Source organism: Pelodiscus sinensis, chromosome 16, assembly GCF_049634645.1.
Source record: "Pelodiscus sinensis isolate JC-2024 chromosome 16, ASM4963464v1, whole genome shotgun sequence".
NCBI classification, from domain to species: Eukaryota; Metazoa; Chordata; order Testudines; family Trionychidae; genus Pelodiscus; species Pelodiscus sinensis.
Window position 1 is genome coordinate 39,876,721 of NC_134726.1, and position 125,564 is coordinate 40,002,284.

General features: G+C 55.8%; 6 protein-coding genes and 1 long non-coding RNA gene across 14 annotated transcripts in view; 4 read left to right on the forward strand and 3 right to left on the reverse strand.

Moving 5' to 3' along the window:
• The window catches only part of PLK1 (polo like kinase 1), an 8,818-nt gene extending 3,464 nt beyond the window's left edge, over positions 1-5,354 (forward strand). The window contains exons 5-10 of the mRNA XM_075899933.1: positions 1,208-1,427; positions 1,927-2,085; positions 2,246-2,323; positions 3,276-3,430; positions 3,946-4,128; positions 4,693-5,354. Coding sequence (XP_075756048.1) covers positions 1,208-1,427; positions 1,927-2,085; positions 2,246-2,323; positions 3,276-3,430; positions 3,946-4,128; positions 4,693-4,899 — 1,002 coding nt within the window. The 3' untranslated portion in view covers positions 4,900-5,354. The remainder of the gene's footprint in view (positions 1-1,207; positions 1,428-1,926; positions 2,086-2,245; positions 2,324-3,275; positions 3,431-3,945; positions 4,129-4,692) is intronic.
• Positions 5,355-7,477: 2,123 nt separating this feature from the next.
• On the reverse strand, positions 7,478-34,773 carry ERN2 (endoplasmic reticulum to nucleus signaling 2). 5 transcript variants are annotated; one of them, XR_012896221.1, is made up of 23 exons: positions 32,896-34,773; positions 28,641-28,758; positions 28,228-28,261; positions 27,229-27,301; positions 26,796-26,868; positions 26,232-26,354; positions 25,464-25,565; positions 24,677-24,938; positions 24,295-24,373; positions 24,054-24,204; positions 23,321-23,442; positions 22,908-23,075; positions 22,276-22,471; positions 21,929-22,019; positions 21,119-21,308; positions 17,088-17,187; positions 16,657-16,856; positions 15,821-15,968; positions 15,049-15,176; positions 13,250-13,373; positions 12,804-12,871; positions 11,415-12,717; positions 7,481-10,855 (listed from the first exon to the last, which is right to left on the reverse strand). XR_012896221.1 is itself a non-coding variant. In XM_075899935.1 (22 exons), the coding sequence occupies exons 1-22, from the start codon at positions 32,947-32,949 to the stop codon at positions 12,496-12,498; spliced, it is 2,826 nt and encodes a 941-aa protein (XP_075756050.1). In that variant the 5' UTR covers positions 32,950-34,773; the 3' UTR covers positions 7,480-12,495. The 5 variants fall into 5 exon arrangements, 4 of the variants coding, with proteins under 4 accessions (XP_075756051.1, XP_075756050.1, XP_075756053.1 ...); XM_075899935.1 differs by having other exon boundaries at positions 7,480-12,717; XM_075899936.1 differs by lacking the exon at positions 26,232-26,354 and having other exon boundaries at positions 7,478-12,717.
• A 129-nt stretch (positions 34,774-34,902) lies between these two features.
• On the reverse strand, positions 34,903-48,979 carry UBFD1 (ubiquitin family domain containing 1). 2 transcript variants are annotated; one of them, XM_075899941.1, is made up of 7 exons: positions 48,849-48,979; positions 48,086-48,337; positions 47,799-48,007; positions 45,459-45,524; positions 45,184-45,289; positions 41,387-41,469; positions 34,903-39,925 (listed from the first exon to the last, which is right to left on the reverse strand). In XM_075899941.1, the coding sequence occupies exons 2-7, from the start codon at positions 48,318-48,320 to the stop codon at positions 39,815-39,817; spliced, it is 810 nt and encodes a 269-aa protein (XP_075756056.1). In that variant the 5' UTR covers positions 48,321-48,337; positions 48,849-48,979; the 3' UTR covers positions 34,903-39,814. The 2 variants fall into 2 exon arrangements, with proteins under 2 accessions (XP_075756056.1, XP_075756055.1); XM_075899940.1 differs by lacking the exon at positions 48,849-48,979 and adding an exon at positions 48,455-48,600.
• Positions 48,980-49,156: 177 nt separating this feature from the next.
• Positions 49,157-59,463, forward strand: EARS2 (glutamyl-tRNA synthetase 2, mitochondrial). The gene is made up of 9 exons (XM_075899939.1): positions 49,157-49,336; positions 51,194-51,349; positions 52,515-52,704; positions 53,080-53,552; positions 54,878-54,986; positions 55,534-55,687; positions 56,633-56,763; positions 57,190-57,325; positions 58,489-59,463. The coding sequence occupies exons 1-9, from the start codon at positions 49,192-49,194 to the stop codon at positions 58,570-58,572; spliced, it is 1,578 nt and encodes a 525-aa protein (XP_075756054.1). The 5' UTR covers positions 49,157-49,191; the 3' UTR covers positions 58,573-59,463.
• Positions 59,464-60,674: 1,211 nt separating this feature from the next.
• Positions 60,675-84,035, forward strand: GGA2 (golgi associated, gamma adaptin ear containing, ARF binding protein 2). Of its 3 annotated transcripts, XR_012896222.1 has the most exons (18): positions 60,675-60,863; positions 62,817-62,898; positions 63,779-63,854; positions 64,640-64,738; positions 66,577-66,700; positions 68,496-68,599; positions 69,686-69,766; positions 71,058-71,195; positions 71,981-72,062; positions 74,614-74,727; positions 76,269-76,433; positions 76,678-76,733; positions 78,133-78,266; positions 79,068-79,237; positions 79,943-80,112; positions 81,045-81,155; positions 81,339-81,414; positions 81,644-84,035. XR_012896222.1 is itself a non-coding variant. In XM_075899948.1 (17 exons), exons 1-17 carry the CDS (start codon positions 60,824-60,826, stop codon positions 81,752-81,754), a joined length of 1,854 nt encoding a protein of 617 aa, XP_075756063.1. In that variant the 5' UTR covers positions 60,675-60,823; the 3' UTR covers positions 81,755-84,035. The 3 variants fall into 3 exon arrangements, 2 of the variants coding, with proteins under 2 accessions (XP_075756063.1, XP_075756062.1); XM_075899948.1 differs by lacking the exon at positions 81,339-81,414 and having other exon boundaries at positions 74,617-74,727; XM_075899947.1 differs by lacking the exon at positions 81,339-81,414 and having other exon boundaries at positions 60,677-60,863.
• Positions 83,660-84,380, reverse strand: LOC142818649 (uncharacterized). The gene is made up of 2 exons (XR_012896224.1): positions 84,109-84,380; positions 83,660-84,008 (listed from the first exon to the last, which is right to left on the reverse strand). It is a non-coding gene; the product is annotated as an uncharacterized LOC142818649 (long non-coding RNA).
• A 355-nt stretch (positions 84,381-84,735) lies between these two features.
• Positions 84,736-116,838, forward strand: COG7 (component of oligomeric golgi complex 7). The gene is made up of 17 exons (XM_075899944.1): positions 84,736-85,095; positions 86,540-86,688; positions 90,967-91,083; positions 91,253-91,421; positions 93,970-94,052; positions 94,792-94,914; positions 96,793-96,991; positions 98,838-98,965; positions 100,339-100,493; positions 101,920-102,036; positions 103,166-103,231; positions 104,608-104,794; positions 105,973-106,113; positions 107,362-107,445; positions 109,358-109,472; positions 111,391-111,534; positions 113,107-116,838. Exons 1-17 carry the CDS (start codon positions 84,927-84,929, stop codon positions 113,271-113,273), a joined length of 2,313 nt encoding a protein of 770 aa, XP_075756059.1. The 5' UTR covers positions 84,736-84,926; the 3' UTR covers positions 113,274-116,838.
• The last annotated feature ends 8,726 nt before the right edge of the window (positions 116,839-125,564 follow it).

A 125,564-nucleotide genomic window follows, 5' to 3' on the forward strand; every position in this document is an offset into this window, starting at 1 on the left:
GCAATGTTTCATTCTTGCCACTAGGCCCTGCATCTTCTTGCACCGTTTACCTTTGGCACATTTCCTTTTTGACTCAGAGAACAAAGGGAAAGGGGTATGTGTGTGCTGAATGTCTTCCCTTTTTCCTTCCAGTCCCACTCCACTGTTCCCATCTAGGCTGCCTTCGTCCTTTCCTATCTAGTGTCTGTCTCAAGATGCTGCCCTAGCCAAGCACAGCAGAGGAGTGAGTTACGGTCACCTGCCACATCAGCACGGAATAAAATAGCCCTGTCCAGCTTGTCTTAGTTTCTCAGACTAAAAAGTGAAGGCCCCGAACGTCCAAGCAGGAGCTGGTAGTTAGGCTGGACAGACTAGAGCCCGTCGTTCGCTCTTGAGACTGTTTGCGTAGGTGGAGCATGTTTGTGATGTGATTTAATTGGAACTTCCGTTTAAATGCGACCTGGAGCATTGAGTTAAAATCGATATTTTTTAAATTTTTTTTAATCCCTGTTCCCTTCCCCCCTGGAGTGCAGCAAGTGACTGTGCTGTAACGCGCTGGTGTAAACGGGCTCCTAGTGCTGCTGGCGACCTCCCTTGTGGAGGTGGCTTCATTAGAGCCCTGTTGCGGCAGCGCGCCGCACTTGGAAAGCCTCGGTCGCCTCCATGATGGAGCCGTGCAGAAGCCAGACGGCGCCTCTGGTGCCCGCTCAGCCGCGGAAAGGGCTTCCAGGAGCCGGAGCAGAGACCAGGCGTTGCCTGCCGAGGTTCTGGGCTTGGCTTCGGCCTTTCCAGGCCTTAAGGCAGGAGAGTGAAATCGAAAGGCCAACTTCCCCGGGCTGGGGGGACCAGCCCCCGACTGGCACCGTGGCGTTACGCTATCCGGGTGGGTGGAGGCGGCAGCGGCATGTCGGGCTGGAGCTCCCGGCCATTGGGCTTGTCTGATCCCGAGTCCGGCCCTGAGAGAGAACTGCTCTGGGTACCAAACCAGCCCTGCTGCTGTCTCAGGCCTTCAGCGATCCCAGTGTCGCTTCCCCGCGGAATACCGGTGTCTAACTAGCCCTCCTCAGCTCCTCCGGCTCCTCTTCTGCTCACCTGCCCAGGCACACACGCTGCTTGGAGCGGTAGTGCCCCCCTGGTTGTGGGGTTCACCTTTCCGCTGGGTGCACCGGTGCTAGGCGGTGCTTGTCTCCGGCCCTGGCTCACGAACTCCGCCTGCCTCCTCCTCCAGCACATCAACCCCGTCGCTGCTAATCTCATCCAGAAGATGCTGAGGTCTGACCCCGCCACCCGCCCTACCATTGACGAACTGTTGAACGATGAGTTCTTCACCTCCGGTTACATCCCCACCCGGCTGCCCACCACCTGTCTCACCATCCCGCCTCGGTTTTCCATTGCCCCCAATGGATTGGACCCAAGTGGTCGGAAACCTCTTACTGCTCTCAACAAAGGTAAGAGCGGGGTGGAGGTTGCAAGAGAGGCCTGGGGTACAGTGTGGGGGGGTGCTGAAGTTGAGAGGAAATTACCTTGTTTGGGTCGGGGGCCACTGACCCACAGAAAAGTCACTGACTTGGCCCCCAGCTGAGAAGCAGGAAAAAGGACACTCCAAGCTCCGTCCCCACGTGGGGAATAGAGGGTGCTGAGGGTCAGGGCTTACCCCTGGGACTGGATTGACTCTCTTGTGGGGCCTCCAAGACTCTGGAGTGGTGCCCAAAGTGAGAGGTTCAGCTGTCGATAATGGGGGGGAGATGCAGAGTCAGGGGTGCAGGGTGCTGGACTTAGGGAAGATGGTCTTGAGGCCGTTGTGTGTGTCCTCCCGCCCCCCTGCCTCTCCATGGCCAGGCACATGCAAATTGCCACAGCTGGGCCTGACGGTCAATCGAACTCCGCCTGACGCTACCTGCGGCTGTAGGCTCCCTGCCTCTACCGCTCTCTTGCTCTCCTGTGCAGGCTTGGACAGCCCCGCCATCGAGAGGACCCAGGAAAAGGAAGAGGAGGCCGTGCTGCGGGAGCTGGGGGAGCCTGTTGACTGCCACCTCGCTGACATGCTACAGCAGCTGACCATCGTCAACGCAGCCAAGCCCTGCGAGAGGCCGCTAGTGAGGCAAGGTGAGCGCTGGGGTCCCAGTCGCAGGGTCCTTGGTCTTAGCCGTGCTGCTCTGGGACCTCCGAGGGGCCTGGATGTGACTCTGAGCTCCGCTTCCCAGCCCGGTGCTGCGGTTCCGAGCTTGCTTGATGCTCTCTGTTTAACCCCCGGCTTCTCTTGCAGAGGAGGCTGAAGATCCCGCCTGCATCCCCATCTTCTGGGTCAGCAAATGGGTGGACTACTCGGACAAGTATGGATTGGGTAGGTAGCCGCTTGGCTTTGCCAGCAGCCAAGTTCACGTCAGCCCTTCCCCCAGCCGGGGGGCCAGAGCCACCCATCTTCCTCAGCTGGCCCTTTCCCCTGCGAGCCAGCTCTCTGATTCCTGAGCAGCATGAAATACTCACCTGATCGCAGGAGCCCCGCACAGCCAGTCTGAAGAGCTTAGGGTTTCAGGCCTGCAGCCTGGCAGGCACCGAAGGCCTGTGTCCCAGCAACGCATGGCGACAGCGGCTGGAACTGCACCAGCACCCTGGGCATTCATTGGTTTAAATAACTAATGTGCAGGGGGAGTTTCCCCACGTAGGCTGAGAACGGGAGCTCCAGGCTATTGGTTCTCAACCAGGGGTACGTGAAGGGCTTTCCAGGGGTCACATCCCCTCCCTAGATTGGAGACTTGCCGAGTTTTGTCTGGCTACAAGCGAAGTCGGTGCAAACGAAGCTCTCTCGGCGGGGCGCTGGGATGGAAGTGCAGTAGTTACGTGCCCGTTGGGCTTCTGTAACCGTGTGAAGAGTCACTAATGGTGCGGCCACAACACTTCTTGGTATTTTTGTCTGACTCTCTTGTACCCCGGTGTTTTTAAAGAGGTGGAACTTGGGGTCCTCAGGGCAGCTCAGATTCCAGAAAGGGGCCCAGCAGTCTGGAAAGGTGGAGAGGCCCCGCTCTAGATGCTGAGACACCAGAGTTGGGCAAAGTGTGGCCTTCTCTAAGATCCCCTACAGTTAGGGCTGTGAACGTGTAACCATGCACATGGCTACCGATGAGTCTGCAAACCAGTGTAAACGTGCAACTGCTGAAAAATTCACTGTTTGCATGTTTACTTAAGTGCATTTTCACATCTCTACCTGCAGTCAGGCATGCACGTGCCTCCAGCTTGTAGCATCCCAACCCGGGAGCCTGTGTCCGGAGAGCTAATGTTTTCCCGTCTGTAACCAGGCTACCAGCTGTGTGACAACAGCGTCGGGGTTCTTTTCAACGACTCCACTCGTCTCATCATGTACAACGACGGGGACAGCTTGCAGTACATCGAGCAGAACAGCACCGAGTCCTACTTCACCGTCAGGTCCTACCCCTCGACGCTGAATAAGAAGGTCAGTCTCTCTGGAGATGCAAACGTAACAGCAGCCAAGAGCTACGGGCCTCCTTCCCCTGCCACATTGTGGGCTAAGCCTGCCCAGGCCGTGCAGGCTAGCGAAGCAAGCAAAACCTGCCCAGCATATCTAGGGGCTGGCCAGAGAGGCTACGTCTCTGCTCTCCTCCCTTCCCCTGGCTCAGGCGAACACGGGCAGCTGTGCAGGTCCGCCGTGTAAAAGCTTGGCATGAAGGCAGCTTCACAGGCACATTCTCAGTTTCTCTCCAATGCCAGCAAGAACAAAGCCATGCAGCGAGGCCAAGTGTAACCAGCCCAGGTCACTGTCCAAGCGCCCGGCTCTGGCTTGTTCACATCGGGCAGCCTGCAGTCAGGATACCGGCCCTGATAGTCTCTGGGTCGCTGCAGCTTCACGGGGTCGGTGAAACCAGCATGGAGCAGCCCAGTGGGGCTGGGCAGCGATGGACGCAGCTACCGCCTTGGCTCGTCCCCACCCTCGTTAACCTGTCTCTGCAGATAACACTACTGAAGTATTTCCGGAACTATATGAGTGAGCATCTGCTCAAGGCAGGCGCCAACATCACGCCCCGGGAGGGGGACGAGCTGGCACGGCTCCCCTACCTCCGCACCTGGTTCCGGACTCGCAGCGCCATCATCCTGCACCTCAGCAACGGCACCGTGCAAATCAACTTCTTCCAGGTGAGCCGGCCGCACCCGCGGGGCAGCAGGCCAAGGCCTCGGGTGCCAGCCGCGGTGGGGCCCTCGGAACCTGCAGGAGCCGGCAAGATCCGCTGGGCCCAGACCAGCCGACCCAGGACTGGAAGGCTCCTTTGGCCTGTTCCAGGGTTTCCCAACCTATGGGTCGCCATTGCATTTCAAAAGGGTCGCCCGAGTGTCTCCCCAGGTGGCTCTGCCCCCCCCCCCCCCCCCCCCCCCCCCGTTTTTGAATTGACCTGGGTCACCAAGTCTTTGACTTGTCAAAATGGGCCCCCATCTGGAAAAGGTTGGGAACCGCTGGTCTATTCCCAATGCCGGAGCCACCCAGACTGGCTAGTGCCAGAGCCGGCTGGCCACGCAGCGCTGGTTCCCTGGGGGCTTGCTGAGAACCCTTGGAAAGATGAAACGCAGCAGGTCCTTTCCTGGCCCTGCCTATCCAGGGGACTCCTGGGTCACGGGGTGCCTCACCTAGGGAAGTGCGGGACCCCCATGACCAGGGGGTACTGGTTGCCGAGGGACACCTCCAGCTCTGCCTCCTCTCTGCAGGACCACACCAAGATCATCCTGTGCCCCTTGATGGCGGCCGTCACCTACATCGATGAGAAGCGGGACTTCCGCACCTACAAGCTGAGCCTGATCGAGGAGCACGGCTGTTGCAAGGAGCTGGCCAGCCGGCTGCGCTATGCCCGCACCATGGTGGAAAAGCTGCTGAGCTCCAAGTCGGGCTCAGCTCGCGTGAAGCCCTCCGCTTAGACCTGTGGGCGCAGCGGCTGTGCCAAACTGTTACTGCTTCAGACAGAGGGGGCCTGGCCCCACTGTGGGGGCAAACTGGCACCTCCCACCAATGGGCCCCTCTCTGCTGCCATGTGCATCAGGGCCATAGGAGGGGCAGCAGTGGGGCAGGGGCCTCGTTAACTCTGGGCCGGGGCCACACAGGCCCTTCAGCCCCCCCTTCGAAAATTGATTTTATTAGATATCTAGTTTTTCAACCTGTTGAATTCTCCCTGGCCCGTGCGCGTTTCCAGTCTCCTTGGGAGGGCCGAGCCTGGGCAGGGTTGTGCTGTAAGTTATTTGTGGGGTTGGGATGCTCTGGGGCTCCGCTCCCGCTCCCGCAGGCACTAAGATATTTAATGCTCTCACGCGGAGTCTGAGCAATCCGCCTTTTAACGTGGAAACTAATCTGCACCAAATTAAACTTTTGTATATGACGCACCTTGCTTAGATTGGTCTCTGCAGCTGCCCCTGCTCTTGGGTCCTGCCCCGGCTGGGTACCGGCGTGGCCTGGGGGAGACTGTGCTGAAGCATGAGGGGGAAGAAGTCGTCCCCACTGCCTCCTCCTCTACCAGGAGGGAGGGGCATTCGCCTGGGCATGGCCTGTTAGTGCAGCTAGTGTCACGGCCCAGCCCACCTGCACATGCACCAGCCTCCGCGGCCCGGCCTGCTGCCCCGTGTTCTCTCCTCAGCCCGGCCTGCTGCCCCGTGTTCCCTCCTCGGCCCGGCCTGCTGCCCCCTGTTCCCTCCTCGGCCCGGCCTGCTGCCCCGTGTTCCCTCCTCAGCCCGGCCTGTTCCCTCCGCGGCCCGGCCTGCTGCCCCGTGTTCCCTCCTCGGCCCGGCCAGCTGCCCCCTGTTCCCTCCGCGGCCCGGCCTGCTGCCCCGTGTTCCCTCCTCGGCCCGGCCAGCTGCCCCCTGTTCCCTCCTCAGCCCGGCCTGTTCCCTCCGCGGCCCGGCCTGCTGCCCCGTGTTCCCTCCGCGGCCCGGCCTGCTGCCCCGTGTTCCCTCCGCGGCCCGGCCTGCTGCCCCGTGTTCCCTCCGCGGCCCGGCCTGCTGCCCCGTGTTCCCTCCGCGGCCCGGCCTGCTGCCCCCTGTTCCCTCCGCGGCCCGGCCTGCTGCCCCCTGTTCCCTCCTCGGCCCGGCCAGCTGCCCCCTGTTCCCTCCTCGGCCCGGCCAGCTGCCCCCTGTTCCCTCCTCAGCCCGGCCTGTTCCCTCCGCGGCCCGGCCTGCTGCCCCGTGTTCCCTCCGCGGCCCGGCCTGCTGCCCCGTGTTCCCTCCTCGGCCCGGCCTGCTGCCCCGTGTTCCCTCCTCGGCCCGGCCTGCTGCCCCGTGTTCCCTCCTCGGCCCGGCCTGCTGCCCCGTGTTCCCTCCTCAGCCCGGCCTGTTCCCTCCTCGGCCCGGCCTGCTGCCCCGTGTTCCCTCCTCGGCCCGGCCAGCTGCCCCCTGTTCCCTCCTCGGCCCGGCCTGCTGCCCCGTGTTCCCTCCTCGGCCCGGCCTGTTCCCTCCGCGGCCCGGCCTGCTGCCCCGTGTTCCCTCCGCGGCCCGGCCTGCTGCCCCGTGTTCCCTCCGCGGCCCGGCCTGCTGCCCCCTGTTCCCTCCTCGGCCCGGCCAGCTGCCCCCTGTTCCCTCCTCGGCCCGGCCTGCTGCCCCGTGTTCCCTCCTCGGCCCGGCCAGCTGCCCCGTGTTCCCTCCTCGGCCCGGCCAGCTGCCCCCTGTTCCCTCCTCGGCCCGGCCAGCTGCCCCCTGTTCCCTCCTCGGCCCGGCCTGCTGCCCCGTGTTCCCTCCTCGGCCCGGCCAGCTGCCCCCTGTTCCCTCCTCAGCCCGGCCTGTTCCCTCCGCGGCCCGGCCTGCTGCCCCGTGTTCCCTCCGCGGCCCGGCCTGCTGCCCCGTGTTCCCTCCGCGGCCCGGCCTGCTGCCCCGTGTTCCCTCCGCGGCCCGGCCTGCTGCCCCCTGTTCCCTCCTCGGCCCGGCCAGCTGCCCCCTGTTCCCTCCTCGGCCCGGCCTGCTGCCCCGTGTTCCCTCCTCGGCCCGGCCAGCTGCCCCCTGTTCCCTCCTCGGCCCGGCCTGCTGCCCCGTGTTCCCTCCTCGGCCCGGCCAGCTGCCCCCTGTTCCCTCCTCAGCCCGGCCTGTTCCCTCCGCGGCCCGGCCTGCTGCCCCGTGTTCCCTCCGCGGCCCGGCCTGCTGCCCCGTGTTCCCTCCGCGGCCCGGCCTGCTGCCCCCTGTTCCCTCCGCGGCCCGGCCTGCTGCCCCGTGTTCCCTCCTCAGCCCGGCCTGCTGCCCCGTGTTCCCTCCTCGGCCCGGCCAGCTGCCCCCTGTTCCCTCCTCGGCCCGGCCAGCTGCCCCCTGTTCCCTCCTCGGCCCGGCCTGCTGCCCCCTGTTCCCTCCGCGGCCCGGCCTGCTGCCCCGTGTTCCCTCCGCGGCCCGGCCTGCTGCCCCGTGTTCCCTCCTCGGCCCGGCCTGCTCCCTCTGCGGCCCGGCCTGCTGCCCCGTGTTCCCTCCTCGGCCCGGCCTGCTCCCTCTGCGGCCCGGCCTGCTGCCCCCTGTTCCCTCCGCAGCCTGGCCAGCTGCCCAGCTCCACAGGTGATGGCAGCCCTGCCTGGCAGGGAGCCCTGAGCCTCTGCCTGGGGGGCTGACCAATCACCTGTGGAGCTGAGCAGCTGCATGGGCCCTCCTTCCCTTGGGGGGGGGGGGGGGTTACCACTGTATCCTGCAGCAGAGCTGGGGCCTCCGACTCACCTGCACTGCTGCGTGGAGCCAGGACTGCGCCCTGGGGAACGGGGCCAGCCCTGGGGTGAAGCCTTTTCCTCCGGGGGGGAGGGGTTCCATTGCTTGGCCTCCCGCAGTGAGACTAGGAAGAGGCCATTTCCTCAGGCTGTCTAGCAGGCAGCAATCCATCCCTCTGCCCACAGCGAGTCTCATGGAAAGAACTGAGGGGGGGCCTTGTCTCCCCTGGCTGTGGCTGTAGCCCCCAGGCAGGGCCAGAAGCCCCACACTCCAGCAGTGGGACTTGGCCTTGTTACCCCTCAAAGGGCGGGTTACTAGCCAGGCCCCTCGGGAGCAGCTGCCCCTCGCCTGGTGCTCTGGGTCAGTACGGGACAGGCGCAGAGAGGGCGGGTTTTCCCCGGTGAGATGCAGTAACGGGCCCTGCAGGGCGCCTGGGGCTAACCAGCGTGACTCTAAAAAACAACCAAGGGGCTGGTAGCACTTCACAGACGAACAGAACCTGCCGCCGGGCTCGCGAGCGCACAGGCACAGCCCACCTCCGAGCAGGGTCAGTTACAGGGTGTCCCGTCCCCCCGCTCTGCTAGGGAGGCAGGGGGCTGCTTCGGGATAAAAGTTAGACACGGAGCCTGTGTGGGGCAGCAGCTCTAGGGGAGGATTGCCCCCTCCCCTTCTAGCACCAGAGAAGAGGCGAGGGGGGAACTGCTTAACCTCCAAGCTAGTCTGAACCTGAGGCTGCCCCCTCCCCCCACAGTGCCTCTGTGACCCTGCCGGGGGGACTGGATATGAAACATCCTTCACCGGCAGGCCAGGAGCTCAGTGTCACCCTGCACTGCCCAGCACTGAGCCAGCAGGAGCCAGCTGCTGCTCCTTCACCCTGGAGACCCCCAGCCCCACATGCCTGGAAATTGGTACTGCCCCGTGGTTCCTGTCTTGCGGCTGGGGCAGTGCTGCTAGCTGTGGCCGTGTCAGCGCTTGTCACATCTGCCTGCTGGTGCTGGTCAGGCGCCTGCTATCGACATGCAATAAAACCGCCTGGTGTCCGTCAGCTGAAGCCAGGAGGTGGGTTATTAACCACGGCTGGTGGACAGCTTCAGCACTGGCGAAGGAGGCAACATCCTCTGCGTTTGGAAGGGACGATGCTCCACTGCGGGAAGCAGCCAGCAAGCCATGGCCCAGGGCAACTGCTTGGAGAAGCCTCACAGAGCCCCCGTGTCTGCGCTCTCAGCTGTTCCCTCTTGCTCCTGCCAAATCCTGGACCTGGTCAGAGTTCCCTGTCCCAGCAGCGTGAGGGCAAGCGGCACGTTCGGCCCACGGCCGCGAGGGGGGAGAAGTGGCCGTTTCTCAGGAGGCTGACAGGATGCTTTGATCTGGAAATGGGGCCGTGGGCTCTGGGCTCCATCACGTTCTACCTTCACTCCTAGAGCTGAGCCCTTGGGAGGCCTGGTCCAACCAGGCAGCCTAGCCTGGCCATGAGGCTGGGGACAGAATCCCCCACTGGGACTCTCCCGGGCTGCAGCTTTTGTCCACAAGGGTTCAATATCTGAACCTGCACAGACCATCCCACCCTCGGGAGCAGGCCACCCTCCCCCGTGATCATTGGTCAGTCACTCCAGTGGACAAGAGCTACCTGGCGTGGAGCCAAGCCTTGACGATGCTTCATGGGCAGGTCTATAACGAAGGCCTGAGCTGTGGTGCTAAGGAGCCCAAAGGACTCCCCCTGCTCTCCCCCCCCTCCCGGGCAGGGCTGAACATGCACATTTTGGGGCCCTGCGGGTTGGAGCTGCAGCTCCCAAGCAGGTGGGTCAGGTGTTGCCACAAGACCAAACTTTCAAAACCATCTGTATTTACAGCGTGCGGTACAACACGTTCCCGGCCGTATCGAATGTTCTGCCCAGCGCCCCGGTGCAAGCCGCTTGTCACCACAGGAACAGCCCTCGCACCAGCTCCATCAAAGCCCAACCCCCACGCCCCAAGCAGCAGGCAAGCAGAGCTAGCAGAGACTGTCAGGCCTGGGGCCCTGAGACCCCAGCAGCGCGTGCCCCCCGGGCTGCTGAATGCAGAAGGGGCTCAGAGACACGTTAGCGAGTCTCCCGTAGCGTGAGCTGCAGCCTGGCCAGGACTCAGCCCCGCAAGTGCCACCCAGCTCCGGGGAGAGGCCGGTCTCAAGGCCTCAGCCCCCTCTGCCGACGGGTACTCTTCTGTCCTGGCGGAGCTGGAGCAGGCCTCGTTAGTGGGAAGGCTCCCGGGGTCTCTCCTCCCCCCTCCCTCGGCCTAGGCCCTTGAGTGAGAACCAGCGGGTGCAACGCCTCACTCAGGATCCTTGGCCTGCTCCCAGCCAGGCCCGGCCTGTCCTGGAAGGAGGAAAACCAGGAAATGCTCCCACCGTCTCCATGGCAACTGTTCTCTTGGGCACGGCTCAGATGTGGCCTCTGCAGGGAGATTCTAGATGGGATGCTGGAGCAGCTGCAAAAGGATTCTCGCGATGGGAGACTGGAAGCTGTGGCCTTTCCTGCAGCTTCTTGGGGGCCCTGGGAGAGCGGGGGCCAGTCAGGCCTTACGGACCAAGGGGGGCGCTCTGCCCAGAGGAGAAGGTCCCCCTCTATGCATGAACAGAAAATGGGGGGCTAATCACTGGAGGCCTCGCGGTCAGCGGTGGCGGCAGGCATGCCTCTCAGACCTTCCCGCCTGTGAGCTGGGCTGAGAACAGGGGAGCTGGTCAGTCAGCCACGCACACAGGGACTTCATCACTGCAATTCTGGGGCAGCCTCGCCCGCGTGCCTCCAGAGCTGGGCAAGGCCACTCCTTGAATGGCCCCGGTGGGGACAAGAGGCACCAGGAGGTGCTCCTGCACCCAGGCCCTGCGCTTACATCCCGCAAGCTGAGCTGCCACAAACCCTCTGTGCCCAGCCCCGGCGAGCTCCTCCTGGCCATGCAGCAGAGAGAACCCTCCTCTCAGAACTGCGTCCTCCAACTTCTGTACACAAAACACCCCGCCCAGGCCCAGGCGGGTGGGAGGCCCAGACAGGGCCTAAGCGCAGATCCAGTGTCACGACCACGAGTCCAGCCAGGCACAGGGAAGTTCTGAACAGGCCGTTGGACGCCAGCTTCCAGCGCAGCACGGAGAGGAAGCAAGGAGAGACGTGTGCTGCTCTAGCAGACGCACATAGGCAAGCAAGGGCCCTGCGGGTTCCCCTTCTGATGCGCAAGGGCCGGCCTGGGAAAGACAGGGTCTTGGAAGCAAGATGTAAAGACGGCGAGGAGTCCTGTGGTACAGGACTCCTCGCCGCTTTTGCAGATTCAGACTAACACGGCGACCCCCTGATACTTGACAAGATGTAAAGAGACTCCAGAAAGTCGATGAAAAGCAGTGAAGTATCTTGGTGCAGCTGGTAACGTGATGGCTGCCAGGCTACAACCCTACAGGAGTCTCATTCTAATCCCGCCCCCCATATCTTCGGGGCAGAAATGCCTTGTCACGGAGCTTAAACCAAACCTTTCGATGGGGATGAAATCCAGTCAGGGATCCCCCAGAGACTGCACACACGTGCCCAGCTCTCCAGGGGTGGCTTTGCTCGGGAGTCCCAGCGACCTAGTCTGGGTTGAAAGCTTTACGCTCACTCAGGCCATGCACTTGGGAAGGCTGAGAGAAGCGGCTGCCCTCTGGGTATGCAGAGCTTCCCTGCCGGCTTCAAGCCCGCTAGAGCTCTTTTCCCTAAGGAAGTGGGGGCATGGCCGCCTGGGTTCAGCAGGTGTATTCGGGAAGCAGAAATCACCTGTCCCTAGCTGCTGCCTTAGTTGGCCTTGACAGACCCATTTCCCACCATGCACTGCAGTCTGCGCCGATCCCTGGACACGTCACTTCCCTCGGCGATTTTTCGTTCTCCGAAATGGTTCAGGCTCAACACCGGCAGCGACCGAGCAGCCTGGACATGCACTGGAGCCAGGCCCCTGCCGACTGGGGATAGAAAATCCCGTTTAATTAGCTAACTGGCCAAACTGTATGTTGAACCGGTTAACGGATTACACAGCGGTGAGTGGGGGGCTGCTCCAGCCCCCACCGGTTACCCATAACCAGGAAGTCTCACCTTGGTTAGCCCCGCACATCCCTACTGCTGAGTCAGCAAACACAGGTGCTAGGCTGGCTCTTCGAGCCAGACCCCTTTGGACATGGGACAGTTTAAGAGGCGCCTGCTCTGGGGAAGGGTCCAGCCCCGAGGATTCAGGGCGCTGGAGGAGCCAGTGGGACTGCATGCGTATCGAGAGCAACGAACTACTCAGAGACCCTTGTGCCCAGTCAACACACGTGCGCAGAGCAGAAGTGAAAGGGTCTGTCGGACTGGCTAGCAAGCCACTGACATGTCCTGCGTCTGCCCTGGACTGCAGCGGGAAGAGCTCCAGTGATGCCCTGTAAGTACCGTGGCCAGGGCAGCTTCCATTTAAAAGCCGTTCCCAAGAGAGGGACTCACCCCTTCAAGCCATCTGCAGAGTCTGTTCCCCACCCACGAGGAGTCAGCTCTGGGCGACTGAAGGAGCAGCCCCAGACAGACACACCAGCCAAGCAAACTCCCTTGCGTTCCCAGCCCAGGCCTCTCCCTGGAAAAGGAGGCCATGACCTCCCCAGGGCACTAGTGCAAGGGAGCATCCAGAGATGCCCTCCAGCCGCTCTCCGGGGCAGCAGCGCGCCGGGGGGGGGGAAGGGGAGAGGGCGGGTTGTGAAGCTGCGTAGGTCGGTGGGACACAATCCTGCAGAGATCTCTGCATTCGAAAGAAACAATCGAGGCCCTTGTGGCTGATCCATCGGCCGGCTGGGATCTCTGTTCCCTCAGGCTGCCCTTTGGCAGCATAGACCCGGCTCTAAGTTCTCTCCCAGCTGTGGCTTCTCCTCTCGTGTCCAAGGTCTCCGGGCTGCTGGAGGTAGTAGGGGTGGAAGGGCCGCTCCGTGGCACAGCTCTGCATGGCTGAGTGCGTGTGAAGCAGCAGCCAGGGGAAGCGAGACGTGAAGTACTGAACAAACTCATCAGGAATGGCCCCGAGCGTCTCCTGCACGTCGGCCGGCAGCTCGTGGTAGTGGTGCTTCTGCGTGGGGAACAGGGAGATGGCACATGCTTACCGGGGTCACTGCCCGGGCAGGCTGGAGCCTGCGCAGCAGGGGGCTGACGCACCTTGTTCCTCATGGCTCGCAGAAGGTCCCGTACCGAGCTGCCCTTATACGTGCGGAACTTCCTCAAGTCTGGAAAGAGCCAGAGATCCAAATAAGCATCCGCAAGGCTGGTCTCTGCAGTAATTTGCAGCAAGGCATCAGGGCGGGAAAGGTTCCAGCGGGGCATGCACTGCCCTGCGGGACAGTCTCCCCAGGGAGAGGCGCTTGGGGGATGTTAGACGGACAGAAGAGACCACCCAGAAGAGCCCCGCCCTGCGGAGGGGAAGGCAAGCGGGATTCATCCTCCGTTCTGGGTCCCTGGGTTTCCAGCCGCCCAGCAGCCACTGCTGTCCGGCAGGAAAGGCGGCGGGAGCAGGGGAAAGCTCCAGTAAAATCTCGGCCTGGCTCTGCGTGCGATGGCGCCGTGAGCTTAGTGCCGCGCGGTGAGCCGGTCCCCTGGGCCTTTACCTGTCTGCAGCGGGACGGAGATGTGCGCTCTCCAGTTCAACCTCACGACCGAGGGCCCCCCAGACTCCAAGGCAGTGAGGATGGGTCCCTCCGCAGGCTCCTTCTCGATACGGTCGCTGACGTCCTGCGCACCAGAGGGGGTGTCAATGGAAACTGCGCTTTGTCCCGGAGTCGCCCCGTGCCGCTGCTTCCAAAGGCAGAGGGACCCGCGGGGGAGGTGGAGCTAGTTCTGCTCAGCACGGGGGGGCAAAGGACGCTAGCAGTTCGGCCACCCCCAGGAGGGGTTCCTGGGATTCGGGCTGCAGCGAGGTCTACAGAAACTGGCTCCCTGCCAGGTCCCAGCCTCCAGCACGGTGAGATGGGGGGATCTGAAGCTGGTTTTCTGAGCAGAGACAGCTCCATGCCAAGGCACGTTGCTCCAAGCAGGGCCGCTGCTCTTTGCTCTCCTTGCATGACCAACGGCTCACCACTGCCGCCCCCACGCTGTGCAGTCAGCCGGCCCTGGCAAAGATCCTGAATGCGGGGGGCAGGGGCCGATTTATTCACATAATTTTTGCTTCCAATTCGATCTATTTGATGCCTCTCCACATTTTCAGTTTTCAGTGTGCTGTGGAGTTCTGCACCAACATTGGAAAAGGTACAGAAAAGGGCAACAAAAGAGATGAGGGGTTTGGAACGGGTCCCCTATGAAGACAGATTAAAAAGACGGGGACTTTTCAGCTTAGAAAAAAGAAGGCTAAGGGGGGATGTGATAGAGATCTATAAAACCATGACTGGTGTGGCGAAACTGAATAAGGAAAAATTATTTATTAGTTCCCATAACACAAGAACTAGAGGAGTCACCAAATGAAATCAATAGATATCAAATTTAAAACAAACAAAAGGGAGTATTTCTTCACATGATGCACAGTTAACTCGTGGAACTCCTTGCCAGAGGATGTAGTGAAGACCAGGTCATTTAACAGGGTATAAAAGAGAACTAGACAAATTCATGGAGGACAGGTCAATCGATGCTTATTAGCCAAGAATGGTGTCCCTAGCTTCTGCTTGTCAGAGGCTGGGAATGGGTAACGGGGGAGGGATCACTTGATTCCCTGGTCTGTTCACTGCCTCTGGGGCACCTGGCCCTGGCCACTGTGGGCAGACAGGACACAGGGCTGGATGGACCTTTGGTCTGACCCCGTCTGGCCATTCTGACATTCTTATGACAACAGCGGTGTCAGGGGGATGCTGGCGATTTGACAACTGGCTAGGGGACAGCTCGGGCTTCTGGCAACTTGAACGGCACCGGGAGCAGCCTGGCACTGTGGGGTCCCCATATGGCTGGATGTGTCTGACAGAGCTGGTCAGCAGTGAACCAAACTGTCATGTGTAGGTTCCAGGGCCAATATTTCACTGAGCCGACGGGGACAGTTGACACCCCCCTGTGCTTTGCTTTCAGGCTAGCTGCAGACTCAGCCCCGTGCTGCTTATGCTCAGACCGTATTGTTCAAGGCCCTGGTAGCCAAACGGACTAGAAAAGCGCTGGCTGCTTGTTTGAACGGAGAACTCCGAATGTGCAGCATGGAGCGGATCCCGCAGCCAAGAATGGGGGCGGGACAAAGGGAGCCCTGCTCACAAAAGGGCAGATTCGCTGCAGGAGGCGGCTTTTATAAGCACAGAGCACCCAACCGGCGGGGCAGCTGGGAGTCCCCGGCTGCGGGGAAAGCCCCAAACCGCTTGTTTTCGTAGGCCACAGACTAGCGTTCAGTGCTGGGTTTGGAAATGGGACAGCGGCGCGGGGGCCAGAGGGGTCTCACCTGGAAGAACTGCAGCTGCTTCTCCCGGCTCCAGAAGAAGGGATGCACGAGGACCTGTGGGGCCGAGGGGCGCGCCTGGGCTTCGCTGCTGATCATCACCGAGATCAGTTCCCTTGCAACCACGTTGTCTTGGGCGGGAGCGAGAAAGCAGAGAGCAGGTTACTCACACCCTGGGGCTGAAGGGAGCCTCCCACGCCTCACGCCCACGTCAGGAACGCTCTCGCTCTCTGTCCCGCGCCTTCCCCGGGAGGGAGTGTGCGCGTGCAGGGCCAAACCTGGACCCCTGCGAGACCATGAAATCAACCACCGCACACCCAGCCGCTCGTCTCGCCGCACTCTCCACCCCCTCCCCATGGGCACGCGATGGGCAAAGGAGCCTCGCAGGCGCTGGGAATAGGAGGAAGGTCGAACAGGCTGTGGGGGCGGCTCAAAGGAGGAGCCCCACGGCTCAAGACGTGTCCAGCTCATTAGCTGCAGGCCCGGAGATGACCCGGCTCGGGGTAGCCCGGTACCATCCCGGAGCTCTCCCATTGTTCTAGGGCTCTGGAGCCGCTGTCGGGGGCATGCAGCATGGGACAGCGAGTCAGGACCCGGGCTCTGTGGCGACTTCCTGGGGGGCTGTGGACAGGCCGTCCCATCCCTCTGGGCGTCGGGCTGCCTCTCTGCACAGTGGGGTCAGCAGCGCTGGCCGGCCGGCCTTCCCCAGGCTAGGATGAACCAACCTCTGCACCGTGAGCCCAGAGCCCCCCACGGGGCCAGAGCGGGGCCTTACCGTGAGTGTCTTCCGCCAGCCAGGCCAGCTGGGAGGTGCCCTGCAGGATATTAGCCTGTCGCCGCAGGCTGTCCCCGAAGGGGTGCGCCCCCCCTGACAGCACATAGTAAAACACGCAGCCGGCTGAGAAGACGTCCACTGCGCACGTCTGCAAAACACAACGGGGCAGGGAGCGCTCAGGCCCGCTGACCCCCTCGGCTCTTTCTGCAGAGAACGCCGGGTGCCAGAGATTCAGCCAGGCAAGCCCATAACTGGCGCTCCAGCAGCAACCACCCCGCGGGCTCTCCGACCGGCGCAGAGCCGCCTGCTGGGACGGGACGCCTCTCTGCAGAAGGGGGCTGAGCAGCAGTGCTGGCCGTACGCTCATAGCTCTCTCTGGGGAGCAGGGCCTGTCTGTCTGCGCTGCCCCCAGGGCACTGGGAACCAGCCCTGCCTTGTGGGGGCAGAAAGACTGAGAGGAGAGTTTAAAGGCTCCCGGGGGCGCCGGGCTCCCACCTGTGGCCTTTGTGGGGGTTTCCAAGTTGCCACGGCCAGGCGCAGGGTTTGTGAAATGTGCCCAGCCCCCGAGGCACCTGTGGAATGAGACCCAGCTGCCCAGAGCAGTAGCACAGGGACAGCACAAGCGCTTCCCGAGCACTAACGCCAAACTGTCGGCTTCTCCAGCAGCGACTGAGGCCCCGGCTCCGACGGCAGCCACCTCCCTCCCTCGGGGGGCTCGGGGCGCCCCTGCCCTGCAGCAAAGCAGCAACTGGCATCCCAGGCGGGCGCAGCGCGAATAGCCCCGGGCTGGAGCCGGCAGGGGGCCGTGCAGGCCAAGCCGAGCTGAGGGGACTCACCGGGTTCTCCTTCGAGTCCTCGCACAGCAGCTCGGGGGCGATCCAGCCCTCCGTGCCCGGAATCCCCGAGCGGAGGCTGAAGCTCTGCCGCCCCCCCTGCAGCTTCTTGCAGAGGCCGAAGTCGGAGATGACAGCCCGGACCTGCCCGTGGCTGTTGGGGGCAGAGATGAGGATGTTGCAGGGTTTCAGGTCCCGATGAACTGAAAGACACAGGGCCCACGCTGAGCGGGATGGCCTGGAGCTACAGCGTCACCACGGAGGAACCTGCCTGGCCCCCAAGCCGCCGAGCCGTGTGGCTCAGCAAGCCGAGGCCTGCCCCTGGCGGTTCAAGTCCTGCACCCGGGTCCCGGGCTGGAGAACACCCTGCCCCAGACAGGCCCCTAGGCCTGGACCTGTTGCCCGAAGGCACCGGGGGCAAAGCGCCGTCTCACCTATGCCGAGGGAGTGCAGGTGCGCCAGGCCGGACGTGGTCTGGTGCAGCAGGGACACCGGGTCCAGGTTGCGGCGGTCGAAGCGGGGGCTCTCCACGTACTGACAGCAGAGGAGACACAAGCCAGAGAGGAAGCTCGCCCAGGTCTGCACCCCACCCCCGTCAGACTCACAAGGGCTCTTCCTTCCCAGCTTCACTCCCAAGTGTGGGCTCCGCATTCCCGGCGGCACCTCCCCGTGCACCCGCCTGCAGGGGCCTCCCAGGCCCCAGGAGAGCAGGACCTGGCCCGCTGGGCTGCCCCAGGGGGCCCGAGGACACTGGCAGAGGGGATGGAACTAGCATGTGACGGAGACGGGGGCCTAACGTGGCCATTTCTATTTGCCTTGGGCCTTGGAACACCCCAGGGAGGGACACAAGAACCGTCCCATTTTCCATCCCCTCCTTTGGCAGGCGGAGCAACCGCCGAGCCAGACGGGGCCTTTGGGATTCGAACTGCCTCTCGCCCCCAGCACGCCGGCTGGGCCATTGCGACAGGCGCTGAGGCCTTCCAGGAGGCCCCACGCCCTGCGGTGCGCTGCAGACAGAGCCGGGGGACTTGGGGCGAAGGGCACCTTGTGGCAGTGGCCCCGGGCCCTGCGGGTGCGCTGCAGACAGAGCCGGGGGACATGGGGCGAAGGGCACCTTGCGGCAGTGGCCCCGGGCCCTGTGGGTGCGCTGCAGACAGAGCCGGGGGACATGGGGCGAAGGGCACCTTGCGGCAGTGGCCCCGGGCCCTGCGGGTGCGCTGCAGACAGAGCCGGGGGACTTGGGGCGAAGGGGCACCTTGCGGCAGTGGTCCCTGGCCCTGTGGGTGCGCTGCAGACAGAGCCGGGGGACATGGGGCGAAGGGCACCTTGCGGCAGTGGCCCCGGGCCCTGTGGGTGCGCTGCAGACAGAGCCGGGGGACTTGGGGCGAAGGGGCACCTTGCGGCAGTGGCCCCGGGCCCTGCGGGTGCACTGCAGACAGAGCCGGGGGACTTGGGGCGAAGGGCACCTTACGGCAGTGGCCCCGGGCCCTGCGGGTGCGCTGCAGACAGAGCCGGGGGACTTGGGGCGAAGGGCACCTTGCGGCAGTGGCCCCGGGCCCTGCGGGTGCGCTGCAGACAGAGCCGGGGGACTTGGGGCGAAGGGCACCTTGCGGCAGTGGCCCCGGGCCCTGCGGGTGCGCTGCAGACAGAGCCGGGGGACATGGGGCGAAGGGGCACCTTGTGGCAGTGGCCCCGGGCCCTGCGGGTGCGCTGCAGACAGAGCCGGGGGACATGGGGCGAAGGGGCACCTTGTGGCAGTGGCCCCGGGCCCTGCGGGTGCGCTGCAGACAGAGCCGGGGGACATGGGGCGAAGGGCACCTTGCGGCAGTGGCCCCGGGCCCTGCGGGTGCGCTGCAGACAGAGCTGGGGGACTTGGGGCGAAGGGCACCTTGTGGCAGTGGCCCCGGGCCCTGCGGGTGCGCTGCAGACAGAGCCGGGGGACATGGGGCGAAGGGCACCTTGCGGCAGTGGCCCCGGGCCCTGCGGGTGCACTGCAGACAGAGCCGGGGGACTTGGGGCGAAGGGCACCTTGCGGCAGTGGCCCCGGGCCCTGTGGGTACACTGCAGACAGAGCCGGGGGACTTGGGGCGAAGGGCACCTTGCGGCAGTGGCCCCGGGCCCTGCGGGTGCACTGCAGACAGAGCCGGGGGACTTGGGGCGAAGGGCACCTTGCGGCAGTGGCCCCGGGCCCTGTGGGTGCACTGCAGACAGAGCCGGGGGACTTGGGGCGAAGGGCACCTTGCGGCAGTGGCCCCGGGCCCTGCGGGTGCACTGCAGACAGAGCCGGGGGACTTGGGGCGAAGGGCACCTTGCGGCAGTGGCCCCGGGCCCTGTGGGTGCGCTGCAGACAGAGCCGGGGGACTTGGGGCGAAGGGCACCTTGCGGCAGTGGCCCCGGGCCCTGCGGGTGCGCTGCAGACAGAGCCGGGGGACATGGGGCGAAGGGCACCTTGCGGCAGTGGCCCCGGGCCCTGTGGGTGCGCTGCAGACAGAGCCGGGGGACTTGGGGCGAAGGGGCACCTTGCGGCAGTGGCCCCGGGCCCTGCGGGTGCGCTGCAGACAGAGCCGGGGGACTTGGGGCGAAGGGCACCTTGCGGCAGTGGCCCCGGGCCCTGTGGGTGCACTGCAGACAGAGCCGGGGGACATGGGGCGAAGGGCACCTTGCGGCAGTGGCCCCGGGCCCTGCGGGTGCGCTGCAGACAGAGCCGGGGGACTTGGGGCGAAGGGGCACCTTGCGGCAGTGGCCCCGGGCCCTGCGGGTGCGCTGCAGACAGAGCCGGGGGACTTGGGGCGAAGGGCACCTTGCGGCAGTGGCCCCGGGCCCTGTGGGTGCACTGCAGACAGAGCCGGGGGACATGGGGCGAAGGGCACCTTGTGGCAGTGGCCCCGGGCCCTGCGGGTGCGCTGCAGACAGAGCCGGGGGACATGGGGCAAAGGGCACCTTGTGGCAGTGGCCCCGGGCCCTGCGGGTGCGCTGCAGACAGAGCCGGGGGACATGGGGCGAAGGGCACCTTGCGGCAGTGGCCCCGGGCCCTGCGGGTGCGCTGCAGACAGAGCCGGGGGACATGGGGCAAAGGGCACCTTGTGGCAGTGGCCCCGGGCCCTGCGGGTGCGCTGCAGACAGAGCTGGGGGACATGGGGCGAAGGGCACCTTGCGGCAGTGGCCCCGGGCCCTGTGGGTGCGCTGCAGACAGAGCTGGGGGACATGGGGCGAAGGGCACCTTGTGGCAGTGGCCCCGGGCCCTGCGGGTGCACTGCAGACAGAGCCGGGGGACTTGGGGCGAAGGGCACCTTGCGGCAGTGGCCCCGGGCCCTGCGGGTGCGCTGCAGACAGAGCCGGGGGACATGGGGCGAAGGGCACCTTGCGGCAGTGGCCCCGGGCCCTGCGGGTGCACTGCAGACAGAGCCGGGGGACATGGGGCGAAGGGCACCTTGTGGCAGTGGCCCCACGCCCTGTGGGTGCGCTGCAGACAGAGCCGGGGGACATGGGGCGAAGGGCACCTTGTGGCAGTGGCCCCACGCCCTGTGGGTGCGCTGCAGACAGAGCCGGGGGACTTGGGGCGAAGGGCACCTTGCGGCAGTGGCCCCGGGCCCTGCGGGTGCGCTGCAGACAGAGCCGGGGGACATGGGGCGAAGGGCACCTTGCAGCAGTGGCCCCGGGCCCTGCGGGTGCGCTGCAGACAGAGCCGGGGGACTTGGGGCGAAGGGCACCTTGCGGCAGTGGCCCCGGGCCCTGCGGGTGCGCTGCAGACAGAGCCGGGGGACTTGGGGCGAAGGGCACCTTGCGGCAGTGGCCCCGGGCCCTGCGGGTGCACTGCAGACAGAGCCGGGGGACATGGGGCGAAGGGCACCTTGCGGCAGTGGTCCCAGGCCCTGTGGGTGCGCTGCAGACAGAGCCGGGGGACATGGGGCGAAGGGCACCTTGCGGCAGACAGAGCCGGGGGACATGGGGCGAAGGGCACCTTGCGGCAGACAGAGCCAGGGGACATGGGGCGAAGGGCACCTTGCAGCAGACAGAGCCAGGGGACATGGGGCGAAGGGCACCTTGCGGCAGACAGAGCCGGGGGACATGGGGCGAAGGGCACCTTGCGGCAGACAGAGCCGGGGGACATGGGGCGAAGGGCACCTTGCGGCAGACAGAGCCAGGGGACATGGGGCGAAGGGCACCTTGCGGCAGACAGAGCCAGGGGACATGGGGCGAAGGGCACCTTGCGGCAGACAGAGCCGGGGGACATGGGGCGAAGGGCACCTTGCGGCAGACAGAGCCGGGGGACATGGGGCGAAGGGCACCTTGCGGCAGACAGAGCCGGGGGACATGGGGCGAAGGGCACCTTGCGGCAGACAGAGCCGGGGGACATGGGGCGAAGGGCACCTTGCGGCAGACAGAGCCAGGGGACATGGGGCGAAGGGGCACCTTGCGGCAGTGGCCCCGGGCCCTGCGGGCGCGCTGCAGCTGCCTGGCTCACCTCCTGCAGCGTGGCAGAGCAGAGCTCAATGGCGATGTAGTGGAACTGCCTGTCCTTCTCCGTACAGAAGTAGCGCACGACATTGGGGTGCTCGTCCGACTCCCGCAGCAGCTGGACCTCCCGGTCGAGGAGGTGAAAGCACTCGGGCAACAGGCGCTTCACAGCCACGTCCCGGCCGTCAAACCGACCCCTGGGACCAGAGGAGAGCGCCGCCGTCACCCCGCCTGCCTCCAGCCAGGCCAGAGGCGCCCGAGCGCCGGCCACAGGGAACATCCAGCCAGCAAAGACGGGCGCCCGTGGGCTCCGCGCGACATCGGGCGCCGCGAGGGTGGCCGGGCCCAGGCCCACGTCGCTGCAGCCCCGGAACAGGCTGGGTTTGGGGAAACCTCTCCTCAGCAATCAACCCCCAGCTCCCCGGCCTTCAGCGTGCGCTGGGGCCTGGGACCGGCGCTGGAGCAGCAGCCTGGAGGGTTCACTGGGCATCGGGCAGACCAAGGACGGCGCCAGAGCAGCGCCCGGGCAGGCTTCCTCGCGTGCCTCCATGCCAACCCGGGGGGGGCTCAGCCCTGGGCCGGGATTGCCGGGGGGGGCTGTGCCCGCTGAGCCGACACAGGACTGGGAGATGCCAGCTTGGTCCGACGGCGGGGGGAGAGGAAAGCGCGAAAGCCCCTGCTACAGGCCCTGCCAGACCCACCCCTAAGGCCCTTCCAAGCCAGGCCCGCCTGGCTCCCAGCTCCAGGGAGGACTCACTCGCCGCTGCCCCAGACCCGGCCTGGCCTGAGCACAAAGCAGGGCACTCGGGGAGCTCACCTGAAGACAAAGGTCCCCCTGGCTCCATGGCCCAGCACTTCCTTGGGGTTAAAGGAAACCGTCCCAACGACGGTCACATCTGGCTCTGCATCTGCAGAGGGCAAGAGAGTGAACATCGCTCGCCCTCCCCTCGCCTGCCTCTCGGGCCCGTGCAGCCCAGCACCAGCTCCCCGGCCTGCCCCACGGGAGAGCCCCCGCAGAGAGCCTGGGGAAGACGCTATCCTGGCCTGAGCTCTAGAGCCTGGTGCTGCCCCTGAGCCTCGGCTTCTCCCCTCCAACACCGGCCCCCGTGCTCTGGGACGGGGACATGACCACAGCCCTGCCAGCCCCTCCCCCCCCGCACAGACCTTCTGCCGCTCCGGACGCAGCCCGGCCCTGGTCCGCCAGCCCGTTGGGGAGGCCCTTCAGCGAGGACGGGCCTGAGCTCGGGGACAGCTGCAGAGACGTTCGCTGGCTTCCCCCGCGAGACTCCTCCGAGCCGGGGGGGAGAGCGTCCTCGGAGAGCCGGCCTGGGGAGAGCGGCCGTCGCGGCGCCAGCAGTGTCTGGGGCACAAACATGGATCCCTCAGTCCCTCGCAACGGGGGGGTGCAGCCGAAGCGACTGGGCGCCCCGAGGGCAGCGCCGCGGCGATGCCCCTTCCCCGCCGCAGGGAGGGAGCCAGGCCAACCCCCTTGTGGGATCAGTCGGCTCCAGCAGGGGCGGGCTCTGCTGGCCCTCGAATGAGCAGAGCTGCGGGGCCGGGGCGCTCAGGACGGGGGGAGCAGCGCGTGCTGCAGGCCACGACTCGGGACACGGGAGGTTCTGGGGGCCAGCAGGGCTCCTCGGGGGCTGCTGATCCCTCCGGCAGCGCGGAGAGGGCCTGGGGACAGTGACGCCCCAGCACCCGCAGGCCGTGCGACCCAGACGCTGTGCAGCGAGGAGAGAGGGAGGCTGCGGCCGCCAGCAAGGGGCACCCGGAGAGAAGAAACGCGCATTCACCCTGAGTCCGACGCTTAGGAGCAGAACGGCCCCGCCCAGCAGCGCTGCGGTGACCACGAGCTCCCAGCTGCCTGACGCGGGGTAGATTTCCGTCTGCTCGGCCGGGGGCGGGTCCCCACGGTGCCGCCCATGGCGGGCTGGATCCTCCACGCCGTTCGGAGTCAGGAACTGCAATTCAGAGCCAGGGTGACCGGTTCCACCCGGGGATCCCCCGCAGCCCGTGCTCTGCCCCCGGTGCCCCACCGCGGCCCGCCCACGCAGGGATGCAGGTGGAGCAGGCCTCCGATTCCTCGCCGCTGGGCAGACCCCACCCGCCGGGACTCGCCCGCTTGCTTTGCACACGTGACCTCTCTCCCTGCCCCGCTGGGTGCCCCCGCGTGCTGGGCCCAGGCCCCAGCAGACGCCCCACTCACGTCATCGAACAGAGTCCTGCCCGGGGCGCTGGTGGGGATGATGGCTTCCGTAGTCTTCCTCAGGGTCTCCGGAAAGGCTCGCAGCATGGTGGTGTGGACCACGGGAGGCAGCTCGTGGTGGCCTGTGGGCGGAGAGAGCTCAACAGACCCGAGTCCCGCTCAGTCCACTCCCAGCTCCGCACCGCGCGGGAGGGGGGCGGCCAGGGCGGGACACATCTGGGCCTCACGCAGGAAGGGGATCAGAGCAACACCCGGCTGGCTCCCACCCTGGGACGAGCAGGGACCCCCAGGGGGCAGAGCCTCACCCACGGGGGAGGGGCCCCCAGCAGACCCCCTTCGGCAGTGACCTCTTTAGAAAGTCCGCAGCCTCAGGGCCTGCCCCACTCGCGGGCAGCGACCCGGCAGCCCTTTCACAACACGGCACGAGCGTTCCAACATGCTGGGGCCCAGCGGTGCCCCTCGACCGCAGGGCTGCGCGCACGCCACGGGGGCAGCGCAGGCACCGGCTTAGCGCCGGGCTCAGGGTCTGCGCGCACCAATTGGGTGCAGCAACAAAGTCACTTGGCCGAGACTCTGCCCCCCAGGCCTGCGCGGGAAGCGGTTCCGGGAACGGGGACCCCACCCCGAGGCCCCGCGGGGTCTGGCGGGTGCAGGTCACAGCCCGGGCTTTGCGGGAAGGGCGTGCAAAGCCGGTGACTCTGCCCCGCTGAAGAGCCCCTGGCCGGCCCCTCACCAATGAGAAGCCACTCGTTGTGCAGGGGGCTGGAGCTGCCCTGTGGGTACTTGACGTCGGTGCTGGGTGTGATCTCGCACTCGCCAGACTCTCTCACCGTCACGTCGTCCGTGGTGGGGCCGTCGATCCTGGCCAGCGTGATGCCCTGGGGCTGGAGAGTCAGACGGAGCAGGTTGGCACTCGCCGCGCCTTGCCTTGCCAGCCAAGGGCCCGGGGGCAGGAGGAGAGGTGGGATACTCACCACCAGTGCCACGCTCTCGTGGACCAAGGAGGTCAGGGCGTAGAAGCCGGCTGCATGCTTCCCCACGTACAGCGTCGGCCTGCGGGCAGAGACAGGTTAGCCCAAGCCCACGCCATCATGTAGGACACAGCGAGGCACATGAATGCAGCCAGCCCCCCTGTGAAATAGGCTGGGGGGTCCCCCAGCTACACCCCTGCTTCTGGGAAACAGCCAGCTCCAGGAAAACCGTCTGATCTCTCTTAGCTGTGATTCCACCCCCAGCAAATTCCCAGGGAACCCTGGTCCTCTCCCACATTAACTCCATCTCCGTCCCCAGGTACGGGGCACCCCCGAGCACGCTGTGACCCGCCAGCCCAGCCTGGCAGGCCCCTGAACCACCTACAGCAGCTGGGTCTTGGTCCCAGAGAAGTCCTTCACGGCCTGGTAGTTCCACTTGATGAGGCGGATGTCCTGCGAGTGGAAGGTCAGGTAGCGCAGCGTCTCCAGGGCCACGTTGAGGTGGGGCACCCGGCGCAGACTGTCTTGGTTCCACGTGTACAGCCCCACCACAGGGGAGCCGTAGTTCTGCATCCACAGGACGTCCCCGCTCTCCTTGTCCACGGTCACCACCAGCCCATCCCCACTGGAGGCATAGTGAGCCATCTCTAGCCAGGGACACGAGGCAGTTAGGGACACGGCATTTCCTGAGGGAGTCATCCTCCCTCACCCCGTTCACAGCCCTTCCTTCTCCTCCGTCGGGGATGCTGTCCACGGAGCCTACCGGTCACTGGGTCACCGCGAGGCGCAAACGTCCCCCATCCTCATCCCGCAGGACTCCTCCAGCCAAACCCAGGCTCCCCTGATTCACGGGGGAACCATCCAGGACACGGGTGCCCTTTAGCAGTGAGCAGCTGGCACAGCGCTTGTGACAGACACGTGCCACCGGCTGCTTCCAGTCAAGCTCTGGTCCTGCAGGCTGCCCCCACGGCCACTGGCCTGCAGCCCACTGCTGTGGGGAGAAGGGCTCCCCCCCGACACAGCACTTCCGGGAACGGAGAGCCGCCACGCGGGGACAGAGCTGCTCAGGGCTCCGTGTGCAGGCAAAGCGGGTCAGGAGCTGATCGCCACCGAGTCATTCTCCCCTGGAAAGCCGAGACAGCCGCCACCCACTGCACTGCCCAGGGACTCACTGTAGTCGTGCGCCTCATCGTAGAGCTCGGCCGAGTAGTCGTGGTAGGTGGCGTTCCAGCGCAGCTCCCGGGACTTGGTGTCGTACATGGTGATGACGTATTCTGGGGGTCAGACAACAGCAACCACGGTCACTGCTCAGCTGCTCACACCAGAACGAGGGGCCTTCCAAAGGGAAGGGCCAGGGGAGCAGGAAGGGATGTTGATCAGCCTAACTACCTCAGAAGGGAATCCTCCCTCAGAGCTAGATAACTCCTCCAGTCAGGAGAGGGGACAGGAGCCGGGAGGGGCGAGGAGAGGAGGAGAAGAGAGGAGAGGTGGGGAGGGGAGAGGTGAGAGGAGTGGAGAGGGGCGAGGAGAAGGGAGAGGAGTGAGGGGAGGCAGGGAGAGGGGCGAGGAGAAGGGAGAGGAGTGAGGGGAGGAGAGGTGGGGAGGGGAGAGGTGAGAGGAGTGGAGAGGGGCGAGGAGAAGGGAGAGGAGTGAGGGGAGGCAGGGAGAGGCGGGGAGGGGAGAGAGGAGAAGCGAGGAGAGGGGAAGGGTGTGCCTCCCCCAGGAGCCATGCACGGAGGTCAAGGAGCATTAGAAGGGCTACAGGGATTGTCCCTTTCCACAGGGTAACCAAAAGTCTCCGCTCCCCATTGCCAATGGGAAAGCAGAGCTGGGCATCTGCTCCCACAGCAGGTATGGCTGGCAGCCTGTCCAGACACCAGGAGCGCCCCCTCGGCCCTCCGCTCTGCGCCTGCAGCCAGCAGAAAGGGGGCTGGGCTTACGGGTGCGGCCGATGTAGAGGAGAGGCGTCGAGGGGCACAGACCATCCCAGGCCTCTGTCGACAGCGTCGTCTGCTTCTCTCCTGACTTGGGGTCCACGACAAACCATGTGTCCTGCTTCTTCCCTGGAAAGTTCGAGATGCCCCTCAGCCTCCCATGTCCCGGGTGCTCTTCTCTCCAGGTTCTCCACTTTCCCCAGGGTCCTTAGGCCCTCTGCTAGGCAACATCAACCCATCCCCCCCTTCGGCCAATCTCCAGTCACTCCTGCTGCCCCCAGACGGATCACCTCTGCCCCGCTCCAGCGCCCTCCCCCTTCCCGGGGGGTCGGCACGTTCCTGCGCAGACTCCGGTCCTGCCCATCTGTGGCGTGGCTCCAACCGGGAGCGGGCTAGGTCTGCACACGGATCCGCACCCCACGGATGGAAACCCGTGCACTGGCTGCCTGCCCCACGGTCCTCTCCCTCCCACGCCCCAGCTGCAGGGGACAGCGTGGAGGGGGCGCGGGAATGGCTGCCTTATGCACAGAGAAAGCCCCATCTCTCCCGCCGGAGGAGGCTGGTTCGTACCCGTGTAGAGGACCCCATCGGAGCTGCGGCACGGCGAGGACTGGACCAGCTCTGGGATGGTGAACGGGAGTTTCTGTAACAAACGGAGCAGCCTGTGAGTGACAAAGAGCCCGGAGGCAGCCACGTGCGCTGGGCCTTTTACCTGTATGAGCCCATCCTCCAGGTCCTCCCCACCTCCCGGCCTTTGCAAGAGCCTTGGGGCATGGGGCAGTGCAAAGAGAGACCCCAGCCACAGGAGGGGCCCTGGGCGGGGCTGAGCAGCCAAAGCAAACCCACAGGGCCTTGCTGTCTCCCCACAGACCCATCTAAAGGAGCCGGGGTGAGTGGGAAGAATGAGGCTCTCCCGCTTCCTGCAGAGCTGCCACCTCCTGCCTCTTTGCATGCCAGGAAGGAGGAGGGGCTCTCACTAGCCACCCCACCCCCACGTACTGACCATCAGGCCTTCTTTGTTTTTGCCTCCCAGGACGTACAGGCTGCCATCATTGGGGTCTGGGAGAAACGCCGGCCTGCAAGGAAGGAGAGGGACATGCCAGCCAGGGCCTGTGTCAGGGCCCAAGCCCGGCACCCACAGGGGTTAGAGCAAGGATCCCGCTCCGCAGGCTAGTGCCTGACTGGTCACTCCAGGGCTGCGGCTCGAGGGGGCGTGACTCTCCTGGCATGGGATACCAAGCCGGATCAACTACTGGTCTGTCCGCTACGGCAGTTCCTACACAGCCACTCCACCTCTGCCCCATTCTGCTCCAATCCCCTGGAGTCACTCCAGTCACCTCCAGGAACTCCCCCTGCTGTTTCAAACCGTGGCACAATTTCCCCTTGTGTCTCATACAGGTGTGGTGCGTCCCTGCGCGTGGTGAGACAGCTGCCACTTCCACCCTGAGAGGTGGCTGCAGGCTCAGCGGTGGGGGGAGGGATTCCCCCCTTGCTATTTGTAGCGGTTCAGGGCTCCTTGGGGCGGAAAGTCAACCAGGAAAAGTAACTAAGGGTACATCTACATTGTGGGGCTTTTCCGGGATACCAGAAAAACAGGGAAGGTGTTTGCTCGTTTGCTTTTTTTGCGGAAGAGCAAACGTGCTTTTTTGGGGAGCCCTGCCTGCCTCATCTCTGATAAATAAGGGCTCCTCCGAAAGAAGGGGCTTTTCCGCTCTTTGGCCCAGTCTACACGGGGCCAAATGGTGGAAAAGCCTCTTCCAGAGAAGCAATCGGAAAAAGCTACATAAACTGCGGAGCGCCAGTTGCATAGCGTTTCCGGAAACCACCCTACAGTGTAGACCGAGCCTAAGAGTGAATGAAGTCTCTGAGCCTCCATTTCCTCTTTCTGCGCCTCCCTGGGGAGCACCAGAGGGCTCCTGAGCCAGGGACTGCAGAGGCCGGGGAGGATGGAAGCGCTAAGCTTTGCCGGGCAGGGCACCTGGGGCAGGGAGCTGACACTTACTCTGCCACGTAAACAGGCACCTGAAGAATGGGATCTGAAAGAGAGAGTGAAACCAGACACGTCAGTCGCAAGCTCAGGGCCCGGCCAGAGGGACCACGTGGCAGCACTCACAGCAGGCTTTGTAGTCACATGGGTCCGACCACCGATCAGTTACCTATTTGCATTTCAGACCCAGCCAGGCAGAGCTGCTTGTGGGGGGCTGCCCAGCAGGGCCTGGACTCCCCTGAGAACAGCAAGAGCCCTGGGACTGGCTGGGGCAGGCAGCAGGGGTCATTCTCCAGGGCCGGTGCTCAGAACAGTGCTGGGAGGGGAGGGAATGTCTCCAGCCCTTCTCGGCCAGGAGGAAAGTCTCTGGGATAGGGCCTCCCCCAGACACTGAGCCTCAATAAACACCCGACAGAGTCACCGCTCACCATCCTTCAGCGTCCACTTGATGTCACCCGTCTTCTTACTCACAGCGTGAAGGCTCCCGTCCAGGGTGGACACAAAGAGCAGTGTTTCTGGGACAGTCACGGTGCTGCCAGTGAGACACTGAGGGCAGAAATGTGGCAGAGATCATATAGCGCCTGATCAGTACCCGAGATCCACACGCCCCGGTGCACACAGCTCCACTGCGCCGCCTCCGGCCTCGGCGGGTCAAGAAATGAGGGGAGGAGGGCTCCCCCAGACCGATACCGCCTCGTACTGTAAGCCCAGCCAGTCGCAAATGATGCAAGGCCATGCGGGGAGACACTGATGAAACCCCACATTCAGGAACTGATCTACGCAGGGTGTTCTCCCTACGGAGTCCACGCTGCCGTGTGACTGGGTGTCTGCCCCTTTGCCAGCCAGGGGCCTGGGCCCGCCAGCCTTGTCTGGAGAGCCCTTCGAAGAAGGGGCCCGGCTGAGAGAGCTCATTGCTCCTGCAGCAGGGGCAGAGGCGAGGGGCCTGCAGCCTGATCGGGATGAGCTCTGAGTTACCTTGGGGCATGTTTGACACATAAAATGTGCCCTGAAGGCAAGTCTGGGCCGATCCTGGGGGTATTCCCCCCCATGGGACAAGGTGCTGTGCTGCCAGGCGCACACTATAACAGTGGTAGCCCCCCCAGCAGAAGTAAACGCCAGTCGCCTGCTTAGACAGCTACTCCCCCCTCCTGCTCCAGGGCTGGGAACTGAAGCCCAGGGGCCTGACTCCCAGTCCACTACGCAGCTGGATTTGTTGACAACACTGATCCGGAGCGCTCAGAGCGTTTACACCCGAACAGTGTTTACACAGCAAGAGCCAAGCCTCCAAGGCCCCTCCCTTCTCTTCTTAACTTGGGTTTATTAGCAGCCTTCTCTCCCGCCAGGGTGTAAACCTGCTTGTGCAGCCAAATTCCAGTTTGGCTCTTTCCATTCCACTCCCGCAGGCCCCCTGCGCTTCTCCAGTTCCTGTCTCAATGGACATTGTTGAGCTACGGGTTGGGCCCCAGAGGTGGCTGCGTTTCCGCAGGCCTATAAATAGAACCAAGCGAGACCCATGGCAGATTGAAGCCTACCAGCGTCTGCTCAGAACGCAGTCTAACATGGGGCCAAGGGGAGATCTATACCAGCAGGCTCCTCCTCCTGCTGCTGCTGCTGCTGCTGCTGCTGGGGACGACCTATAGCTGGGTCCTAAACCAGATTTCCCAGGGCCTCGTTAAAGGTGGCACAAGCGTCCCAGCCACTGGCCTCTCCCAGGAGCAAACTGGCTGAGCTGCTTTTCCTGCCAGAAATGCCAGTGGTGCTGGCTCAGAACTTTAAGGCAAAGGATTTTAGTGACCCTGATGCCGAGATGGTAACCTCAAATCTCCCCCAGAAACAATGGTATCCCTGTGTGCATGACTCACCCTGGCAGTGCCAGCTCACACACTGCACCTTCCCCACACATCCAGCCACACCCCTCGGCAAACAGGACAAGGCTGAGCAAACAGCACTGCCGGACGCAGGGAGGGGGGGCTGCCAGGCGGAGGAGGGAGACACCTGCTTTTTCCTGCAGCTCAGGAATCAGAACAAGGGGTTGAAATCCTGCTAATCAGCCCCCTGCTCAGAACACCAGACCTCCCGGCTTCCCGTGCAGCTCATAAGCCAGGAACAGCAGGTGTGCTCCACACCGCGTTCCCGGAAACGGCGCGACCGTGGCCTGGAATACGGAGGTGTCCCTGCTTGGCTCGTGGGCACTGCCAGGCAGTGATCAAGTAGGCAGCCTTACCTAGTGGCTCCCTGGGCCACCTGTCTGCCTTGAATTGTGGACGATGTCAGCTGGTGACCCAGTTCTCACCTCTCCTTCCCTAGGGCTATTAAATACACCTAGCTGGCAAAGCACAGCCCAGACGCAGCAGAGCGGAGAGAACAAGAGCAGGAACTAGCCAACTGCCTCCAGTAGCCTGTGGGGACGCTGTGCAGGCAATCTCTGGGGCTGGGGGGGGCACATTCTTCCTGCAGCCATTGTCTGCTGAAACTCACCCAGCTGTAACTACCTACATACAAAAACTCTCCTCACCCGGCCCAGCTCAGAAGTCACTGGGTCAGCCCACTGACTCTCCTCCCTCAATCCACCTGGCAAAGGTGCTTACTGGCTCACTCCCTGCCAGCCCCTCACCTAGCGTTCTCCTGTCTAACTCGAAGTACTTTTAGTGCTGGCTCAGCAGCCCTCCCTTTACCACAGGCAGCAGCAGGACAGGTGTCTCCTCGCTGCACCTCGGCCATCGGTCTCTCCCCCTTTGCCCCCCGTGCGGCAGGTGACGAAGGCGGCTGTCAGACTCCTGGCCTGCGCAGCGCTCGGCCTCTGCTGAGACTGCAGGTGAGAGCAGAGGCCAGTGGAGACGGGGGCTCTTGTGGGAAGCCACCCGCCTGCTGGAAACGGGGCTGAGAGCCCCCAGACTCATCTCACAAAGGCCCCTGAGCAGCCAGCCGCCACCGTGACATCCTCTGCCCTGCTTGTCTAGTCCGTGAAGGAGCCCAGGGCAAGGGGCTGCCCAGCCACAGCCCCAAGCCCCTGCACAAGTCTCACCGTACCCCCGCAGAACCACCCCACTAGCCGGCCAATCGGAGTAGCTGCCATTGAAAACCAGGGTTCTCTGTTTACAATTCTTCGGCTGCCATGCACGATGGGGAAATGTTCTGGCCAGTCTTATTACCCGGCACTGAAAGGTGCCGCTGGACAGCCCTGCAGTTCCTAACCCCAATTTTATCCTGTTTCCCTGCGGGTGTAAAGGGGCAGGAGTTTTCTACCAAAGCCCCGGAGCAGGCATTGCTGCAGCTGAACTAACTTCTCAAGGAATGGGGCGAGCGAAGGCGACGCAGGACACTTCTCTCCGGACTCTGCGGAGGCGTCTCCACTGCAATCAAACACTTGCTGTGGGCCTCTGTCAGCTGACACGGACCAGCCACTGGTCCACTGCAGTGTGGACAAACCCTCGCAGGGCTACGGTATCAGCCCGACAGCCCATCAGGGATCCATTCAAAACCCCACCATGGCACACAGCCCTGGGCTTTGTGGCCGACGGGGCCCTACTACCAGCGGTGCTGGCAAGCTGGCACCCGAGTACCCTGGCAAGCCCTTGACCCAGCAGCGGGATGAGAAGAGGCGGGAGGTGATGGGTTCTGCTCTTGCCTCGCGGCACGGCCCATGGGCACTGCTGAGCCTGCGGAGCAGTACTCCATGGGGACAGGACGGCGCTGTTCCAGGTTCCGGCCAAGGGGCCAAGCTCTCCTCAGCCTGCCCCTGGCAGAAAAGGGTCACAAACAAAATGTGCTTGACGGCATGAACTGGGGACAACTCGTGGTTTGGCCACCGTGTCCTCAGTCAGCGTTGCCGGGGAAGCTGGGGGCACCGCCCCTGAGCGCAGCCTGGAAGGGCACTTTGCTCCTGCCCCCCCATCCGCCAAGCCTGTGCTGGGACATCTGGGATGGTGCAGATTGCCCCTAGCTCATTCGGGATCCGCATCGCTCCCCATCCCTCCCCACCAGGGCTGAAACACGGGACAGCAGCTATCCAAGAATGTCAGCCAGGTAACCGGGCACCTGCAGCACCCGAGGGAAACCAGCAGCTTCTCCACCCTCAGCATGGTGCGCTTAGCGCCCTCAGGGGCTCCTGACAGACACAGTAATACAGAGTTACCCTGAAACTTCCTCCCTCTCCGCTCCTCCCCTGCCTCCTGGGGCCGGCCCCACAGCCCCCCCCCCCCGACAGGCCCCCTGCCTCCTGGGGCCGGCCCCACAGCCCCCCCCACTGACAGGCCCCCTGCCTCCTGGGGCCGGCCCCACAGCCCCCCCCACTGACAGGCCCCCTGCCTCCTGGGGCCGGCCCCACAGCCTCCCCCACTGACAGGCCCCCTGCCTCCTGGGGCCGGCCCCACAGGCCCCCCCCCGACAGGCCCCCTGCCTCCTGGGGCCGGCCCCACAGCCCCCCCCCACTGACAGGCCCCCTGCCTCCTGGGGCTGGCCCCACAGCCCCCCCCCCACTGACAGGCCCCCTGCCTCCTGGGGCCGGCCCCACAGCCCCCCCCACTGACAGGCCCCCTGCCTCCTGGGGCCGGCCCCACAGCCCCCCCCACTGACAGGCCCCCTGCCTCCTGGGGCCGGCCCCACGGCTCCCCAGGGCCCCCTCGCACTAACAGCCCCTCTCCCGCAGGGGGCGACCCAGAGGCCCCCCGGGGCGGCCTTTACCTGCAGCAGGTGCGCCAGCGCCCAGAGCCGCAGCAGCAGCCCGGCCCTGCCCATCACGGTGGCCGAGCCCGGCGGGGGCTGACATGCTGCTGGCCGGCCCCAGGCCCCGCGCCGCTAGCGCCCGCCCCGCATGCCTCCCGCAGGGCCCGGCCGGTCGCGCAGCGGCGGCGAGTGACTCTCCGCGGAACCAGGATGCGGGGCCAGCCCGCCCCACGTCAGCCGGGGCGGGGCCGCCCAGCGCCTTGTCCCAGCCCCCGGCGTCCCGGGAATCCTCCGTCCTGCCCCCCGGCCCATGGCCACGGGAAAGCAGCCGGAGCGCCCCTTCCCACGGCCCCTCCGCCGCCCTGCAAACCGGGCTCCCGCAGGACAGCGCACGTGGCTCCGTAAACAGCGCGGAAAAGCCACCGAGGGGGAGCGATTGTAACGGGGGCGGCTCGCACCCAAGCAATCACCCCCCCCCAACTGTACTTTAACGGGGGGGGGGGGCATGGATGTGGGAGAGACCGGGAATGAACGCTTCATTTACTGCCTGGAGGCGAAGGGGACTGAGTCTGAATCGGAACCGTTTTTGCTTCCTGCACAGTCTGTGCAGCTACATGCACCCGCAGAGCGCCCGAGCAGCAATTTTCTCCCTAAAACTGAACTGCAGAAAAGTTAGGTGACTAGCAAGTGGCAAGCTACGACCCCTCCCCCCAGTGGAAGAGACTGTACAGTCCTCTCCATCAAGTCAGACTTTTCTTCAAGGGCTCGCTGCCTGTGGGACTTTGGACAGTTTAGCTCATACTCTTAGGTGCTTACACTTCCAATATGTGTGCATTCCACAGGCCCAGTCTATCAGTGAAAACAAATCCTAACCGGATTTTTAAGCATCAGTTAGTATGCCAGAAGTCACAGCTCTTTTGTTTGTAACAGTACAAGGAACAAACCAGGTAGCGAATTCATCCCTAGACAGAACCCAGTATTCAGCACAGCCACTCTCCTCTACAGAAATGCCAACAGGTATCACTAGAATTCCGGCTTCTCGAGCATCAGATCAAGGAGCATGGGAAGGCGAGTGAAACAGAGAGGACGTATACACTGTGCACCACAGGCTTGCCTTTGGCATGGAGAATTACCTTCCCCCCCTTTGGTACTAGGATAATTTCTACTTTGATCAACTTGCAAGAGTTATGAATTTACCAGTGGCTGGTAAGAATACAGTTTCTCCATTATTTTAATGGAATTAAAAGGGTGAAAGAAGAAAAAATGAAAGCCAGAATGCAAGCACGAAAACCTGCAGAGGGACACGTTGTGGAGAACACAGTAAAGGGGCGGGGGAAGAAGCACACACTCCTAGCTATGTCTACACTGGCAGGTTATTGCGCAAGAAGGGCCATTCTTCTGCAGTGTCCACACTGCCCACTCGCTCTTGCGCAAGATTTACAGTAAAGCGTGGTAAGAGAGGGCTTCTTGCGCAAGAGCTAACCTCTTTTTAAACAGGTGTAAGTCTCATAGACTTTAAGATCAGAAGGGACCATTATGATCATCTAGTCTGACCCCCTGCACAGTGCAGGCCACAGAATCTCACCCCCCCCCCCAGAACCCTTGCACAATATGTTCTTGTGCAAGAAGCTGCCAGCGTAGACATAGCTCTAGGGTTGCCAGGTACTTTCACAAAAAAATCCCAAACATGGCGGGGGAGGGGGAACCAAATTTGTTGAGCAAAAAAAAAAAAAATCCCCCTTGGCCTTCTATCCAAGAAAAACAGAAAATACATTTTTTTTAAGTGGACAAAAGACAATTACCAGGCTGTCTGGGCAAACACCGGACACCTGGCAACCCTACACCCTTCCTCATAGATTGGGGAGTGTAAGTAATGCAGTCTGCGCTATACCAGTCAGACTAGATGATCACTATGGCCCCCTTCTGTTGTTGGTACCTATGAAGATGTTCTCTAACAGATTATTCTTGAATTATTTTCTATAGAAAACAGTGTATGTAGAATGTAAATCACTGACACACAGCATGCTTAATTATCAAACTTTAATAGATAAGACTAATTTTACAGAATAAAACAATAGGATAACCAGTCAAGGTTACACTTAAAAAAATCCAGCAGTGCAAATCTAAGACTAAATATTTGTCATCTCCCCCTCCTCCAAAATAGGAAATAGATTATTTTAAAATACCATAATTATGGTACTTACATATTCCATTTTATAATAATTCTGCAGTGAAAACTTAAACATGGTCTTAAAAAAAAAAAAGATATAGAACCAAAGAATGAATTACCTAGAATATGGGTAAAATATAGTAAACGTCTTTGAGCCACATAAAGCACATTTTTTGCTGGAAGGTAAAATGACCATGTGGTCTACATATGACTTGCTACAGCGATCCTAGCCTCCCTCCAATGAAGTGACCCTGACAATAAACATGATAAAAAAAGTCAACTCAGAACTGGCAATGGAAGTATGGACTATGAATCTCCAAATTAAATAGATGTCTTGGGAAAGGAGAGAGAGAGGAGTCAAGAGTGAAAGGAGAGTTTGAAAGCAAAACTTTCAGCATGGAGTTGGCACCCCAACCAACTGAATCACAGAGTTCTGAGCATGTGCTCTGAGGAGAACAGGCCAGTGGCCTGATAGCTGCATCACCGATTATTCTGAGGGTCAGTTGAAGTCAGATAAGAGAAAAAGGAAGAAATCACCACCAAAATATGGCACCTTTGATATAAATGGTATTGAATAGGAACTGTCTATCTTTGGCCCTTACCATATGGAAAGGTGGATACAATCTGTGCATATGCTACAAGGGTATTGCATGTTATCAGTTTCTTAACTAATCCTTTCCTGAACCACTTTTTCTTTTTCTCTTGTGACTTTGCCCAACTAACCACCACAAAAGAACCCTTATCCTAACTAGTAATACATTATCCTTGAGATATACTTACTCTTGCATGATTTAATTTAAGGTTGAAATTAATGTGGGAAACTTACAGGTATTATACATTCTTCATACAAAAATGACTGAGCATAAGAATTGGTGCAGCTGATGCTTGTGCCCAGTAAAAATGTAAAAGCATAGGATTGTACTGATATGCAAATACCATCAGTAAGATGCTTACACTCGAGATGTTGAGAATTACGGAGTGGATACTATATTCAAAACAAGCGGAGATAAAGGAGACATCCCAGGCGAGGAAAGATCAGAAGCAATACAGAAAAGGGCATGCTCCTATTTTGGTAGCATTGACTAGATGTTCAACTTCAATGAGGCACCTGACTTACAGGGGTTGGTGCTAATGTACTTCAAAGAAACACTGGCACCTAGAATGGCTAATACAGATATGTTGGCCAGATGACACCTGAAAAACAGCGAGGATTGGTGCTCATGGAAATACTTTCCTCATTCCCACCAAAAATATGCATTCCAAATACTTTCACTGCTTGCCAGTAACCATAAAAGTTACCTATGCTGCTACTTCATGATGGGGTACTAATGAGAAATATATTCTTTTAGAATTAGGATTAGAAGAACGCCCTATTAAAGAGTTTAACATGAAAATAACTGAAGAAATTCAACTTCTGTATAGTTCATAAAGATAATTAAAAATGATGGCAAATTCCCTATGGTCTTTAAACAAATAATCTTTAATAATCTTATTCAGCCAATTGAAGTACAAATAAAATGTATCTAATTTCTAATGTTTATTTTGCAGTAAGTGTGTGTTACGTACGGGTATGCCAACATACTCTTTACCCCATCTCTGCTCGTGCGCGCCTTGGTCTCTTTGGATCAATGGTTCTTCGTCGAGTGGTGTCCCCGGGGGTGCTTTACTCGAGGTGCTGGACTCGTCCCGGCACAGAGGTGAGTCCAGTACCTCGAGTGGAGCACCCATGGGGACACACATCTCGAAGAACAGATGTTACTGCACAAGGTGAGTAACTCTTTCATATCCTGGATCCAGCAAGGAATCGCCCATGGTTACATAAAGGGAATTCAGGGATATTTGGACTTGGACTCAGCAGACTGTAGTACATACACTGAAGTTATTGTGTATCCTAGGTGTTTATGAACAAAGTTAACTAAAGTTATGTCTACACAAGACACCTTGCAGCAGCACAGTTGTGCTGTTATAAGGTCTCCCATCTAGCCACTTTTTGCCAATGGGAGAAAGCACTCCTGTTGGCATAATTAAACCACCACCAACGAATGGCAGTAACCATGTCAGGTGGATCGTGTCTCCTGCTGATCTAGTGCTGTGCACACCAGCACTTCTGTGATGTAACTGATCGCTCAGTATGTTTACACACATTTGATCAACAAAAGTGCTAGTGTAGATATAGCTTAGGTTACTTTTGCAGAGAGTAGCTAACCACACAAAGCTCCACATTGCTCCAGATAGAACTGAGATAAGGGGCACTGTCAACTTTTATATTAGTATTTCAGATTATTCTCAAATTCAAATAAACTTTCATAAAACCCCAAAGCAATGAACAGCCAAGAAATCCCAAGCCACCAATGAAAACAGGTTAGACGCAGATCCCCTTCCCGTGCTGTAACCCAAACAACCGCCCCTAGAATCTGAAACTGAAATTGGGTGAACAAAAGTGGTATGAATTTCATGTTTTAAATCAAATGAAGGTAAAAGGAAATAAGGAACATAAACAGGGAAAAGTTCCTTTGAATGTAATTATTTTCTACATTTGTAATAACATAAGATGTTTGTAATGCAAGAGCTAGAATTTTTTCCACTAACGGTGTCCTTTGAAATGTCAGTGATCTGTTTTACCCGGCACAGGCACTAGTGGTACAGTGTGCTCAGCCACATTACTGAGTATGAACACTGAGTTCACTGGAGTGTTTAGAAGAAATTGCAGGACAGGACAGAATGCAGGGGGAATGCACTTTCTTTCAAATACTGCAGTTTTAGCCTTAATACTAAAATTGGCCATCAGAAGATAAAAAGCATGATATCTGCATGTAAGTTTTACATCTCGCTCAAAGGTAATAAAACCGACAGCAACTCTATTACCAGAATGAATGCACTTGCTAAGGGCTTTCAGAGGTTGTCCTAGGAAACTCACATTGTACTATTTCAGAACAGTCCGTTACAATGCACGTATTAATATGGCAAGACACATTAGTATGGGTTTTCATATATAAAGGAAGTCTCTCAAGCTACTAGTGTAACACGCATGTGACCAACTTATAGACAGGGGAATAGAACACCTTTGACACTAATTTATACTGCAGGGATATTCAAACTGGAAAGACAAACCAGAGCCACATTATATTGCCACCAGTAGTCTGCAGGCAAATAAAGAACCTTAATGCAAATTGACTTTCAACAATCATATCTGAAGAAGTAAAAAAAGCCCACACCACAGCTGACCCCTCCCCTTCTATCTTTATAAAAGAAGTTTGTATCTGCTGAGTTTCAACATGGTTATTTCAAATAAAATGAAATATGAACAAGGAATATGTTAAATCTAGCCTTTGATAAAGAGGGATGTTTCCCTTCCAATTTCACAAACACATATCAAATAATACTAAGAAGTGTACAGTGTTTTAAAAAACCAAGAGATAAAAATTGGAACAGTGATCTGTTATATGCAGGTTAATTGGATAGCAGGACTGATTCAGCCTTGCTGTGCAATACAATCCATTAAGGGCGTGAACCTTTCCAGGACTGAAAGGGTCCACTCAGAAAACCTGAGATCAATGGCACTTTAATTTAACTGCTAAATGAACAGGCAGAATGTCATGAGCTACAGATGAGGGACAATACTTCAGAAAAAACTAGGGTAAAAGAACTAGAATAATTAGTTGGAAACTTGAGGAAAGCTGAAGTGTAGCCTTACTATCTTTACCTTTTAAAGACGAGAGCCAGTTGTTGGGTGCATGTACAAAACTTTGTAGACTTACTGAATTATACTAGTAGGATTTTTCAAACTCCGATCACATATTCTACCCTATTTATGCAATATCCAAATAAAGGGGCATCTTGGCCAGTTTATCCCAAACATTAATAGGAAGTCTCTTTGGTTCACTTCCTGTAGCATCATCTTTATTACAACTGCAGCACACTCACTTCAGGAGTCCTTTGCAGAGTTCAGACAAAAACAAAACAAAACAAAAAAATCAATACTAACTCAGGCAACTAGGTCAATGTTAGCATTTTGTTGCTGTAGGATAAAACAGACAAGGGCAGAAATATGCAACAACAACAAAAAAATGATTGAAATTGCATGAAATGGGACAGTAAGCAGCACCAAGCCATCTTGGCTACAGAAAGTCTACAGTGGTATCTTCCTGCTCCCAATATGCAACACTGCAAGCATCATCCCAGAGCTGCTGGTAGAAAAACAGAAGAACAGGGCATCTTTGGGTTAAAAAAAAGTTAAAAATTTGCTACTAAAAAGTCGAACCTGAAATAAAAGGGCCAGCATAATATGGCTTACAAAACCCCAATTTTGCATACTGTTTAAAAATTTAAAAAACTGTTTTCAAACTCTCAATCACAACCAAATAACTAAATTAAGTCTGTTTGTAACTGAAAAATTATGAAAATATCTGTCTTTTGTTCAAATCACATAAAAAATCCTCAACAATACAATGTAATATTTTCTTCTGAAAACTAAATTGGAAGATCTACTCTCAGCAGATTTAAGTGTATTACACACCATGTTTTATGAAGTACAATTTATTGATTTCCATTGTATTTGCTTTAAATATGATTGAAGCTGTCTGCAGAAAAGGGATGCTGAAATTTTTAAGTTAAAAATAAACTAATGGTGAAAGAACATCACCTCTGGCTTCTGTCAATGCCTCGTTATATCATATTTTATTAATAAAGTTCCAGGGATGTTGGAGGCCTCTCCCAGCAGTGTCCTTAGTTTTGTGTCAGTCTCCTGTGCCAGAGGTGAGCGTGCTTTCAAAAATACTGCCATTTGCCCAGTACTGTGTCTTTGATTGCATCAACATATTGAGTAGGTACCCAGTAGACCCAGTAGTAAGATGCTTCTGTAGGGCCCAGTTGAAATGCCTGCAAAATTAAAAGGACAACAGGTAGCATTTACAGACTGGAAACAAACAGAACAGGGGTGGTCAGACAATCTGAATGACCAAATCATTTAATCTACTGCAACTACTGCCTACTCCAAATGCCCCTACCTTGTACTTAGAGCAGACTCTGCAGCACAACTCTTAAAAAAAAATGTAAACCAATCAGCTCAGTGCATAGGGCTGAGAAGCCAACAAAGGGCAGAGGAACATGGCTACATGGAAGCAGTTGAAATTGTAGCAAGTATTTTGTATATTTAAATGTTAAATACTGTTATCCACTTATTCTGACTGATGTAACAGGAGAGAGAAGTATAAAGTGGCGACAGCTTCTCTCCTTGCAGTTTGAGGAATAGTTTTATACCCTAATGTGAAGAGGCTGCTTTTTCCACCTGAGTGATCACAAGTGGACCGTTTGGAAAAGGCATGGAACAGCTTCCTCTTGCAGACAGTAAGTTTTTGCTCAAGGCATTTTCCTACCACAGAGAGAAGTGGAATTTCTGTCCAAGAAACGTATTTAAACATTACAAAGTTTAGTCACCGGGATATTCTTTACCAAAAAAAGCCTGAACTGGAGGGGCCGGAGAGGAAAAAGGAACTCTTGGACTTTAAAAAGCCCCATAGCAGAATCAGCATTACCCTCACTTGATATATATGACTTTCTTAAACACAATACCAACATTTCAGAGATTCAATTCAATACTTTCAAGTGGGGGGTGAGAAAATTCTTTACTCCACTGAGGCAGATAGGGAAGATGAATGGAACAGGAATTAATACAGGGAAATACCACCATTAGCAACCAACCAAGAGCTAAACTCTTCTCTGACAAAGGAACCTTACCACAAAGAGAAAATGATCGGGTGGAAGTTCAGTCTAGGACTACTAACTTCCTCCTACTGTAACTGTCAGTTAAGTTCTGACTGAGTTAAAAAGTGCTCTGGCATAGTTTTTTAGAGGACAGTAATGCTGAAGATGTGGAATTCTTACTGGCATCAACAGTAGGGACAGAAGTGTTGTTACAAAGGAAGAAACTGAAAAACAAATATTAAATATGCATACAATCAGATCGGCTGATGGGCAGGTTTTCAGAAGAGTTCAGTACCCAATATGCACCAAACAAATTTAACTTTTCTGAAACATCTATCCCCAAGTATAATGGTACAAACATTTCTGACTGAAGCTGCATTGTCACTGCAAACCATAGGATTTTAAATTCCTTGAAAGCTTGTATGGAAACAGTCCAGTATCCCAAAATCATGGCAAGCATTCAGCTTATATTGTTCAGAATATTCACTTTGTAATAGTAGACCATAGGGTCAGACTTGAAGCAAGTAAAACCTTCAAGGCTGTCAGCCTTTAAGTTATTCTAACTTAAACCTCTTGTTTCAGTGTATTAGCATCAAGTGATTAATCTGTTGTTACTGAAGCAAAGGAATCACTTACCATCATGTGGTAATCCTCATGTCCTTCAATAGGTTCACTCACCACATTTTTAATGGACCCCATGGGTATTTTTTCTGTTCTCTCTACATTGAAATGGATTAAAAATAATGTTTGATATATCAGCAGTGCTTTGCTACAGTGCCACATGTCTACTTCAGACTGGCTACAGGCAGGGGGTAGCAGCATGCAAGCAATTCAATGTAATTCCAGTTTCTGCCACCTACATTCTGATGACTCATAGGGTATGTCTACACTTGCACCCTCTTTCGAGAGAGGGATGCAAATGAAGACATTCGAAATTGCAAATGAAGCTGGGATTTAAATATCCCACGCTTCATTTGCATATTCGCATTATGGCGCTATTTCGAAATAACAGACGCTGTTAAGTTGCGATTATTTTGAGAGAAAATCCTTCTCTCGAAATAACTGGTAAACCTCCTTAACAGTGGGATATTTAAACCCCAGCTTCATTTGCAATTTCGAATGTCTTCATTTGCATCCCTCTCTCGAAAGAGGGTGCAAGTGTAGACATACACATATTGTGCCAGGTAGCTCCTCTAAATATCACACAACCTCATTTTCTTCAACAACCAATATACGACCCTAACCTTGCAAACACTTATGTACGTGCTTAGCTTTACTACTGTGAGCAGTCCCATTAAAACTGATAAGACTCACAACTGTAAAGTTAGGCACATACAAAACTGTATGTGGGATCAGGTTCTAACAGTAGAAAACAAATACCTTTTTTCATCCTTCCAATTTCTGTATAGTTTAGGTATGAAAAAGTGTACAATTCTCTATCAAGATCTAGTTCTGTCTCCAGCACAAGTCTGCATTTAATTATTATAAAAAGGTACTACAAAAAAAGGAAGGGAAACATTAAAGTGAGAGTGTAAAAGAGAGAAAAAACAAGAGATATTGAAAAAAATATGATCACATTACAAAACAACAGATTAGGTAGTCGGTTGTGGCAAGGAGGAATTACTATACTATAAAACTCACAATGGATTTCTTCCATTGCTTTTTATCTATGAAATATGTCCTCACTTCCTCCGTTAGACTTTTAATTGACATTTTTCCTTTTCACTCCTACTTCCATCACCCATGTCAGTCTGACACTCATTTCATCTTGCTGAGAACAGGACACAGATAAAAACCAAGCTCAAACTGGGTTTTGCCCACACAAGCTTATGATAGAATCTAACAAAAATATATAGTAAGGTGCCACAGGACTACTCATTGTTTTTATAGAAGCCAAGCTAGGCACACCTTAAATGAGGAACACCTTTTGAAGTGCAATCCAGAAAGTGGCAACTGCTTGGAAAAGAAGCATAAGAAAGTGCTACAGCACACACAAATATTTTTACACCACAGAGAATACGAAAACCCAATATTCTTCATTTTAATGCAGTTATTACCCTGACACTATGACAGTCACAGACCAAGTCCAATCTAATTGATGGAAGGATGATCATTTACTGTGTTACATTACAGATAAAGAAAAGAGGCACAGTCAGGGGAATTTGCTTGCCTTAGATCAGTGTTTCTCAGGGTGAGCAGTGGGCCCACTTTGAGAAAGCTGCCCGTTTGTTTACCTAAAGGCTTCATAGTCACAGAGCCTTGTGGCTCCCATTGGCTCTGGTTTGTCATTTCCTGCCAAGGGGAGCCGTGGAGAAACACTGCCCTAGATCAAAAGGTGGTTTAGAAATATTGATCCTCACAATTTGTATTAGAGGGAAAGAGGGAATCATTCAAACACCAAGAACACACCTGCCAGTAATGAAATGGACAGCAGCTCTGAATGGACTGTACCAACTCCCAGCTCATACTGTAACACAACTGTGTCTTCATCAATCATTTAGCCAACAAAAATGAGTCAATGTACAGAATTGGTGCCACAAATTCATATTTTTCAAGTCCATAAGTGACCATGATGGTAATCTAGTCTGACCTTCTGGACATCACAGACCCAGGGTGCATCTACTTAGCACCCTAAAATCGAAAGACGACATGCAATTTGCACTGCACAGATTGTGTATCTTATTTCGAAAGTATTTCGAAATAGCTTATTTTGAAAACTGGCGCATCTACACAGCCCCAAATTTCAAAATAAGGTGCTATTTCGAGACATCCCTTATCCCTTGTGCAACGAGGTTTACCGGGTTTGCAAAACAGAGCACCCGTTATTTCAAAAAATATTTCAATATCTTGTGTAGATGGGGGTAGTAATTCAGGATACCTCTGGTATCCTGAAATAGCTGTGCAGTATAGACATACCCTCACAGAATTCACTTAATCTCCTGCTGGGCTCTGGAAGGAGATCAGTACTGTATGGGAAGTAAAGTTTGCAAAGCTCAACATAAGCATTAATAGTCATCTTGCAGCAGGCAATTGTCATCCAAGCCAACATTATAATCCAGTTAAGGTTCTACTCGGACAAAAAGTTCCCCCCATTCATCTCCCCCATCTTTGCAGCATCGTCCTGTTTTGGCTAAGGGAACGAGGCATGGGTTCTCTTCGTTACCTGAAAGGAAAGGGGTTATTTGACAGCAATGTCCTCTGCGCACTGCTACCTCCACAGCACTTTCAGCTCCTGCTGGCCTGCCTTCAAGACTGTACACTGAATTCCCTGCACATGCTGTCATCTCTAAACTAGACTGCAATTACACAGCACTGAAATGAGTCATCCAGAGTATTTGAGTTCCTAGAACAATTAATGAGAGCGGTGACAGTATTCCTAGCAGTATCCCAGCTCAGAGACCCTCTGTGGCTTTAGACAAGTCACTGAGTCTCCCAGCGCTGTGGGGATTAAACTGCTTATGAAGTGCTCTGAAGAGAAATGTTATTAATATTAAGTATTATAATCCACAATTGAGAGCAATGGCGAAGGATAAGATTATGTCACAGAGGTCACGGATCTCCCAGGCACCAGCCCCAGAGCTCTGAGCTACTATGCTGGCCCCCCACCTCCTTCACCTCCAAGCTGGGCTTTGGCTGTCATCCCTCAAACCCCCTTTATTTTTAGCAAAAAGTCATAGATAAGGTCACAGGCTTCAGGAATCTGTCCATTACTTTTATTAAAAATAACTATGGCAAAAATCTTACCCTTAGTTATGGCTTACGGTAAATGACCGTATTTAAGCTTTCCAATTACAAATATGTAAAATATTTTGTAATATTCAGCCACATGAAGAAAGCGTTTCTGGGAACGAAACAGAGTGAACATTTGATTTGGAAAGATTAATATAAAAAAGCAGGAGCTATTCCTTTAATAAAGTTTATTTTTGACCGAAACTCACATTTATGATGGGACTGCCAACAAGGTACCCGATCTGCCACTGCTAGCAGCAAATATCTCCAGTGGTTGGGGACGTGATGCTAGATGGGGAAGGCTCTGAGTTGCTACAGAGAATTCTTTCCTAAGTGTCTGTCTGGTGGATCTTGCGCACGTGCTCAAGTTCTAATCGACTGCCATATTTGGGGGAGGGAAAGAATATTCCCTCAGGCTCGATTGGCAGAGACGCTGTCCCCCCCCCCCCCCCCCCCCCCTTTCTTGGATGGGTCACTTGCAGGTCTGAACTATCATAACTGGAAGTCTTTAAACTTTAATTTAAGGACTTTGGTAACTGAGACAGAAGTTATGGGTCTATTCCAGAAGTGGGTAGGTGAGGTTCTGTGGCCTGCAACGTGCAGGTGGTCAGACTAGATGATCATGATGGTGCCTTCTGATCTTTGAGTCTAATCTGTACACAACTAGTCAATATCTGGGGTATGTAATAGTCTTAGCTACTTACCTTTAGTGCCTATCCACAGCTGATCTTGCTCTAGTTTAAAGGTCAGCCTCACTTTTCCCCCTGTTTTGTTGTACATGCCGGATAAGGGCACTGTTGGCAGGCGCTCCTAAAAATGCACAATACTAAGAGTGACAATGCAAGACTTAGAATGCACAAGAAAAGCTGTGATAGCAGGGGGGGAAACAAAGCTGGAAAAAAGTCTCATGAAGTATGAACAATGGGCTGGTAGTATTTTTTCTGATCAGGACAATGTTCCAAGTGGTTATTTAACTTACCTGAGCACCCTTAACAGAAGGCATTACATCTTCCGGTTTTCCTTTATCCAATACTTTCCTGTGTTGCTATAACAAAAACCAGAAATTAGACTACACTGAAGTGTGATACAAAGCTTTTAATTTACTCCCAACCACTTTTTGAAATATGTTCTACCGTTAGAACTTATCAATGTTGGTCCCGTCTTCTAGCACTGATTGTAAGTGAGAAATATACTATTTCAGAGTGGAATAGAACCCAAGGATTAGAACTTAGTGTTACATAAGAACTTTACAAGTCCAAATTTCAATAGCTCTATGTAGCATTTAAAAAATGGGATAAAAGACATCTATCATATGGAAAACGGTTAGTTTTAAGTGTTAACAGGTTTGTTTTTTTAATGGGTGTCTAAAGAAATATTGTGATAAACAAAACCCATAGAAGATCTGGAGAAAGGGGTAAACGGTTAGGTGGCAAAATTTGCAGATGATAATAAATTGCTCAAGATAGTTAAGACCAAAGCAGACTGAAGAGCTTTACAAGGATCTCAGAAAACTAGATGACTGGGCAACAAAATGGCAAATGAATTTTAATGTTGATAAATGCAAAATAACACACATTGGAAATATAATCCCAACTATGGACAGAAAATGATGGGACCTAAATTAGCTGTTACCACTCAAGAGAGAGATCTTGGAGTCATTGTGGAGAATTCGCTGAATGTGCAGCATCAGTCAAAAAAGCAAACAGAATGTTAGAAATCATTTAAAAAGGTATAGAGAATAAGACAGACAAGTTTATTGCCTCTAAATCCATGGTACACCCACATCTCGAATACGGTGTATAGATGTGGTTGCCTCCTCTCAAAAAGATATCTTAGCATGGGAAAAAAATTCAGAAAAGGACAACAAAAATGATGGCAGCTGTTCCAAATCCCTAATATGAAGACAGATTAAGAAGACGGGGACTTTTCATTTTAGAAAAAGGAGACTAAGGGAGGATATGATAGAAAGCTATGAAATCATGACTGGTGTGGAGAAAGTGAATAAGGGAAAGTTATTTACTTGTTCTCATAATATAAGAACTAGGGGTCACCAAATTAAATTAATAGGTGGCAGATTTAAAAGAAACAAAACGAAGTACTTCTTCACGCAACTCACAGTCAACCTGTGGAACCTTGTCAAAGATATAGTAGAGGCCAGGACTTTATCAGGGGATTCAAATAAAAAAAAAGCTAGATAAATTCATGGAGAATTAGTCCATCAATGGCTGTTAACCAGACTGGGCTGGGCTGGTGTCCCTATCCTCTGTTTGTCAGAAGCTTGGGGAATGGGTGACGGGTGGGATCGCTTGAGGATTCCCTGTTCTGTTTATTCCCTCTGGGTGCACAGGATACTGGACTACAGGAGCCTTTGGTTTGACCAAGTATGGCTGTTCTTATGATGCAAAAATGGAGAAAGTTTTCTAATGTGTGCAGACACCAAGAACCAGTTTAATATCACAGAAGAATTATCCCTTAGCAAGACAATTGTAATAATCAGGTGTTATGTTCAATGAGTGTTAGAAGCACAATCCCTAGATTTAATACAGTAACACTGCAAAAAAACAACACCCCCGGATTAGGACACTGAGTAGGAAGGAAAAATATGCTTGCAACTGACAAGTTTGCTGAGTACCTTTGAATAATGATGAAATTTACAGTATGTGTGAACAATGATGAGTATAAAAAGGCAAAAGAACATTTTATAAAAGAGTTATACACCAACAGCTATCATTAACTTGCAATGGAATTTGTTGCTGATGAAAGAGATGGGAGCGAAAACTATAATTAAAAGCCTTCTACTTAGCCCTACCACAGATATAGTACAACCATGACAGCATGCTTCTTTACACTGCAGCTGACCTTGCTTATGTGTTCATTTAGACATGAAACGAGTTCAGGGTTCTCTGTGCTGATGAAGCTCCTGAAAAAGAACCACTGTGTGCCAAAACTAGAATTCTAGGAACGGGACTAAAATCATTGAGCTGTTTCACATTAGTGACTTGACGGTCACCAATTTTTGTTCACCTGACGTAAAAGAAGAAACTAAACATGAAATATGGAGCCTGTCTCTTGTGCATTCTTGCTACTAACATTTGTCTTACTAAGTTGCTGAGCTCCATCACCAGCACAGCACTGATCTTGCAAAAATCATTGGCTAGATGTTAATATGTTCTACTGTTAGAACTCATCTGTGCTAGTCCCATCTTCTAGCACAGGTGGTAAGTAAGAAAGACTACTGCCGAGTGGACTAGAACCCAAGGGTACACAAGAACCACACAAGCCCACATTTCCTATGCCAAGTTACGGAGACCTCCCTTACCTTTTGCCTACAGAGGGGCTCTTTTTTATTTTCTTCCGTTTTCACCTCCTGTTGCGCAGCATCTTTGGGAGTATTGACTGCTAGCACATCATTGATCGTGGAACCAACCACCATTATCTTTGCACCGTTGGTGACTTTTATTTCCCGCAACGTCTTCTCCTCCGGTAGAAGTCCCTTGAACATGACTTTCTGCATGGTGGGCGGCAGGCCTGAGAGCGAGAAGGCGAGAGCGGCGTGAGCCCCGCGGCGGGCCCGGGGGGGGCGAGGCGCCGGCCGCGGCCCGTTACCTGTGAGCGCGTGGATCCGCTCTTTCAGCTCGGCCCCGGTGCTGTCCAGCGGGCACCGCACGTCGTACTTGGTCTTGTTCCAGATGATCTTCAGCTCGACCAGCTCCCGCGCGGGCTCGGAGTCGCCGCCGTTGCTGACCGAGGCCTGCGGCGGGGCCGGCTCGTCGGGCAGCGGGGCCCCCCCGGCGGGGGAAGGGCTCTCCCCGGCCCCGCCGCCCAGCGCCGCGCGCTCCATGCCGGGCTCGGACACGTCTGAGGAGACAAACAGCCCGGCCGGCGGGCGGTTACCCGGGGCCGGCCGGGGACGCGCGGCCCCCCCCTCCCCCGCAGCCCCGCCCCGCGCCCGGCCCGGCTGCGCCCCGCGCTCACCATCAGGGGAGGCAGAGGCAGAGGCGGCCATGATGATTGTGTACAATCCGCCCGCGGGGGGTGCTGGGAAACGCGTGCGCTGGGATTGGCCCGCGCCGGCCCCCGTAGCCCGCCCCCGCCGGCCCGGGATTGGCCCCTGCCGGCCCCCGTAGCCCGCCCCCGCCGGCCCGAGATTGGCCCCTGCCGGCCCCCGTAGCCCGCCCCCGCCTGCGGGGCCAGGCGAGAGCGCCGCGCTGCCCACGGGCTGGGCCAGCCGCTCCCGGCGTGGCGCGGCCCCAACGTGCCCTCGGGGGTTCCCGCCCCATGTGCGGAATAATTGCGCTCCGTGCACCGAGGCGCGCGCGGAGGTGCACCACCCGGGGACACACTAGCCCGCTGGCGGGTCCCTGCTCACCAGCCGGGCGGCGTCGGGCTCCCCCTGGAGCGGCCGCACCTGCTCCCTGGGGCCGGGCCCGGGCGTCGCGCCCGACTGCACGTGGGACCCATCAGTGTGTGAGGGGGGCGGGGCCGCTTCTCCAGTCCGAGACCCCCCCCCCCCCCGGTTATTGGCCCCGGCGGAGTAATTCCGGGGGCGGGGCCGGTGCAGACACACGGGTACAAGGGAGCGACCCTGCGCCTTTAAGGGGCGCCCCGCCCCCTGCCGGGGGCGCAGCGGATTGGCTGGCTGCGAACCCGGATGCGCCTCTCCGCGCCCACGTGCGTGTGTCGCTCCACGTGGCGGAACGGGCGGGTCCTCCATGGTGCCTGCGCTGCGCGGCCTGGGGCCGCTTCTGCGGGCTGCCCCTGGGGGGCTGCGTGCGCGGGGGCCCGGGGTGTCGTCCCCGGCGGGGGCCGGGCCCCGCGGCGCCAGGGTGAGGGTGCGGTTCGCGCCCAGCCCCACAGGTAACGGGCCCCGGCGTGGCGTTCCCTGTGCGGGGCTCGCTGGCGGGGCGGGGGGGCTTTGCCTGCTTGCTGGAGGGAATCTCCCTCGTTTCGTCAAAGCCCTGCAGACGGGTCTGTGGCTTGTTCAGGTCTGCGCGCTCCGGGGTTGGGGCACTGTCCGTTTAAGCTACAATACGGGTAGGCCACAAACATTGATTTGAAAGTGTCCCCGTGCAGATCAGTGATAGAAATGCAGCCGTGTTAGTCTGGGGTAGCTGAAACAAAAGACAGGGCTATGTAGCACTTTAAAGACTAACAAGATGGTTTATTAAAGCTCATCATCTAATAAACCATCTTGTTAGTCTTTAAAGTGCTACATAGTCCTGTCTTTTGTTTCTCCCGTGGTTTAAACAGGCCTGAGGCGGAGCTGAGCATGGAACTCCAGCTGCCAGCTGATGTTTCTGTGTCACAGAAATAGGTGCCTTAAAAATAACTAAGAACACAATCTGGCAAACTGTCCTGTCCGCTTGGGCCCCTTAGCCTGTGCAGAGCCCCACGGGCTTGAGTGTTTCTTGAGGGTGAGTGTTTTGTAATATCAGGGCCTAAAAGGGCTAGTCCTGTATGCTCAGTACTAGACACCGCTGTCTGCCAGGGATGTTAACATTTGGTTAAGCAGGTGACTGTAACTGCTGAAAATCTCAGCGGTTACTTGGTTACGTGCTGCTGGCTCTGCAGGATAAAGTTTAAATAAGCTTTATCCTGCAGAGCCCTGGGTGAAGCTCTTCCCTGGGAGCAGGATGGGCAGCTCTTGCCCACCTGGCTCCCCAGGGGAGGGGAGTCTGAGTGTAACCGACACTATTAACCGATAAGCATCAGCGTCTCAGTTAAATGGTTACTCAGTTACACTCTAAAATCCTTACTGTCTTCCTGTGAAAATATACCAGTGTTTGTTGATTTTTGTTTGTTTGTTTGTTTGTTTTCAGGTTCTCTTTTGCTAGCTTGCACCAAGGGCTTGTTAAATGTGGGTTGCAGGGGAAACTCAACTGAAATTAAACATTCATAAAAGCATCTCTGCTAGAGGTGATGCCTGACATTTACATCCTTCCAGCGGGGAAGGCTCCCAAAACCTTTTAAATACCTTTTAAAAATCTGCCTTTTATATCCACGCTGAGACACCCTCCCTAGATCTGTCTCATCACACTTTGCAACCAGTTGCATCTATTAAACTGCCTATGGGAATGTTGTATGTCAGGCCAGGAGCAGAACTTGCAGTGTTCTGCCCCAGTGTACAGTGTCCCAAAGAAAGATAAAGGACAGTTTCCTTCAGTTGTTACTAGAAGCTGTGCTTTGTGGCATCACTCCTAGCTGGCGGGATCAGTACAAACAGGCAAACGCTCGGGCAGCGTTGGCAATCTGCAAGCTTGTGTGAGATTACACAACCCACCCGCGATACCATTGGTGATGGCCCTTAGCTGGCCTGTTTGCTCTCTGATGCCTTGTCTGTAGCAGGAAAATGAACAACTGCTGATCATTTTCAATACGAGATCCCTTCACTGTTTGAGAGGAAGACCAAGGTTGCTCGTACCTTCCAGAAGGGTTGTGAGACTGGCTTTCTCCAGGGGACACTGTCCTTTAAACTGTGTTCAGCACCAGTTCTGGGGAAACCATTTCTTCAGCACTTCAGCTTTAATGAAGCGTTTTAATGGCCTGTGTGGCCAAATGGCATTTCACTGCGGACCCGCCTTTCACTTTTACATGTAATAATGTGATCTGCTCAGTGCCATCACAAACAATAGCTGACAGCTCCTATGAAAAATCTCTTCTGTTGAGTGGATTTTATTTGGCCTGACTTGCTCTACTTTTGCTCTTCTATCCCAGGCTTTTTGCACTTGGGCGGCCTTCGTACTGCTTTGTACAACTACATTTTTGCCAGAAAACACCAAGGGGCTTTTATCTTGAGAGTGGAAGATACGGATCAAAGTCGTGTGGTGGCTGGCGCTGCAGAAGGAATAGAGGATATGCTGAATTGGGCAGGTAACTTCCAAATCTGTACAGTTCACTTCTTAATTACTGAAACGACCTACACCCGTGATGAGACAGCTGTTAAATGAATCTCACTGAAATGCAAGGTTCCGTCAGCATTGTTCCTAGTGCAGTGGTCCCCAACCTTTTGGGGCTGCCGCGCACCCGAGGGCAGGGTTGCGCACGCGCCGTGCGCCTGGGACGCAAGAATGGCTTCAGCCGGCTCTGATCACTCGGTGGGCGCGCATAAATGCCCTGGTGGGCGCCATGACGCCCACGGGCACCGCATTAGGGACCACTGGTCTAGTGGTTACTGTAACAGGCTAGGAGCCAGAAGGATCCTAATGAGCAGGTGAGTGTTTTTTGGTTTTCCTGTGCAGAGGAGCCCAGGCGTTTTGGTAGGGATGCATTTCTTTCCAGTTAGTCTATTTGGAATCATGGGAGGTTGGAGAAAAGGGCAGGAGCTGGAATGGAGAGAACTCAGCATGAGTTCATAAATTGTGTGCATGTAATTTGCGAAGAAAGAGTTGAATAGACTTTTTAGCAGGGATGATGTAGGCAGTGCTGGGTCCTGGTGTGAGGGCAGGGGACTGGACTTGATGACCCCTCGAGGTCCCTTCCAGTCCTAGTGTTCTAGGATTCTGTGTCTGAGGTGTGGGACATGTCTTAAAAGATTCAGACATCTGTGAGCGCTCCAGTCCGTCCTTTGCCTCTCCCTGTGTTTGGATGAATGTTAAAGCAGTTACATTATTGGGGAGAGCTTGGGAGGATGGTGTTACTCCAAATGCCAAGTACCCTGGCAATCAAATAACTTTTCAGTTGATAAAATAATGGGCTCTGAAATCTCAGCTGCATGTCTGTGAAGAGAGTGTAACTTTACCCCAGGAAGGTGTGCGCATGCACAGACACATAATCCCCCCCCCCCCCCCCCCATGCTGCGTGAAATGTATTAGATCTGCTCAAGTGTTTGCCAGTTTGTGATGGTCTCGCCTGCCGGTGGCTGGAGACCTGAAAGAGACTCTAACACTATTGATTTCATTGGAAGATTCCTCCCTAGCTTGCCTTGTAGAGTCCCATGCTGCACATGAGCAGAGCGCTCTGTAGATTCACTGTGAACTGCTGCCGTCTGACCCCTGCTGAACGCGCTGTCCCCTTGGCCCATAACTCTGCTTTCCAGGAATCCCACCTGATGAAAGCCCCCGCGAGGGAGGCCCGGTCGGGCCCTACCAGCAGTCATGCAGACTTGAGCTGTACAAGAAAGCCAGCGAGGCGCTTCTGGAGCGCGGCGCTGCCTACCGCTGCTTTTGCACCCCTCGGCGCCTGGAACTGCTGAAGAAGGAAGCGCTACGGAATCGACAGACACCACGGTAGGGGGCTGCCTGTGGACTGTGCGTGAAGGGGACTCTGGCTCTGAGGCACCACCTGCCTAGCCACAGGGGCACTTTAGCGCCAAACATGTTTGTTGTTGAGGAGAGTTCTGGGTTCTAGCCCAACTAAGCCTCTCTGCTTATCATGTCTTTACCCCGTACTGTCGCTAAGGAGCATTACGCGTGCTAGCTGATCAAGCCTCCCAGCCCCCCACCCTTCCCGTGAGGCGGGAAAGTGGACAGGAATCATCCCCACGCAGCTGACGTGGCTCGACCCGGCCCTGGGAGCCTCGCTGCCCGAGCTGAGCTTAGGACTGGGGCTCAGACTAGAATGGGAAAAGCTGAACGTTTGCCCCTGCTCGCCTCTCCCCACAGCTATGACAACAGGTGCCGCCACCTGAGCCCCAGGCAAGTGGCTGAGAAGCTGTCGCAGGGCTCTGACTACGTGGTCCGTTTCCAGCTGAAGGAAGGTGCCGAGCCCTTTCATGATCTGGTCTATGGGTGGAGCAAGCACGAAGTGGCTGCTGTGGAAGGGGACCCGGTGATCCTAAAAGGGGACGACTTCCCCACGTATCACCTGGCCAGCGTGGTGGATGACCATCACATGGGAATCAGTCACGTTCTGCGTGGGACCGAGTGGCTCACTTCCACATCCAAGCACCTTCTTCTCTACAGAGCCTTTGGCTGGGACCCGCCGCGGTTCGGCCACCTTCCCCTGCTCCTGAACAAGGATGGCAGTAAACTGTCCAAACGGCAGGGAGACGTTTTCCTGGGGCATTTTGTTCAAGACGGCTGCTTGCCGGAAGCCCTGCTGGACATCATCACCAACTGTGGCTCTGGATTTGCAGGTACGGGGGGCAGGCCTGACGCACGGGGAGCGGCCCCGAGGTCTGGCTACTTGACACGTTTGCTGCGCGTGGAAAGAGTTGGAGTGAATGGTGCAGCTATTGAGGAGCTTTGTAAGCCCCTTGGCGGGGTGAGGTCCTGAGCTTAGTGACCCCCCAGCGACCGGCTCAGCAAAGAGGGAATGGATCAGGGAGATTAACCCAAACCCCCTCCTACATCCGGGAGGGGCCCTCCTGAGCATGGGGGATGGCCAGGGGAAAGTCCACCCTGCTGCCTATGTCAGAGCATCTCCATCAGGAGAGGTTTTCAGTCCCCAGCTCTGTCTGTTCAGCACCAGCTTTGCTGTCAAATGGAAAGAGCTGGATGCAGGTGTAGCAAGGGCCGCGCTCCCCTGGGGACTGTTGGAGGCACGTCTGCTCTCTGACTGAGAACATCAGAACAGCCAGACGGAGTTAGACCAAAGGCCCATCCAGCCCAGGGTCCGGTCGGCCCACAGTGGCCAACGGCAGGGGCCCCAGAGGGAGGGAACAGAGCAGGAATCCTCACGTGATCCCTCCCCTGTCGTCCCGTCCCAGCTTTGCAGTTAAAACGCACGCTAAAGATTTTCCCCGCCTGTTTAACCTGTGAGTGCATGGGAAGCTGGGCCAGTCGCTCCCTCCCCAACTCTCCGCAGGTCTCGTAAACCGTCGTGGTCCTGCTGAGACGTTGGGCTCGGAACCCCCCCTGTGAGTTAACCCTTCCCAGGGATGAAACGTTCTGCCCCGAGACGTGTGCCGCTTGTTGGGCCATGGGGAGGATTTCTCTTTATGCAGAGAGGCAGAAAGCCAGAGGGACAAGTCCCTGGGTCCACGCAGCCCATGGGCCTCTCCACACTGGCTGGTGCCTAGAGGGCACAGGATCATTCTGATTCAGTGTGTTCCCCTCGGCTGCTGTAACGGGTCCGTGCTGCCGTGAAATGGCTCTGTACCTGCCCTGGTGCTGCCTGGCCAACTGCTGCATGGGCAGGGGCAGAGTTAAGGGGAAATTCCAGGTTAGGTTAGGACACTTCTCAAACGCTTCATTCAGTGTCAGCCATTGGTGCCAGCAGGAACTCCCAGGGCGCTGCCTGTCGCTGGGGCATGGTAGAAAACGTGGGGGAGTCTGTCCTCGGGCTGAGGCTGGCCCGGCCCAAACGCCTGCCATTACCTTTCGGGTAAGCATGTCCCCTGGTACCGAGCAGGGGGGGAGGGACCCTCCCGTGTCACTCTGTCCTGGGCCGCACTGACAGCCGTGATACTAGATCTCCGTGGGAGCGAATGCCTGAGGCCACTGGTGGGTTATTTTTCAGGGAATCAGATGGGCAGGACGCTGGAGGAGCTCATCTCGGAGTTTGATGTGGGCAGAATCACCACCCACTCAGCCCTGCTGGATCTTGACAAGCTCCCAGAATTCAACAGGTATGAGAACTGGCAGCAGCCCCTTATTCCTCTCCAACCAGCCCTACAAATCCCCCAGCAGGGGCTTAGATTTACCGCCTGACTCTGGCCGCCTGCTGGCCCCATCGTGGCTGCTCCTCTGGACTCTCCATTGTTGCGTTCCCCCCTCTCTGCCGTAAAGCAAACCGTTTTCCAGCAGCTCCACGGCAGCATCTTGCCCCCTGCACCATTGCTCCCTGCCTCTTTCACTGACAGGGCCCAGCCCTGAAATCCGCCCTTCTGCAAATGGATACAAATGGGGGGATTGAGCCTGTGTGCGCCAGGAGCTCAGGTGGTGGCTCTGGAGCAGAGCCTCGCCAGACGGGCCACGTTGCGAGAATACAAGGACTTAAGTGTGGGTGAGAAATGGCTTTTCAGAAATCATCCTGGTTAATGGTGTAGTTCCGGGAAGCGCCCCGCCCGGAGAGCTAGTGACCCGCACTGTCGGGTGGATTTCTGAATGGCTCTGCTAGGCTGTGCTGAAGCCAGCAAGGGCCACGCCACTGGGATGGTTCGGTCTCCTGTGCAGGATTCACCTGCTCCGGCAGGTTGGAGATGAGCGGCTGCGAGGCCAGCTGGTGACGGAGCTGCAGAGGCGGGTGGAGCAGGCCTTTGGCGACCGGCTGGTGGACAGAGCGGTTCTAGAGAAGGGCTACGTGGAGCGAGTCCTCCTGCTGAGAAAGGTACGACACCGGTGCCTGTGCCGGTGCCTGGGGCAGAGGAGTAGCATGTGGGGAGGGCAGAGGCTCTGCGGGTAGCCCAGCTGGGTTCTGGGAAATGCTCTGACGCTCCGAGGCCTCGTGCCATGGGAGGTCCCCGTAGGCCTGCTTTGTGCCCAGACGCTGAGCTGTGGAGTCAGCAAGGACGCTCCAGGCATCTCCTCTGCCTCTGCAGACCTGCGTGTCTGCCCGTGCTGGGCTTGTGAGCAGCCGTTTGCATCACCAGACCCACCATGGCCTCAGCAGAGAGACCAAGGACTGAACGGGCCTTCTCTCGCCCCAGGAGGCTGGCTGTCTCCGGGGCTGGCTGCTGGGCAGCTGGAAGCTCGTCTGCCTTCTGCCTCTTCTGGGCTAAAGGGAGAGAGCCAGTGTGGTACTTTGTGGTGGAATCGAGGGTTCTGTCCTTCAGAGCCCGGATCTCAAAGGAGGTGGCGAGAAGGGGAGATGGTGGCCCTGCCTGAAGCTACGGGTCGAGGCCGCAGGGTTTCTTGGGGCCTATGCTCCGCTCCACGAGGTCGCTGCCGGTTGGGGGTCACTGCACGCTCTTGCTTTAGAAAGGCAGGAAACGCCTTGACGATGTGGTTTCACGATGGCAGCAGATACAAAATTACTCATGTGACTTCCTGCTTCTGCCCCCCATGAGTCAGTGTGGGAAGCCAATTGCAGGTCCGGCTCTGACTCGGCTTGCCTGCTGGCCTGTTGCTCAGGCTGGTAGCCCTCACTCGGGGTAGCCCAGCGCTTGCACGCCAGTGGGAAGTGGGTGTAAAATGCCCCGCAAGCCGAGCACCTGCATTCTGCCTGGTGAGCGCCAGGGCAGTGGGGAATGACCCCTTTGCCACCCTGTCCCTGAGACTGTCTCTGCTCTCCATGGGCTGCCTGGCCCTGACAGTCCACCCTTCCGTCCCGCAGGGTCACATAAGCAGCCTGAAGAACCTGGTGGCGCCTGAGTATTCTTACTTATGGGTCAAGCCGTCCGTGTCCCGAGAGCAGCTGCAAAGTGTCTCAGCAGAAGCAGATGAGATAGGAAAGCGAGTGATCGGGTAAGCGTCCCCTCCCTGCTCTGCTCTCTCCTGCCTGCCCCCTCTCGCTGGTCTTACTGCTCAGCCTGTGCTGGCGTCAGACACGCTCTAGAAAATGGGCTGCAGTTGGCACGTGCTGAGAAGCCAAACGCAGTCACACTCGGTCCTCGCCCCCCTGGCCTCTCTTGTCCGCTCTTGGTGCTCCCGTCCGGTCAGCCCCGAAGAGCAGCCTCTCCCCCGTCTGTTAAATGTTCAAACTCGCAGCTTTGCGCGTTCTCCCACGCTGTCCCGTGGGGGGGTGGGGGGCACTGTTTGTAAATATCCACTAGGGATGTGAAAGGTTAATGGGGGGAGGGGCTGGAGCAGCTCCCCATAGGCAGGGGGCTGCCCCAGATGGGAATTCCTCTCCCCCACGTGCCACTAGATTGAGAGCATCTTCTCTGAAAGGCTGATGGAAGGGCAGATGGGTGCTCTGACTACAGAAGGGCTGAATGAAGACCTGAGAGGCCTGGAGGAGCAGATGAGAGGGACCAAGTACAGCAGCATGATGAAACTCCTCCGCTTGGCCCTCAGTGGGCAGCAGGTAACAGCCATAGGAGTTGAGCTGTTTCTATCTAACAGCCTGGTCACAGGACACAGGCTTGTGGGTGCTAGATCTTGTGGCACTTCCTCAGGCCTGCTGAGGAGCAAACCCGGATCACTTTTGACTTGGCTGGTGGTTGGCGTGCTGGCCAGGCGTCAGCTTCCTGGAGACTCGCCCTGATGTTCCTTGGGAGAGCCCTTCGGACCTGCAGGAGGCTTTATGCTTCTCTGGGCCGGTCCCAGGTTTCTGCTGTGATGTTACATCTTGTCCGAGAGAGATTTTCTGGCTGCCTCTCAGTTAATTTATCTGCCTGCAGGGTGTTTCTTTGCCTTAAAAGGTCACGGAGCCTAAACTGCCTTGGGTATTTCTCATTCACATCTCACACATTCCGCAGATTGCGCACACATTCATAAGCAATATGGTTTCTAGGCAAAGTGGCCTAGAGTAACAAGTTGCATTGTACTAAAGATAACCTGCCAAACGCGTGATAAAAAGCTTAACCTAAATTAGAACTAAGAAAGCCAATGTCTGGGAACGGGGGAAAAGCAGTGGGGTATGTCCAGTTAGCTAGATGCCAGTGGAGAGGAGGGAGGGGGATCTTGTGTGTGTTCCTCAGTTATGGTAAGTGACTGCGCTAATGTGAAAGCTCCTTGTCAGAGAGTGATGCTAGGAGTGACTAGAGGCATCAAGTCCACCCCTCCCCCCAGAGTTGCAAACCTGTGGTTGGAAAGACACAGGCTGGTTTGTAAGGAGCATTGTCAGCTGTTGGGTTCTTGTGTGCGTCACGGCTCATAATGTAACCAACAGTAAATTCCTCCTTCTGTCCAAAATGAGTTCTCTTGGCGAGTTCTCTTGGCGAGTTCTCTTGGCATAACTCCTCTGAGTTTGAAGGTGCTACCCCAGTGGAGAAGTTGGCCTGATGGGAATTTTTCTTCCCTGAAAACAGACCCAGTGTCTCGTATTAGAAACGTCAGGTTATTTTAATTGCAGGTGACTGACAACTCCTCAGTCAGCCCTCTCCAGTATAGAGGGATACAGAGTTGTACCTGCTGCATGTTACCAAGGGAGAACGTCAGTGGCTTTCCGATACAGTGCTGGGATGAGTGTGAGTGGAACGGAGTGCTGGCTTCCACTTGTGCAGTGTCTGTTGTGTGTGTTTTCAGCATGGACCCAGCGTTGCTGAGATGATGGTTTCCTTGGGACCCAGAGAAGTGTGTGAACGGATTCGGAAGGTTCTGTCCAACTAGCAAGAACTTTCCCAGGAGGAATGACCCCAGCAGACCGCACTCCCCTCCAGATACTCCGAGCCCTCAGGACCCTGGTCTCATCTTTGTGGTCCGTATTTTAGAGGAGCTGGATCTAGGGGATGCAGTTGAGTTCAGATTCAAATCTGCTTTGTTGTCTACTTCTCGTGGGACCAGGCTTATGTTCACAGTGGGACCTAGAGGTCTTCATCTTCACTGTATGCGCAAGTCCAGCCTGGCGTGGCAGGGACTGAAAGTGGTTACTTCTGATGGCTGCTTGATTTCCTGCAAGCCAGCAGCGCAGCGATCGCCTCCTGGAGCAGTGTCCACGTGACCCAGACACCATCCCAGTGGATGCCAATTCGCCCCCAGCTGGCAATCTTAGCAGAGAAGTCACATGTAAATAGGCAACCGAAGGGTGATCCCCTCAGCTGTACAAAATGCCCTTGCAGGTCTGGCATTGGGTGCATGTTGGTGGCAGGCTGTTGTGGAGGGAAGTGTACACTTTCCATATCTTTCTTTCCAACATGGTAACTCCCACATTTCACATGAGTATTTTATTCTCCTTTTTAAAGTCCCGGATGTTTTTGGTTTTGAACTGGAGCCATCAAAAGAGAATCGAATAGCAGTTGCTGTGCTGGCATATCAGTGTATTTGGTCATTTCTACTAAGCAATTTAATTTGCAAACCCTCTTTTTTTGGACAAATGCACTTTCATTTTCACGTGAAATTGGGCTGCTGGATCCTTTCCTTGCAGAGACACCTACCTGCCTCCCCACAAAACCCCTTCATGAGCGTAGGAGAGAGAAGCCTGCACATCTGTACAGCTGTGTCTAAATGTGAAGTGGGTGTGTAACTCTTTTTACAATAAAAAGCTGTGAATGTTTCACTGGGGCTTTTCTCAGCAGTTTGAGTGCTTCTCAGGTAGGGGAAGTAGCCGTGTCGCTCAAGAACTGTACAGTGGCCCTGTTTGGTTTCACATGTAGTAGGTTTTCCATAAGTGATGGGTTGGGAATTGTGATCAGAGTGAGAATGCGTAGTGTGTTTGTGTATAAAAGTATACTGGTTGGACCTCCCTCGTACAGCACCCTGGGGCCCTGACTGGTCCTGAATAAGGGAATTTACCGGATCGGGGAGGCCCCCTGTCACTAGCCTCCCAGGCTGCCACCCCTCTCTGCTGCTGGCTCTGCTTTTGGCTCGGCACCCGTCTGCTGATGGAGCTACCAGCCCCCATATCCTCTGGTCCAGGAACAGCCGTGAGGGAGGTGCACCCTGTACACACATGATGCTCCGGTGGTGCCGGGTTTGAAATGTGACCTGCCAAACATTTACATGTGAATTTGAGGCTGGGTAGGGAGGGCAGAAGGTTTTGGGGAGTCTGGTTCAGCAGCAGTTGGGGGGGGGGGGATAGTAGCGCTCTCCCCGGCCTTGCTGGGCTGTTAGTGGGAGGTGCTTTCTTGGGGACATCCAGCTCCTGTGAGTCCTGGCTCTTACTTTCCAAATGTTGCACTTGAGCAGCACCTGCCCGTCTGCTGCTGGGGGAGATATGAGAGGCCCGCCTCGGCCGGAGGCAAGGGAGCTGCAGGCGCCCAACTGCCCAGGGCAAGGGGCAAAGCCTTGAAGGGGTGGGGGGGAGTGTTTCTTGCCCATTTCATACCTGCCCTGGGCTCCGCTCTGCAAAGGGGAGTGGGCTGCTGGGTGCCTGCTGGGGGACACCTGGCCCTGGGCCCTGCGGGGAGGGGGGGTGCTGGGACGGGGGCTTGCTGCAGGAGGGGGGTGCTGGGACGGAGGGGCTCGCTGCAGGGGGGTACTGGGACGGGAGGGCTCGCTGCAGGGGGGTGCTGGGGCGGGGGGTTCGCTGCAGGGGGGTGCTGGGACTGGGGGTTCGCTGCTGGGACGGGAGGGCTCGCTGCAGGGGGGTGCTGGGGCGGGGGGTTCGCTGTAGGGGGGTGCTGGGATGGGGGGTTCGCTGCTGGGACTGGGGCTCGCTGCGGGGGGGTGCTGGGGCGGGGGGCTCGCTGCAGGGGGGTGCTGGGGCGGGGGGCTCGCTGCAGGGGGAGGTGCCGGCCGGGCGCGGACACGCCCCGGAGGAAGCGGCGCCGCGGGGAGGGCTGCGGGTCACTGGGCGCGGTGGCGGCCCCCCCAGCCCAGGCGGCTGCACGTGGCGCCCCGGGGCCGCCTCCCTCGCGGCCGCTGCGTCAGCTGCGGGGCCGGGGCGGGGCCGCTGTCTCCTGCCGGGGCCGGGCGCGTCTCCATGGCTGGGCCGGACCCGGGGGCGCTGGAGCTCTGGCTCCGTGAGTAGCGGGGGGTGGGACAGTCAGACCGGGTGCCCCGGGGAGGAGGGTGGGACGGACGGGCTGGCTGCCCGGGGGGGGGGGGACGGACGGGCTGGGTGCCCCGGAGGAGGGGGGGGGACGGGCTGGCTGCCCGGGGGAGGGGAGGCGGGGGGACGGACGGGCTGGGTGCCCCCGGGGCGGGGGGACGGACGGGCTGGGTGCCCTGGCAGCAGGTTGGACAGTCAGACCGGGTGCCCTGCAGAACTGGTGGTTCCCCCTGGCCCTCCAAGCGCCTTGCTGCAGGCCGGGGGCCGGGGCAAGACCAGCGGGGTCCCTGTCGCTGCCTCACGGCGAGCAGAGCTCCCGGCTGGCTGGGCAGAGCTGCCCCGGGGAAGGGCCGGGCAGTCGCGCCGGGGCACCCCCCTCTGGCTTAGGCGGTGGCAGGGTGGGGTGAAGTTAGCCCAGTTGCTCCCGGGTGCCGGTCTCCGTGGCAGGGTAAATAGCAGGGGCCTGCTTGTGCGCCCCGCTGGGCTACGGCGGCCCCGCCGCTTGAACCGGGCACGGTCACGCTGTGCCGGGGTGTGAGACCCAGCAACGCACGTTACCGCGGCCGGGGACACGCTCCCCCCCTTGCGACGGTGGAATAGTTACGCCGACTGGAGCGCTCTCCCCTTCGCCAGACGCGCTGCACCAGGGCGCACGGCCGGTTGCTTGGCCCTGAGCGCAGCGCTCCCTGGACGGTCCCCACTGGCGTGTGAGCAGGATGCTCAGTGGGAAGAGGAAGTCGCACGTCGGCGGGGCTGTCAGTTCGGGGTGTCGGGAACAGCGCGGCAAGGGGAAGGCTCCTCGGAGCTGCCCAGAACTTCCCGCGCTGCGGTCAGAGTGAAACGCGAGCCCCGCAGGGGAGTAGGGGGCTGGCGATGTGACAGTTTGGGGCTTTGGGGCAGCTTAGAAGAGGCACAAAGTGCTGCCCTGCCCGGCTCAGGACAGTCACGGCAGTGTCAGCTATTTGCTTTTAAATTCCACCCGGTGCTTGGGGGCCAGCTTTCAACGCTGCCTCTGTTTCCCTGACACCTGTCAGACCTTGCGGGGGACAGGGCTGGATTTGCAACTTCTGCCCGGCCGAGACCTCTGGGTGTAAGTTTCCTTCATGCAATTACTGGCCAAAGTGTGGTCATAACGGCATTACCCACGGTCGGGTCGCTGTGCTGGCCTGCCTGTCTGGCCTGTCTCGCCGAGTTCCAGGTTGTAAAATGCAGCCTTGAGCTAAGGCCCTTCTGCACACACCTGGCTCCCTGGCCTGCTGCTGGATTGCAGGACAATGTGCTTTGTTTGGTCATTTTAAGCCATAGAGGGTACAGTGTACACAGCAACAGTATTGCGAAATCACTTAGGGCACGTCTAAACTACATTCCTCTTCCAAAAGAGGGATGTAAATGAGCCCAATAGAAAATGCAAATGAAGTGCGGATTTACATATCTCGCACTTCATTTGCATAATTGCATGCAAGCGCTTTTTCGAAAAAGGATTTTTTGAAAAAGAAACTGCAGTCTAGACGGGGTTTTTTCGAAAAAAAACCCCCTCTTTCAAAAGAACCCGTACTCCTGAAAAAATGAGGAATAGGGTTCTTTCAAAAAAGGGATTTTTTTCGAAAGAACCCCGTTTAGACTGAGTTTTTTTTAAAAAAAGCACTTTTGCGTGATTATGCAAATGAAGTGCGAGATTTGTAAATTCATGCTTCATTTGCATTTTCGATTGGGCTCATTTACATTCCTCTTTCGGAAGAGGAATGTAGTTTGGACACTGCCTTAGCGTTAACTAGCAGCGTCGCCCATTGATAACGGTCAGGTGGCCGCGCCGGGCGCGAGGGTGGAGCCTGGAGGGGTTTCAGGGGGAGAAGGGATTTTGGGCTGTCTCAGCAGCCGGTCCCTTGCAGGCAGCTCTCTGAAATGGTCTTTTCTTCCCGGTAAGATAAAGCCACTGACCCCAGCGCTGAAGAAAACTGGGAGTGTATCCGGCAGTTCTGTGCCGAGGTGAATGCAGACCCGGAAGGGTAAGCTGGACAGGAGGGCTCTTTGCGCTCTCTGCCTGCGCGCCTGGCCCGGAGCTGCTCTGTCCTCGGACGGGAAGGAGAATCTGCACCTGCCGTTTTGGAAAGCCCTGGGCGCCTGCTAGGGACTGGGGCTCGCGGAGCTGCCTGTGCGCGGAGTGGGGAGCGAGAGTGGCCAGGGTGTTGTGACTGTGGTGATCTCTGGCAGACCGAGAGGGAAGGGCTTTTCGTCTCGCATGAGACTGGCCCTGCCCCCTCTCAGCTCCCACCCAATCCCTGTGCTCCGAGTGGGCTGCTGAGTTCTGGGCTGAGTTGCAGAGAAGACCTGAGCATCCTTAGTTATTGCTGATTTCGGGGGGGGGGGGCGGGGGAGTGAGGTCTCCACCAGGGCTTTCCCCAGCCCTGCTGCCCGTGGGCTCACGCTGGTAAGTGCAAGGGCCAGCTGGGGTCCCTGCGCTAGCATTTCTGCTCAGCAGATGCTGCAGTTTCTGTCTGCAGGACTGGCCCGTTCTGCCTCATGAACCTCCCTCCCCTGGGACACTGGACCAAGGGGCCAGCTGTGATGAGCAGCAAAGCTGAGCCCTTCTGCTAACTGCTCAGTGATCCTCTTGGCCCAATGCTTCTGTGCAGACCCTCCTTCCCCATCCCGTTTTCCACTCCCGGGGCCAGCCCTCGGGGCAGCTGGCATCAGCTTTTGCGGGACGCTTCTGGCTTCCATTCCTGCCTTAGCCCTTTCCTCACTTCTTGGGTATGGCCCCAGCCTTGTGCGGGGTGGGGCTGCTGGGATGGAATGTGGCTGGGAACGTGGGAACTGCCCTTCTCTTTGCTGGAAAGTAGCAACGTTTGGTTTCCCTGAGACTTCCTGCCTGCATCTTCCCCCCAGCCCGTCCCTTGCCCCCCGGCTGCTAGCGCACAAGATACAGTCGCCTCAGGAGATGGAAGCTCTTCACGCCTTAACAGTGAGTGCAGACTCGGGGGAGAGGGGGAGGACGTGGGAATTACTTCCTGGGGTAGATTTCTGTATCGGCCTCTTCTAAAACACACGGGTGTCTCTCCCCTTTAAACTTCCACGGTGTGTCCAAAACGGTAGCCCTGTTCCTCTCTCTTATCATCATCACCAGGGTTCCTTGTGCATTCGTGGCTGTGAGGTTCCCAGCGATTCCGTAGTCCTCAGTAATCCTCTTCATAGCAAATATTAATGTCCCTAATTACTGTCTAATCTGGCCTGGCTCCTCCCTCCGGACCCACCGCTCTCCTTGCGGTTCCCTCCCCAGGCACCTGACGGGCAGGGGTTGCGGGTTCTGCCAAAATGTCTTTTGCTCTTTCTGTGTAAACAAATGTCCGACAGGGACCAGGCTGAGGCCTCTGCCTTCCTCTCCTCCCTGTGGCCACGCGCAGATTTGGAGCCTGGCTCCTGGAGGTGAGACGCCATTGGACATCAGCTCCCTGTGCCACTCGGCTGCTGGAGCTTACGGCCCAACTGTTGTGCGTGATGGCTATGGCAGGAAATGCCTTCGCCGTCGTCCCTGCCTGTGTTTGTACCCAGGAAGCGCTGCCGGCTCTTGCCTGTTTGTTTTACATGGGTGAAAGTGAATGATGAGTGCCAATGGCCCATGTCTCCCAGGGACTCCCCTGTCTCTGTGTCTGTGCCGCTCACAGCCGCCTAGAACTTGGTCTAGATGGAAGGGGTTTCCCAGTTGCCTGGTGAATTTGTTTTATGTCTCCTGCTTCCTTCTCCACCCAGGTGCTGGAGACATGTGTGAATAACTGTGGGGAAAGGTTTCACAGCGAAGTGGCAAAATTCAGATTTCTGAACGAGCTGATCAAAGTGTTGTCTCCAAAGGTAAGAACATCAGAATGGCCAAACTGGGTCAGACCAAAGGTCCACCTAGTCCAGTAGCCTGTCTGCTGACAGTGGCCAATACCAGGTGCCCCAGAGGGAGAGATCACAACAGGTAATCTTCACATGACCCCTCCCCGTCACCCACATGCAGACAAACAGAGGCTAGGGACACCATTCCTACCCATCCGGGCTAATAGCCATTGATGGACCTAACCTCCATGAATCTATCTAGCTCTTTTTTGAACCCTGTTAGCCTTCACTGCATCCTCTGGCAAGGAGTTCCACAGGTTGACTGTGTGCTGAGTGAAGAAGAACTTCCTTTTATTTGTTTTAAACCTGCTGCCTATTAATTTCATTTCTTATATTGTGGGAATAACTTTTCCTTATTCACTTTTTCCACACCAGTCATGATTTTATAGACCTCTATCATATCCCCCCTTAGTCTCCTCTTTTCTAAGCTGAAAAGTACAAGTCTTTAGTCTTTCTTCATATGGGACCCGTTCAAATTCCTAATAATTTTTTTTGCCCTTTTCTGATCCTTTTCCAATGGCAATATATCTTTTTTGAGATGACCACTTTCGTACGCAGGATTCAAGATGTGGGTGTACTGTGGTTTTATATAGAGGCATTAAGATATTTTCTGTCTTATTCTCTATCTCTTTTTCCCCCTATCACAGTCAGTAGCACTATCCCTCACAGTCAGCATCATGTGTTTCTAGTTGTGCACATCCACACATGCCTTGGTGCATATAACAATATTTATTCCGCACATGGATGGAAACATTTAGCTGGAACAGTGCCCAGCAGACCACCTTCTTCTCCCACACTTGGCTTTCTGGGTGTCGTCTCCCTGTCTCTTTGGAAAGTAGCTGATAGGAATATGGATTTGAGTTTGAAATGCTTGCTGTACAGAGCAAATAAAGCTCTCCAGTTCACAGACACCTCCTGTAACAGTGGGGAAATGGAGAGCAGTTTACATCACTTGCTGTGCATGCTCCCCACCTTTGGATCAGACAGTCAGATCTGGACCTTGTCCTTAGTGCAGTAATTTAACAGTTATAGGGTCTGTCAGCCAGGTTTCATTGTAGTTAAACAACAAATAGGTTAAAGCAAATGCTTCTGTTGAGCTTGGAGTTAGGAAAACCAAGCTGGGGCAAAGTCACGAAGAATCGAGCCTCCTGTCTTAAACACCAGGTCTCTGTCTGTGAGCTCATAATAATGTCTGAGTTTATTAAAACAAAGAATTTTAAAATTCACATTTACTTGTCACCGTTTCTCCAGGTTGGTTTAACATTTTATTGAACTTACTAGGTGTTCGGATACTGTGGGAATGGGGACCCAGCAGTGTCTAGAAAGATAAAATGTGAGCACTGAAAACAGGCCTCTCAGTTTCACTCTTGTTTAGGGTCAGTTTTCAGTCTGTTTCGCTCTGGCTCTGGCCCAGGGCAGGGCTGCTCTCTCTAGGTTGTAGTGCTGAAGGGGGATGTTTACATCCAAGCAGGAAACTACTTTCAGCATAATTAAAAACAAACTAAAAATAATACTTTATATTGAGCCTGCATTTGGTAAAATCTGATCAAAGCAGCACTGAATGTGCCATCATTTTTGTACTGAGGGATTATTTTTATAAAATTCTACATATTTAATAATACAGCCCTTATATGTATAGCATGTAATTGTATGCGGAATGTTACCTTCTGTGAGGAGTACAGTTGACACAACTCTGAAGAACGAATTGGAAACCCATTTGCACCCCAGTCTCTGCGCATAAGCACTCTGGGCAGACACCTATCTGACAGAAACTTGCTGGTTATAATTATTTACTTTTTTGTTTTCAGTACTTTGGAACCTGGTCTGCAGAAAAAGTCAAATCAAGAATCATAGAAATAATGTTCAGTTGGACTGTTTGGTTTCCTCAGGAAGTTAAAATCCGGGACGCTTATCAGATGCTGAAGAAACAAGGTTTAGTTCTGTTACTTCAGTTTCCTTTTGTCACATCGAAGTCATGTGGTTTCAAACCACAAATAGCTGAGTAATGGTTTTAACGCTCACCCCATGTGATCTGACTTTTCCATAAATGATTATTTGTACAAGAAGAAGCTTTAAGGGACGGATTTAGAAAGGGGAGTTAGACACTTAAGGATGCCAGTAGACAACTGGTGAGATCAATTTAAATCCCTCCTCAGCAATTTAAATCCCATTAGGGGCCCGTGTGCAACTTTGTAATAAATATGATAATAATTAGTAAATCCCTAGCTCTTACATCGTGACTTTTCATCAGTCATTCTTAAAACATCTCGAACTTTTTCAATGTATTTATTTTCACAACAGCCAGGGATGTTATACCCATTGTATAGATAGGAAACTAAGGCACGGGGAAGCTATATGACTCCCTCCAGGGCATCCAAAACACCCGTGGCAGAGTAGGAAAGCAACCTGAAGACCATTGTGCCTACATAAGTCTGTCAATCTGTCCCAGATTCCTGCTACAAGAAGCTCCCGCGTTAGTTGTAAACGTTTGGCCGCTGGTTGGCCCCGTGTGCTGGCCACAAGGAGCTGGAGTGCGCTTGCCCAGCCCATTGAGGAAGCCGTGTGTGTGGTCTGCTGGAGGCGCTTGCTCGCTCTCGGTGGCTGGTGCGCTGCAGGGCGGTGGGAGGAAAGCGTGTGCTCTGAGGGGCGGGGCGGGGAATGGCCAGGCATTGGGGTGGGCGGCTGTTTGGTCGGCTAGGGCGGAGCGGGGGGGATAGAACGTGCTGCAGGACTAGCTGGGATCCTCTCTGCCCCTGAGCTGCAATGGGAAGCTCCGAGGAGCTGCCCCCAGCCTGGGAAAGGAGAATAACCCAGATTGCCCGAGGCAACCAGCGCCTCTTCCCGATGGGGGCGTGAGCAGCCCGCAGCCTGGGACTGCGGCTCCCGGGCGGGGCTGGCACTGGTGGGCATGGCAGCTCCCGGGGGCGGGCTAGACCAAGCGTGCGTGGACCCTCCCCGACGGTAGGAGGCCAGGGCGAGGTTTGAAGGGAGGGTTCGGGTTTGTTGGGAAGCCAGCACTAGGCCGGATCTGGGACAAGGGGGCCTGGCTCAGCTTGGGGGCCTGTGGATTCCCTTCCATCTGGCTCCCTCAGGCGACTCAGGGATGAGATTGTCTCGTGGAGCCGGGGGGAGAGTCTGCAGCACGTCCCCCCCGGGCTCTGAGGCCCCTGGCGGACAGCAGTGGGCAGTAAGCCAGTCAGGCTGGACAGCACCGAGCTCCCCAGACACCGCGGGCAGCCCTGCGTGGGCTGGCTGCATGCCGCAGTGGGATCGGCCGCCCCGCGTGTCTGGGGCAGTGCGAAGCAGACCACGGACACCTGCAGACTGGGGCAGCGCTGCTGCGTGTGAGCTGCCAGTGCCAGGTAGCCCGGTGGGGTGGGACAAGGGTCTCTGACTGCGAACAAAGAACGGAACCCTTCCCATGGGGCCGGGCCAGCGACCCCCACCCAGCTTTGAGCTCTCTGTCCCCATCTTCCTGGCCTAAAACCCTCCCTTCCCCTTTGGCTTGACCCCAGACACCCAGCTGAGTTGTGTGTCTCATCTTAGCAGATGCCTGCTTTGGAGTAGAGGCCAATGCCACTGGCTGTTCCCCCCCAGGCCTTACAACCGGGGGGGGGGGGCCTTCAATTGCCAGCAGGCACAGCAGAGGTTGGTAAGGTCGGTCCCCAGCTGAACGCTGCAGTGGACACGGGGCTGGTAGAATCTCTCTCTCTCTTACTTATTTCAGGAATCATAAAACAAGACCCCAAACTCCTGGAAGACAAAATTTTACCCCCTCCTTCTCCGAGACCTGGGGATTCTATTTTTGATATTGATGAAGAGAAATCCAAGGTAAATCTCTCTCTCCTGGCCAGGGGGGTGTGCATATGGTCAGTAGCATCCTGGGCCTTTGGAGTTCCAGAGAGAAGATCTCCTGAGCAATGCTAAGGCTTAGCACGTTTCCTGCTGCCCAAAGGCTGTCCGATAATTCTCTGCCCCCCCTTAGCCAGGGAGGTATCAGGATCTCTGTTTGGAGATAGGGAAACAGAGGCACAAAGGGCGAAGCAACGTGCCCTACGCCAGAACTAGGATTTCTTTTTCTGTTTCTCACCTGTTTTCCTTAAAATCGTAAGAACCAAAGGTCCACCCAGCCGAGGTCCTGTCTGCCCACGGTGGCCAGGGCCAGATACCCCAGAGGGAGGGAACAGAGCAGGGAATCCTCACGTGATCCCTCCCCCGTGGCCCATTCCCAGCCTCTGACACACAGAGGCCAGGGACACCCTCCGGCTTTTAGCGCAGGAACAGCCGTTCTTGTGCAAAAGCTTGCGACGCGTCGGAACAGAGGGCTTCTCGCGCAAGTTATTCCTCTCCCCATGAGCTCTTGTGCAAGAGGGCAGTGTGGACGGGCAACAGGGGTTTCTTGTGCAAGAAAGCCCTATGGCTAAAATGGCCATCAGAGGTTTCTTGTGCAAGAGCTTTTGCACAAGAACTCTTGCACAAAACAGTTCTTGCGCAAAAAGCCTGCAGTGTAGATGTAGCCTCCCTGCCCAGCCTGGCTAGTAGCCAGTGATGGACCTGTCCTCCCTGAGTGTAGCTGTCTCTTTTGTGAACGCTGTTGTACCCTTGGCCTTCACAATGTCCTGTGGCAGGGAGTTCCCCAGACTGTGGGCATGTGAAGAAATGCTTCCCTTCCTCTGATTTAACCCTTATGACCTGCTGACCTCCGTTTGCTTCCCCGCTGATGTGTGCAGGCAGCAGCACGAGCTCAGTGGGGCGGCAGCCGTGCGACCCTGCTCAGACCGTGAGACTCGAGTCTGCGCGTCTGTAGGGCTGTTGCCCAGCTCGGGCTGGAGGGCCCCGCGCACGTCTGCACTGATTGGGTGGGTGGCTGCACCGTGGTGCCCTGGGGCTGTCGCTCACGCTGCCTCCGCTCCACAGCTTTTAGAGAGGCTTCTAAAGAGCAGCCACCCCGAGGACCTGCAGGCAGCCAACAGGCTGATCAAGAGCATGATCAAAGAGGTAGGCACCGCTGAGGCGGGCGGGGAAGTAGGCAGGGGTGGGGGAGAAGCAGAGGCAGGCGGGAGGGGAAGCTGAGGTGGGAAGGGAGGCAGGTGGGGGGGGAAGCCGAGGTGGGCAGGGAGGTAGGCAGGGGGGCAGGGGCGGGGGGGGAGGCAGAGGCGGGAGGGAGGCAGGCGGGGGGGTAGCCGAGGTGGGCGGGGAGGTAGGCAGGGGCGGAGGGGAAGCAGAGGCAGGCGGGAGGGGAAGCTGAGGCGGGGGGGAAGCAGAGGCAGGCGTGGGGAGGCAGATGCGGGAAGGGAGGCAGGCGGGGGGGGGGAAGCTGAGGTGTGCGGGGAGGTAGGCAGGGGGGCAGGGGTGGGGGGGAAGCAGAGGCAGGTGGGGGGAGGCAGAGGCGGGAGGGAGGGGAAGCCGAGGCGGGCGGGGAAGTAGGCAGGGGTGGGGGGGAAGCAGAGGCAGGCGGGAGGGGAAGCTGAGGCGGGGGGGAAGCAGAGGCAGGCGGGAGGGGAAGCTGAGGCGGGGGGGAAGCAGAGGCAGGCGTGGGGAGGCAGATGCGGGAAGGGAGGCAGGCGGGGGGGGAAGCCGAGGTGGGCGGGGAGGTAGGCGGGGGGCAGGGGTGGGGGGGAAGCAGAGGCAGGCGGGGGGGAAGCAGAGGTGTGCGGGGAGGTAGGCAGAGGGGCAGGGGCGGGGGGGAAGCAGAGGCAGGCGGGGGGGAAGCTGAGGCAGGGGGGAAGCAGAGGCAGGCGTGGGGAGGCAGATGCGGGAAGGGAGGCAGGCGGGGGGGGAAGCCGAGGTGGGCGGGGAGGTAGGCAGGGGGGCAGGGGCGGGGGGGAAGCAGAGGCAGGCGGGGGGGAAGCCGAGGCGGGAGGGGAGGCAATGTCACAGCCTGGTTCCAGCAGTGACCCCCGGAAGCACCGTGTGCATGTGTCTGCCACTGCTCGCAGCCAGCGTTGCCTGGGGGAAGCAGTGTGTGCAGCGGCGGCAGGGGCGGGAGTTGTGCAGCACAAGCTGGTGCAGCTGGAGTGGAGTTGGCCCCGTGCAGAGGGCCAGGCCGCGGGCTGGGGAGCGTCGCTCGGCCCGTAGCCCCGGGGAGGCCTTGTGCTGCGCTCCGGCGGGTGCCTTTCGCCCGCAGCGTGTAGCGGTTCAGTGGGGCCGTCTGGCCCGGGCTCCGTTCTGTGATGGACGGGTGACGTCACTGGCCAGGCTGGCCGAGCCATCGGCACAGCGCGGGGGGAGGTTCTTGGCTAACTCAGGGATTTCACCCCGTTGGCCTTTGGTTTCTGTTGTCTCAAAGGAGCAAGAGAAATCGGCCCAGGTGTCCAAGAGACTGGATGCCATTGGGGAGGTTCACAGCAACGTTAAGCTTCTGGATGAAATGCTGAGCAGCTACCGGAGGCAGGAGTTACCCACGTCTGACCTCCAGGATCTGCAGGTGAGTGACTCCAGCCTGGCGTCACTGGGGGTGTCTAGCAGCTAACACTGGGGGCAGAGCTGCCCATTAATCAGTACATGTGAGTGTGGTCACCAGCAGGGGTGGACCCCTCCCTTGGGGGGGTAAATCCGGGAATTCCCTCCAGGCCAGCTGCAGGCAGCCAAATCGCTCAAGTCCAGACATGGGCTGGAAGCTGGAGATGCCTGGGACCCCCCAGCTCCTGCCATCTCCCTCCCTCGGCCCAGTGGCCGCAGCAGTTTTGCTTCTGAGCATAAATACAAGTTAGGGGAACTTGCGAGCCGGCTCCTGGGGCCGGTCGAGAAGCTGCCTGGCTCCCAGCCCCTGAATATGCACGAGCACGGCGAGCGTGTTCCGGAAGCAGGAGGCGTTGGGGGTGGCTGCGTCGGAGCCGTGGGTGGGCTGCGGAGGCGGGAGGCTGTGCTCAGGATGGGCGCGCGGGCCTGGCGCTGCTGCTGGGCGGAGCTGCGAAGGGCACGTTCGCTGCCAGCGCCGAGTTCCGAGAGGCCGGCTGGATTCTGTTCCTTTTAAGCTGGAGCGTGCTGCCCCCAGGGCCCGCCTGTGCGCGTGACGGGGGGGAGGCTCGGATGGGAAAGGTGCAGTACGGAGCTCACCCTTCTCCGGCGCCGGCAACGCCTCCGCCGGGCACGGAGCCGACGCGCAGGCTGCATTTGCTGGGCCGCCTTCCCGCCCTCGGTTCTGTCCGGCGCCGGGGGACCGGGCCGCTGCTCTGAGCCGCAGGTGGCCGACTCTGTTTGCTTCCCCAGCGCCTGTTTGAACGCAGCGAGAAGCTCAGGCCGCTGCTCTTCCGCCTGGCCAGCGAGACCGTTGACGACGACGAGGCTTTGGGTACGTGCTGCTCTTCCCCGCCCCTGAGCTCCCCGGCCTCCTGTCGTGGTGCAAGCAGGCGCTGTCTGGCCCTCCCGGGGTTACTGGAGCGGCCCCCCATTCCTAACCAGCACGGCCCCTGCTGTTCCTCTCCAGAGCCCGCCAGCCTTGGAACTGCGCAACCCCCCTGCGCGGCCGCGCCAGCCCGGACCCAGCCTCAACGGCTGCCTTTGTGGGGAAGTGTAAACTGCCCCCCCCCCCCGCTAAATCAAGAGCCGAACACTCCCCGTGCTTTGGGGGGCAGGTCTGAGGCGGCGCCATCTCCCTCCTGGGGGGCGCCTGCCCTGTAGCCTCTCCCATCGTTTTGGCTCCCAATGATGGCGCTCCCTGGAGTCGGGAGGCGAGTAGGCCCTGGGCTCAGGCCCTCAGGCCCTGCCTTCCCACCTCAGGATAGCCTGCCCCCGGCCTCGGAGGCCCACCCCCCAGACGTCCCTCGGGCAGTAACAGCGTCTGGAGTGAGGATGTTCCGTTGAGCCCCCGCTCGTGCCAGGCTCCGGGCAGCGCCTCTGCTGGCTCTTGCTACAGTTCAAAGGCGGAAGCGCTGCCGGTTCCCCGCTGCCCCTTTTCCCCTTGGAAATGGTGCTGGGGGGAGCCGGCTCCTGCTGTCCCCTTGCCTCTCTCTGATAGAGGCAGCGAGTGGGGGGAAGCGACTAGTCGGGTCACTGGTCGACTCTCGGATAAGCATTTGCCTATCGGGAGTCGCCCGGTCGCTTGCGTCCCTGGTCTGGGGCCCGGTAAAGCCATCCAGAGAAATGAGCCAAAGCCATTTCTCCTTGTCCGCTTTGCTGACTCGGTCCCTGGGCCTGAGATAATCGCGCTTTGCGTCTCCAGCGCCTCCCGCCGGGGTTCCAGACCGTAGCGAGGTCCCTTCCCCCCCCGCCCGGGAGACAGGCTGCTGGTGGGGTCCCTGTTTTACACGTGACCGACACCCCTGGCAAAGCTGAGACCCCCAGCTGCAGGCTGCACCCCGGCCGGGCTCCGTGGGACAGCAATAAACGGGCTGATCTGGCTGCACATGGAGGCTGGTCAAACACTGCAATCTGTGTCTGGGGCAGGGCCGGCTCGGGGCAGCGCTGGTGTCCTCAGGGAGGCTGACCCATCCCTCTCCCCGTTCCGCCCCCAGCACGCCCAGGGGCCAGTTCAGTGCCGGCCCTGCTGTTTCTGGTGCTCAGCGGCGCGGGCCATTGAGGCACAGCCCATGGGGCTCCCCGCTGTGGGGTGGGCCCCTTCCCACGGGACTGTGCTCCAGAATCTCAGCGTTCCCATACGATGGGTGTCGCCTGCCCCTTGACACGGTGGCCCGCCTGCGAACAGACAGTGACGCCGGCCCGGAGAGGCGAGCCCTGCCCACGCGCCCCTGCCCCTGCCCCTGCCCCAGCCCTGCGGGTTCTTGGAGTGGGCCATGCCACTGCTGCCTGGAGCCTGGCCTTTTGCTTTCGGTCTCCTTGTCCTGCTGGGGGTGCCAGGAGGGCGGCTTCCCCCCCGCGGGGACTTAACGCCAGAGCCCCTCCTGCCTTCTTCCATGGGAGCCGCGTCAGGCAGCCCGGCTCCTAAGCGCAGAGCAGACGGGCCCGAGGTGCAGGCTGGCCGGGGAGCCCAGAAGACGGAATGTGGGTCCAAGCTCTTCCCTTCCCTGTCGTGCACCAGGGGAAGGAGGCTCCGTGCGGGGCCAGCCGGGCAGAGCTGTAGGAGTGGAGGCCCCGGGTGCCTCCTTGCCGAGTGTATCATGCCCTGAGCGTATTCACCTCTGAGCGACAGCTGGGGCCGAGGGGTTCATGACTCTAGCGTCAGTGGGATGGGATTTTGGGGGTTGCTGCTGTGGCACTTGCCCTGGTACGGGGGAGAACGTGGAGCTACCTCTCCAGGGAGACCGCACGCAGACTGCCACCCAGGCCTTTGTGGGCGTGGGCACTTCCTGCAGATCTCCCTCGGAACGTGCAAAGGTGAAAACTGCCACGTGCGGCTGAGCTCTGTCCCAGGCTGGCAGCCCCGTCCAGTGTCACAGGAGAGCTTGAATCGGGGGGTTTCCGGGCATGTGCGTGACATCAGAGCCTCCCAGCTAGAAGCTGGTGTGAAAGGGACCTGTCCTCAGCCCCTGCACCAAGAGCCAGGGGGGCTTTGCCCGCCTGGGACGCAGACCTGGCTCTGGTGAGCCGCGTGGAACGTGGCCTGGCTCTGTGGTGAGCCGCGTGGAACGTGGCCTGGCTCTGTGGTGAGCCGCGTGGAACGTGGCCTGGCTCTGTGGTGAGCCGCGTGGAACGTGGCCTGGCTCTGTGGTGAGCCGCGTGGAACGTGGCCTGGCTCTGTGGTGAGCCGCGTGGAACGTGGCCTGGCTCTGTGGTGAGCCGCGTGGAACGTGGCCTGGCTCTGTGGTGAGCCGCGTGGAACGTGGCCTGGCTCTGTGGTGAGCCACGTGGAACGTGGCCTGGCTCTGTGGTGAGCCGCGTGGAACGTGGCCGCCCACTAGCCCTCCTGTTAGCGTAAGACAAGCTTGTTTCTCCTCTTTCCGCAGCAGAGATTCTCCAGGCCAATGACAAACTCACCCAGGCGCTCGGCTCGTACCGGCAGCTTGTGGGAGGCCACGCCCAGGGCCGGAGTTCGGCCACCAGCTCCACCGATGCCTCAGGTAATGGTCACAGGGGCCCCTCGGCGGTTCCTGGCTGGGTTACGGTGTCTGAAGGGTCTCGGGAGACAGGAGGCTGGGGCGTAGGGAGCACCGCTGGGGAAGGCCCTGAAATGCATAGAATAGCCCGTGGGGTTCCCACAGACACTGCCAAGCCTTTCAGTGAGCCCTGGGGGCCTGAGGCAAGGGGCTCTGTGGTTATCTGGGGCCCCCTGCCTCCGGCTAAGCAGTGCGCGGGTAGGGGCCGCTCTAGTGCTCTGTGCACTTCCAGGGAGACCTGCAAAGGCCAACGAAAATGGGCTTGCACCTCTGCTGCTTTCTCGGTGTCCAGGCCTAACGGCTGCGTGTTCCAGTCCAGTCCCAGGCTGGCGGACTCCATGGCTGGGGGCAGCGTGAGGGGATCTCCCCATTGCCCAGAGAGTGAAGGCGGAGCCATCGAGGGGGAAGGGATTGCGTTAGGCTCCGGATCGACGCGCCGGAGGTTGAGCTGGCGTTTGATTTAGCAGGTCTAGTAAGGCCCCGCTAAATGGATCGCTGAGGGCGCCCGTTGGCGCCGATCGCCTGCTCACGAGGAGTGAGGGAAGCTGACGGGAGCGTCTCTCCCGTCGCCCTCCTGCTGTGGGAACGGCGCCAGAGTGCGACTGCATACGACAATTCATGCAGCTGGAGTTGTGTATCCGAGTTCAGACTCGGCCCCTCGGGTGCCCCTGGAACAGGTTTTGCTGGTATCTCTGTAACGTGGAAGGCTAGCCTGGGAGACAGGCAGGGTGCCCGCTGTTAAGGCCAGAGGACAGACGCGCCCACAGAAGCAGGGAGCGCTGGACTGGACAGTGATGCTGCTAAGGAATAAAACAATCAGGAAACCCTTAAGGTTTCTTTCTACACCAAAAAGAAGCAGAGAAGGGCCCAGTCCCTCGTCTTATGAACCCGACAGCAGCTGGGCCTGGCCTGGGACGCAGCAGTGGCTCTGTCGGGCGCAGCATGTCAGGTGTCGCGGGGAGGCAGGCCGCCCGTAGGCAGAGACGTGTGAGCACGGCTGCTTCACCCCACTCCAGCCACTGGCTCCTGCCTGGCTCTTGAGCAGAGGTGGAAATAGCTGGGCTCCATCTCCCTTGTGGAGCCTGCCACTCGGAGCCGCTTGAACCCTGTTCAGTGCCCAGGACTGGAAGGGGCCTCGTGCTCCTAGCACCGTGCCAGGCCTCTCCAGATTTTCTAGGGTGTTTCCAGCTGTAGGGTTTTCAATACAGGTGTTCTAAAAGTGCTCACGAAAGCCCCCTCCCCTCTCCGCCCCGTGTGGTTCAGGTAAGCAGGGCTCTCAAGCTGGGGGTGGTGTGGACGCAACGTGGTTACCTAGGGGTTGTGAGCTGACAGATCCCGGGGCTGACACCCCCCAGGCTCCCATTTAATTAATTTGAAAGGGGGAGTCACTCAGAGGCTTGCTGTGGGAGCGGGGTCGCTAGTGCGAGGGTTCGAACCCTGCTGAGCTAGGCCAGGGCGCAGCCCAGGGGAGGGGCAGCTCTTTAACTCTCCCTCTCGCCCCGAAGCCCCTCGGTCCCCGCCGGGTGCTACGAAATGCTACACGCTGATCGACTTCTCCGAGCTGGATTCCAGGCCGGCGTCTCCCCCGGCGCGGAGCGGGAATGCGCCAGCCACCGCCCAGCGCAGCAGCACCTCTTCCTGCCTGCTGGACGAGGAGCTGATGGCCCTAGGTCTGTCCTTGGGCGCGGGGACGGGGCTGCCTTTGAGGGTTCGGGACGCGGGGGATCTTGAGGGTTCGGTGGGTTTCTCCTGAAGCTTGGTCTTGCCCCGCCCAGAGCCTGCTGAGTCCGGGCGAATGCTGGGAGGTTGGGGGAGTCAGGCGCGGTGCAGCGCTGCTGTTAGACCTCGAAGGTACTCGGCGGTGGGGAGAGCCCCGCCTGTGCTGACTGCTCTGTGTTTTGGCTACTGCCCTAGGGCTCAGCGATTCCCCCGTTGGACAGAGGCCGGCACCTGATTTCGGCTCCATGCAGGTGAGCGGCGTGCGTGCTGTCTCCTGCCCCGCCTGCCTGGCGCTGGCGATACTGGGCTGATCCGTATTCCTGGGAGGTGACGTGGTGTGTGCGCCACTGACCCCTACTGGACAGGATCAGCTCTGCACGTGCTCTGCGGTTAGAAGGGTGCTGAGCCCTAATGCCGTAGGCAGCTACGCCGGGGTCAAAGTCACTCACGTTTCTTACAGGTACTCTTGTTTGGCACCCTCAGAGGGGTGCGATCCCACAGTACCGGTAAGAAATTTAAGTGTGGGATGGAGTGTGAAGGGCTCAGGGCGGGGGTGGGGGGGTGAGGAGTCAGGGCAGGGAGTGCGGGGCTCAGGGCCGGAGGGTGATGGGGGAGGAGTGAGTGCGGGGGTGCAGGAGTCAGGGCAGGGAGTGCGGGGCTCAGGGCCGGGGGGGTGGTGGGGGAGGAGTGAGTGTGGGGGTGCAGGAGTCAGGGCAGGGAGTGCGGGGCTCAGGGCCGGGGTGGTGGTGGGGGAGGAGTGAGTGCGGGGGTGCAGGAGTCAGGGCAGGGAGTGCGGGGCTCAGGGCCGGGGTGGTGGTGGGGGAGGAGTGAGTGCGGGGGTGCAGGAGTCAGAGCCGGGGGTCTGAGGAGGGGCTCAGGGTGGAGGATGGGGGTGCAGGAGTCAGGGCCGGGGGTCTGAGGAGGGGCTCAGGGCGGAGGATGGGGGTGCAGGAGTCAGGGCCGGGGGTCTGAGGAGGGGCTCAGGGCGGAGGATGGGGGTGCAGGAGTCAGGCCGGGGGTCTGAGGAGGGGCTCAGGGCAGGGGACTGGGCGAGCGGGAGCAAGAGGAATGCTGCAGGCTGTGCTCTTCTCCCGAGTCAGAGGACGGAGAAGAAAAGCAGCAGGGACCCGTTATGTGCGGCTGCGGCCTCCCCCCTCCCAAAACAGCGGAGCGGGGCTCAGAGCTGGGGCAGTGCCAGGTGGGGGGGCGCGCTCCCGCCCAGCCCCTTGAACCGGCCTGGCGTACTTACTTACTCCCCCTAGGTAACCTCCGGGAGCCAGGCTGGGCGCGCTGCCCCTGCACTGCAGCGGAGGGCAGCAGGCGGCTGGGTTCTTGCCGGAGCGCTGCACCAGGCACACCGGCCGCCTTTCACCCCTGCTGCTAAGGGAAATTCTCCTTCCGCTTAGGGGGAGAGGCCTCTGCCGGCCTCGCAGCCCGCTGGGCCTGGCAGCGCAGGAGCTCAGCACCTCCTGGGCGTTGGAGGGATCTGCACACGCAGAGCCGCCAGCGGGGCAGGGTCGGGAGGAGGCAGCGCTCGGTGTCTCAGCCCTGGTCTGCGTGCGGCTGGGGTGGGCCTCGCCGGCGCCTGGCCCGTCATGGCCCCGTGCCAGCAGTGTCCGCAGGGCCCCCGGGGTTCTCTCTGTTTGGCAGGGTGCTGGGCACAGCGGCTGTCCTCAACCCGGCGTGCTGGGGGAGCACTGGCAGGGAGGCGCGCCGCACCGGAACGTGCTTCAGGATTGGGCAGGGCAGCTGCCTCCATCTCCGGTGACCGGGCCATTGCCAACGTAAGCCAACGGCAGAGCACGCTGGCGGGGGCAGGGGAGCCTGTTACACTGCCACCAGCCAGTAGGGGGCAGGCTGCCCCGCGGCCCACAGCTGGTCTCAAACACAAGGCCGGGCCGCTTTGGCGGCCGAAAGCACAGCTGAGTTCAGCAAAGGAGAGACGCCCGGAGGGCGGGTCCCTGCAGCTACTAGCCAGGGTGGGCAGGGATGCAACTGTGCTCCGGGTGTCCCTGAACCGCCAGAAGCTGGGATGGGGCGCCTGGGCTGGATCACTCGACGTTCCCGAATTCTGTTCATTCCCTTGGAAGCATCGGGCACGGGCTGCTGCCGGCAGACAGGACACCGGGCTGGACGCACCTGTGGGCTGACCCAGGCTGGCTGTTGTGATCTTCGTAACCTAGTTTTCTCTCCCCTCCCCCCACTTCCATCCATCCATCCAAAAATTGGGCCTTTTTCTGCCTCTCTGCCACTCGAATAACGCTCGTGGCAGCTTTCTCCACTTTTGGCCAGCGGGACGGGGAGACTGAAGCAGGGTTGTAGTGGAGCCTGGCTCCGGCGGCCAGGGAGAGCAGCTGCCAGCACCTGTCATGAAATCTGCTCGTGGCAGCAGACAGAGGTTCAGCCCAACGAACGCTGAAGCAGCAGCATCTCCCCTGTGGAATCACGTCTGCCTCCCACCATGACAGCCGCTCCCAGGGGCTGAGACAGTAGGTTCCTTGGCCCCTGCGGGGCGGAGGCTCAGGGCAGGGCGGACGCAGGCGAGGAAGGGGTCGGCGGTGTGATCTGGATGGTTTTTCTTCCAGGAGCTTGTCACCAGTGCAGCTGTCCCCGGCAGGCCTTCCGAGCGGCTTAGCTGCAGGCGCTTTGCTCCCTGACCCAGCCTTCGAGCTGAAACCTGCCGCTCCGTCGCAGCCAGCCTCCCATGCTGCTGCTCTGGCCGACCTTTTCGTCCCGCTCACTTCAGTGACACCGAGTAAGTGTCCCGGCTGTGCTCAGTGCAGCTTCTTGGCAGCCGGGATTGCGCGTGGGCGGAAAGGGCAGCTGGATGCGTTGCGGGGGGACTGCCCGGAACCTAGTCTGTCCGGCTCTGGAGATGTCTGTTGCCCTCCCTAGCCAATGGCCAGGCTGCCTGCTGCTCTCATGGTACAGAGACATCTTTCCCTGTTCTGCTCGGAGCAGCTCCCCGCCGGGCCTGGGCACCCGTCATGCCGGAGTCTGGCTCACCTGGCGCACGAGCAGGCGACCTGCCTTCCCTCGGCAGCGCTGGGCTCCGTTCCCTCTGCCTTTCCCTGGGGGACTGCGCCCAGGCAGCGAAGCCCAGCTGGGGCGCGTCGGTGTCATGCTCGAGGCCCAGCCCGGAGCTATAGAGAGAGACTCGGGGGCTTCGTTCCCTCCTTGTGTGCCTTCGGCGGGAAGGACTTCAGGAGACTTGGGGGCCTGGTGAGGGAGGTCCCTGCGGGAATCGGCGCTCGCAGCCCTGGCTGTAGGCAGGCTCGGGTTCCCTGCGCTCGGGCGCAGAGGAGCAGAACAGGTGTGCGAGTCCCCGTGGGCTTTGCCCTGGCTGGGATGCTCCGGAGGGGGGCGAAAACGTTTCCTTTCCTTTGTGCCTCAGTCTGTGGCTCTCCTGGCCCCTCGGGAAGGGGCGGGTCCCCCTTTCACTGTGTTCTGCCTCTGACAGGCACCGTCCCGCCAGTCACCGTGTATGATCAAAACGGACTCAAGGCCATGCTCCATTTCTCCAGAGACCCGGCCCCCGGGCGACCAGATGTGCTGGTGCTGGTGCTCTCCGTGCTGAGCACTTCTGCTCTGCCCGTGAAGGACGTTGTGTTCCAGGCCGCCGTCCCAAAGGTGAGACCGCGGGGCAGCTGCGCTGAGCGGAAGCCTGGCCTCTGGCTTAGGGGTTCCCTCGAGCACTGGCGGGGAAACCAGGCCGCTCCTGTCCGCGGCTCAGTGTGCAGCCCGCCCCTCTTCCCGGGAGACCCGGCCGGGTGCCGGGCCTAGCACTGAGGAAGCCACACATCCTGTCTGCCCCGTGCTCGGTTAAAGGCCCTGCTGCCGGGGCGTGCCTTTGGGGTACCGGGCGGTGGGGAGAGCCACGGCCGTCAGACCCCTGTGTGCACAGAGCCGCGGAACAGACCCCGGGGCTTGGCACGCTGGGCCTGTGCTCCATTCCCAGGGTTATGCCAAGGGCCCAACCCCGGATTTTGGAGCTCTGTCCCCTGGCTCCCTGCACGGTGCTGTCCTCTCAGGAGCACGGGCACGTTCCTGCCCCTGGCCTGTAGCCTTTTGCTCCCAAGTACAGCCAGCCCCTGGCACTGACCACTCCCTCCAGAGCCCACCTGCAAGCCTCCGCCCTAAGCCTTGTGCCAGAACCGGGACACCCTGCCCTGGGCTCCTGGGCTGGTAACAGCAGCTGCCTCCCAGGAGCCCTGAGGCCGCGTCTAGCAGCAGGGCGTAACTCGAAATAAGCGACGCAAATCGGGCTACGTGAGTGGTGCGGGGAGCGTCTACACAGCGCTGATTTCCAGAGCCCTCCTCCGCCTTCCCTTGCTCGTCCAGTAAGGCCTCCAGCTCGCCGTTATTCCGGAGTCCCTGCCGGCTAAGCTAGCGCGAAAGGACGTTGCTGTGTAGACGTACCCGGAGGGTTTCCGTTGCATGCTCCTCTCCTCCCTGAGCGCCGCTCCTGGAGCGCTAGTGTGGGAGTGGCGGGCAGGACCGGCCCTCGGGCGCCCATCTCCAGCGGGGATTAGACCGCGTCTCTTGTGCTCTCTCCCCGGCAGGCTATGAGCATAAAGCTGCAGCCGGCGTCTGGTTCTGAGCTTCCTGCCTTCAGCCCGTTGCTCCCTCCAGCCGTGATATCCCAGGTCCTGCTGCTCGCCAACCCACACAGAGTAGGTGGCAGCGGCTCGGAGTGCCAAGGGCAGGCGCCAGGGCCCTGAGGCTCGGGGGTCTGCCAGCAGGGCAGCGGCTCTGAGGAGCTCTGACTCATGGGGAAGTGGGCGCCATCAGAGGCTGCAAGGGCAGGGGGGATGAGCCAGGAGAGCCCAGCTGATGCTGCTTTCCCCCCTCTGCAGCCCGGTGGTCCCTGGGACTGAACGCTGGTGGAGCAGAGGGGACCCCAGATGGGCAACCCCGGAGGGTGACTCTGTGGTTAGTGGTGGTGAGGGCTGGGGGACCCTCAGCCATCTCTGTTGCCGGGTGCAGCTGCCCGAGCTCCCTTGGGTGCCTGTGGGACACGCCCCCCAGTGTTACCAGAGCGGTGTCCATTGCTCGCGCGTTGCCCTCCCGCGGCAGGGGACCCTTGGCATTGGCAGCGGGGGGGTGGCGGGGAGCAGGCCCCGTAACCTGCCCGGGTAACGCTCCTCTCTCCCCCGCCCAGCACCCCGTCCGACTGCGGCACAAGCTGACGTTCACGCAGGGCGGGCGGCCCTTCTGCGAGGTGGGGGAGGTGACTGGCTTCCCGGAGGCCGAGCTGTGGGGCAGGAGATGAACTGCTGGCTTGACGGAACGTGGACTTGCCGCATCGCCTTAGCCCAGCCGTGTGGGGAGGGGCAGCGAGAGCCTCGCTGCTCCTTCAGCAGGGGACGGAGGAGGCGCCCAGCACCCGGAAAGCCGGGGGGACTCCATGCTGGCCGTTGTGCTCGGGGCCCGCTCTCCTGCTCCTGCTCCGGCTCTCCTTGCCGGGAACTGGCCGGAGGGAGTGCAAAGCCGCTGCCTTCCTGCCGAGCTCAGCCGCCGTGAGGGAGGCAGGGTCGCCTCTCGGTGCCTGGCTGCTCCTCTCCTACCAGCATTTCTGCTTTCGGAGCCATTTCTCCTGCTCGCCTCTTGGAAACAAACCCTGCGCTCGGGCCGCTAGCGCCCAGCCGGAGCAGCTCTGGGTGCGGGGGTCGCCTTTCGGCAACGTCCAGGACCAGCGTGTGAGCCCCGGAATGGGACAACTGTGGCTTGAAACAGGGCCGGCTCCATTAGCCAAACCTGCCGGGCATTGCCCCGGCCTGTGGCCTGCAAGGCCCTGGCTCCTCGGCCCTTCCCGAGAGCCTCAGTGCCTTCTCAGCCGCTCCATTCCTGCAGGCAGGGCCCCTGCAGCCTGGGAGGCTGCCTGCAAAGCCACGGCCAGGAGGACTCATTTGGTGCTTTGAGGTATCAATTTCCCAGTGCTGGTCAGTGTTACAATTCAGTGGGGCATTGGGACCATGAGTGGGGGGCTGCTCCGGGCTGGGGCAGCTCCAGCCTTCCCGACCGCCCCCCCTCAGTTAACTGGTTAGGCATCTAACTGGTTAACCAATTCAGCGGGATTTTACAGCCCCACTTCCAGAAGACCCATTAGACAGTTGCACTTTTCAGGCCTTATGGCTCTGGGCTAGTCATCCTGCCTCCCAGTCAACCAGCTGCTTGGCTGCGGATTCCCGTGGGTCACAAGGGAATGACTGATAGGTGACAAAGCCAAGGAGTATAAAATGTTCCCAGGAGCACAGTGATCTGATTGGCTCCCTCACTTCCCAAACCCGAGTGATGTCACCAGCTCAGACTTGCCAGCTGGAGACTGATGGGCATTGTTGTCTGGGTTTTCACTGAGCAAGGCAGAGCTTCCCAGTGCAGTCACACTGGCCAGGCGGGGGCAAAGGCATTCACCCGCCTGGCTCGTCTCCCATGCCTCCCCATCTCCAGGCTCTGTCGTTTTGTGGGTAGAAATGCTAGTGGCATGTCAGGTGAACCCCAACATCCCAGAGGAGCAGGCCCCCTGGTGTGTCTGGCAGGCCAGGTGGACAGGGAGGCAGTAATGTGCACCCTGCACCTGTGCGTTTGCTACACACTTTTCATGAAATGGAAACCCTTGCCCAGCTGGACTGCAGGGACTGGTCCCTGGCCAGTGGGCCTCTGATCTTGGCAGAGCTTTGTTGAGACATTGATGCACCGAGTGATTTCTCCAGACAAGCTCTCCCCGAGGAGCAGCTCAGACGCCTTCGCATTGGAGCCCTGGTTCCACTTGTGCAGCCATGCATGTGGCTGTACGTTTCCACCCGCGTTCTGGGTGACTGTTGTGTCAGTCCCAGCAGCCGAGCGCAGGGGCCGGCCCCAGGCCCCCCGGTTCCTGCAATCCAGGTGGAGTGTCTGCTCTCCCCAGCGCTGACAGCCTGGATCCTGCAGTCCGCCTGCCCCCCACCCCATGGAGGAGTGTGCCCGGAGGGCAGCTCCCCCTTGCTCTCTGCCCTGCCAAGCCCCATCTGCTGGGGCTTCCCTAGGGCCGGGAAGCAGAGCAGAAAAGGCTCCTGTGCTGTGCCCAGCATCCCATGCGTCAGGGTCGAGCTATTGCTGAACTTGCACATTTCAATTCAGGTATTTCTGACACCTGCTCGTTGTCGCTGCTGCTGCTGCCTGAAAGCCGGGTCCCAGCGCGGCTCCAGCTTTTTATTAGAGCACTCGGTGCCCTGTGCAATCGGAATAAACAGCCTTTCCTTCGAGAGGTGCAGCCTGCGCGCAAGGTCTGTCTGCCGCCCGGGAATGGCGTTAGCCCACCCACTTCATTCAAACACGAGGAGCAGCGCTCCCCAGCCAGAGCTGCAGACAGGGCCCATCTGCTGTACTGGGAGCGGGCGGAGGAGACTGGGCTGGAAGCAGGGAGCACGGCTGGTTCACGGCAGGATCTGTGCTACGTCGTCCGCAGGGCAGCTGGAAGGGCCTTGGCGGTGGGGCTGCCAGGTGTCCAGTATTGAACCAGACAGTCGGGTATTTTTGCCTCCTGTCTAGTAAAAAAAAAAAAAATTCAGAAAGTACCAGACACCTAAAATGTCCAGGATTTTCTGGTTTTTTTCCCAGCCAAAGGCAAAAATCTTGGGTGCTTACCAGGATCTGCAGGGAGCCGCCAGCCTGGCGCAGGGAGGCGAGATAGTGGTGGCCACAGGCAGCCCGTTGGGGCCAAACAGCCGCCAAACAACCATGCTCGTTTCAAAACTATTTTTTTTGGCTCAACAACTTTGGTCTCCCCCATTTCCCCGGGCTCGTTGGGGGAAGGGGGCTGGGGGTTTGGTGGTTTTGGTTAAACCATCTGGCCGCGCCCCCGTTCTGCGGGTGCAGCCCTCCTCTCCCGCCATGGCTGGGCCCTGTCCGGGGTATCCCAGCCCCGCCCCTGGCAGGGGTCCGGTGGAGACCCCCCCCCCCGGGTAAGTGTCCCTGCAGCGATCTCGGCGCAGCGGGGAAGTGTCTGTGGGACGCGCCAGGGGGCGCTGCCTGGCAGTGCTCTAGGCCGGGGGGCGGGGCAGTCACAGGGTCCCCGCTCCGACGCGGCCCGTGCGCTGCGGAAGGGGCGGATGACGTAAGAGGCCCCCCAGCAGCAGCAGCCACGCGACGGCGCCTGGCCCGGCCCCGCCCTCCCGGACTCGGAGGAGTCACGTGGACTGTCTGCGGCGCGAGCTCGCGCCAGTCCCCGTGGCACGTGCCCCGGGCCGCCCCGCCCCCCCGCGCGGCCTAGATGGGAGGGGCCAGATCTGGGGGCGCCGCTACGGTGGCCGGCGCGTGGCGTTTCCCGGCAACCTTTGCGGCTCGTGCGGTTCGCGACGCGTCCGACATGGCCGCCGCCGGCGGGGACAGCGAGTGAGGGCCTCGCCCGCCGCCCCTCCCCCCCGGGCCTCGCGTGGGGCGGGGGCGTCTCTGCGCGCGCCGGGATGGATTTCTCCAAGTTCCTGGCCGAGGACTTCGAGGTGAAGCGCTGGGTGAACGGCGCCTTCCGGGCCGCGCAGCAGCAGGACGGGCCCGGCCGCGCGGACGCGCACGCGGCCACCCTGGTCATGAAGCTGCAGCTCTTCATCCAGGAGGTCAACGGCGCCGTGGAAGGTGCGCGGGGGCGGGGCCGGGGGGGCCGGGGGCGGGGCTCGGGGGGCTGGGCGTGGCAGGGGGCGGGCTGTGGGTTCGGGGGGCGGGGCGTGGCGGGGGGCGGGGCCGAGGGGCGGGTCTTGGCGAGGGGGCGGCGCCGAGGGGCAGGGGGCGGGGCCGATGGGGGGCGGGGGCGGGGCTTGGCAGGGCAGGGGGGGCCTTTGCGCGGGGGTCCAGGCCGGGCGCTGGATGCTTTTGGGACCAGCACGCGCTGTGTTTGCTTTCTCCCCCGGAAGCCGCGTGACCAGGCAGGGTCCCCGCACCACGCCCGGTGTGGGAGTGCGATGCGTGGATCGACCCGCCTTTGCGGGGGAGAGGGGCGCTTAATAATATGATTGTTCTTTGGGGGGCTTTGACTCTTCGTGCTGGTCTGCAATAGGATACGGGTAGGCGCTTTGAAAACTCACGCAGGACAAGAGCCATTTCCTGGTCATCTCGCTCCTGACCTGCAGCATCTCTCGGTACTCCAGCTCAATGGCTCTTCCCTTCTCTGTCCTCCTACCAGCCTCCCCCTGCATTGCTTTACATGCTTTGTCTACGCACTTACCAGAATCTCAGGAGATCCTCTCCAATATGCAGCAAATATCTGGTGTACCAGATTTTGAAATTCTAATTAGCTATACAGTAGAACAGGGCTACTCAACACATGGCCCGCAGCCCATTTGTTTGTGGCCCACAGTGCATTTTGGGTTTATGTGGGGCTCTACTTATGGCCCATGGGTGAGATTCTGTGAACACGGCCTCCACTGGGAACACGCTCCACAACAACGAGGCATCTCCCAGGCAGGGTGAGCACTGAAAGACACAAGCAGATTGGCTGGCTGGAACAGACGGGTACAGGGTGTCAAGGTTTCTAGTCCCCAGGGAGGAAGTACTGGGCATTATGTTAACAAAGCTATTTGTATATATTTGCATATATATTTTCACTTAAGTTGCGGCCCTTCGCATGTGTTGTGAGTATCATTGTGGCCCTCGGGGCTTCCAAAGTTGAGTAGCCCTGCAGTAGAACATCAGAGTTATGAATTGACTACACCTCATTTGGAACCAGAAGTATTCAATTAGGCAGCAGCAGCAGAGACCAAACAAAACAAAACCAACAACCAAGAAACAAAAGCAAGTACAGTATTGTGTTAAATGTAAACTACTAAAAAAAAAAAGGGAAAGCAACATTTATTCTACATAATAAAGCTTCAAAGCTGTTTAAGTCAATGTTCAGTTGTTATGGTTCTTTCAAAAATTCACATTTGTTCTGCGTTACAAATAGTCTCCAATTCCAAGGTATTCATAATCTGAAGTTCTTCCTTATCTTGAATGCTGTAATAAAGACTTATTGGACACCGCACTCCTTGGGAAGTTTGTTCTTCTCTGGGATCCCTTGTCGTTCTAGTGCTCTTTGTTTCTGCAGAAACAAGTCACCAGGCGCTCCAGAACATGCCCAGAGTACTGCGGGATGTGGAAGCCTTGAAACAGGAGGCCACTTTCCTAAAGGAACAAATGATTCTTGTCAAGGAGGATATTAAAAAATTTGAAGAGGACACAGCTCAGTCAATGAAGGTAACTATTTAGTGAGGGGACAAGTTGCTTCAGATTTCCAGTAGCTGCAAAAGTTACTGTTGAGTGAACTTGAAGACTCCGTTTTGGTTCACGCACTCTGTTTTGTGCAGCAGCCTGAACTTTAGTAGATGCCGACAGGGAAGGGAAACTGATTTCCTGCTCTGATATTTTCCTTTTTAAATTGCTATTGTCATCCTGTTGCACTGGAGCAAGTTCTGAGGCTATGAGTAGAGTCCTGCAAATCTGCAGATATCTGCTTTATATCCATAGGCATCAGTATCTGCAGCTGTCAGTATAGATATCCACATCTCGTTTTTGCAGATATTGATGTGGGTACAAACTTTGTATCTGCCCAAGGCTCTAGCTATGAGATCCTAGATGCACGGAACCGTTATGCTTTTTCCAAGCACTGAAGGCTCCTACAATCTGGTAGCTTCTCTGAACTTCAGTTGGATTGTCTTCGGGCTCAGCAGTTTGATACCCTATTAGCTGCTTTAGATTTGTAGTACTTTTGCAAAGAAGTGAAAAGTTCTGGAAATACTGACTTTTTTCTTATTGTTAATGAGTGATAGTGCTTATTAACTTGAAGAACTAATAGAACTGTCTAAAGCAGGATGTAGCATGGGCAGACACAATATAAACTTCCCTACAGATAGCTGATTGTATCTTGGTCCTGTGCTGCATCATTCCGGATAGTCAAGTCCAAGGCCTCTCTTATGCTGAAAATGATGCTGTCTGGTGGTTTTGTGATGTGAACAGATAGAGTAGGCTGACATCCCTAAAAGCATTTTCCTTGTTAACTCAGCCATATGCTGTGTACAGCTGGTCCCTGAGTTACGAACGCGTTATGGACCAAACACTTGGCCGTAACTCAGAATGGTTGTAACTCGGAACCCATTGAGTTACATTGCGACTGCGCTGTTCGTAAGTGTGGATCGCATTCATAACTTGGAGCCTGCATTTACGACCGCTTTGGTCATAAGTGCGGATGGTCGTAAGTCGAGGTGGCTGTAAGTTGGAGATCGGCTGTACTCAGAAGTGAGAGGCTAGTGCAGTATCCCTCCTCACTACCAAGACACACATGTTAGCAACCTAGACTACAGTTAGCTCTGATCAGGCTTATCATAAGCTTGTAGCATCTTTCGCAGCAGCAAGATACAGAAGCTTTGATTTTATGAGCTTTTTGGTGTTGGTGTTTGTCAGGGCTGTTCCCCACTCTGGCGCTCCGAGTGCAGAAGGTGGGGGCTGCAAGAGACCTTAAAAAATGCCTTGCCTCTATAGACTTCTGCTTACAATTCCCCAAGGCCACAGATTCCCTAGCCTTGGGAGGTAATTGCCCCCACCAAGTGAAACAAAAGACCCCTTTCTTCTTGATCCCAGGAAGGAAGCACTTGGACTCCTTCCAGAGGGGTATCCTCAAGCTCTTTTACCACAAGAGAGCTTGGAAAAAAGTGAAAAACTGCAGTCTCTGGTAGCTGATCTCTCACTCTTAGGCATGCAGATAGACCCAGACTTCCTGTTTCCTTCCAGGACACACGAATCAAATCTTCACCTTAAAAAGGTGATTTTAGTCTCAAAATCAAGAATATATACTTGATAAATCATACTCAGTTGCTAGGTGTTACAGAGCAACTAAGAAAAGAGCAGATTAAAACAGGAAAAAATATCATCTCTGGGCACAGCTTAAATAGTGAATGGGGGTAGGATTACCAGGTGGCTTTAAAAAAAATACCGGACACACTTGATCTCAAATGAAGAGGAGGGCCGGGGGGCAGGTAGCGGTGGTGGGAGGGGGGAGGGGAGTGTAGGACCAGCTGGGAGGGGAGCAGGGCTGGCTGGGTGGAGGAGGTGGTGGTGGTGGTGGTAAAACCGGCCGGTGGGAAGCCGGGCTGTCGGGGAGGGGCGGGAGCAGTGGGGCTGGTCAGGGGAGTGGGGCTGGCCGGCCAACGGGAAGCAGGGCTGGTTGGAGGGGGTCGGGGGGAACAGGGCTGGCCGGGGAGGAAGACCGGGGAAGAGAATCATCCGGCGGGGAGCAGGACTGACCCAGGTGCACATGGATCCCGGGGCACTACCCGTCTTGTGCACGTTCCCAGCGAAGCATGAGCGAGTCCGGATTCCCTCCCGCCCCAGCCCCGCGCCGCCCTCCCATAGTTGCGTGCTGCCTGTCTGGTAGACACGCTCACGCAGTGGGAACGAATCTACCAGGCAGGCAGTATGCAACTACATACTGATACTCCTAATGATGATAAACGTACCTAATTAGAAAATACCGGACATGTTATAGATCTGGTATTTTCTCAATTTGACAGAACCCTCAAATACCAGACTGTCTGGTTCAAAACTGGACACCTGGCAACCCTAAATGGGTTTTACTAAACAGCAAAATAAGGAAAAATAACCTGATCGCAACTACATACACGTTTCTACTCACACTCTGTGCTGATCCAGACTTCAAGGCCCAGTTCACTTCCACAGCCAATATTTTTTATAGGCATGGTAATTCTAATCACTGCATCTGTTCCCTCCAGCCCTTAACTTAGAGTTTCCATACAAAAAAAGCTGGCAAGGTATCTATATGCAATTCCAAGTTCAGTACTTTATCCCACTGGTTCTTCTGGCCCCCTGCCTATACACTTGCTGACTACCTAAGTTTAACCCTTCAGTCACCGGGTGCTGGCCAGCACTCCTCCTAGCCATCACAGTGCTGTGTTAATACTCATAGGCTACGTCGAGACTGGCATGATTTTCCGTAAATGCTTTTAATGGAGAAGTTTTCCGTTAAAAGCATTTGTGGAAAAGAGCGTCTAGATTGGCATGGATGCTTTTCCACAAAAGCACTTTTGGTGGAAAAGCGTCTGTGCCAATCTAGACACGCTTTTGCGCAAAAAAGCCCCGATCGCCATTTTCGCGATCGGGGCTTTTTTTGCACAAAACAAATCTGAGCTGTCTACACTGGCCCTTTTGCACAAAAGCTTTGCGCAAAAGGACTTTTGCCTGAACGGGAGCAGCATAGTATTTCCGCAAGAAGCACTGATTTCTTACAGTAGGAAGTCAGTGTTGTTGTGGAAATTCAAGCGGCCAGTGTAGACAGCTGGCAAGTTTTTCCGCAAAAGCACATGCTTTTGCAGAAAAACTTGCCAGTCTAGACACAGCCATAGAGTCATTTTGCATTCTCCAGACAGAATGGACGCTGATTATATTGAGTCTAAACTCCAAACCCAGTGTATGTGCTTGTTCTCTTGTGACGACTCAGGAGTGGTCTGCTGAAGCAGAGGGGCTGATGGTTCGTTCACAGAGCTGTAGATCTTTGGGAACTGTTGTTTCTGCAGCTTTGGTGGCCGTCAGCCCACCCCCTTCCCCTTGGATCACATATCCCTATTATTGTTTAGTGCTGAGGGTAGACTGAATAAAAACAGCATTCCTCATTGTCAGGGTTCTGTGCCTGGCACGGAGATTGTGGAAGACACGGATTCCATGGTTTTCTGCAACCTCTGTGACTTCTGAAGCTACCAGTGGGGCTGACCCTGGGGCCGGTTTTCCCCATACACCTGCTGAATGAATTTTGTTATGTGCACCAATGTAGAGGTGATATGTCACACAAACAGAATCCATTTGGTGGGAGTGGGGCTGAGGGGTTCAGAGTGTGTGAGGGCTCCATGCTAGGGCAGAAGCTAGAGGTTCAGGCTCTGTGATGGGGTCAGCGATGAGGGGCTCAGGGCTGGGGTAGAGAGTTGGGATGTGGGTGGGGAGCGGGTGCGGGCCCTGGAGTGGGCAGTGGAATGAAGGGCTTGGGGTGTAACCTGCCCTGTGTCTATGGTGGGGAGACCAGGTTGGGCTCACTGGAGGGGCACCTATCCCCCGGCCATGGCAGGTTGAGGTCTGGGCTAGGTGGAGACTAGGAGACGGGTGCCTGTCTTGGCCACAACAGATGAAGGGCCTGGCAAGGTGGGGACACAGCACCTGCATGGTCAAGCAGCGTGCAGGGAACTTCGCTGCCCAGGCTGCTGACTGCAGGCCCCAGGGACAGTTACACTAGGCACTGCTGGAGCAGTGGCTCCAGGCTGCAGTCTGCAGGCAGCCAACCAAAGCAACCGTGGTCCTCTGGTTCCAAGCAGCCCGATGGAGCAGCCGTGGTCCTTTGGTCCCTGGCAGCTGGTGTCGGTGGCCATGGGCACGCCCCCCTCCAACAGTGGCCTCCTCAGACACCACTTCTGTCCTCCAAGATTTAGTCACATGTATTTTTTGTGAAAGTCCTGAACAGTTCCATCTATGTTTCAGGTCCTGGTGGAGCTTGACCAAGTGAAATCCAGAATGCAGCTGGCTGCAGAGTCCCTCCAGGAAGCAGACAAGTGGAGCACCCTGAGTGCAGATATTGAGGAAACATTTAAAACACAAGTAGGTGCCTGCTTGAAAATAACAGTCTATAATAACCACATTTTAAAAAATCGTTTTGGGTCACCTTTAAAAGGAAGATCTGTCTCTGCTTTCCAGATGTCACTATGGAGCTTAGGTGTTGGCATTGTGGATATTGTGTTAACAACCTCCTAACTTCCTTTGGTGACAGGATGTGTCTGTGATCTCTGCCAAGTTAACTGGCATGCAGAACAGCCTGGCGATGCTTGTGGACACTCCAGACTACTCTGAGAAGTGCGTGCACCTAGAGGCTCTGAAGAACCGGCTAGAGGCCATGGCCAGCCCTCAGATTGTGGCCACTTTCAATGCTCAGTCTGTAGGTCAGTGCAGCTCTGTTTCCCTTGTCTTCATCTGTAGATGTAATTACATGTAGGTGCTGCCTTCATCAGCAGAGAGAGTTGTGGTGCTCTGACTAGCTGGGGGGCTGGAAGCATGCTGGAGCTGTTTGCAATGGACTGGCAGTTAGGGACACGTTGAGGAGCAGGAGCACTATTTTCCAAGCACTATTTTCCGCATCTTCCCCCATCTTTCCTAAGTCCTGTTTGCTTTCTGGTTCTGTTCTGTTTGGCTGTGTCTACACTGGCCACTTATTCCGGAAAATCAGCCGCTTTGGTTTTGGGCCTGGCTTTTCTCCCTTTCTCTATCTTTTACACTGTCCGTTATTTGCCTGGGAAATGCTGGTGGTTGTTTGTATTTCAGTAGCACCTAGAGGCCTCTCCTCTATAAGGATCATGCTAGTGTTCTGCATAAACACAGACTGAGACAGTCCATGCTTCAGAGCACTTCTTTCTCATTTACAAGGCGATGCAGTGAGGGAGACAAGCAGAGGGAGGAAAGAAGAGGTTAATATGAACAGCTTACGTGCTTGAGTCCTTCATGAAAATGCTGATCTTTTTTCACATTCTTCCTCCTTTACTCACGTCTTTGCTTTTCTCTTCCCATTTCCCTTTGCTCTTTCTCTCTGGTTTTCTAGTCCAGTGGTGCGCAACCCGGGGCTGCCTTCCTCGGCAGGTGGCAATGCTTGGATCCAACCAGCCGCTTTTCTGGCTTCTCAGCTCGGCTTCCGACATACACATGGCGGGGGCGGAGGGAGTGGCAGGAGAGTGACCACGGCCCAACAATTAAAGGGACCGCTTCTGTTTTTCTCTCTAACAAATTCAGTGGCAGGGTTGCGAATGAAAAAAGGTTGCGCACCATTGTTCTAGTCCATAACATTAATTCTGTTTCCTTAGCTTCTGTGCCCCACTTGTCTCAGTATATCTATCTATCTTGTTGCCGCTCTTGATCTGTATGGCCCTTTCGCAGGCAGGTGCAAGTGCACATAGTGATGTTTGAGAAGGTTTTCTCCTACTTAGAATGAAGCCTCCAAGGAGAGCAGCTCATGGAAACAGTGTGATGTTAATGGGTCCCATAGAGGTTTTTTGCAAGTACACCATGTTGCTGTGATAGGAAACTGACAGAAGGTGGCGCTTTGGTACTGGACATGGATCCATTGCTTGGCTTAGCCAAAACATCCTGAGTAACTCACTTTGAGAAAAATACAGCCCTGTGTCTATTACCCTTTTAATGTTTCCTGTGGAGCACCCGGCAAACATACTTTTCCTTTCTGTTGATAGTATTTCACATGTTAGTCTGAGTTTTTGCTTAGATCTGACCCTGGAGATAGGAATACAGGGCAACAGGGGGATGCTGTGCTCTCCCTTGTACTGCTCTAGGGCAACCCTAGTTACTTGTGTGGCAGATTTAAGGAAGCCAGCAGAAACATGTTCCTAAATATGTCATTACTAACATTTCTGAACCCAAGTGGGTTTGCGGACAAAACCTTCATCACTGCTCCAGTAATGCAAAGGGAGGAGGGAGACTTTCAGGCTTTGAGTAAGTGATAGCTGGATTATTTAGTCAAGGTGAAGAGACAGCTAAGTGGGGTCCTGGCATCTGGGGATGTGGAACTCAAAACTGAGGAGTGCAGTTTGGGTTTACTGACCTAAGAACATAAGAACAGCCGTACTGGGTCAGACCAAAGGTCCATCTAGCCCAGTAGCCTGTCTGCCAACAGTGGCCAGCACCAGGTGCCCCAGAGAGGGTGGACCAAAGACAATGATCAAGCAATTTGTCTCCTGCCATCCCTCTCCATCCTCTGACAAACAGAGGCCAGGGACACCATTTTATCCCCTGGCTAATAGCCTTTTATGGACCTAACCTCCATGAAATTATCTAGCTTCTCTTTAAACTCTATTATAGTCCTAGCCTTCTCAGCCTCCTCTGGCAAGGAGTTCCACAGGTTGACAACACGCTGTGTGAAGAACTTTCTTTTATTAGTTTTAAACCTGCTACCCATTAATTTCATTTGGTGTCCTCTAGTTCTTCTATTATGGGAACTAATAAATAACTTTTCTTTATCCGCCCTCTTCTTTATCCGCCCACTCATGATTTTATAGAATCATATCCCCCCACAGTCTCCTCTTTTCTAAACTGACACATGCTCTGTTCTGGGGGATACTAGCTCTGTCTGAAAAGTGCCTCGTCTTGAGAGGATTCACTACTCTTAACAGAGGGTCTGGAGTTAGAAATGTTTTCCCAAGGGAAGTTAAAAAGCCTTCCATCACTTTGCCCCTTCTGGAATTTCTGTGTCCGTGGATTCAGAGGCAGCTATCTTGTTACAGGAAAGGAAGGATACACGGGGAGGTCTTGTCACTTTCTTCACATACTCTGGTGCTACATCACACACACTGTATCCAGACTCGTCTCCAAAGTGAAGAGGATGGATTTTTCTGCTTAATCCAAAGGACTTCTTTTGCTCAAGGCAGTACCTCTATCACAGTTTAGGAGGGTGACCTATTAACTAATGTTCATTTTCATTGTATTTAGATCAGGCAAAAGTGTTTGTGAAAGTCTTCACTGAAATTGATCGGATGCCCCAACTCCTGGCTTATTATTACAAATGTCACAAGGTATCTAGTTTGTCATGCTCACATTTTAATTTGGGGGAGTGAAATGTGGAATTGTTCCTTGGGTTTGCCTATAGGGGGAGCTACCATTCTAGTCATCTCACTTGTCCAGTTTGAATTTGAGGATGGTGCCTGTTCTCTTCCATGTTTAATCCACCTGAATCTTTTCCTGGCGATGATTACTCCCCACACAGGGTTTTTGGGAATAACTCTCCAAAGGAGTCTTCCTGTGTCTTCAGTTAGTGGGCCAGATGAAAAGTGAACTTGTGTATTCAAAAAGGTTTCCCTCTGCCCCAAGAAGGTGTTTGGTGGTTGCTTTTTTCTTCTTTTATGATTTTTAGTCAGTATAAACTTTTTTGTAACTCACTTCTGCTGAATTATGGGAACTCTCTTCAGATGGGATTGGTATTCTGGATGATTCATTGACCTTAACCTGATCCATCAAATCCCTATTATCAGTGGGCCTTGTGAGGATTAGCTTCAGGGCTGGGGCCTGCCAAATATTTCAACTGTTATGGGGTGGTATTAGTTTCAGTCTCATTTATGAGTGAAATACCAAGGTTAATTAAATCTTCGGATAAGCCAAGAAGGGCTTCCCGTTTTAATGTCTGAGTCCTCTTGGGTGCTGAATGATAGCAGGCTGGCATGGTCAAATCTGAGGGGTACTGCCTTTGTGGAAAAGGCAGGTCTGAGTTGTCAAAGCCTGATTCTGTAGCATGAGTGACTTTTATTACCCCTGCAGGTGCAGCTCGTGGCAGCCTGGCAGGATCTGTGCCAAAGTGACTTAAGTTTAAATCGGCAGCTGACTGAACTGTATGATACTCTGCTTGGAACATGGCACTCACAACTCCAGTGGGTCACGCAGGTATAGTCACTCTCCGCTAACATCAGCGCAGTGCATGGGAACACAGTTTTCCAATTCCCATAAGGCTTAGAATAATTGACCAGTTCACAATCTCATTTTGTGCCTCTTCACTAAAGACTTGGAGCTTGTTTTCAGGATCCAGCTTATCTGCTGTCACAGGAAGATTAAATGTTTGACTCAAGACCAGTGGCAATATCACTGTATTGCTTCTGTTAAAGCTGCTCTATCTCTTTCATCTGTATCGTACATGAAATCTAATTTGTCAGTGTTTCATTTTGCTCTGTGGCAAAACATTTGAAATACCTGAATTTCATTATCGCCTGACCTAGAGGAGGCCCTGGAGGGATTGCTTGACTAATTTGTGGTGGTTTATGTGTGAATTCTGCTGGAACCCTTCAGGATAGTGCAGCTTGAATTTGTAAAGGCAGAGCTTATCATACTTACACCTGGCTCCTAAGGAATTAGCCTCTCTTCATTTAGTCTGACAAATTGCGTTGGACATTTGAGCCTGTCAGAGGTTTCTCCCATGAAGGGTAGCGAAGGTCATTATCTTTCGGGTATGAAGCCTGGAACAAGGGCTGTGGCCTTTCCTGCAAGGATCCCCAACCTTACTTTGAAATCATGTCTTTGGTATTTTTCCTGCATAACAACTAGTTTTGAATGCCAGTTCAGATGTTAGCTAACTATTCACTAGCATGTGTTCTAGCTGTGAAGGGCCTTGCCTTGTGGGCCAAAGCTCATGTCACCCAGTGCTTTTCTCCCCAGTCTTCCTGCACTGCCTCTGCTAGGAAAACCATTTTTTCCTTTCTTGTTCTACTTGCTGTCCATGGTCTTACTGCTGTGAGTTGGATACTGGGTTATAGGTCCTGACATGGCACTGCTGGTGGCTCTGTAAGTACCTAGAGAGAATGGCTGACCAATGATGATGTTAAAGGCCGCAGCAAACAAAGATGAGGGGAATGCATGTGACTTGAAGCTGGCCTTGCCCTGATCTAAGGGTATCATTTCCGAGCTGGTTCCAGGGCTAGAATGCCGTGTTTCCCAGCTCTCTCTTGTGCCCATTCACACTGGTCACCTAGCTGCTTCTCATGGGATTCTTGATTCCATTTCCTTTTGTCTTTCACATTCTGTTTGAAGACAGAGTGTGTTACTGAACAGTTGCCCATTGTTTGTCCTCCATTGATTCCAGCCTCTGCTCAACCTGATAGACCCTCTGTGGCCTTAAAGCACTCTTCTTGTCTGGGCTCTTTAAGTGACAACGATTAACTCTGCTTGCTTGTCATTTAGTCAGGCTGAGTCCGCAAGGTTCCTGAAATCTCCTCTCCCCTTGTCTGGTAACATTTGGCTTTTCAAACCGTTCCCCATTAGTGTTAGTTGGGATTGCACATGCCCAGGGAGGAGCCAGTGGTCTGTCAGTTAACCGAGTGCACAGTTCTTGATATGCCACACAATTGCCTCTTCATTTAAATGTCATCCTTGGGGCAGGTTAGTGTCTTCTGCCTTGTGCATTGTTTCTGGGGGCTTCTATGTGGCTTCTTTTGAGTAGAGAGATGAATATTTAACCTGTTAGCCAGTGGGGGCTGAAACAGCTCCCTGCCTGTCATAGGCACGGGGCTGCTCCGCCCTATAGGGAGCCTGGCGCAGCCCCTGCTGCAGTGGGGGAGGAGCTCTCCAGCTCAGCAGCAGGGGCCCCCACTTCCTCTCCCCTTAATTAGTTATCTGGTTAACCAATTAAATGGGATTTTTATCCCTACTGTTGACAGGTTGTTAAGCTGGTCTCAGGCTGGTGCTCTTGGAACATGCTGGCATGGGGAGGGCTTCCGTTCAGGGGCTCAGTTGACACACATGCTCATGCTAACAGCTTTCTTGTTCATGCAGGTATTTAAGAACCCCCATGAAATTGTGACTGTGCTGCTGATCCAAGCACTAGGAGCCTTGGTGCCATCGATTCCAGTTTGCCTCAGCACTGCAATGGAGAGAGCCAGCCAGGAATCCAAGCTACATAAGCTGCTGGAGCTGTATGACACCACAGCCCACTTTGCAAGAAGCTTGGAAGTAGCAATGCTGTCTAACTTAAGTAGGGGCTCTTATTTCAAATAGTCTCAGACTTCATGGTGTTTTTATGTAACCTTCTGAACAGCCCTCAGGCTCTGGGGTTTATTTTTTTTGTGTGGAAGGTGCTTCCACAATGTAGGACTTGGATTTAATCCACAATGTTTACGGTTTACATAATGTTTGCACTCATATTTGGGGCAAGTTATATATATATATATATATTGACACAATCCTTGCAGTGTTTACTGAAGCAGAGCTATTTTGATACCTTGCTACCTTGTGTAAATAATGCTTAGCACTTCCCTTTTACAAACACTTTTGTGGGTGAATCACAACATCCCTGTAAGATGAATCAGTTTTATTCCTGTCTTATAAATGGAGAAATGGAGTCAGAAGATACTTGACTTGCCTGATGTCATATGGCAGTAACAGCTCAGGAGTTCTTGGTTTAGACCTTGCTACTTTAAACAAGTTCTCCTGATCATTTGCTTTCTCAAACGCTGCAAGGGAAAGTGTGCCAGAATGATTTTCACTGCAATTTAAAAATATTGTGGAAACCTTTCTTTTGGTCTTAGATGTTATAGAAACCACGTTTGGCCAAATTAAATTGCTAAGCCAAATTTTGTGATTTCTGACATCTTGTTTATGTTTAGTGCCTAAAAGTGTGCTGGTCAGAACAAAGTAAAGACTCTCTCCCAGCCCCAAAGCACTCACAATCTAATTTTAGACAGAAACCCATGAATGATTTATGCAAACCATTGGAGGTAAGGGAGGAAGGAAGGTGAGTTCACATAATGAGACCATATGATTATATAGGCTCAGCATAATTTTAATTTGTGAATGTTTATGGGTTTATCTTAATTTGGCACAGCATCCCTTCAGAGAGTGTTCAGGAAATTCACGTGTTAAGGTTGATGGGTTATCTTTTAATGCTGCATTTCCTGCCTGTGTTTGCTTTGCATCGTGCTCCTCAGTTATTTAAACCCAGTTTTAGTAGATCACATTTAATAGCTGTGCCATTCCAGGAAGTGTCTGTTTTTCTGAGCTTGTGTTCTGCTTTTCCTTGAAAGTCACTGTGCACTCTTAACGGGCACTTGCCACATACTGGTCTTAATCGGGGTGAATAATAAGTACCATAGACACTGTACGGAAGGAACTTGTAGAGAGGAGGCCAAAGCCTGTAAGATGAGGGAATAGGAAACCAGTTACTGAACTGTTGAGAGTAAAAGTTGGATTTGTAATTTGCATGTTACCCTGCAACAAGGTGGCATGGTCTAAAAGCAGCACCCAAAAGCAGAAGCATGCCAGGAATGGGGAGCTGAATGGCAGTGGTGCGTTGGGTCACCTGGTTCACTTTCAGACCCGATCAGGAGTGGGCGAGGCTGTGTAGTAGTCTACGTGAAATGGGTTGGGATCATTCGTTTTAGGTCTGGTTGCAGACTGTTCTTCCCTTGTAGAATCTTTGATAGGACACAAAATGAGACTATGCCCTCTTTAGGCAGGCACACGTCACTTGATTTCAGGCAGATTCCCTTGTCTCTCTGCAGGTTGGGATGGGTGATAGCTGGCTGGAAGTCTCATGGCTCCAGGTTGCTCTTGAGCAGCCAGGAATATGGCGTAACCGTTTCCTGCTCTACTTGTTGAAACAGAACACCTGGGTATTAAGGAGCCGATAGTGGTGATAGCCCCATTTGTTTAAAAAGTTAGCAACTCAGTTTAAAGCTGCTAAGCCAAGTTTCAAGGTGTTTGTGCCCATGGCAGTGCCTCTCAATGAGCACAACTCATTGAACAAGCCAATCATGCTGCTTTAAGGCCACCTTCTAGCAGTTCATTTATTTCTTCATAAACTCCTTTATATGTCCTTGCAGAAGAGCATAACCTGGTGAAAGTGATGGAACTGGTAGAAGTCGTGCATGGTCCTTATAAGCCCTACCAGCTCCGGTACGGAGACCTGGAAGAAGAAAATCTCCTCATCCAGATCAGCGCAGTGCCTCTGGTAATGTATGGTCTTCTGCTCCAGCAAGTCAGTAGTAATCAGCAGATAATTGAAGGCTGATGTTTATAAGTAGTTTAAAGCATCTTTGTCAGAGTGGTTGGAGCCTGGATTTGCCTAGCATCTTCCATCTGCAATTTCCTTTGATATCTTTGTTTTAATTAAATCTTGCTGTTGTCACGTAAGTTATAAAATTAATTCCAGCACCTTTGCCTGCTCCCGGGCAATCCTCCAGTCACCGGTGCTTTGTGCATCCAATGCAGGGGAAACCTTTGTGATAATCACTCAGCTTCAAGCCCCCAAGAGGTTATTAGAAACAAGGAAGAAAACCTGCGGCTTAATTCTGAGATCGCCTTGTGTCTTTGGTATATGTGTCCTTCAGTCGGGGTGAGCGGAGGTGGGATATTGTGCTAGGCACTGTACAGACTAGAAGATGGTCTCTGCCCCAAATTCTTAAGCTGTAGGAGGTGGGGATACCAAACCACTGCAAGGAGGCAACAATGACGGATAGTTACATAGATTAGCTGTGAGAATTCCTGCCTCCTCTGTTGTTTTCTTACCATAGACTGCATGGGTGGGAGAGGGGCAGGGAGTTCCCTGTGGAAGGATCTCCTTTAGCAGTGTTTCTCAGCCTGGGGGTTGCAAGTGCTGGGCCGGCTTTAGGAAGTGGCAGGCTGGGCCCTGTGAAGCTAAATTACATGCTTCAGCCCTGGGCCCAGCCTCCAGCCTTGAACGGCAGGGCTCGGACTCCAGCTGAGCAAGGGGATCAGTCTTTTTTCTTACAAAGCCCAAAAGGGATTGGGAGCAAAAAAGGTTGAGAGACGCTGTCCTGCAGGAAGGGTCGGTCAGTGCCTTCGTCTGGAGTGGCGATGGGAGTAGGAGAGGGTAGCCTGACTTTCAGCCTCCTACGCAGAGATGCAAACAAAGGAGACTGCTAGCCTCAGAGAACTCCACAGTTAGATGTTGAGGGGGAGGGATCCGTGTTGGTTTACGTATCCCCCTTGCCAGTCTGGGTGTTACAGCAACTAGAGTGTGTGATCCTAGTGCAGGGGTGGGCAAATCCCAGCACCCGTGGGCTAGATCCAGTCTGCCAGGGTTAGCCCTGGGTGGGCCCCCACGCTGCCATAGTTCCCTGCAGCTCCACAGGTACAGGGGATTGCAGCTCCTAATGGCTGCAAATCACCATCCATACCGGGGGAGGCGCAGGGAAATATAGCCACAGTGGCCCACCGGGGGCTAGCCCTGTGAACCGCCGCTGTCTGATTGCCCACCCCGTCCTAGCGTGTAGCTAACAGACAGGCCTGGTACGGTGTAGTGCTGCAGGGACACTAGTGGAAGGAGGCTTGGGATCGACCTGTGTATTTCTTGTTGTCCAGGAGCATTGGGAAGTAATTGACTGTGTCCAGGAACTGAACCACTCGGTGAACAAACTCTTCAGTCTGGCTTCTGGAGCCATCGACAACTGCATTAAACTCACCGATGGGCTGGGTGTTTGTGGGCTTCTCAAGGCACTGAAAGCTCTGTTCAAAAAGTAAGACATTTTTGGTGTAAATGAACTGACCCCTGGCGAGTCAGTGCATGGTGGCTCTGAATGCAGCGGGGGGGAGCCTGAGGACTTCGGTTTGTGATAATGCCATGTTTCTGTTGACGCTAGGGATGAAAGTGACTAATTGGATAGTCGACTAGTCGCTTCTCCCCCTTGCTGCCTCTATCACAAAGATGCTGGCGGGAGCTGGCTTAAAAGTGGGTTCCCTCCAGCTCGGGGCGGGGGAGGAGGGGAGAAAGGGCGCAGCAGCAGCGTTCCAACTTTGAAGTGTACAAGGTCCCCACTGGGGCTCTTGCACATTTCAAAGCAGAAGTGCCCGCGTGGAGCCTGGGGTCAGCGGGACTCCCCACCGGCCCAGGCTCCACACGGCATTTCAATCTTTGTACATTTCAGGGGCTGAAACACACTAGTCCTTATTGACTAATCAAATAGTCGATGGAAATCCCATCAACCGTTCGATTAGTTAATTACTTGAAATTTGACATCCCTGGTTGTCACAGCTTGTGTTCAGCATAATCCCTTCCCTTGTGCTCTGCCACTCAACTCAGTCAAGAAGAGGCCCCAACTTGTTTGTTTCATGAAAAATGGAAGTGAAACATGACGGGCGTAAAACTCCCCATAGCTACCATTGGTCTGAATTTTCACTGATAAAGTGCTTCAAAGCACTTCTGGGAAAGAACCACTTTCCTAATGGGAGAGGCACGTTTGGCAGGAGAGCTTACACCTCAGTGGGAAACGTGTATTTGAGGTGCACAAGTGACCTTCCACTTGTGGTATTTGCTGCATAGCTTCCTTGGAGCGTAATGAGCAGCAGTAATTAAAGGCAATGTATTTTTCCTTATTAAATCTATTATATAGTTCCATCTCTGACAGCATTCCAGTACTGATTTCCTCTATTTATCCTTTTTTGCCCTGGGCCAAGGCAGCTACTAACCCTGCATAAACTAAGCCTCGGTGTCTGAGCAATATTGGTTCTGGGGGGAAGAGCCCTGTTCTGCGAGCGGGGGAAAGCAGTACTGGTGGAACGAGAGGTGTGAAAGCAGCAGTAGCATCAGACTTTGGCTCCGCTGTTCTAGAAGAGATGCTATGTTCTTATGTAGTCGCGCTAGTAATGGCAGAAGTGCCCTGCTCAGACCTGCATGATCACAATGGACCCGAGTTCCTTAGATGCAAAGCTATACTATGACTTCAGGCTGCTCTCACTGGTGCTCTAGGTGCCACCCTACCTCCACATTAGGCCTGGACCTGCCACTTCTAGCCTGCAATGTTGGAGGGGTTGGCACAGAGCACGGAATATCTCCTTTGTGCTCCTCTTTGTTCCAGTGCATTTGGTTCTTTGCCTGGGATGAAGCGCTCTGCTCATAGCCTGAGGTCTTATTTCATTGTCCTTTGCTCCGTCTCTTTTACGTAGGTATGTGTCTGACTTCACTACTACTGTGCAGTCCATAAGAAAGAAGTGCAAACTGGATGATATCCCCTCAGACTCCCTCTTCCAGGAAGACTGGACTGCATTTCAAAACTCTATCCGGTAACGTGACAGTGTGAGCCAGGTTCATGGTGCAGCGCACACTGAAAACAGGCCTCTTGAGAAATGGCACCATGGCCTTTGGTCCTGAGATCAAGCAGGTTTTTAGGTGAAAATGGAAGGGGGCAGAAGAGGTCATTATTACACCCGGTTTTCTTGGGCTACGGTATTTTAACTTTTTTTTCGTTGTTGCTTAAGACTCCCTCCCAGAAGTGTGAAGAATCCCCGCTCCCGTTCGCCAGGGCTTAGAACTTTGTTCTTTTTGTACCTTTGGCTAATGCTGAGTTTCTTTGCCCACCCTTGGTCTGTCAGTTCCGAGCAGAGCTGAAGTTAACTAATGGACTCGTCTGTGGCAACAGCTATATGAAAGCTCTCTGATGTCTTCCCATGCAAACAACCCCTCTAGGGAGTATAGTTGCTGTTGTGGGAATGTTCCTAACCTGACAGCTGCTTCACAGCCAGGCTCTTGGGGAGAAGGGGGAGATTTTCCAAAGCATCTCCTTAGTAGAATGGAGACTTGCTAAGTTCTGAAAACCCTAACAAACCCCAAGGCAGTTGGAACCTGGAGTCTGTGTGTTTCAGGCCATAACCATCGGAACGCTCAGGGAAGGGACATTCCATATTCTAGGCCTCCAGTGTGATCTGCTTTAAAGGGGGTTTGACATCAGACAAGTGGGTCTCTGATGGGACCCAGCTAGTTCAGATTCACATGGGGCTATGACTGCCTGGCATCTAAGTTAGTGGGAGTGCTAGTATAGATTGAGCTCTAGGTGGCTATTGGCAGTTTAAATGCTACATTGACTAGTTCTGCTCAGAGCAGGGCACATCACTGGCACTAGTAGCAGCCACTACATCTGCCCCAGTTGGAGCCATGGGAGAAGTGTTGCGGAGATGAGTGCATGCAGACCTGGCTACATGGCAACACCACTAGGAGAGAGTGAAGATATGAGCATCAAGTTAACTGCCAACCTGACAGAGTTATTGCTGCCACGGGGAGAGCGCCCGCTAGTCATCCAGTGATGAACGTTATTCCAGGAGACTTGTGTACTAAGGCTAGATGGTGTGAGGGAGACACTGGGACCTTTGTGCTGCTTACTCCAGTTTCACAGTGTTTTGTTGTGTTCCCTCCCAGGATAATAGCTACTTGTGGTGAGCTCCTTCGGCAGTGTGGGGACTTTGAGCAGCAGCTAGCAAACAGGTAGGAAATGCTGGGGTTACCATGCAATCTGTATGAGTCTAGCTAATTCAGAGGTGCTCCGTCTGCACGGAGGCTGCAGGAGTGCAAGGGCCAATGAACTTCCGGAACGCTCAAGGAAGGGACATGCCATATTCTAGGCCTCCAGTACGATCTGCTTTAAAGGGGGTTTGACATCAGACAGGTGGGTCTCGGATGGGACCCAGCTAGTTCAGATTCACATGGGGCTATGTCTGCCTGCCCTATGTGGAAAAGTAGTGACACAGTCTGGCCACCTTGGTCTCCTCGGTCGAGATGCAAATGTGCAATAACGGTCTCTAAGGGAGGAAATAGCTTGACATGTGATGGGATAATAAAACAAAGCCGGGCTTTCTAAAGAGGGCTGGCTGGAGTAAGAGCAGGTGCTGGCAGAGTGAGGGAGTTTAGATACTTTGCTGTGTGGAATTGAGGTCCTCACAGCTATCCCAGGGAGGCAGGAAATGCAGCCAGTAAAGTTTCCACCTGCTGCAGGTGGGAAGCTGCTGAAGTTCTGATGAGCAGTTGATTGACAAGTCCACGTTTCAGGAGATTCAGGAGCTAGGTAAATAATCAGGCTACACCCAGAGCATGTCCTGTGGAGCTGGGGCTTCTGCTCGTTCCTCAGGGCGTCTGTAAATCCCCAGCCAATGGGAAGGGGAGTTGCAGTGTTGAAAGAGTGGCTTGTGGGGGAGCAGGCCAGGGCCGCTGTTCAAGGCTGCCCCAGCTCTTCGCCCTTCAAGGGTAGGAATGGGTTTGTGGCTGGGTTGTCTCCCGTCCTGAGTTTGGATTTTGGAGATTGCGGCATGTTGCAGGCTTATTACTAGAGTCCCAACAGATACCTGGAGCTGCAGCGTGCCCTCCCGCTGCCACTTGGAAGCAAGTTCCTGCTGCAGCTAGCTCTGTCTGTGGAACGGCCACCTTCTTGCTGAGACGTTCCTTGGGGCACGGAGAGCGCTCTCGGGGATTGATGCTCCAGGATTGGCTGCTGGGGCAAAGGGTGGGGGGGTCACCAGGGAGCACACCTGTTACCATTTCTGCCCGCTGTGGGAGGGAGGGTGTGCAACTTGGTAGGGCCGAGTGGACTAACCACAGGGCCGGGTAGAGGCTGCTTCATTTGTTTGTCAAAGGAAAAAAACTCTGGAGGGCAGGGGCCCTGCTAGACCTGCTCTCTGCTCAGTTCTCAAGCTGGAGCCTGGTGTGTCAGGAAAGCTGGTGATGCTCCTCATCAGGGACATGGGAGGAGATTCCAGGCTAGGCTGGGGCAGGCGCCATGGAGGAAGCTCAGGATTCCACTTGGAGCAGCCCAGGGCCAGCGTTAGTGCCGTGTGCTCGTAACTTTCAGTCGTGTTGGTTGGTTCCAGGATTTTATCCAGCGCTGGGAAGTATCTGTTGGACTCCTACAGCCCTTGTAGTCTGTCTGGCTTTCAGGATGCCCCCTCTGCAGAGAAGAAGAGCTCAGTTAAGAACCCCTGGCAGGAATTCAATTACCTCCTTAAGGAGACGCCGTCCGAGTACGCCAGCCTCATGGAAACACTCCACACCCTGAAGGTAGGAGCGCAGTGCTGCTCGGGGCACCTCGGTGCCAGGACACTCTGGCAGTTGGGGCCACTGCGTTGCCTCCATAAAACCGGCCTGTTTGACTGGGAGGAGTGTTCCAAGTCCTCCCGACACAGCCAGTCCCTAAAGAATGAAATGTCCGCAGCCGGGAGGCTCTGGGCTCCCTCCTCCTCAGAGACGCACGGAGCTCTGCTTGTGTGCGGATGAGATCTCCTAAGGCAAGGGCAATGGAAAGTTGTGTTTGAGGGCCACCTTGAGCTCCAGGTGTGGTCATTGTCTTTCCAAGACTTTCTCAGCAAGTTGCACTCTGCTGGTGAACCCATCCTGAACTGTAATTCTGCATGTGCGTTCATCCGTGCCTGTGTGAGCAGGGTACAGCGACTCCGCTTATCTTCACCACAGATCTTAGTTATGCATGTTTGCCTTCATTAGATCGCTGGTAATAATAAAGCGAAGGCTCTTTGTTCTGTCGTCTTCCTTTTCCCAGGGTGTTCTGAGCACTTACGTTACATGTAACTCGTGCAGCTCTATCCTCAACATTACGCATTTGACCTGTGTAGAAAAACTAGTCATGTTTTCAGTGTTCAGCCTTCTCCGAATCAGCGTTATGCAAAGCCAGTCCTTGATGCCTCACAGCAGGGTAGTTGCTTGTGCCCTTTGACCACGGTCATCTAAAGGTCATGTTTGTATTCCTCCTCCTCATCTCTGTGGCTTCCTAAGAGCTCTGGTGAGCAAATGGAGTCTGTTATCCAAGGTTTCTTGTAGTGATTGCCTGGCAGAGAGCATCCAAACCTCTGTGCTGTTGCCAAAGGAGTTTGGCGGACCGGAGAGACTCTTGGCTGGACTGTGGCTAGCGAGCCTGGATTTGTACTGCGTGGGGCGTGCAGAGGGCGGGCATGCTGCTGTGCGGGAGCGCTGAGACTCAGCCACAGTTGCTTGTGGGGAGTGCACACTGCAGTGGCAGCTCTTCCACCTTTCAGCAGGTAGAGCCGTGCTCCCCTCCGTGCTGGCCCGGTGCCACCCTTTCCTGCCCCTTGGGTAGGAAGGGGAGGTAATGCTCTGCACCCTTTGTGCTGCGCCCACTCAAAGCCTGCCTTTCTAATATTTTAACCGAGGCCTCCTAGGATCAGCTTAGCACATCCGTGTGTCCCCATTCCCTTCTGTGCTAGGAGAAAGGGACGAGTAACCACAACCTGCTGTCTGCATCTCGAGCTGCCCTCACCCACCTCAACCAGCTAGCACACCAGTTGGCATTTGACTCTGTTTTCCTTCGCATCAAGCAGCAGCTCTTACTGATTTCCAAGATGGAGGTAAGTTCCCTTGATGATTCCACTGATCCAGCACAGCTAGTGGGGAGGTCCGGCATGGCTATCTCCTCACGCTTCATAGGCGCCAGGGACTAGTGAACAAAGTTCCCTCTAAGCTGCACAGCCACGCAGTTTCCTATTAAGCCCCATGCAGAGGGACTCAGGACTGCAGCAAGGAGAGATACCACTCCCTAAGCTGCCATGGCCGGGAGAGAGGGAGCCCTAGTCCCAGAGGGTAGGGGTACCTTCCCCCAGCCTCAGCGCAGAGCAGCCCCAGCTGGGAGCGGCAGGGAGGTAGAGGGCAGGCGTCCCTCCTCTGGGCCCAGTACAGAGCTGCTGCTGCTGCTAGAGTAGCTCTGTGCTGGGGCTGGCAGGGAAGTGGCCAGCAGCAGCTCTGGCTCCCAGTTGGGGGGCTCTGGGGCTCTGCACACTGGCTCTGTCCCCCATTGGCCAATGGGAGCTGGGGTGGCATTGCTTTTGGGCAAGAGCAGTGCGCGTAGCACGCCATGGAGCCTTTCCCCTCATCCTCCTGGGGCACAGAGCCGCCTAGGTAAACCTGAGCCCCTACATCCTGCACCCCAACACAGCCATCTCCTATCCTCCAAATCCATCATCCCAGGCCCCAGGCCTGAGCTCCTCCCCATAGCCAGACTGCCTCTTGCATCCCCAAACCCCCATTTCCAGGCCCACCCCAGAGCCCACGCCTCCTCTGGAACCCTAAACCCCGCCTCAACCCACAGCTCCGTCTGTATTTCAAATCCCTTGGCCCCACCCTGGAGCCCCCTCCTGCACACCAAACCCCTCATCCCTAGTGCCCCCCAAAGTCCTCCCCCCCCCAGCCAGAGTCCTTGACTTTTCTCACATCCCAACTGCCTGCCCAGCCCGGAGCCCCAGTTTAGAGCTCTCATCCCAACCCCTCAGCTCCAGCCCTGCCATAAGCTATCCGTGTGCAGGGACTCGTTACGTGATCGATACATCCCCTCCGTATTGGCACTTACAGCGAAAGTCATTCCGCCCAGAGACACAACAAATTAGAGGGGTGGAACGCTGCTAACACGCCCTCGCTGCCTCTCTCGGATGCCTTCACGTCTCTGGGGGTTTCTCTCCTTACTCAGATGTGAACGTCCTTTCAACCGTGCTCTTGTGTCGGTGGGGAGCCCAAACAGACCCACCCCTCCACGTCATCTGCTGGGATTTGTGTCTTCAGCATTCAGACAGTTCTGTGAAAAGAATTCATTTGCTCCTTCCTAGGGCTGGAGCTCAGGCGGCATTGGGGAGACGCTGACAGAGGACCTGCCGAACTTCAGTCTGACTCCTCTTGAATACATCAGCAACGTAAGCGCTCGTGGGGATAGTCGGCAGAGGCGCGTACTCTGGACCTACCCTTCGTGGCACCTCTCCCGTTGTGCAGCTGTTAGAGAGGCTGACTCAGATGGCAGAGCAATCCCACCAAGCACATAGCACAGGCGTCCCTGTTGTAGGCTGGGATCGCTTTGCGTCCGCAGTGTGGCCGTTTTCCCTTCCGTAGCTGCAGCCTCTCCAGTTCTCCTGCTGCTGCAGAAGCTTCTGGTGTTGGGATGCCAAGAGTGAGTGGCAGCCAGGGCAGTGTTCCCTGCAAGCTGAGTGCTTGGGCAACCATCCAACAGAGAGTCAATTGCTGCCCAGCTGATTAGCAGAGCACCCCCAGCCAGCAGCATGGGTTTCCGCTGGTGGTGCACATCTGCACATGCCTCAGTGCACAGACCGATATTTATTCCGCACATGTCTGGAAAATATTAAAGAACACTGGCCAGGGCAACTGGTGAGGAGTGACAGCGGGGGAGACCAGGAGCCATGTGACCTTCTCCCTGCCCGGGGAAGGGCCAGAACCACCCCTCTCTGCCCCTGCCCCGCCTCTTCCCCCAACCACTGTGGCCTGGGGGGGTAGCGAACTTGGCGCTGGCAGTAAGGGTCTGGCCAGCATTCACCATAATGGCCCAGGGAAGCCTGAGCTCCTGGCAGCAGGGGAAGTGGAGCAACGTGGCCCAGCTCGTTCTGCTCCCCCCGCTCTGCTCTGCTTCCTGCTAACGAGTGCAGGGCGATTCCACCCCTTCCCCCGAGTGATGCAGATGGAAGAGCAAAGAGCTGGGGCTGCCTTGTTCCACGGCTCCTGCTGCTGCCTGTGAGAGAGGTGGGGCTGGACCCCTGCTACAGGCGCCAGACTCTCCCCCTGGCTAGTCCCCATGGACACCCCAGGACTCTGCCTGCTGGCTGCTAGTCAGCCTCTTGCCCCTCCTGCCCACGATGTGGGAGTGCATGTGCCCCCTGCACGTTGTCGCTGATGAGGCTAGGAGCCTCTCCGGATAGTCCTTGCCAGGTGCCTGGCCGGCTCTGTGTGAGGGTTATTCCCTAACCTCTGCCAATTGCTGCCTCTCATTAGCACCTCTCAGTTGGACGGGGCAGTGATGCCAATGCCTGTGCCCGTGTGCAGAGATCCGTTCTAGACTCAGTCGTTCAGACCGACTGGCTGCTGATTGCTCACTCGACCCCAGTGTAACCTGCCAAACAGGAGGACGTCTGCTCTTTGCTGTGGTGCGCCCAGGGCAGCTCTGTGTCACGCACAAGCTGTGCTGCCGACATGAGGGCCCAAGCCCATGGGAGGCGATCCGTTCCCCTCTGGTGCTGGCATTCTGAAATTGCCTGGCCTGTTGGATGTGGGAGCTTGGGGCACGTCTACACTGCAGCATTCTTTCGGAATAACTAGCGCTATTTTGAAATAGCTTAGTCCGCATCTGCACGCAGGCAGCTGTTTCGAAGGAATGTCGAAATACTGTCAAGCTGGAGTCTTACTCCGATTCCTGTGACCCTGGTTGCACAAGGAGCAAGGGAAGGCGGGGGAGGAGGGCTCTGTTTCGTAATAAGTGCTGTGTAGATGCTCCCAATTTCAAAAGAAGCTGTTTTGAAATATGCTAGACAATTGACGTAGCTCAGTTTGCGTCGTTCATGTCCGGTGGAGCCCTGCTGCAGACACACCCTTGCTGAGCTAGAGGGAGTTCCCCACTTATTTCTAACATCGGCCATCGGGGGTTCTGTTCCAACAGAAGCTGGAGTTCACTTCCGGGTGTAGTGTACGCTGATGAGCTGCTGCCATGGCCAGTGGTCAGGCCGTGTCGATGGGGATCCCTCTCTAACCTTCGGGGAAGTGCCCACTTAGGGCACAAATCTGTAACTCAGTGTCACTCTTGCAATCCTTTATTGTCTCTCCTAGATTGGACAGTATATCATGTCCCTCCCACTTCACCTCGAGCCATTTGTTACGCAGGAAGACTCTGCTTTGGAACTGGCATTACATGCTGGAAAACTGCCCTACCCTCCAGAGCAAGGTAGGGCAAGACTGGGTCACTGAGGAGTCTGGGGGGAAGCATGTGTGTTAGCACTGCAGAGCGATGAGTGTTGGGGATGAGCCATCTGAGGCCGATTGCCTTGCTGACATGGTACCCTACTGTAGAACTGTAGAATGCCTTCCAGTTGTCCCGCATCGGTACTCACAACGAGACCCTAGGTAACGAGGAGAACTTCAGCACGGTCACTGAAACAAGCTTTAGGTCACGCTGTGTTGCTGTCTGTACTGAGGGAAGTTGCTCTGAAGATGAGCCCCCATGGTGGGGGTCTAAGTCTGTTATCGTTTGGTTCTCTAGGAACTCTCTTGTGATCAGAGTGAGGGCTCGTGAAATGCTCTAGTTGCCTGTGGGGGTCGAGTTGAATCCCAGCAGTAGCCGCACTTGATGTGTTCACTTAGTTCTAGCTCTGAGTCCTAGTTATTTGTATCCAAGCCTTGTTACTGTGGAAACCTGCATCATAAGCACTACTCTCTGGCTGACCCCGGACCACCTAAGTTGGAGAAAAACACTGTCCACAGAGCGCGCAGTTTGGATCATTGTCCAGCTAGCGGAAGCTCGTGTGATCTGACCATCCTAACAAGCCATGCCTTACATAGCACAGAGCAGACACGCAAGTGGAGAGATGGTGCTGGGGGAAGCAGGAGAGCTGCATGTCTGTCTGTCTCTGTCACTGCATCTGTAAAATGGGAGCATCAATACTTCCTGCTCAGTGTTGTAAAGTGCTCTGAACCACTGGGTGAACAGCACTACATGAGTGCCAAGACTGGTCATTAACTGAACTAGGAAATGAGGGAGAGTCACACTTCAACAAATTCACCCCACTTTGGTTAACATCAGCCTGTCCGAGATATCCCTCTGACCCCATAACCAGTGTTCTCTCTGGCCCCCAGGACCCAGCCCAACACCCCGTGTTCTGTGCACCGAGGGACGTGCACCACCCGTAGAAACACATGCTGGCTGCTGTGGGAGCTCCGCTAATCAGTTGGGCGGCATTGGAGTCTCTCCTGGGTGGCTGCCCTTGCACAGTTTACAGGGAACATGGCCTATAACCCTTTTCTGGGGCTGACTAATAAGCTTGCAGCAGCCTGTCAAATCTTCTCACCTTCTCTCTGTTCCCTGCTGTGCCCAAGACTCCCTGAGCTCCCCTGGCTTGTGTGCATCCAAACCTCCTCCTTTTAGAGCCCAGTTATAACTTGGGCCTTCATGACATCTCCTGGCAAAGAGCTCCACAAGTCGGCTGTGCTTTGTGTAAAGAAACACTCCTTTTGTGTGTCTGAAATCTGCTCCCTGATTTCGCTCGACCAAAAACTCTTCCCCCCACAAATCAGGTTCGTCTGGCTGCTTTTACCTTTTCCTCCCGTAGTTTGCTAAGAACATGACGAGTGTTTAGCTTTTGATGTTGTTGTTTTGTCACATTAAAGTATTTTCATGTTTAAAATGGCTTCCTTAGCTTTCCAATCCCCTCGTGCGTAGCAGTGAGCAGGGAACACGTTGGGTGCGTGTGTTCTGCAGGGGCATTTGTTGCTTAATGGACTCTCCTCCAGGGGAGGGCCATGTCTGCAGTAGAGACGCCGTATTGGCCAGACCCCAGCCCACTGTCGTGCACGGTCGCCTCACGTCCCTGTGGCAGTGGCTTAGTGAGACAGAGTGGCCTGAAGAAAGAGTGCCGTGTATTTAGCCACCTTTCGGGGTGAGATAGCAGCCGGTAATCGGGAACAGAGCTAGCTCCAGCCACCACCCTGTGCTCCGGAGCCCAGTCTAGGAACCACTTTGTCTGCGTTCCAGCACTTGGAGTGTTGCACATTAAGCTCCCTGTCCCTTTTAACAGCTAGCACAGAACTCACCCCTGGGGCAGATGGCGAGTTGGGGCTCTGAGGGCTAATGAGAACTCTCTGTTCAGGTGACGAGTTACCTGAGCTGGACAACATGGCTGACTACTGGCTAGGCTCCATCGCCAGAGCTACAATGCAGACCTACTGTGAAGTTATCCTGCAGATCCCGGAGCTCACCCTTCACTCAGCGAAGCAGCTTGCCACGGACATTGGTGAGCGCAGAGTATACGTTGTGTAGCCAGCTATGGCTCCCTACACGCCAGTAACCTCCCAGACGGGCTGTTTGCTGCCCTTTTCCAAGGGGGAGCTGCTCAGCATCTTGCATTTTGAGGAAGTTGCTGCTGACTAGAGCTGAGAAGACTCTTCCCCACTGAGGCCGCAGTCCCACACGCGCCGTTAGTGCTGAGTGAAATGGCAGCTGGCAAAGCCGGAGAAATAAGCCAAGTGCTCAGGGTTAGACCCGGCAACTATGTTTTTGCAAGACTCCTCTCGTGGAGACAGGCGACTGGTGAAGGGGGGGCCTCGTGACATCCCCCTGCAACCCAGGGAAGGGCTGGGACAACAGGCCTTTGCCCTAGATTCTGACCCTCCCCACCTCTTCCCTGTTCCCCGAGTGGTGCGGCCTGGGGACAGGCAGGGCCGGCACCGGCTGCAGGGGTCGCTCCTCCCTCGTGCTCACTGGCAGCAACGGGGGAAACAGCCCAGTGTCCCCAGTTCGCTTTGCTCTGCCTGCCGCATTGCTCCGCTTCTCATGCGGAGAAACTGGAGAGGGTCCAGAGAAGAGCAACAAGAACGATGACAGGCCTGGAGAGCACGAGCTGTGAGGGGAGACTGAAGGAACTGGGCTGGTTTAGTTCAGAAAAGAGCAGACTGAGACGTGAGCGGGTTTCATGTATTTAACAGGCTGTCACAGGGAGGGAGAAAAATGGTTCCCCTTGGCCTCTGAGGGCAGGATGAGCAGCGATGGGCTGAAACTGCAGCCAGGGAGGTTTGGGTTGGATATTGGGAAAAGCTTCCTACCTGTCAGGGGGGTTAAACGCTGGAACAAATTGCCTAGGGAGGGTGTGGAATCCCCATCTCTGGAGAGATTTCAGAGCAGGTTGGTCTTGATGGTGCTGGGTCCTGCCATGAGGGCAGGGGACTGGACTCGATGACCCTTCGAGGTCCCTTCCGGTTCTGTGAGTGAGTATGGGGGGCGCTCTCGCCCCCAAGCGACATGGCCAAAGGAGTGCAGCAAGCGTGGGCCATTGCTCTGCTCGGCCTGCTGGTGCCAGTGAGTGGGGGACGGGGGGGGGGGGTGGTGAGGAAACAGACACCCTCCCCTACTAGTCTCCCCACCAGCTGCTGGCTGACCCTGCCTGTCCCCGATGTTAGGGGGCACATGACCCCTCGTCCCTTCCTTTCCTCACCCCGCATCACCTGTGTTCCTGGACACTTGGGTCTTTCCAACAGGTGTTCCAAGGGTAGGGAGAGAAGTAGAAGGTTTTAGACTATGGAAGCGATTGAGTCCTCTCACATTAGTCTGTGCAGTTACTAAAATGTAACAGCGTGCCCCCGTCCTGTGCCCAAAATCACTGATCATGCGAAGCAGTCACTGACGAGCCAGGATACAAGCCAGGCATGTAGCTAGATTCCAGCCGCTCATCAGGTGCTGTGAGCTAGTGCTGATGGACAGACATCTGCTGTCGAGCCCTGTGACGGAGGCTCTGCTGTTCTGTGGCTTTGCTTTGGGGCTGTTGATATAGTAGCCGTTGTTTAAGTACATTTTGTGCTTCACTCTGTAGATTATCTGATCAATGTGATGGATGCCCTCGGCCTTCAGCCTTCTAAGACACTACAGAACATTGTCACTCTGTTGAAGACCAAACCAGAAGACTACAGGCAAATAGCCAAGAGCTTGCCCCGCAGGTTAGCAAGCACCATCGCCACCATGAGAAGTCTGGACTATTAACTCCAAGCCCAGAAAAACATCGCTGATGAGCTGTTGTCTGACAGCTGAATTTCCTCCCTTGAATTTTTTCTCCAATGAACTCTCCAAGGGTGGGGGAAAGAGGAATTTATTTGAATCTCATTTAATACATTTCTTCATTTGGAAACGTCAGGAGAGCTCTGCGGGTGCTTTGAACTATGAAATGGAAAGGAAAAATGTCTTAATCACCGCACTTCCCTGTGATGAGGTAGAGTTGTCTTGTGACGAGTTCTGATGCTGCCTGGAGTGACCATGCCGCGTGACAGTAAGATGACTGGCTTTTGTAGTGCAGTCCAATCAATGCTGGCTGAAATTACAGGGTATGTGCAGTGTGGATCAGCTGAAATGAGGACTCTGCTACCCGCAGGCAAGGCCCATTGCTCAAGTCTTTCATTATCCACAATCTCATGAAGGTAGCATGTGGGCAATTAGCAGAAAAGGCAGGACCAAGCTAAGCCCTGGTGACAAAACCAGTTGAGTAGGTTGTTTCTCAGGAGATTAATGTTTTTTTCCTTCTGAAGCCATGTGAATTCTTTCCAAGGAGTTGGATGTAGCCGTGTCATAGTCTTCTTGTGAAATGAATAAAGGGGTGATGTGTGGGTCTTTGCGAAAAGGCTTCTCTAATCTAGAGACACTACTCAGGTGAGAGCCTTGGGAGCTAATTAGGGAAAATACAAACTAATCCCACTGTTGGGACTTCGGCTATGTGAGGTCGTGGTTGATACAAACACCACTGGGGGAAACTCTGCGAGGCTCAACTTGTGGGGAACCATTTTTGGATGACATTTAAAATGCCAGGTTGGGGGGTAGGGAGAGGTTGGTGCTAGAAGAAGTTCCCTGGATCCTCTCACCCAGTGCAGTGTCAGTCTGAACTGCTTTAGGACTGTACTGTGGTTCCATTTTCTTGCCTATTTTTAATGCTCCTATGGCGTTGAAGAATGTGATACTTCATCTGCAGCATTTAACCAGTTCTTTTGGCAAGAGAGGAGTCCTGATCTGGAATGCAAACCAACCCAAATATTCAGGTGTGTCTTGATGCTCAGCACAAGCTGTCCCTGAAAGGGATTAAGACTCTCTGTTTCTGGCAGTGGCAGCCCTGAGATTTTACTGCTTTCCTATCAGAATGGAATCATCTATTTGACAGTGAACTTCCCTCCTCTGAATTGCTAAGTGTGCCCTTTATCTGGTGTGCTTAGTGAAATCTCCACTGCAAAGTTGATTTTCTTCTTTTCTTCCAGCACTTTGTCCTTTTCCCCTCATTTTCCAGCTAGAACGGAGGCATTTTCCTCATCTCTGCTCGTTCCTCTCTGGATTTTCTCGCATGCTCTGCCAAAGGGGCAACTATTCATCATGATTCCTTTCACAGATCTCTCCTTGTCTTGAGTTCTGGAGGTTCTGACTCAGACGCATTCATGCAGATGAGGGCAGGCGCTTACTAAGCACATGAGAATGGCTATTCTGGGTCAGACCAAAGGTCCGTCTAGCCAACAGTGGCCAATGCCGGGTGCCCCAGAGGGAAGGAACAGAAGAGGCAGTCAATATCCGTCCCCTGTCACCTATTCCCAGCTTCTGGTAAACAGAGGCCGGGGACACCATCCCTGCCCATCCTGGCTAATAGCCATTGATGGACCTAACCACCATGAATCTAGCTAGCTCTCTTTTGAATCCTGTTATAGTCTTGGACTTCACAACATCCTGTGGCGAGGAGTTCCACAGCTTGATTGCATGTTGTGTGAAAAAATCCTTCCTTTTGTTTGTTTTAAATCTGCTGCCAATTAATTTAATTTGTGTTATAAAAAGGACTAACATTGCATTATCTACTTTCTGCACTCCAGTCATGATTTTATAGACCTCTATCAAATACCACCCCCTTAGTAGCGTCTTTCCAAGCTGAATCTTAATTGCTCCCTTTTCTAAATCTTTTTCTCTCTTTTTGAGATGGGGTGACCACATCTACACACACTCTTGAAGATGTGGGCATAACATGGATGTATAGAGAGGCAATATGATATCTTGTTATCTATTCCTTTCTTAATGATTCCCAACATTCTGTTGGCTTTAACTGCCACTATACATTGAATGTATGTTTTCAGAGAACTGTCCACAATGACACCAAGATCTCTTTTTTGAGAGATCTCAAACAGTTAATTTAGACCCATCATTTTATACATAGAGTTGAGATTGTTTTCCAATGTGCACTTTGCATTTATCGACTTTGAATTTCATCTGCCATTTTGTTGCCCAGTCAGCCAGGTTTGAGAGATCCTTTTGTAGCTCTTCACAGTCTGCTTGGCTCTTAGCTATCGTGAGTAGTTTTTATCATCTGTCAGTTTTGCAACCTCACTGCTTATCCCTTTTTCCAGATAATTTATGAACATATTACATAGGACTGAATTCAGAACAGACCACTGGAGAACACCACTAGTTATCTCTTTCCATTCTGAAAACTGGCCATTTATACCTAGCCTTTGTTTCCTGTCTTTTAGCCAATTAAGGACCTTGCTTCTCATTCTATGACGGCTTACTTTGCTTAAGAGCTTTTGGCGACAGACTTTGTAAAAGGCTTTCTGAAAATCTAAGTACGCTGTATCCACTGATTCCCCCTTTTCCACATGTTTGGTGACCCCCTTAAGGAAGTTTAAGTCGATAGGTAAAGCATGGTTTCACTTTACAAAAAAGTTGACTCTTCCCTAACAAATTATGTTCATCTGTGTGTCTGACAGTTCTGTTCTTTGCTATAAGTTCAACCAGTTTGCCTAGTACTGAAGTCAATTACTGCCTGTAATTGCTGGGATCCATTTTAAAAATGGACATCACATTAGCGATCCTTCAGTCCTTTTATTTAAACCAGCTTCTGTAGCAAAGGTTACAAACTACAGTTAGTAGTTCTGCAGTTTGACATGTGAGTTCCTTCAGAACTCTTGGATAAATACCATCTGATCCTGCTGACTTATTACAGTTTAATTTACCCAAAATGTCCTCTAACGACACCTCAGTCTGGGACAGTTCCTCAGCTTTGTCACTGAAAAAGAATGGCTCAGGTTTGGGAATTTCTCATTCTCAGCTGGGAAGACTTGATGCAAAGAATTCATTGAGTTTATCCGCAACAGCCTTCTTGTCCTTGAGTGCTCCTTAGCGCCTTCAGGTTGCCCAGTGGCCCTCTGGGTGTTGAGCAGGCTTTCTACTTCTGATGTATTTAAAATGGGTGGTGTTTTGAGTCTTTTCAGATCCTGTTTTTGCTGCCTTAATTATATTTTTACATTTCTTTTGCCAGAGTTTATGCTCTTTTCCATTTTCCCTACTAGGATTAAACTTCTACTTTTTAAAGGATGCCTTTTTGACTCTATTTCCTTTACTTTGTTGTTTAGCCAGAAGGGCATTTTGGGGATGTATGTTTAAATTGAGCCTGTATTAGGATGTCTTTACAGACTTTCCGTGCATCTTACAGGGATTTCATTTTTGGCATTGTACTTTTTAATTTGTTTAACTAGCTTCATTATTTTAGTGTAATTCTGAAATTAAATGCCAGTGTTGGGTTGCTATCCTGTTTTCCTTGCCATAGGAATGTTAAATGTAATGATTTATGCTCCATGCTGCCAAGCAGTCCAACTATATTCATCTCTTGGACCAGATCCTGTGGTCTACTTGCAACTAAATCAAGAATTGCCTCTCTTCTTGTGGATTCTAGGACCAAGAAGCAGTGGTTTAAGCTATCAAGAAGCTTTTTCTGCATCCCGTTCTGAGGGGATGTATACCCATCCTTCCTGTACAGGCTTCCACTTTCCCAAAAGTTTCCCTGGTTCCTACTAAATCTAAACTTCTCCTCCCTGCTCCATCGTCTCATCCAAGCATTGAGACCCTGCAGTTCTGCCTGTCTAACTGACCCTGCGCATGGAACTAAAAGCATTTCAGAGAATCAATTTCTTAGGGTACGTCTACACTGCACACTCATTTTGAAATAAGCTATTCCGGAAGAAATACTCTGAAATAGCTTATTTTGAAATAGCGCGTCTACACTGCAGGGAAGCCTCGAAATTGGTCCGAAGCCTGCTTCCCTTATGTGGACATGCTACCTCGATTTAGAGCCCCAGGAGGCACTGGCGAGTAATTAGTTTGAATGGCCGTGGGGAGAAGCTGTTTCGAAATAGCAGCAGCAGAGTGTCCACGCTACGGCTGTTTCAGAAGAGGCGTTATTCCTCGTGGAATAGGTTTTCAGAAGTAGGAATAAGCGGTCTGTTATTTCGAATTTAGTTTTCAATAACGGAACTGCTGTGTAGACACATTGTTATTTTGAAATAACTGTGTTTTGTGTAGACGTACCCTTACCTAGCAGCTTAAATTTGGCCTCCAAGAGTTCTCTCCTATCTTTCCCTATGTCATTGGTGCCTACATGTACCACGACCACCAACGCTGGGGAGGAGCTAGGCATAAGCCCCTTTTTGGATGTCTCGAGAGACCTGCAGTCTTAACACCAGGCAAGTCACCACGCAGTTCTCCCATTCATCGCAAACCCAGCTGTCTCTATTTCTAATGATTGAATCCCCCATAACTATTACCTGTCTCTTGGCAATAACTGGCGTTCCCTCCCCCGGAGAGGTATTCTCAGTGCGAGAGGATACCATAACATCATCCGGAAGGAGGTGCCCAACTACGGGATCGTTTCTCTCTGCTCCAGTTGGCTGCTGTTCTTCCCGGAGGCTTTCATCCTCAGGAGCACAGACGCTATCCGAGCAGGGGTTGACAGTTCTACAGTGTCCCGGAAAGTCTCATCTATGTACCTCTCTGTCTCCCTTAGCTCCTCCAGTTCAGCCATCCTGGCCTCCAAAGCCTGTACATGGTCCCTGAGGGCCAGGCGCTCCTTGAGCCACACGCACATACGTACCCCCTGCCCAAAGGGCAGGAAATCCTCCACGCTGCCTTGGGTCTAAGGAACTGGAGAGACGTTCGCTGTGGCCATGTTTTGTTTTTACCAGGGTGCTTTTGGCTTTAGGTTTAAAGATGTTTTATGTGCATGTGGCCCCCTCCCACACTTCCCCTGGGGAAGTCCCTCACAAAACTCCTGTCAGCCCGCTTCTAAGTGTCCCGGGGCAGCTTCTAAAGCCCTCGTCTTCCTGAGTAGTCCTGCTCCCTGGTGAAGGGTTGATGGGGGGGCTACAGGCTGAGGGACCAAAACCTTGCAACGCTCTCAGCTGTGCAAGCCGTCTCCATTGCACAGCGTGTATGCACAGAGACCAGGACCTGATCTTCAGCCAGGTGTTTCTTTCTCTGCACCACTGCTTCCACGGGCAGCGTCCAGGGCCCGTACGGCGCATGCAGAACTAGAACCCTCCCTCAAGATGTGGGGAAATCAGATGACACAAAGGAGCCAGGGTCTTGCTAAACCCAGCTGAGAAGGGTCAGAAGTGCTGCTGAGACCATGCCCCCGGGACTGGCCCTCTGAGCACCTCAACACAAACACCCATCAGCTTGTGTAACCAGGCAGCATTCAGGGGGGTCACCAAGCAGAAGCAAAACCCCCGTTTGCCCCTGCAGCTGTGTCAGGGGAAGCACATCTGGGAGAGCTTGGGTGTGCACCGGGGAGGGGGGAATTGCAGACCTTGGTGACCGGATCTCCTGCCATCTCGTCTGCTCAGGCGGATTGGCCCTGGGTTCTTCGCGGACAGCCCACCTAAGAGGGAAGGCGTCAAAGCATGCAAATGGCCCGAGGCCTTGGTGATTTGGCCACGTTTGCATAAGGGGAAGTTAACCTGTGCCATAGGAGTTGGGCCTTAGGCATGTGTGTGGGGCAGCCTCTCCTCTCAGCTGGAGGGAAGAGCCGGTTTGTGGAGACCACTGGGGAGTCACCAGTCCGATGGGGTTTGAGCTGGTTTGCTCCCTGCAGCCTGCCCCAGAGCAGGGTGTGCAAATTCTTGTTCTGAATGTCCTGAGGCCACGGAGCTGCTAGTGGTGGCCGGGTCCCTGTGTTCTGGCTGGGGGGCTCTGCTGGTTTGCGTTCCGGCAGCATGTGCACGCGCACGCGCAGGCTTGAGCACGGCCCTGCCTCCTGCAAGCGTATGTCCTGTAACGGAGTGGGGCCTGTTCCGTGCTAGGCCACCTCCTTCCCCCACCCTGGGGGACCTCTAAGCTTCCAACCCCGGCAGCTCTTCTCCGCATTTTCCTTCCACTTTCCAGCACTTGGACATGGGGGAGCAACATTGGCCAGCTGGGGCCCACGCCCCTCCCCTGCAAAGCCTGCCCCTCTCCGCTCACTGGGCCATCTCCAGCCTATTGTCCTCCACTCCTGCTCCTCCCCTTATCCCACACCCGTGGCTCCTTCCCTCAACCTCTCAAAATGGCTCTTAGCATCCCCACGTAGGGACAATGTCCCCAGCTCTGCCCTTCAGCTCTAGTTACCACTGCAGCTTTCTCCTCGCGCTACCTCCTGGCCTCTCGCTTCTCTACTCCAGTTGGTTCCTTAACTCGCTTCCGGCTGGTTACTGCCCTCCCTATTCGCAGCTGGATTTCTAGCCAAGTCAGCATCTTGTTCCATTCTCCTTAGCGCACAGACCATCCTCTTCTCAGGATTCGCTGCCTCCCAGGCTTCCCTGACACTCCCCTCTTGCTCACTTGCCTTGAACTCTTGCATTTTGAGGCTCCACTTCCTCCCGTCTCAGGGCTCTGTCCTCTGCCGCCTCCTCTCGCCCCTCTGCCCTTGCGCATTTCCAGTATGTTGGTGGCTACCTCTAAGCTGATCGCTCTCAAATCGACCTCTTCCTCTTCCCTCCAGTGCAGTCCCACATCTGCCTCTCTCCCCGCTCCGTCTCCTGCGTGCCCTGCTGCTTTCATAAAGTGTAAACGTCTTGCCCTGCGTTTTGTCCCTCCACCCTTCCTAGCTGCTGGCAGCAGGCGACTGTCTGAGCTTAGCTTGGTAGCCTCCCATGGAGCCCAGAGTCTTCTGCTCGCTGGGCCAACAGAGCTCCCCATTAGCACGTGGCTGTCAAACCTACGTGCCATGTGCTCTCATTGATCACTTTGGGACAAATAACCAGGTAAACACCCTGACTCAAGTACCTAAGGCACATTTTTCATTTTATTAGTTTGTCAAGCACCCTCTATAAACCAGCAATGCCTAGAATAGTAAACTTTCCGCCTCCTTGCAGAGAACATGCTGTTCCCATTTGTCCTGCGAGAGGGTGAATCTCTCACCATTTGAGCCTTTCCCAGCCTTTCTCTGCTCTGTAACTCAGGAGTGAGAAGTTGCGTGGCTCCTTTTTGCCTTTGGTTTCCAGACTGTAGCTGTTGCCGTTTCCAGAGCAAATAACCCTTGCAGGCAGCCAGCTAGGACTAAAGAGAACGTGGCAGAAGTTTGTGTCTGGGCAGGATCTTAGCATGATGGTGTGTTTTCTTGTTTGTTTCTTTCGTAGTAGTGCCCAAAGGCGCCCCCCCCCTTCTGGGCCAGGCCTCTATGATCTAGAAGATGTTACACTGGGCACTTGATTAATCAGCTGTTTTGGAACCGATTCTGTCGTCTTCTGTCTTTGCAGCCAGCCGGCCGGGGTTAAGCACTCTCCTTTGCTGCTGCATGAGGTACAGGCTTGGGGCAATTGTGGGGCCAAACTGAAGAGACTTTTCTACATGGTTCTGAATGCACCTGGCTCTGGGTTAGAGCAGCTGCTTGCTGTAGTGAAGGAGCAGCTGTTACAAATGACTGAGGGTGGCATGTCCAGTGGCTGGACGCCAGAATTGGAGTCGGGAGACCTGGGTTTATTCTCAACTCCCCGTTCTTTTGCTCGGTGCTTTAAGCAAATCGCTTCTCTGTGCCTGGGCTAACTCCTGTAACACGGGGAGGACAATGTGTGCCCACTGCTGTTGGAGCTTGGGGGTCTGTGGGGGTTACTGCAGAGGCGTTCGGATGCACCGGCCCCGCCCCAGAGCTTTGGTGGGTTACCCAGTTCTCACACTGGGGCCTCATGGGCTGTACAGTGACACTCTGTCAGGCTTGAGGGAAACTCTGTATTTGTGAAGGAGGGAACATTGCAGAGTCATCCGCCGCCTAATGAAGGAAGTGACCCATTTATTGGGTGGGAGGGGAGCGAGGCGCTGAACAGCAAAGGACCAGGACAGTTCTTGTAAGAACTGGATCTTGCTGTCCTGAGCAGGTTTCCTAACTGCATTTCATCTGTCCTGCCGCCAGTTCTGGTTATTTTTACTTGCTTTCCATGTACCCAGGGCTAGGTGATCTCCTTACAACACCTGCTTAAGTAACATCATTGGTTCCCTGGAATAGGCTGGGCTCCATCTGCTGTTAGCTTCTGTCGTCTTCAAGCACTAGCACACAGGTGAATAAGGCGCAAACCAACTTAAGGGAGAAGCGGGTTAATTACATGTACTGCATCAGACCGCAGGCTCCTCTTTTATTATCCCTAAGCATCTGCTGCAGATAGTGGGGCCCTAAAATGCCTCAACCCTGCTGGAGTGCTGGGGTGGGCTCACCCGTGCATGGTGAGAGTTTTGGGGTCAGGCCCAGTCTGCTGTGGAGTTGGCTCCGCAGTCAGTGTTCACACACAACAGGGAATCTGATCCTGTGGAAATGAGGTGGAGTTTCACCCCTTTGCTCCACCCAGTGTGGGAGCTGTGCTGGTCCGCGTGTGTTTGGGAAGCGAGAGAGCCACATTTTCAAGGCAGATGTTTGACAGAATGGCTCCATTGACTCCTTTTGAAATGCTGATTATTTATTGTAGGTGGTGATTAGATGAGATATGCAAATTGAAGTTATAGGAATGCTAGAGCAATATATGGAAAATTAGAGTCTACTACCTACTCTCATTATCTCCTGCATTTAGGACAGCTAGAAGGTTAAAATGGATACATCTTGGATCTGCCCTTTTTCCCTGGATCTGACAAAATGAACGCTGTCTCCCTGAGCTAGCTAATGCACTTCCAGTGTATTGATTAGCTGGGAACATGCAGGTTTTGTCTCATTTGCAAACTGCTATGATGTGGCATTAGTTATGTGTTCCTTTGCATTTGTAGATCTCTCTCTAGTGCCAGAGTATAGGTTCAGCCTCTAGCCCATAAATGAAAATGCAATACAAAGGACTGCCAGTACTATTTACTGACCTCCCCCAGCCTGCTCCTCCTCAGTAGCCCAAGAAACAAGGCAGACCTTGAATATGCCTGAAAGATTAACTCATCAGGGTTCTGGTGGATCAAGAGCAGAAGTGATTTCTAGACCAGGTCTCCACTGGGGGAGAAATTTGATTTAAGATATGCAAGTCCAGCAATCGGAATAGTGTAACTGCAGTCAACGTACCTTACATCAAATTTCTGCGGCAGTTCTGCTATGGGAGGTCGATGGGAGAAACTCTTCCATCTACTTCCCTTACTCCTTGCACCCTGGTGGGTACCGGGGCTGACAGAGGCACTATCAGTGTTCAATGTAGTAGGTCTGTATTAGATAGAGAATGCCCCACCAACAGCTGCTTCCTGCAAATGTCATGGTTTTGTGTGTGCTTTTTAAGAGCTCCAGCTCCTGGAGTTACATGCTTATGTGAAAATGTTCATGTGTTTTTATAATCTAGCTTGCAAAGAGAAAGTGGAAAATGTGGCCCATAAAGGCTCATACTTCAGAAGGCCAAGAATAAAGTCCTCACGTTGGCTTAAAGTAATGAGAATTTAAAAATCATCTCATTTTTGGAACCTGATTCATGATATTTTGAACCGTTGGGTTTAACAATCCCTCCACCTTAGAAAAACTCAAAAAAACAACGAATAGTCTAGGATTACCTTAAAGACGAACAAAACATGTAGATGGGATTATGAGCTTTCACAACCTTCTTCTGAAGTTAGATGATAATGGACACTTCTGAAGAAGTGGGTTGTGCGCACGAAAGCTCATGATACTGTCTACATGTTTTGTTAGAAATCAGAACATGGGTTGATAGACTAGGAGATTTCTGTTTCACTTCTGTGATGCCAGGAACTGAGCTATAGGACTCCAGTAAATGTTCATTTATGTAGAGAGAAAAAAGCCATAAAAATTCTTAGGAACCTGGTTCCTGATGTTGCTTTGTTTGATTTGGTAGATCTTGGTAGATTTTAGGGTATTTGTTTAAGCATACACCTTGGGTGGCTAATAACTTCAACTAACAAAAGGAAGAAAGAAATCAGGGCACTGTAAATGCTAAACTTTGGAACAGATGATAAATTGTAGCTCACGTTCATTTTTAGTATATTATCCCTGCAGTCTGTGAAAGCAGAGATTTCTGTCTCTCCGGCTCTTCTCTAGTAAGCATTCAATAGGGGGATGTGAGAGATTTGCAGTGTAATGTGTATCCTCAAGTATTTAACAATTTGAGGTTGTGAATATAGGAGAAGGCCTTTGGTGTGCTTGATTTTGGAAGTAGAAATCTCCAAAATTATGATGTAAATGAATGTCAGGGCTGCTATGGCTTAATGAGGAAACTTGTGTCCCCTCTGTTCTGTGCTATGTTCAGTTGTTACTCATTATATTCTTCCTCTCTCTCTGTGAGTGTAATCAGAAAGCTTCTACTTCTTTATAAACTGTTTTTTCTGAACCATGTTCCTTACAGGCCCGTCCCTAGAGGGATGCAGGACCTGGAGTAACCCTCCATTGCCCCTACACTGCCTCTTCCAACCTGTGCTCTGCCCCCCAATGCCATTCCACCCTTCCCTAAGCCCCTGCTGCCCCCCGTTCCAAGTGACACTGCGAGCTGGAGTGGGGCAGGGCCGGTAGTGCTGCGGCCGACCCGTGCTGTGCTAGCCCCACATACCCCTGAAGCATGGGGCTGGAGCAGCTGCCCCAACCATCCTGTGGACGGGCTCACGCTGGTTCCCCATTGTAGATGCAGGAAATAAAACTTTCTAACTGGTAGAAACTTTTAAAATGGAGACTGCACATGGCTCCCCTGAGGAAAACTAATGGTGAGAGAGCCCCCAGCGGCTACTGCCCAGCGGTGGAAAGAAAGCCAGCGCTTTCCTCTTCAAATCCCAGCTTGTCAGCGGCCCTGAGGGGGGGACGCTTGCTCTGAGCCACTGAGGCTCTCTGTGGGGGCAGGCATCTGCCCAGCTGGAACTGATGGCAGTTTGCGGCCCTAGAGAATGGGTCACTAATCCCACTTACAATCATTCTCACTGAATCCTGTCTCATGTCGAAAGGAAAAAACACTCAGTTGCTGCTCTCAGAAGCTGCCCCAGCTGGGGCAGAGCGGCAGTCAGTCAGTGTGCTTTATAGACTGTCAGCCCTGGTTCACTGGGTTGTGCCTCTGTCCCAATCCATTACCCAAAATGTGGACTGGGAACGGGAGGAGACGGGCCTCTGGAATGCAGCCCCTTCTCACTGGGTGCGCTAGCATTATCCAGCCTGCACGGCTTAGTGCTTGGAACGCTGCTGGAAGAATTCAGAATTCCAAACCACGGACTTCTTCCAATACGGTTCTACCGCCAGGCCATCGGTGTGACACGGGGGCCCACCGACGTGCTGAGCACTGCGCCCACCGGGGCCTGCTGGGCTAGTAATTTAATTGTGTGATTGTTAAGGTGTGTGTTACATCAGTTGTGCTGCTGTGCATGAGGATGATCACTTCAGTGGCTGGGTGAAGAAGAAATGGAGTCTCCAGCCAGCCTGAGACTTGAGAGTTTAGTGGTTCATTAATAGCACTGCGCTTTGACAGCAATTCTCAGCTGTGAATCTCAGCAGCCTCACCAGCACTCTGGTATGTGAGACCGTATTAGCCCAGCTTTACAGGTAGGGGTATAGATAACTCACCCATGGCCACGCAGCTGGGAATACTGAGCTGGGGACAGTCCTCAGGACTGCTTGTACCCTGTCTCAGGACTTGTCTTCTCCTGAAGTTCTGGAAACCTATCAACTAGACTTGCTGCTTGGTTGAGGGGCAGTGGGACGGAGCTGCTACTACCTCACAAGGAAGTGGTTCACAGCTGGGCCATCCGTGCGGGATCCAGGCTCACTTGCCCTGTGGAGATTTGATTCGATAATAGCAACCCCAGCTCCTGGGAGCTGTCTGCAAATTGGAACCACAGGGCTAAGTAATGCTGCTGCAGCGGCAGAGCTGGCTGCCTAGGGAAGCTTGAGCCAAATCTTCACCGTATGTAGCCCTCACCTGTACCAGCAGTGGCTCACTCTGCCACCAGGAAACAGTACTGATCGCTGGGGGTTCTGCTAAGAAGGATACTGTTAAGTGAGCCGCCCCTCCCCCTGGTAGATGTGCCTGCATCTTTATTGGAATCTGAACTGTTTACCTCTAACATATA

Excerpts from the sequence above, each read along its gene's own strand:
- ERN2 (XM_075899935.1), bottom strand. The coding sequence starts at position 32,949 with ATGGGCAGGGCCGGGCTGCTGCTGCGGCTCTGGGCGCTGGCGCACCTG. Across the intron at positions 25,566-26,231 it reads CCTCTACATCGGCCGCACCC|AATACGTCATCACCATGTAC; the intron begins GTAAGCCCAGCC and ends TCTGACCCCCAG. Across the intron at positions 23,443-24,053 it reads CAACGAGTGGCTTCTCATTG|GCCACCACGAGCTGCCTCCC; the intron begins GTGAGGGGCCGG and ends CTCCGCCCACAG.
- UBFD1 (XM_075899940.1), bottom strand. The coding sequence starts at position 48,485 with ATGGCCGCCTCTGCCTCTGCCTCCCCTGATG. Across the intron at positions 45,290-45,458 it reads CTTCTGTTAAGGGTGCTCAG|GAGCGCCTGCCAACAGTGCC; the intron begins GTAAGTTAAATA and ends GTGCATTTTTAG. Across the intron at positions 39,926-41,386 it reads ATGAGGATTACCACATGATG|GCATTTCAACTGGGCCCTAC; the intron begins GTAAGTGATTCC and ends TTAATTTTGCAG.
- EARS2 (XM_075899939.1), top strand. The coding sequence starts at position 49,192 with ATGGTGCCTGCGCTGCGCGGCCTGGGGCCGCTTCTGCGGGCTGCCCCT. Across the intron at positions 49,337-51,193 it reads GTTCGCGCCCAGCCCCACAG|GCTTTTTGCACTTGGGCGGC; the intron begins GTAACGGGCCCC and ends CTTCTATCCCAG. Across the intron at positions 55,688-56,632 it reads GAGTCCTCCTGCTGAGAAAG|GGTCACATAAGCAGCCTGAA; the intron begins GTACGACACCGG and ends TCCGTCCCGCAG.
- GGA2 (XM_075899947.1), top strand. The coding sequence starts at position 60,824 with ATGGCTGGGCCGGACCCGGGGGCGCTGGAGCTCTGGCTCC. Across the intron at positions 71,196-71,980 it reads CTGACCTCCAGGATCTGCAG|CGCCTGTTTGAACGCAGCGA; the intron begins GTGAGTGACTCC and ends TTGCTTCCCCAG. Across the intron at positions 78,267-79,067 it reads GTGACCGGGCCATTGCCAAC|GAGCTTGTCACCAGTGCAGC; the intron begins GTAAGCCAACGG and ends TTTTTCTTCCAG.
- COG7 (XM_075899944.1), top strand. The coding sequence starts at position 84,927 with ATGGATTTCTCCAAGTTCCTGGCCGAGGACTTCGAGGTGAAGCGCTGG. Across the intron at positions 96,992-98,837 it reads AGCAATGCTGTCTAACTTAA|AAGAGCATAACCTGGTGAAA; the intron begins GTAGGGGCTCTT and ends ATGTCCTTGCAG. Across the intron at positions 98,966-100,338 it reads AGATCAGCGCAGTGCCTCTG|GAGCATTGGGAAGTAATTGA; the intron begins GTAATGTATGGT and ends CTTGTTGTCCAG.